At 35.0% G+C, this 141,266-nt stretch overlaps 14 protein-coding genes and 1 pseudogene across 26 annotated transcripts in view; 10 read left to right on the forward strand and 5 right to left on the reverse strand.

Annotated features, from left to right (window-relative positions):
- Positions 1–4,278: 4,278 nt before the first annotated feature.
- LOC110796698 (polyubiquitin) lies at positions 4,279–6,842 on the reverse strand. Its single transcript, XM_056827536.1, has 2 exons — positions 6,622–6,842; positions 4,279–6,083 (listed from the first exon to the last, which is right to left on the reverse strand). The coding sequence occupies exon 2, from the start codon at positions 6,081–6,083 to the stop codon at positions 4,482–4,484; it is 1,602 nt and encodes a 533-aa protein (XP_056683514.1). The 5' UTR covers positions 6,622–6,842; the 3' UTR covers positions 4,279–4,481.
- Positions 6,843–9,016: 2,174 nt separating this feature from the next.
- Positions 9,017–14,661, reverse strand: LOC110796699 (transmembrane emp24 domain-containing protein p24delta3). Its single transcript, XM_022001774.2, has 4 exons — positions 14,372–14,661; positions 10,240–10,452; positions 9,579–9,655; positions 9,017–9,460 (listed from the first exon to the last, which is right to left on the reverse strand). The coding sequence occupies exons 1-4, from the start codon at positions 14,576–14,578 to the stop codon at positions 9,316–9,318; spliced, it is 642 nt and encodes a 213-aa protein (XP_021857466.1). The 5' UTR covers positions 14,579–14,661; the 3' UTR covers positions 9,017–9,315.
- A 4,887-nt stretch (positions 14,662–19,548) lies between these two features.
- Positions 19,549–22,642, forward strand: LOC110796702 (uncharacterized). Its single transcript, XM_022001785.2, has 4 exons — positions 19,549–19,757; positions 20,305–20,431; positions 20,572–20,786; positions 22,181–22,642. Exons 2-4 carry the CDS (start codon positions 20,342–20,344, stop codon positions 22,488–22,490), a joined length of 615 nt encoding a protein of 204 aa, XP_021857477.1. The 5' UTR covers positions 19,549–19,757; positions 20,305–20,341; the 3' UTR covers positions 22,491–22,642.
- Positions 22,643–22,862: 220 nt separating this feature from the next.
- Positions 22,863–28,826, forward strand: LOC110796701 (uncharacterized). 9 transcript variants are annotated; one of them, XM_056827537.1, is made up of 16 exons: positions 22,863–23,301; positions 23,454–23,507; positions 23,958–24,024; positions 24,960–25,365; positions 25,454–25,510; positions 25,613–25,728; positions 25,914–26,058; positions 26,146–26,252; positions 26,554–26,740; positions 26,837–27,006; positions 27,109–27,205; positions 27,354–27,428; positions 27,556–27,609; positions 27,889–28,001; positions 28,105–28,199; positions 28,462–28,826. In XM_056827537.1, exons 4-16 carry the CDS (start codon positions 25,294–25,296, stop codon positions 28,491–28,493), a joined length of 1,320 nt encoding a protein of 439 aa, XP_056683515.1. In that variant the 5' UTR covers positions 22,863–23,301; positions 23,454–23,507; positions 23,958–24,024; positions 24,960–25,293; the 3' UTR covers positions 28,494–28,826. The 9 variants fall into 9 exon arrangements, 8 of the variants coding, with proteins under 8 accessions (XP_056683515.1, XP_021857468.2, XP_021857469.2 ...); XM_022001776.2 differs by lacking the exons at positions 22,863–23,301; positions 23,454–23,507; positions 23,958–24,024 and having other exon boundaries at positions 24,431–24,969; positions 25,266–25,365; positions 26,840–27,006; XM_022001777.2 differs by lacking the exons at positions 22,863–23,301; positions 23,454–23,507; positions 23,958–24,024 and having other exon boundaries at positions 24,431–24,969; positions 25,266–25,365; positions 26,554–26,734.
- Positions 28,827–30,014: 1,188 nt separating this feature from the next.
- LOC110796703 (protein LUTEIN DEFICIENT 5, chloroplastic) lies at positions 30,015–36,111 on the forward strand. Its single transcript, XM_022001786.2, has 16 exons — positions 30,015–30,182; positions 30,318–30,480; positions 31,568–31,784; positions 31,890–31,961; positions 32,071–32,181; positions 32,346–32,537; positions 32,619–32,780; positions 32,865–32,960; positions 33,049–33,150; positions 33,451–33,483; positions 33,633–33,713; positions 33,789–33,871; positions 34,476–34,607; positions 34,729–34,789; positions 34,905–34,970; positions 35,603–36,111. The coding sequence occupies exons 1-16, from the start codon at positions 30,050–30,052 to the stop codon at positions 35,744–35,746; spliced, it is 1,848 nt and encodes a 615-aa protein (XP_021857478.2). The 5' UTR covers positions 30,015–30,049; the 3' UTR covers positions 35,747–36,111.
- Positions 36,112–46,488: 10,377 nt separating this feature from the next.
- On the reverse strand, positions 46,489–57,029 carry LOC110796704 (sterol 3-beta-glucosyltransferase UGT80A2). Its single transcript, XM_022001787.2, has 14 exons — positions 56,593–57,029; positions 54,477–54,631; positions 54,009–54,251; positions 52,360–52,471; positions 51,278–51,448; positions 50,753–50,816; positions 50,257–50,314; positions 49,967–50,144; positions 49,000–49,130; positions 48,645–48,747; positions 48,135–48,211; positions 47,870–47,917; positions 47,630–47,779; positions 46,489–46,938 (listed from the first exon to the last, which is right to left on the reverse strand). Exons 1-14 carry the CDS (start codon positions 56,801–56,803, stop codon positions 46,759–46,761), a joined length of 1,881 nt encoding a protein of 626 aa, XP_021857479.2. The 5' UTR covers positions 56,804–57,029; the 3' UTR covers positions 46,489–46,758.
- A 4,229-nt stretch (positions 57,030–61,258) lies between these two features.
- Positions 61,259–69,081, forward strand: LOC110796707 (uncharacterized). Of its 3 annotated transcripts, none has more exons than XM_056827539.1 (8): positions 61,266–61,445; positions 62,888–62,971; positions 63,861–64,165; positions 64,840–65,385; positions 66,547–66,611; positions 66,701–67,059; positions 67,272–67,507; positions 67,671–69,081. In XM_056827539.1, the coding sequence occupies exons 3-8, from the start codon at positions 64,001–64,003 to the stop codon at positions 68,817–68,819; spliced, it is 2,520 nt and encodes an 839-aa protein (XP_056683517.1). In that variant the 5' UTR covers positions 61,266–61,445; positions 62,888–62,971; positions 63,861–64,000; the 3' UTR covers positions 68,820–69,081. The 3 variants fall into 3 exon arrangements, with proteins under 3 accessions (XP_021857482.2, XP_056683517.1, XP_021857483.2); XM_022001791.2 differs by having other exon boundaries at positions 62,894–62,971; XM_022001790.2 differs by lacking the exon at positions 62,888–62,971 and having other exon boundaries at positions 61,259–61,445.
- Positions 69,082–70,071: 990 nt separating this feature from the next.
- On the reverse strand, positions 70,072–99,996 carry LOC110796744 (sugar carrier protein C-like). 2 transcript variants are annotated; one of them, XM_056827541.1, is made up of 4 exons: positions 99,776–99,989; positions 99,278–99,600; positions 70,776–71,405; positions 70,072–70,671 (listed from the first exon to the last, which is right to left on the reverse strand). In XM_056827541.1, exons 1-4 carry the CDS (start codon positions 99,909–99,911, stop codon positions 70,216–70,218), a joined length of 1,545 nt encoding a protein of 514 aa, XP_056683519.1. In that variant the 5' UTR covers positions 99,912–99,989; the 3' UTR covers positions 70,072–70,215. The 2 variants fall into 2 exon arrangements, with proteins under 2 accessions (XP_056683519.1, XP_021857523.2); XM_022001831.2 differs by lacking the exons at positions 70,072–70,671; positions 70,776–71,405 and adding exons at positions 97,399–97,998; positions 98,098–98,727 and having other exon boundaries at positions 99,776–99,996.
- Positions 73,397–79,280, forward strand: LOC110796726 (uncharacterized). The gene is made up of 12 exons (XM_022001812.2): positions 73,397–73,519; positions 74,498–74,596; positions 75,039–75,212; positions 75,343–75,467; positions 75,675–75,796; positions 75,875–75,957; positions 77,161–77,319; positions 77,541–77,654; positions 77,855–78,037; positions 78,218–78,312; positions 78,421–78,518; positions 79,014–79,280. Exons 1-12 carry the CDS (start codon positions 73,502–73,504, stop codon positions 79,115–79,117), a joined length of 1,374 nt encoding a protein of 457 aa, XP_021857504.1. The 5' UTR covers positions 73,397–73,501; the 3' UTR covers positions 79,118–79,280.
- Positions 83,200–93,043, forward strand: LOC110778996 (protein SEMI-ROLLED LEAF 2). 2 transcript variants are annotated; one of them, XM_021983528.2, is made up of 20 exons: positions 83,200–83,713; positions 84,164–84,301; positions 85,014–85,088; positions 85,192–85,307; positions 85,951–86,065; positions 86,687–86,815; positions 86,982–87,029; positions 87,335–87,525; positions 87,642–87,838; positions 88,402–88,685; positions 88,804–88,947; positions 89,132–89,497; positions 89,640–89,789; positions 90,050–90,128; positions 90,212–90,336; positions 90,790–90,981; positions 91,070–91,210; positions 91,304–91,435; positions 91,687–91,878; positions 92,707–93,043. In XM_021983528.2, exons 2-20 carry the CDS (start codon positions 84,167–84,169, stop codon positions 92,851–92,853), a joined length of 2,958 nt encoding a protein of 985 aa, XP_021839220.1. In that variant the 5' UTR covers positions 83,200–83,713; positions 84,164–84,166; the 3' UTR covers positions 92,854–93,043. The 2 variants fall into 2 exon arrangements, with proteins under 2 accessions (XP_021839220.1, XP_056683518.1); XM_056827540.1 differs by lacking the exon at positions 83,200–83,713 and adding an exon at positions 83,881–83,899.
- On the forward strand, positions 94,039–96,199 carry LOC110778998 (putative pentatricopeptide repeat-containing protein At1g12700, mitochondrial; annotated as a pseudogene).
- A 1,214-nt stretch (positions 99,997–101,210) lies between the features above and the next one.
- Positions 101,211–106,191, forward strand: LOC110796722 (ATP-dependent Clp protease proteolytic subunit 5, chloroplastic). Its single transcript, XM_022001810.2, has 9 exons — positions 101,211–101,431; positions 101,530–101,649; positions 101,757–101,868; positions 101,976–102,068; positions 103,411–103,456; positions 103,561–103,633; positions 104,917–104,951; positions 105,054–105,142; positions 105,684–106,191. Exons 1-9 carry the CDS (start codon positions 101,295–101,297, stop codon positions 105,894–105,896), a joined length of 918 nt encoding a protein of 305 aa, XP_021857502.1. The 5' UTR covers positions 101,211–101,294; the 3' UTR covers positions 105,897–106,191.
- An 846-nt stretch (positions 106,192–107,037) lies between these two features.
- LOC110796721 (probable rRNA-processing protein EBP2 homolog) lies at positions 107,038–109,136 on the forward strand. The gene is made up of 2 exons (XM_022001809.2): positions 107,038–107,207; positions 107,977–109,136. The coding sequence occupies exon 2, from the start codon at positions 108,000–108,002 to the stop codon at positions 109,008–109,010; it is 1,011 nt and encodes a 336-aa protein (XP_021857501.1). The 5' UTR covers positions 107,038–107,207; positions 107,977–107,999; the 3' UTR covers positions 109,011–109,136.
- A 25,821-nt stretch (positions 109,137–134,957) lies between these two features.
- LOC110796742 (protein FAR1-RELATED SEQUENCE 5-like) lies at positions 134,958–136,306 on the reverse strand. The gene is made up of 2 exons (XM_056827542.1): positions 135,278–136,306; positions 134,958–135,079 (listed from the first exon to the last, which is right to left on the reverse strand). The coding sequence occupies exon 1, from the start codon at positions 136,300–136,302 to the stop codon at positions 135,544–135,546; it is 759 nt and encodes a 252-aa protein (XP_056683520.1). The 5' UTR covers positions 136,303–136,306; the 3' UTR covers positions 134,958–135,079; positions 135,278–135,543.
- Positions 136,307–137,652: 1,346 nt separating this feature from the next.
- The window catches only part of LOC110796720 (cytochrome c oxidase subunit 5C), a 4,688-nt gene continuing 1,074 nt past the window's right edge, over positions 137,653–141,266 (forward strand). The window contains exon 1 of the mRNA XM_022001808.2: positions 137,653–137,809. Within this exon, the coding sequence (XP_021857500.2) occupies positions 137,660–137,809 (150 nt within the window). The 5' untranslated portion in view covers positions 137,653–137,659. The remainder of the gene's footprint in view (positions 137,810–141,266) is intronic.

A 141,266-nucleotide genomic window follows, 5' to 3' on the forward strand; every position in this document is an offset into this window, starting at 1 on the left:
GAAATTATGTTTAAAAATAAGTTAAGTTTAAGAAACATAAGAGCTAAATGATTTCTCGAAATTTTTATATTGAAGTTGAAATACATTTGTTAATATTGTAAAATCATATATTTTTATTATAGTTATTAGTAACATAAAATGCAATATTAGAAAATCAATAGTAATAGTGCAATGTATAATTTGCAAAAAAAGTTCATGTTAATTAAGTGATTGATATTTTTCATATTAATATTAGAAAATCAATATTAATAGTGCAGTGTAGTATTTTCAATTTTTGCTATAATAAATGAACTCGTAATATTTCTTATAATATAGTCCGTATATTGCTCTATAATACCAACTCTAATGGAAGGCGACAATGGTCGTTGTAACTTAGTATCGATACAACTTTTGCTTTCTTTTGTAGAGTTTTTGGTCTTTTTACCAACAGTTCGCGATACTTAAATCATATCGTTAACCTTCTTCCCTTAGATTCCGTCATGATAATTAAATTCACAATTCAAAGATTCTATACTTAAATTTGGTTGATCAATTTTAATATATACTCCATTGTCAGATTTAATCAATCTATTTTCTTAATTTATTTCATCAAATATGGACATGTATTTATACTACATACTAGTTTAGATCCCGTGCACGCACGGATTTTGATCATTTTTTTCACAAAATATTTAACTGAACATCTACCAACTAATGCATAGTTATAACATTTTTAACATACTTGTTTAAATTTATTCATCTAATATGCATATTTAAAATGCTAATATGTTAATTTGACCAAAATATTGAGTGATATATTTTCCATTATTAATATAGCGATTTGACTAAAATATTACCAATTTAGAATAATTATTATTACGTCGTATCTATTATTGACATAATTTATAAACTAACTTTTGTTTCCATACTTAAATAGTTTATAAAAAATGTAGAAAATAAAAATAAAAATAAAATAAAACAGATACACTTTTTTTGAAAAGTGATTTTGGCGGGAAAAAATTGCACCAGGAAGTGACATGTGTCATTCCTGGTGTCTCTTTTAGTATATATATAGTACTCCCTCCGTCTCTATTTGTTTTTTACGTTTTCCTTTTTGGTATCTCAAAATGTTCTTTACATTTCCTTTTATATTATCACATAAATGACTTATTATTCTATCAAAATTTGTGTCCAATTATTATTTTAACCAATTAAATTCATTGGGACATTAAAATTTTCACACTTTTCCATTAGGACATTAAATTTTTCTCATTTCCCAATATCAGAATTTTGATAAAAGTGAAAACATTATAAATAAACGTAATTTACCTTGTTTAACTAAAAAAAATTGAGGAATCCCGATGCAAATTAATTAATCGTTAAAATGCGTGAAAAATACCAAACGCAAAAAACAAAAAGAAACGGAGGGAGTAATAGATAATTCAACGTCTACTAGTATTAATTAGGAACTTATACCAACCCTTAGTAATAGACAAATTTATAATAAAGTTTTAAATAATATTTCACCTTTTATTTTATTTTATTTTATAATATCAACCGCTACTTTTACCGAACACTCATATCAGTTACCCGCTACCTTTGACAGCTAACCGTTACCCGCTACTATTGACCGCTACCCGCTACTCCAACCGTTACCCGCTACTGAACCGCTACCCGCTACTCGCTACCGCTACTTTTGCCGAACAGGGCCTAATTTTAACGTTTGATAAAAGCTACTCAACCGCTACCTCTACCGCTAACCGCTACCTAAATCGCTACCTCGCCAAACACTTACAAATTTTACAAGTAGCGTCTTGACTCGGTCAAAACGCTACCCGCTACCTCAAAAGCTACCGCCGAACACGCCCTATGTCAAGTGAGCAACAATTATAATTCCCTTCAAATGCTCCTAGCCAAATAATAATGATCCAAAATTAAGAAAATACTTGAAATATGAACATGTAAAACATACAAAGTATTAAATAAATTAAATTAAATGTACCAATACCTATTCATGTAAGGTAAATTGAAAAATGTTATTGATTAAAAAAAAAGATTAGATTTTCTATTGAACTTTAAAATAATATATATGGACTACTACAAATCTCTTCTATTAATCTTTTGCAGTGATAAAAAATTAGATTTTTTGTTAGGATCGGATAAGATATGCTATATACTCCGTAGCATTTTATAAGAAGATATACTATGTACTCAGTATTAACATCAAGATAAAAGAAAATAATAAATACGAATCTAAAAGATTATTAAATTAAAAAATAAATATTAAATTATGTAAAAGTGAAAGACAATTTTGCCCTTACTACAAAATTATGCATCAATTAGAGATGGATTTTGAGACGGATACAACAAACGTCTCAAAATAAAGACGGATTACTAAATTTCGTCTCTAAATTAAAATTGAGATGAAATTATATAGGGAGTTTCAAAAATTCCGTCTCAAATTTGTAATGGATTTGCAAGAATTCCGTCTCAAATTGTTTTGAGACGCTCTCTATAGAGACGCCCTATTTTCGTCTCAAATCCATCTCTAAGCAGCATTTTGAAACGAATTTGGACTATATAAGTCTCTATAAAATGATTATTTTGTAGTGCCTCTTCTTCACCCTCCACTCCTTTAACCTCCGTTAACAGACATGAAAAACTTTTCTTTAAGAAATTACGAAGTACTATTTTTGCATAGAACCACAAAAATATACAATTGATTTGCAACCACAAAAATATACAATTGATAGGAACTAATGATAAATAAATTCAAAATAGAAAAACTGACGTTGGGTTTAGAGATAAATCAGGCTCGAACCCAATTTTCCTGCTGCCCTTTGAGACTCGAGAGGACCTCAATGGTTGTCTTCTCCTGTTAGGAGTGTGACTTAGCACCCAGGCTTGCTTCTTTCCTTATGCTTAAGGAGTTAAGCGATGCGTTGGGTAAGCTTCTTAAGGTGCCTTTCTTGGTCGGACCAACCCAACCGGTGATTTCCGTTCAAGTTTGTGAATTTATTTCAGTCTAATTCGATAAATAATTATCCTCTCAAGTCTCAACTACGCAATTGTTTATCCTACCAAAAATTTATCAAATTGCTGCTTGATAATTAAATCATAAGAGAACCATGAAAATTTTGTTTATTATACCCAAATTCATCAAAATTGCTACTTCATAAGTAAATCATAAAAAGACCATGAAAATAAGGAGGAGATTGAATAGGTTAGGGCTTTTTTGTATTAAAAAGCCAGTCAAATCTGCAGTCAAATCTGCTAAACTATAAAGTAATCAGCTAACTACTAATACAAACAGTAAACCGCTAAACGCTATCCTCTAGTTACCAAACAGGCCCAAAAAGGCTTCTTTATAAGCGTACATGCACGGGTATGTACTTTAGCAGTTTGATAATAAAAGGGACAAAGTGAGTTAATTACCAGCAGATTAACAATACTCATCTAATAATCCAATGTAGTTCTCACTTTTCAGTAATGCCATATGACTAAAAAAGACTCAGAATTATTAACTTCAGAAATGCCAGAAATATAATTTGCAGCAAACCTCGAGTATCATATTAGTTGATAGTGCCTCCAGTAAATAATTCAACCAAACATGCTAACAATTGGCCAATAAAGCTCAAAAAATGAAAAATCGTGGAACACTTGATGATATGCTTTTGTGTGGACTAATGTTTCTAGCCTGTGAATTTTGTTGCTCTGCAACCTTGATCCGTGTTTACTGATTTGAATAATTTCTTGCATGGTATCTGAACTTTTTGACCTGTTATGGTGAACAAGTGTTGTGAAAATAAGACTCAAGACAACTAATCTGTGTTTATCTAAAGTATTGAACATCAAATCAATGAAAACCCTCAATGAAGTCCCCAAAGATCAAAAGAGTAACCACCAGCCCCTTGGTTATCAAGAAACAGAAGGATTCCTTCAAAAAAAAAATGATCAAAAAAAAGAATGTCAAAAAAAAAAAATGATCAAAAATCTGCTTCCTTTTACACTCATTTGACAAAACCCAGATAAAACTGTAAACTCAACAAAAGCCACGAAGAATGATAAAGAATACCCAAAAGATTTGCAATCAAAACAACAATAGCAGTCGCAAACGAAACATATTATTCACAGAACTTCAAACATATGGTATACCAGCAGCCCCTGGTTAACAGGAATCAGAACAATAGTAGTCACAAACCCAGATAAAACTGTGAAATCAACAACAAAAGCAACCAAGAATGGTATATAGCATGTCCCAAAAGATGGTAGAACATTGCAAAATCAAAACAGCAAAAGTAGTCACAAACGAAACATCTTATTCACAGAACTTGAAGTTCTAATCATTCAAAGAACCCACAATAGGCTGGAACCAACAATTAATTCCAACCAAACTAAAGTTTTCATTGTTCAAGGGATACTACTAGATTCACAAAACATAAAAGAAACCACAAATAAATCCTTCAAAGCCAACATCAGAGACAGAAAACAACACCATGAACTTAGATACCACCACGAAGACGGAGGACAAGGTGAAGGGTGGACTCCTTCTGAATGTTGTAATCAGCCAAGGTGCGACCATCCTCAAGTTGTTTCCCAGCAAAGATCAACCTCTGCTGGTCTGGGGGGATACCCTCCTTGTCCTGGATCTTCGCCTTCACATTATCAATCGTGTCCGAGCTCTCAACCTCCAGGGTGATGGTCTTACCAGTCAAGGTCTTCACAAAAATCTGCATTCCTCCCCTCAAACGAAGCACCAAATGAAGGGTAGACTCCTTTTGGATATTGTAATCCGCAAGAGTCCTCCCATCTTCAAGCTGCTTTCCTGCAAAGATCAGCCTCTGCTGGTCTGGGGGGATGCCTTCCTTGTCCTGGATCTTGGCCTTGACATTGTCAATGGTGTCTGAACTCTCAACCTCCAAGGTAATAGTCTTGCCAGTCAAGGTCTTGACGAAAATCTGCATACCACCACGAAGACGGAGAACCAGATGGAGGGTAGACTCCTTCTGGATGTTGTAGTCAGCCAAAGTACGGCCATCTTCAAGCTGCTTGCCTGCAAAAATCAACCTCTGCTGGTCTGGGGGGATGCCTTCCTTGTCTTGAATCTTGGCCTTGACATTGTCAATGGTGTCTGAACTCTCAACCTCCAAGGTAATAGTCTTGCCAGTCAAGGTTTTGACGAAAATCTGCATCCCTCCCCTCAAACGGAGCACCAGATGAAGGGTGGATTCCTTCTGGATGTTGTAGTCAGCCAAAGTACGGCCATCTTCAAGCTGCTTTCCGGCAAAGATCAACCTCTGCTGGTCTGGGGGGATTCCTTCCTTATCTTGGATTTTGGCCTTTACGTTGTCAATAGTGTCGGAGCTCTCCACCTCCAAGGTGATGGTCTTTCCTGTAAGAGTCTTAACAAAAATCTGCATACCACCACGAAGACGAAGGACCAAATGAAGGGTGGACTCCTTCTGGATGTTGTAGTCGGCTAGGGTTCGGCCATCTTCAAGCTGCTTTCCGGCAAAGATCAACCTCTGCTGGTCTGGGGGAATACCTTCCTTATCTTGGATCTTGGCCTTGACGTTGTCAATGGTGTCGGAGCTTTCAACCTCGAGGGTGATGGTCTTCCCTGTTAGAGTCTTCACAAAGATCTGCATACCACCCCTAAGACGAAGCACAAGGTGGAGAGTTGATTCCTTCTGGATGTTGTAGTCGGCAAGGGTTCGGCCATCTTCAAGTTGCTTTCCGGCGAAGATAAGTCTTTGCTGGTCTGGGGGAATGCCCTCCTTATCTTGAATTTTTGCCTTGACGTTGTCAATGGTGTCTGAGCTTTCGACCTCAAGGGTAATTGTCTTCCCTGTAAGGGTTTTCACGAAGATCTGCATGCCTCCCCTGAGACGGAGGACAAGGTGAAGTGTTGACTCTTTCTGGATGTTGTAGTCGGCTAGGGTACGGCCGTCCTCGAGCTGTTTCCCGGCGAAGATCAGCCTCTGCTGGTCTGGGGGAATACCCTCCTTATCTTGGATCTTAGCTTTGACGTTGTCGATTGTGTCGGAACTCTCGACCTCGAGAGTGATGGTCTTGCCGGTGAGGGTTTTCACGAAGATTTGCATCTATATGATCAGAAATTTAGAAAGAAATCAGCAATCACCCAATCAATCAAAACACAATCAACCGCAAATCTATAACTGATAACCTCATCTAAAACCTTAAATTGAAGTAATTTGATCAACAACTATCAGATCTAAGAAAATCACATCCAGCCAGACAAAAAGAAACCATAATTCGCAAACTGAAAGCAAAAATTCTTACGAAAAAAAGTCTATTTCAACTCATTTAAACAATTCGGATAATATGAAACCCTAAATTCAATTATTATTGAAGACGATTATCATGTCTAAACAAAATCAAATTCAATCAACCAAAAGAATAACCTCAATCAATATTGAAGACGATTATCGTTTAATAAAATTAGATTCAATCAACTAAAAGAATAACCTTAATCGCAAATTAAAACGCAAATTCAAATAATATCAGCAATTCATATCAAAATCTAAGCAGAAAGAAAGATCTAATCGATCCTAAAAACAAGAAAATCTACAAAATCAAATCAAAATCGAGCTGAAAGAAAAGAGGAAATTAGGGAATTACCTTGACGGAGATATTGGGAGAAGATGAGAGAGAAAATCGATTGATTAATGTTGAAGAAAACTGAAGGATGAGAAAATGATGAGAGGAAGAGACCCTATTTAAAGAATTGGTTGACCGACTTATTCAAGGAAGGCACCTCACAGTTTCCAATAATATTCTGCCACGTGTGGATTGTGCTGACGTGGCTTGACCTAGCCCTCACGGCTACCGCTTCTTTTCTTTTCTTGGAGGGGTTCTAAAAAATGACGGGAATTCTTAAGAGACGTTTTGCAACATCCAAGCTAAAGATAGGCCGAGGGCGTCAAAATCGCAGCCAGGCATGTATTATGAAATATATGTCATGGGCTTGTTTGTAATTTCTCAGCCATTTTGAAATGGTTGAATAGTCAACCCCGTTTGCCAACTTGGATCTCGTTACTGCCAATTTTGTAATATGAATACCATTTAAAAATATTTAGCACCATTTTTGTGATATTAATACCACTTTATAAAATTTAGTACAAAACGAGTACCATTTAAGGAAAATGAATTTCATTTAGAAAAAGTTTAGTACCATTTTTGTAATACCAATACCATTTTTCTAATGAATTGCCAACTCAGCAATGCCAAGTCAGCACCCCGTTTTACAAGTGTACAATACCGTTTTACATTTCCCCCCAAAAATTTTTACCATTTAGATTTACCTTTTTATTTGGAGTTGGCATGTTTTTGCAAATACATGCCTGGCATGTATTTGGACTTCCTCAGATAGGCCCGACACCGTCGAGCATGAAAAAAATACGGCCCGGTATAGGTTTTGAATCGAAATCGATAAAACACGTATAGGTGTAGATATCGATAAAAATACGTTAATTTGAGTGAGATTAGGCTTAGAAATTTTTCCCGTTACTTAAGGCACGTGGGCTCGACACGAAATACGATCTGACCCGGCTCACAACCATCTTTAAAGCATTTGGTTTTCAGAAAATGTTTTCATGAACTCATTTTCTCTCTTGGACTCACACCAAGCATATGTCCTTAAAAAATATTTCCACGAAATCAATTTCTCGTTGGTGGCTCGCACCAAATATGTGATCCTTTCAAAAAAAAATTCACTTTCTCATTTTGGCCTCTATCTCTCTTTTGTTCTCGCTCATCTCTATGACGGAGTATTATTTTTAATATCTAACATATTCTCTCTTCTCAAATCCAAAAATTTAGATGTCATTGAACAAGCTCTTAATTTTAGCTTACACTTCCTTGTAATTAATCCACATTTGGTTGTGAAAAAATCGAAAAATATTGCTCTCTTCAAGTTTGAGAAGGTGGAATTACCCTCAAATATGCTTACAATTACTAACAATTGTTTTGACGATGAAAATTGTGTTTATTATCAATATTTGTGTTTTACCTACCGTGCTGATAATTGTAGATAGTGTATGCCTTACTATTGATGACATTTCTTCTTCCTTGGGGGGAACGAACAATCATTTGGAGAACGGCAAGGCGGCAATCAGAAATACATTAGCAAAAATATATCAAATACATAAAACGCCATTTTCAAAAAAACAAACGTCATTTTCACATAAAAGCAAAATTTAATTGTTGTATTTTGTCCTTTTAGTGCATGTCCTTCCCCTATTTTATTTTGGTGTTGGCAGATTCAGAAGTACTCTCTCTGTCTCTTTTTGTTTTTTACGTATTCCATTTCGGGTGTCCCATTTTGTTCTTTACATTTCCTTTTATATTATCACATAATGCATTAATATTCTATCAAAATATGCCCAAATATTATTTTAACCAATTAAATCCATTGTACATTAAATATTTCTCATTTTTCCAATGTCAGATTTTTGATAAAAGTGAAAAATTATAAATAAACGTAATTTTTCTTGTTTAAATAAAAAAGTAGAAGAATCTCAATACACATTAAATAGTCGTTAAATCGCGTGAATAACATCAAACGTAAAGAATAAAAAGAGACGGATGGAGTATTTAGTAAGACATATCTGATATGTGTTTTTACTTTCTCAACCATTTGCAGTTATTTTACCCATTTTAATTTCGTACTAGCTTGGACCGTTTGCACATTTATTAACGACTAATTAATGTGCATTGAGATTCCTTTATTTATTTTTTTATTTAAAAAAGGGAAATTACGTTTATTTATAATGTTTTCACTTTTATCAAAATTATGATATTGGGAAAATGTAAAAAAAATAAAAATTAATGTCCTAATAAAAAGTGTGAAACATTAAATGACTCAATAAATTTATTAATTGGTTAAAACAATTATTGGACACAAATTTTGATAAAATATTAAAGCACTTATGTGATAATATAAAAGAAAATGTAAATAAAATTTTAAAACACGCAAAAAGGAAAACGTAAAGAACAAAAAAAAACGGACAGAGTACGAACTACGAAGGCAGTGTTTCAATTACTTGCAAACGTAGGGAGTATACACGTACAAAAATGACTAACACCATAATGGTGTGTTACAAAACATCTAAGCAAACTGGTATATATAACTTAAATTGAGAACTGGAAAATTCGGTGTGTACGAAGAAGAAGGGTTAAACTAGAGTATAATGTATTAAGAGGGAGCAGGGGTTTTCATAACATTAGAAAACAAGCCATTTTTAAACAAAATTTCGAAGTTTCAGAACGTGTTCCTGTTACCATCATTCATTCATCTTCTACAATGGTAAACATCTAGATTAGCTTCTTCTTTTGAAAGTAACGCTTCAAGTACAATAACTGGAAGCTGGAAACTGTAATGCAAACTGCTAAAGACATTATACTGAACATTGCCACTCTCGTATTCGTCTTTTCACTCACTATCCTCATTTCAGCTTCCCTGCAAGTATTTAGAGTGGTAAGTTATCATAAAATTTGATGCAGAACAAACAGTAACAAAGCATGAACAAAGACTTTTGATGATGATGATATTATCTGAGTATTTTTCCTGAATTTACCTGTTCCTCAGATACAGTAGATTCTCGTGTATGGCTTCCACAGCTCCCTCGAGTTTCCTTAGTTCGAGCTCAACACCCTGCAAAAGATAGAAAATTACCATATTACCCACCCATGCAATCCTGGGAATATATTCGAAGATAGGGGTACAAAGCTAAAAGCAAAACCCTCATAATTGTTAAGGTTTCAAGGGAAATCCTGACCACAAAATGCAGAATATCGTACTTTTTCCACATCCCACCGGAAAATCAACCTAGACCTACAATGTCTATTCTTTCCCTCTTTAAAGGTGTAGTACGGAACCTTATAAAGAAAGATGTCTTTCAAATCCCAAGCTAGTGTTACAGAATCAGTTCGAAGGTTAACAAGATTGAACAGTCTTCATTACTTAAGGAGTTCCAACTTCCAAGTAATAGCTCATTTATTCGTCTAATTAGTAGGTTTAATTTAGCGGGATATTACAACATCAGTCCTCAAAAAGTGACCTAGCCTGAGTTATTGTTTTTCCTATGTTCTGAGCAAAAAAAACAAGAAAAAAGGAGACAGAAAGGTTCCTTGGTGTTACTTAAGTTTGTATCACAAACAGCCCTTAAACCAGGGAACAAACCTCAGGAAATTTACAAGTATTAAGAGAGATCAAGCTAGAAATTTTCAAGTTCATACCTCAATATGCTCTTTCCTTGCAACTGACTCCCAATCCTTTGCAGCAACTCCAGTTCTCCAGTCGAGATTGACACTCACTTCTGCACCTTTTGCGTTATGTTCAACCACAGAGAAACAAGCCAAATAGTTACCAGCCTCGTGTGTAGTAAATGCAAATTGACCATGTGTAACATTTTCCTTGGAGTGAAGGTCGTTGCCATACGGTGATGTTACCTGTAAAGGCAAAATACACGAGGTTTATCATTTTAAATTATACACATAAATATGATTGATACATTTAAGTTGATGATTTTCAAATAAAACTAGGCATTTCGGCTGTTTCCCAAAGCACAACCACCTTCACACAGGCAATGCATAAAAATCACTATCTCCTCTCTTTATTTAAAGTAAGCTTCCACCCAATTAAGGACTCCTCAGCTTCATGAGGCACTTCCGCACTATAGTGCTCTGTCAAAATATGCTGCATTTAAAATTTACCTTAACCCTATTGAAGTCCTAATTTCTTCACCGAAATATAATTACATCACTAGGCAAAGCAAACTAACTTGGTCAAAAATTAGAGATAACAATGGCAATCTAGCCTATTTCCCTAAATCCAATCGAATAACCCTTTTCCGTGAAATAAATACATTAACTTCAACTAACACATCTTTGTTCCTGTCATCAGTTTAGGGAAACCTCACAGTTCTCAATTCACATAAGTTTTTCAGAATCTTGGTGACAGAGAAATTGCAAAAATGTGCACAGGTTTCGAAATAACAGGAAGATAAGCTTCCAAACAAACAATATCCTAAAGTGTCCAATGAAGTATCAATATTTTCCCAAATTGACAAGTAGCAGCGTGGAGGGTATTTCCCAAACTTTGAATCCCATGATGATATTGAAACAGGGAGGAGGGTATTTCAGAATTTTATCACATATATAAAGGTTTGGCAACTATATTCTCCATTTTTTCAACCCAACAAAAGAGGGAAACAATTTTGGGATAAGACTCGCCAGGAAACAACTACCAATTCATATTCCTCTGAAAAATGATACTTATTACAATAATACAAAACACTTTCAGATTTTAGATCGAATTTTAAAACTCGTCATATTTTGAGAAAATTCAAAACTGATTCTTAAAAAAATATTCATACTACCGAGAAATAAAAATTCAAGCTCAAAAATACAAATAAAAGTCCTCATAGAACAATACGATGAAACCAAGGCAACCTAACCCAACAGCTTCAAATCTAAATCACAAAATGTTCAATGAATTAGACACAATGGGGTTTTAGACACTATTCACACAAACACCTTTGATTTCCTTTTGTGGTTCATATATAAGAAAAAACATAGTCGTGTGGGGTCTTATTAGATTTGTATCAGTAAATATTATTTAAATATCAACTTTTTATAAAAAAATTCGATCCACAATTAGAGATATTAATGTTTGAAATCGTGCATTGGCAAACATGCCTAAATAATTGTGTCATTTAAAAAAGAACGGAGGAAATATAATCTATACAAAGACTAACTCAACCAGATAGCTCAAAAACTCAATTCGCTTCCGAAATTCCAAACCTCAGTTAGACCTTAGCTAAGTTGATTTCTTATGTGACATCAAGCGAGCTAACCAAATTCCAAACAAAACTTGACCTCCATTGAATTCTGACACGAGAGATCAAGAGCAAATTTAGCTCATTAGGTACTGATGCAGGCCAACCCCTCTTGCACTAGCACCTAAGTTTCCTAGGTAACAAGCAACCCAAAGAGGAAGCAAGTCAAAGGTAATTAAGTGACAACAGACACTGCAAATTTCTGTAACATGACAACTTTCGGAAACAAAATGAAGCTTCGGGTACACTGGGGCATTTTAGTCAAGATTAGTGGGCATTTGGTAGCTTGAAGTAAGACCCACCAACAGCAGCAAATTTGAACAAAACCACAACAGCTATTCCCTGGACAGATCAAGTCCGTCAAACAAGAAGTAAATTAACAGGCCTAATTTTATTAATCCTACCAAATGGGTTGATGTAAAAAAAGGATTATGGAGGGAAATATGAAATTTCGGCAGCAAGGTTCACATTTATGAGACATCCGATCTGCTAAATCAATCCATTTGTCATGAATAGGAAACTGCATTCTGCAGGCATTATCAAAGGCCAGAATTTAAACCGGGCTATTGAAGTTTGAAGAAGAACCAACACATGGTTGGGAAGCAAAAACAGCTAGATCCAGTTCACTGAAACAAAACACTGGTATAAGCAGTAAGCACAGCAGAACTCGTACTTGGATTTTCAAAAGCCTGATTCAGAGAGGAGAAAGTGAAATAACCTAAATTCATGACAGTATGGGTAAGGCTCTGCATATTAGGAACCTTCACCTGAGTAGAAGTCTACCATGGGACAGACAGTATTGGTGGTAGATTCAGGCATATTTTTTCGAGAGGAAGTTCCATAATCAGACTTTTAACGTAGTTAACTACATCTGAGTTCATTGTAGTACAAACACTAATCCGAAGCTGAGACCTAGTTATTCTACCTTTTGCTACAAATGTGCAACAATTTTGTGGTAGTAAGTTAGTAACATGGCTAAATGAGACAATAAAACCTAAATTTGAATGATACAAATGACATGTAATCTGAATGTTGTGGCTTAATAAACATGATATAAACCTAATTAATGGACTAAAGATAAATTATCCCTAGAATGGAAGTAAAGTGAGGCAGAGCCGCATAGGTGGTTGAAACTATCTATCTCTTGCTCATTCAACCAACGCTACTAATGAATGAAATTGGCACTCTCTATTATGAGAATAAGTGAACAATGTCCTCACCCTCATTCCTCAATCCACAAAAGCAATAATAGTAGGCATCAGTTTAATAAAATAATGCCTGCCATTTCTTCAGAATCAGAGAACATAAACTACAACTAAAAAACTAGGCAATTGCAGATCATAATCCACAAAAAGTTATTGCATGTCTTAACATTGTCGACACTGGGTTGGCACTTGGATTTGGAAATAATCAAATAAGATGAACAGTTTGAAGTGTAGGTAAGAAATGATTGTTGCAAAGGCACATTCCATTCACTGAGAACACACACGTGTTAGTCCCAGGGGTCTAAATGAAATTACCTGTCCACTGTGAGTATCATCAAAATGTATAACATTTCCAATCAGCATTGTAAGTTTGTAACATGCCTAACATCATCCTTTTCAGCTTTGCAGGTGTTGTGATTGACACCCCTTACCGAATTTTACACCATTAATCAACAAATGATAACTAAAGAGAAGCCAACAGACAGAATGGCAAGCAAATTGACTCCATAATACCATAACTATGAAAGACTTGCACTTCAAAAGGTAGGATAGGTGAAGCAGATTTTTGAGAGTTTCCATGTGACATACAGATTCAACCCACTTCAACTAACCTTGGCAATGGACCAACCAAGACAACTTTAATCTCAATCAAACCGATACGGTGAACAAATGATCCATTTCAAAGACAGAACAAAACTTCTGACATAAAAAGACTTCCCTATAAGAAGAAAAAAAACAAAAATTACTACTGCTACATTTTTGATACCTAGCTCAAATTGATTTTTTTTCAGTTTTCGAAATAGAAATTCAGATAAAGCCATAAAGTAGTACTTCTATTTCAAAAAAAGGAATTGGGTGCATACTGCTATTAAGCAACAGAACTGACGGACATATCGAAGAACACATCTGGGAGAATGGAGCTGACCACCACCGGAGATGATATTACCAACAACGGAGACCAGGAAAAACTCCCCGGAAATTTCTGTCACAAACCATGCGACATGCAACTTCCAATTTTCTCTCACTCGAAAATTAGGGTTTTGTACCAAAATTGAGGATGTTGATTTAGAGTCCAATTTGAAGCGAATTCATGCAATTAATTGAGGGATACGATCGAATTAGCATAATTAAGCAAAGTAAGATGTTAATTGAAATAAAATTAAGCTGGTTGAAGTCTTAAAAACTAGGATCATCGTTAGTATCGGACATACATTGCCATCAACCCAAATCAAAAAAATCTAAGTTACACTATAATTCATCAACCGAAATCGAAACAAGGATGAATTCATAAACAGATCTAACAAATAATTCGAAAGCGGGGAATACCTTGACAGTAATGGTGGGCTCATGGGAGGTGTGATCATCGGAAATGACATAGTAATCGGATAAAACGACGACGTTAGTCTGAATTTCTTCAGAAACACATTTGGTGCCAGATGGTGGTAGATTCAACCAAATTGACGTACCCAATTGCCATAGATTACTTGCCCAGATTAACCAAATCAATCCCATCTTTAACATTTTCTTCCCCATTTTTCTTCTTCTCTCTCTGTCTGTCGTGGGATCTTGGTTTCAGGTTTGAACTGTCGTGTGTATTACTGAATGTTGATGAAGAACAGGTGTAGCCGTGTAGCTAGTCTTACCGTGAACCGTTGAATTTCTTTTTAAAAATTAATTATTTGACTTTAAATTCGATTTTGTTCAATTTATTTTCACTTATTTTCATCACGTAAATTCATATAATCACATAGTCATATGTCGGACAAAACTAGCAATAGCGGATAGCGGTTGAGTAGCGAGTAATAATTAGCGGTTGAGTAGCGAGTAATAATTAGCGGTCAAAATAACGGGTAAATAATACGAGTGTTCAGTAAAGTAACGGTTGATATTGTAAAAACAATAAAAGCTACTTAGTATATACGAATTACTACGTATACTGTTTTAAACTTTATACCTTTATTTGCTACGGAGTACGAATTATTAATTTTAATGTTTGACAATAGCTACCCAATTGTTACCTCTACTCCTAACCGCTACGTAAATTGTTATATTTCCAAACACTTACAAAATTTAAAGGTAACGTCTTGACTAGGTCAAAGCAATACTCGCTACCTCAAGCGATGCCGCCGAACACGCCCATAAATTCAAATAAGATAAGTTCAAGAAAATTAAGTGAAACACAGGTGAATAAGACGCAGTCTTAATATCGGTTTTGTTTATCTTATTTCCACTTATTTCAGTCAGGTAAGTTCATATAAATTCAAATAAGATAAGTTAAAGAAAAATAAGTGAAAAACAGGTGAATAAAATGCACACTTAACAAAGAGTATTATTCAGTCGTTGATTTTAACTAAGGGTTATCCATAGTATTATAGGACGACTCCAAAGGATTCAAACTTGTTACAAACTTACGATGTTATAGCTAAATATGGTTGTGGGTAGGAGCAAATTGTGTTTGGTACCAAGCCCATGCAACTTGGGCTTGAACGCCATTGACTCACTCTCAGTAGGCCCGGCTTTGGGCGGTCCAACCGGACCTACAACACCGGGCCACAAAATTTTGGGGCCCAAAAGAAATGTTGCTAGTTGAACCTCAATAATGTTATATCTGATATATTTTCAGTTACTTAGTTAAAACAATAATGCACTTGTCCTAGTTGGTAGGGATGTATGTATCATCGGATATGACACCCGAGTTCATTTCATGCCCATGTACTCCCCCCCCCCCCCCCCCTCCTTTTTTGGATATGATGAAAAGAATCACCCATTTTTATGTCTATCAAACCTTTCAATTTTTTTTTAAAACCAACCCACATAAAATATTACTCCCTCCGTCCCGAAATACTTGACCTGTTTTCCTTATCGGGTCGTCCCTTAATACTTGACCTGTTTCTAAAAATGGAAATATTCTAACAATATTATATTATTTCTCACTCCACCCCTATTAACCCACCTACCCCCTACTCCATACAAAAAATAATTAAAAATTCAACCTCTACTCTCCCCCAACCCCACCTCTTAACCCACCTCCCACTAACTACATTAAAATAACACCCCACTATCAACTACTACCTATTAAATTAAATAAGTCAATTCAAGTCCCTTAAACTCTGTGCCGGTCAAACCGGGTCGAGTATTCCGGGACGGAGGGAATACATCGTAACATTCATTTGGCTCTATATTTTTATATACACAAAACAATACTAATACTATAGTAATTATGCATTTTACCTTAAATAATTGTCCTCAAAATTTTATAGGGCCTAATATTTGATTTTAGCACAGGGCCTCCGAATTTCCGGAGACGACCCTGCGTACACTAAGCCCACTCGTTTCCTGACAAGTCCGATCGAAATTTTCAAAAAAAAAAAAACAATATAGGCACGGCCCAAGCCAATATGCTCTCATGCTAGGCGGGGCCTTCGTGCCTAAATCTTATTCCACACAATTTAACACACATTGTCTTGTCATGCTTCTCTACCCTTTAAAAATTGGGAGATTAGTTACTGTTCCTTATGAACAGTAACTCCCCATATACTAATTATTTATTTTACTTTTTTTAACTAATTATCCAAATTTCTCTTTAACTATTTGGAAAATTTGTAATTATTAATCCAATCTTTACCCGGTTTTTTTAATTAAGCCTACCTATGCGATATTTCTAAATAATCCAACCTTTATGACCCAACTACTATTATTAAGCCTGGATGACCGGTTACCTGCTACAAAGTCAAGGAAAATTTGTAATTATTAATCCAACCTTTGTCCAATTTTCTTTAATTAAGCCTGCCTATGCGATATTTCTAAATAATCCAGCCTTTATGACCCAACTACTATTATTAAGCCTAGATGACCGGTTACCTGCTACGAAGTCAATGTTAAAAACGTTGACAACCTAAAGTTGGTGTCCCTCCTAAAATATTGGACACGTCATCATCACTTGCCACCTAAACAAGGATTTCATTTTTTTTTCAAAAAACCCTTAACCCTTCTCTTATCTGTACCGTATTTCAATCCCTCTCTCCTCCATTAATGCTGCTTCAACCACAATTGTACTGGTTCATGACATCATCAGCGATTTTCTTGTGGAAATAAGTGACTTCATCCACGCGCATTCAAATTTTGTGAACTTATGAACCTTAGCGTTTTTGTTCCTTTTTTGGTAAATTTTGAATTTTGGGCTTCCTTGATGGTCAGTTCGTAAAAACCCGAGCTGTTGCAATAATATAGTTTTTTTTTTTATGTTGTGGGATGTTGGTTATTGTGGTTTTGTTGAAAATTTAGAAAGAAAAAAAACCTTGAATTTGAAGAAGATCCAGATCCAACAGGCAATTGCTTTACCCCAGCCATAGCAATTGCTGATTATTTTTGATGAACTTCGAATGGAGAAGTATGACTGTATGAGGGATCGACAATGGTGGGGAAGAGGTAGAAGAGAAATAATGGAGAGGAGTGCAGAGATGAAGTTGAAAATCGCAGAGGAGAGAAGAACGAAAATTAAAATAGCAATTAAAGAAAATAAGGGGAATTTTTTTTAAAAAAAATTATAATTGTTATATGCCACGTAAGGGTGAATACCGCCTATAGCAGGTTAGTAACTTGTTAGGCTTAATAATAGTAGTTGGGTCATAAAGGTTGGATTATTTAGAAATATCGCATAGGTAGGCTTAATTAAAGAAAATCGGGCAATGGTTGGATTAATAATTACAAATTTTCCTAACTATTTTGTTAACTACCTTTGTCAAGGTAATAGTCTTATTGAGACTTAATCTAAACACTTCACTGCATATTTCTTAGGTACTTACTCAACTCATACTCCTTAATATAATAATCTTGCTCCTAACTACGAAGTATATTTAGAGTTGGGTACATGTACCAAATGTCTTTTTTGTACTAACTTTATTGATTTTGTTTATTTACGATTTAGTACAACCGATCAATAAGATAAAAACCGATTTTGAGTACACCTAATTATAAATATAGTCGGGAATAAGATAAAAGTTCTCATATTCGTTTGCATTTCCTTTTTTATTCAAATGAAATGTAGAACATGTACTGTGTATAGTATCGAGTTTCGAGTATCCAATTTTAATTTTCAACTCTTTTTGTTGAAAAGAATTCTCATATACTTTTGCATTTCCTTTTTTATTCAAATGAAATGTAGAACATGTACTGTGTATAGTATCGAGTTTCGAGTATCCAATTTTAATTTTCAACTCTTTTTGTTGAAAAGAATTCTCATATACTTTTGCATTTCCTTTTTTATTCAAATGAAATGTAGAACATGTACTGTGTATAGTTTCGAGTTTCGAGCATCCATTTTTTCAACTCTTTTTGTTGAAAAGGAAAAAAACATTGAAATTAGGATAGAATTTTGTCATTATTATATTCTAATTTATCTAAGGTTATAAAACATAGAACATATACTACATAGGGGTGTTTAATTTTCAGATATAGGATCTGATCCGATCGATATGAATTTTTTGGATCGGATTCCCAAAAATCCGAAATCGATCCAAATTCAAAAAAAGTTAAAAAAATTAGGGTGCTAGAACACTATCGGAGCCAAATTTAAATATCCAGCCACACTGCGCGCAACGCGCGCGACCATCCACTAGTTTTCCAAAAAATATGCAGCCCATATATATGGCCCGAGAATTTGTGCTCGTGTCGGGTAGTACTTTTTTCCGTGTTGGGTCGTGTCGTACATCGTGCAGTTTGACCCAGTGTCATCTTTAGTTATCGTAGATTGCCACTCTCTCCTATGTTTTTGTTTCTTCTTATCGCAAAATTTGCTTGTCCTAGTTCCATCTTCACTTAAGGTATTGTAATCGTTAATTGCAGTGTCGATCCTGCCATTTTATGAATTCTAGGTAAATCGAATTGTAAGGGCCCTTACGGCCTTATGTGAACGAGTAATTGTAAGGATTATATTTACGTATATATTTAATAAAAATAATTGATTAGTTAAATAATTATTTTAGTTACTCGTTTCATAAAATACATTCAATTAAATTGACTAAATAACCCAGATTACTAAATACAAAGTACGAGTAATGAATTAGATGCATCAAAATTTTCTTTCAACCTATACAAACAATATCATCTTAGAGGTGTAGGGAATTGTAAATAAAAAATGAAACAACCACTGACATGAACATTACCGATGAACCACAAGTAGTAGAACTGTAAAAGTGTCATAATACACGTCAACAAAAATATCACCACAATAAATCTAGCTAGTGTCATTTCTGAACCCCTAACCATGGACCATAAGCTATTGCACCTCTTCCATAGACTCCAGACTGACTCTGGTTAATTTCTTAGTTACACCATTATCCACCAATATGCATAAAATCACAATTGGTAACTTCTCGCTAAGATTTAAAAATGATCCTGGTTAATTATTCCACCAATATACATAAACAATCATTTGATACACCTTAAACAAAGTTAACCATCTACATAAATAAGAAAATATCAATCATATGTTAAGATATACAGATTACAGAGTATCCATATTTAGAAAGGTATCACTCTATCATTATTACGGTATTACCCCACTTGGTATATTCAAAGAAATGACCCACACTCCGTTACGATATCACCGCTGATTGCCAATTTGCCAAACACTCTCCTCCATTTCTGTTTCCTCTTATCGCAAAATTTGATCCAAACAATCACCCCATCCCAGTTTCCATCTTCACTTCAGGTAATGTGATTGTCAATTTCTTCATTTTTGGTTCAATTTTGTTATTAAAATTGTTGATTAATTGCAATTTTTCAGGTCAACTATTCAATTTTTACTTCAATTTCAATTTTGCATATTGATTTGATTAATTCATGATGCCGTCTCTTGTTAGGGTTTCCGATTTTGGAAATGGACTTTTTTTTGTGTGTGTGTGAATTTTGTACTAATTGTTGATGAATTGACGAGCTTGTGTTGATTTTTTTCCTATGAATTTGGTATATTACGGGAATTCCATTTCCCCATGGTTTTTTCTGGAAATTAGGGTTAAATCATAGGGTTAAAGAGAAATTGGCTGATTAATTGTTGCTAAATGTGATTAATTGTGTTTAGTTTTAGTAGTTTTTCCATTTGCTTGTGATCTTTTGAATTCCCTGTTGATCACATCTATTACTGATGTGTTTTGGTGTATGAATTTTGATTGAGTTGAAAAACTTGGCATTTTGATGCTCGAATCTCGATTACAGAAGTTTAAACACTTGATAACGAACCTAGAATTGCCCTTTTGCAGGAAAAGTCAGGTTCCGGGAGTACATTTGATTGCAAAGATGGGATTGAGCATGAAACAGATGGCTCTTTTAACCTCCTTCTTTGGTGTCTTCTCCTTCCTATGCGGTGTCATAGCTGAAAACAAGAAGGTAAATCCGTAAATGTCGTATATCTAATTATCTATGTTATTCTTGTAGTTCTGTGTATTAACTTTAAAATTGTGGCCTTTTGAATTGCACTGCTTTTAAGTTTTTAGTAAGAGTCTTTATTGTTTTTGCTGGTTGTGCAGCCTGCAGCAGGAACACCAATTTCTGGGAAGGGTGTAGTTATTTGCAAGTACCCTTCTGATCCAACAGTGATTTTGGGGTATATATCTTTTGCCGCACTGATTGCCTCTACTGTTGTTGGGCACATGTCAATATTTTACCCCTATAACAAGAGGGCTATTCCATCTAGTGCCCTGTTCCGCAGCAAAACCATGTTCGTGTTTTTCAACATTGCATGGTATGCTTTCTTCTCCTACTTTGTATCATCATTACTACTAGTGTTACTTTTATGCTTATTTCCATCTATGATGATCCTTGGAGTTCCGCTGTCTCTTTGCATTCTATTCTTTTATACTCCAAAGTTGTTGATGCAAGTAATGTCTTCTTCTGTAAGGACTTCTGGGTGCAATGCAATTGATGAATTATTGATTGTCGTTTCAGCTTGTAAGCCAACTAGCTTGTGTTTGATGAATTAGTTTATTATTGACTTTTTCAACTGGTTTTTCTAGCAAAATCTGTGTACTGATTGCAATTTCAGAGACTTATTTCGAATAACATGTCTTTCTTTTAGGGAATATATGTCCTTTGTCAAGGTGAAAAAACTAAAAACTAGTATTCCATTTCACGGGCCTTTTAAACTAAAGATCTTTCTACTTTTTCTGAAGACAAAAAGCTTTTTCACCTGATTTTAACAAATAATCAACCACAACTGAACTAGTCAGACACTCAGACATTGACAAATTCAGAAGTTGAGACTTGAGAGCTATCAATCTGGAATTCAGCTCAAGCAACAAGAAGTTTTTTTCCCCCTACTGGGAGCTTCCATGTGTTCCTTGGCCTCAGCCTGCGGGGGTTAGGAGAGAAACAATCATTTGCCTCTCTTGTAATTTGATGTTGTTCCATCTCACTGATCTGCCTATCCCGGGTCTTGGCAAGCGCCCCTTTGCATTTTTCCACACTCAATCAAATAGAATCACTCTCCACCTTTCAAGTAGCCCAATTGTGAATGAAGCTCTCTCATTCTGTCTTAGCCTCTCAAGTTTATCTGCTGTCACATTATTTCAGTTCTTTTGCTTTTGACATGGTTCTCCAGTGCTTTTCTCCCTTTTCAAGATTTAATATCATCTCATTTGTGAAGGCCTGGAGTTAATCTTCTTGTCAGTATTCTCATTTCTCACCATCCATATACTGTGCAGGATCATAGCTATTCTGAGGATTTAATTTCTTTGCATCATTTTCCCCTCGTTTGATCATTTACCGAGATCTTATAGAACCATCTCATGACCTAAATACCAAGCTCTTGTTTGACCTATATTTCTGTAAATAGGCTCGGGGAAAATGTTCTGGCGCTTATACATTTAGCTTTAGACGGTTGTGCTAGACGAGTTTAGGTAGTGTGTAATGACTGTAATGTCTGTTGTTTTTCCAACTTGTTGATCGCGAGTACTGTTTCACTTGCATGGATTATGAACGGTAATGAAAATACTGTTCACATGTACAGCTTTAGTGCACCTCTTTAGGGTTACAATGATCATCTGTTATTTAAGCTAGCAAATATCTATCAGTTCAGCAGCAATTTGTTGATTAAGTTTCAGAGATAACATGGCTTTTTTTTTTTGGGCTTTTAAATAGGGTAACCGCTGGTTTAGCTGCCGCATTGCTCCTTTGGCCAACAATTACTGAGCAATTCCATTTAAGTCGTACAGTACATCACAACCCAGCCTACGCTTGCCCTACTGCTAAGACCGGGGTCCTTGGTGGTGGTGCCTTTGTGTCCCTCGACTCATGCCTCTTTTGGTTGATATGCCTCATGTTGGCTAACAATGCTCGAAGTGATTACTTTGAGGAGGTTGAAGATTCTCAGAAAGGGGAGCGCACCCAAGTTATTAATGTTGTACCCCCTATTGGTTCAGAGGTCATGAGCCATGCCAACGTTGCTTAATGGCATACTATATGTGAACGACACTCTTTGGTTTAATTTATTTTTTTAGAAGAAATTGATTCATCAAAATCTTGAAATAAAGATAATGTTGCAAGATCGTGAACACATGATTGGTTTTACATGTATATATGCTTACATGACCTCTATGAGTATCTCTTTTTCGCAAGGAGAGAAAATGCTGTCAGGAATGTTGACGTGAAAAAAGGCTCTTGTCTCAATTAATTTATTTTCCTATCTGGTCAAAAAAGAATCCTTTCTGCTTCTATTTCACTTGACATATTGTACCAAAAATGTCTTATTTGATGCCAATTCCGGATATCGCAAAAATCAAATCTGCTTGATTCAGCCGACTACCAATCCTTTAGACTCTAAGAAGCAAATATTAAAAATACTACTGTGTTATTTTTTCATAATTTTTATATTCATTTGTTATCATTTTGCAAGGAGATCTAAATGGATACAGAGGTATTTGGCAAGAAACTTCCTAGAAAATCATAATTTCCAAGTATTGGAGCATTGTTTCCTTCTCTAGCTTATACCATGCCTTTGCTTTGTATTACAGTAATCTTTCTTTCCTTACATTCTTACATTTTCCAAAATTGGAATATTTCTTTTCCTTATGACCATGGTTAGAAAAATAAAGCAGTTGAGGATCATAGAGGATACTGTATTTAGCAGGCAATTATCTTTTGCGAAGCGACGAAATGGACTACTAACAAAGAATTAGAGTTACACTTGGTGTGTGGTGTTGATTCTGTATTTATAGCCTTCTCTCCTTCTGGTCGCTCAGCTATCTTTGTGGTGACAAAAGGTATTCTTTGTCGACTTATATGTGTTGCTTATTTTTTCTTTTTCATGGTCTCTGAACACGCATGTATCCGTACATGTAAATACACTGCTTACACACTTGGAGGATGTGCTGATTTTTTCTTCTAACTTCTAAAACCTCCTTTGCTTGTTCAGGGCTGGTGATGTTATAAGTCGTTTTGTTGCATTGCCAGAACATTTCCGACAGTTGTAAGAGTCTCATATCATTTTTCTTTTGGTGTGAAGTTAGTACGCTGTAGAATATAGTAAGAATGGTGGCAATTCATTTTCATATTGGATTTCTTGTACAAATGCTTAAAAGAAAATCTAGTAGCAATTAGCAAGCAATGCAGTCTTGTATTAATTGGGTGGTCTCACATTTTATGTTGCATAAATTAACTGTTTTGTAGCCATTTACCAGATTGGGAGGTAATGCCATTTGTGTTAGATTTTGACATTTATACTACAAGGGCGGTGAGTTTAGCAGTCGCTATGCAGGCTGCATAGCGACTTGCGACTTTAAATATATACTCGGATACACATGTATTTGTATTCTTTTCTTTTGGGGTTGTTTATCTTTTTTATATCGGTTTTAGGGGTTTTTAAGATAGAAGGAAAAATATGAAAGTCAAGGTTGTTATTCACTTTATTTTGTTGCAGTTGCAGCTTTTACTTGATATAGTCAACCAGCTTAGAGAACCAACAAAGGACCATATCAGAGTGATCGGTAAACCTTAGCTACATTAATCCTTTTCCTCTCTTCATCATTTTATATGCCAATATATTAGAAGAAACAACTTCACAAAAGGGCCACGGTTCACCTAGATTAATCCTTTTTTAACTTCTCTTCTTCTGCGTGTATTAATCCGATGAATGTGATTTGAATTTTGTGCTCTTATGATGTTTTACAAGAAAAAAAAACACATGATAGTATTCTGGTTTTTATATACATCTAGTATTTTTTTTTTTTTTTCCTATCTATGCTTGTTATACTATACATAGATTTTAAGAACACTTGAATTGTTATAGATGCCATGCACTATTGTACTATTGTCAACAGAATGTTCCATTTTTGCTAATGGTTACTAGGTTAAGAAGAGTTTTTTTTTTGTTGGGGGGGGGGGGGGGGGGGGGGGGTTATAAAAGAGCTAGAAGGGCATTACTGTAGCCTAAGCTAGTTGGCATTCTAGAATACAGAAAAGTTAATTTCAACAATTATTGGGGGGTGGAGGTGTAAATGGAAAATATCAAGGGCAATTTTATATTTCCGTTAATAATATGAAATCTTATGCTATCCAATATGAAAAACGCGTGCAAATGATTGACACACATATTGTATTCATCCCTTCTAGCGCATTAATATGTGAAACAAATATGCGTAGTAATAATTTTCACATGCAATTCAAACTTCCCAATATTAACCGTGGAGTCGTGGACATATAACATATGGTATTGAAGTTCCAATAATTGATTTATATTTTTTGCCCAAGACCCGCCACTGAATACAGAGTATGTATTTACAGCCCAATAATCATATGCTTACTTTTCTAGCCATCAGGACATTTTTTCTTTTTATCATCTCCGGGTTGAGGCTAATGAATTTGCGTTTGTTGCATTTGACATGCTTGAATGGCTTTGTGACGCGGCATCTAAAACATCCAGTACCATTTCGGTAAGTCCAAGGCCTGTCTGCAAAATCATTTTTCTCCTTACATTAAATAACTTTCTCAGGTGAAAAAGAGGAGATTCGGTATTTCTTACGTGAGATCAAGATTAGATTACATTTTCAACTGATAAGTTGATAAGAATTCGAGCTCTTTCAATTTATAGTGTTAATCTTCTTTCCATTTACGTTTATGACTACTATATATGTGGTCATGTTCTGTTTGGCAAAAGTAATTAGGATACATGGATTCCATTGATAAACCAAGCTAAAAGGAGTACTTAAATTTAATTTTTGGCTTACAGGAGATACGAACCCTTGCAAGAAGCGATAATGACAATCGAAGAAGCAAACCTTTCTGAAGAAATTCTTGAGGAGACACTTGCCAGTGTCCAAAAAAGAAAGGTACCATGAATATTTCCTTCGTCTGTTAGCTTTTTTTTACATGAATGCTAACGATCTTAGTGATGATTTCTGTGTTGTGGGCAAGCAGAATGAACTAACAGCTAATCATAATGAAGATGCATTATCTCAACTATCTGATTCCATGGTATATAATACTAATCTGATTTCGTCACCCTGACATATTTTTATTAAGGTTCTTATGGTTTTAATTTGACTGCAATGTTCTTTATCATGCCATAAATATAAGAATGGAGCAGAAAATCGATCACCAAAATCTTCAGAAGAAGTTCAGCAGGCCGAGCCTGAGCACCAACCAAATGAAAATTCTGACGAGAACCAACAACAGTCACCAACTGCAAAAGGGTACGTACAACTGATTTTCCCTGCTTGCTAAGTCTAATTTATGAATGAGTGTATATTCTTGTTTAAATTAGTATACTTTATATCTTGGTCAATGCAGGATTAGATGATGATGGTCTTCTTACTTTACAAATCAATTTTATTCCTATGTATGATCTAACAAGATTAGTAACGCTCATGTATGGCAGCATTCAAGTTACATTGACAAATCAGAGTAGCCCATCGATAAATCTACTGTTAGAAGTGGCTAGTCCTCTTCCTCAGCAAGCTGGAGCGTCGTTTACCAGTCTTCTAACTGCTGAAAGTGCTGCTGAAACCTTGCATCCTCTTAGGGTACTTTTAGATTATTTTTAGTTTCCTGTAATTTATTTACATACATGAAGAACTCCTACACATGAACTGATAAGCATATTTTAATAGGAAACTGTCTTCTCGCAATCGCCAGAGCAGAACAACAGCTCCTTATCATTGCAACAAAGTCAATTCGATTCTTCCCGAGATGGTGTCCTTAACAGTTATTCCTATTCGTAAGACATTTTCCCAATATCATAATTTATATATAGGTTAAGGAAAGTAATAATGTCTCACCCTAACGAGACCCACAAATTAGAAGGTGTACCCGGTTGCATTTAGAGTTACATGTGTGCTTTTAAGCTGTAAAAACGTGCTTTTCATCTGTAAAAATGTGCTTTTAATATAAAAATGTGCATTTTGAGAGGTTAAAAGTACAAAATGACCCGGTTGCATGTAGATCTACATGCAACCGGGTGTACCTTCTACCAATTGAATTCGAGATGGTTTTATTTTGCTTGTCCATGCCTGTTGTAGGAATGGTAATTTAACAGGAATCAATCAATATCCAGAATACAATGGTATCAGCACAAATGGTTATAATTACCCTGTTGCAAGCTTGATTTCCCCAAATTTACAGCTACATTCTTTCCCTGCAAGCTTCCAAGTTCCTCATCACCCAATGCAGTTCCCTATTCAGGCCCCTAACTACTATCAAGTATATGTAAAGCCTCTCTTTAATAATCCTATCTAATTATGTTTAGAAATATTTGTACCTTACTTGATTGTCTCACAACTCAATATGATCGTGGATATATAGCAGCAAGTGCCACTAGGAAGCAGCGGTAACGTATCGCTTTTTAGTACCCCACAGTGGTCTAATCAGAGAACTCTGCAGCAAAATCTAACTCCCTTTGTGCAGCAGAATCCACAGTGGTGTAATCAGATAACGCTGCAGCAAAATCCAATCCCCTTCGGGCAAAATTCAATGTACACAATACAATCTATGATTCTATATGGTTAATAATGGTTGGAAGAATTGTTAATTGACCCTAACATTATCTTGTTTTACTTTGTCACGCTCTTTTTCAGGCAAAGAGGCAACTTTCTGAACTTGCTAAGTTCAGTTTCTGGACAGAATAACATGTATACAGATTCAAGACCACCAAATTTGCAAATGAATCACCAGGTATACATATTGTGATCTTTAATTAAACTGTCAGTGTTAGACTTTAGCAATTGATATTTTTAGCATCTTCATTACAAGTGAAGATCTTTTAAAGTTGTACTAATAAAAAATAAACCGCCTTTTGAATTTCCGCTAATTATGGGATCAGTCAATGGGAAATCAAAACAATATGGAGCCTAGTCTTACTCTGAACTTACATGGGTCATTTGCAAACAATTATCTGGTTGGTTCTATTTTTATTTTTATTTTTATGGTTATACATGCTTGTAACTATCTTGCTCAAAACAATTAACTAAACTAGGACTAAATTTTTTTTTTTTTTTTTTGACATAGTAAAATTTGAATTTCAGCAAGCACATATTGAGGTGGAAAGACCAGCATCTTCTTCTTCTTCTTGTCGTAAGGTCAGTTTATCTTTAGCGTTCATTTTTGTCTTTGTAACTGAGACTCGAGTACAGTATCAAATGTTGCACATGCTGAAGTGTTAGATTCGACTATTTATAATTCTTCCAAAATGAAATGTCAAGTGTCCATGATCAAATGGGTGCTCGAGATGGTCTCAATAGCATAGACTTTTGTTGCTCTCAAAAATGTAAATATATGTAACCCTTTCGACCTTTCCCAGTAAAAAGAAAGGTTCATTCAGCATAAGTTGGTCACATCATACATACTATTATTTGCAGAGGAAATTACCATGGGGAGAAGATACATCTCTGAGGCTGTCGAGTTACCAGAACGAGATTACAGCATCAAGCAGTGGCAGTGCAATCCCTCCGGCTCCTTCTCCTCGTCTAAGGTATATATATTACCAACTCTCATAGCTTAGACTAATTAATCATAAACTCATTGAAAAAAAGAGTAAGAATCTCAACAATATATATGTATTTTCTTGTCTTCAGGCATCCAAGATATGGACTTTATAATCCTGCATATGAACAAATGAGCTTGCCCATTGATCCCTATATCCGGATTTTTCAAGAATTACTAGAAAATGGTAAACATCTCAACTATTCCTAGCGTACCATACTCTCCGCCTCTAAATAATTGGCCACAACTAATTAGAGGTTAAATATTGCAAACAATATTGACTATGTGGAAGCTGAAGGACAATTGTGCTTACCCCTTAAAAAAAAAAGACAATTGTGCTTATTATTAGGGATAAGAAAATACATATGTACAAACATATTGACAATGCAATGTAGTACGGAGTAGTTAGTAACTGGCTAGTCTAAGATCTTTGTTTTGACATTTAACAGATAATTGCCGACGACAGCAAGGAAATCAGTAAGAAGAGGAGTGATAGACTCAAATGGAGTGATGATCGATCCACTACTTGTAGTATTTTGGTAAAATTACGAGTTACGAGTAATTTAGCCAAAATACTCATGAGAAGTGTCATTTTATTCATTTCAAGACGACGAATTGATCATGTTTTATCATTTTTAGCTATTTTCTTTTATGTTTTGTGTTAAGAACCTGCTTACTATCGTCATATGTTGGATGTCTTCTATTAGTTGGTTCACTTCACTTGGACAAAGGATGAAACCTTGCTTGACTTGTAAGTGGACAAGTTATACTTCGAATAATTAGCTAAACTATGCAAAACTGTAGTTAATTAAAAGCTTATTTGATCATTTTGTGTTTCTTATTTTTCTTAAGGAATTTTGTATTTCTTTTATGACCTCAAAATTTGACAATTCAAAGAAAAAAATGTTTTCAAACAGAAATTTTCAAGTTACTCCATTGTATTGTCTTATTGCACTTTTGAGGGTTAAAGTTAAGAACTATTTAATTAAGTTCTCCCTAATTTGCGAAAGACATAGATACAGGTAGTCAAGTGGGATTTCAGAGTAACAACTTTTCGAGAATTTAAATGTATATTTTCAGAGTAACAACTTTTCGAGAAGTCAAAGTTGGCGAATCCGCTTTTAAAGTAAATAGTGCATGGCCAATAAGCTTTAAAAGCGGATTTGCCAACTTTGAGGAGCTTGGTCACACCACCACTTACGTGCCCTTTCTCTTAATCCTAATTTTAGTTTGTACGAAATGGTATCTTTTTAATGACAATTTCACATAAATTAATTTTATTTGTTTTACATTATAATCCAATTAAAAAATTCGTATAATTTCCTATAATGCATAGACAATATAACCAAATTTTTTATTAAGAATCTCGTACATCACACGAGTTAAAAACTACGAGTAATTAGAGTATTATTTTTAAGAAATACTCTCTTGCTCTCTTAAAACTTTGTCTAAACTCAAGTGTTGCGTCAAAAGTTGATGTAATAGAATTTAAAACATCCGACGTAAATGAAAAGTTAACTATACACTAAAGAACAGAGAAAATATGTTTAATGCTTATACATTGTGTACAATCTTTTGATTTATAGTCTATGTTACCCAGGCATAGGAACCCATGCGGGTACGTGTTCAAGTGTCTGACTCGACTATTTTGTGAAAGAATTTCATGATTACGATCCAAAATGAAATGTCTATTGTCCGTACTCATGTAGCCATGTTCGAGTCTCTGACTCGGCTATTTTGTAAAAGCATTTCATGATTATGGTCCAAAATGAAATGTCCAGTGTCTATACTTATGTAGTAGTCATGTCCAAGTGTCAAAAATCTTTCATGGATCACGAGGATACTTGAAGTAAAATAACGAGTTCAATTAACATATTATTATAATATTATCCATAAAAATGAAGACTTCACACGATTATGGGATTTATGACAATATAATATTATTATCCATAAAAAATTGCTACAGTACAAAATTAAAAAAATATCTGGCTTTTTTTAATACATACAGTTCTTAAATCTTGTTTGCTTCAGAGCTCCATGGCTGCCCACGTATCAGCTCTCCAACCTCTTTCTCTCTCATCTCATCCCCTCAATCTTCAACTCAAGCTTCTTCGCGTCAATTCTCTCAAATTCCCAAACCCATCTTTTTCATCTTCTCGATCATTACATGGTATTTCCCTTTTCTTTTCTACCAAAATCCTCAAATTTTTTGAATTCAATGTATTCCTCATTCTCACTGTTTTAGTCTTTGAAAAATGTAAATTTTGTTGTGGATTGTTCTTATTCTTTCTCAAAATTGTTGCAGGTGGATGTAAATGGAGCTTAATTACTTGTTCTTCCTCAAATGGGTCGAGACCCGGCCCGATTGATGATGGGGTGAAGAGCATTGAAGAGCTTGTGGAGGAGAAAAGGCGCGCAGAATTGGCTGCTCGGATTGCTTCTGGGGAATTCACTGTTAAGCAGTCTAGGTTGGTAATGCCTTATTTACCCACTAATTTTTACCAATTCTTCTTCATTTTTTGTAATTGGGGTTTTTGATTATACATTATTGGAAATTTAGGCTAAGAAAGAGAGAATTTAGGGTTTTGTAACTTTTTATGAACTGGTTGATTCATGTTGGAATGATTATTAATGGACATATGGTGCTTATTTGATTGATTTTGATTGTTTTATGTCATAATTGATATACATGGTAAAATGACCCTTGGATGTTGGTTGGAGTCCTTAGAGAAAACTGTAGGAAGTAAGAATCACATAGAAATAAAAGACAGATTATGATGGTTTAAGTTGGGATGCTTTAATGATCAATTATATTTCCACTAGATGTTTTGTGTGTGCCAAATGCCAATGCTGCAATGCAATCGCTTCGATTAGCTGGGGGTTTATTGTGCAATGGGATGGGAATGACATTGGTAGTGGAGAAGTTGCCGAATACCTTCTAGCTACACAAATCACAATGCATTCACTGGTATTTAGTTATGCTATATAAGAGTACATAGGATTATTGTTTATGAGAAACAATCTTGATGATGAATTTGTTATGCGTGTTGATCTCTGGTAAAAACTACTATGTTGTGGAGCTCTAGATTTGACTTCATCAAACAAGATATACAATAGTTCGATTTTATAGTCAAAGACAATGCAACTTCCTATATGCTTGACTCTTGAGTATATAGTATATTGATCTTGTGCAGATGGATATCCAAAAAGAAGAAGAAAAAAAAATCTTGTGCAGATGAAATTTTTAGAAGCATGCTCTTTGAATTTTCTTTTCCACAAATTTTATTAATTTCTCAGCTTCTTTTAATGTTATAACTCTTACTAGTCTTCTACTTGAAACACTCATATAACTATTTCCATCTGAGTTTGACAGCTTTGATGCCTATATCAAATTGAACCATAAGAGAAATTTTCTTATGTTTTTCTATTACGATTCAGCCAAAGCATTTTTTTCAAGTATACCATTTTGTTCTTGTAGCCTTTTAGGTCAATCATTTTAGCCTTTGATGTTAACCTCATAACTTGCTTTGCTTTGTCTTTGCTCGTTTGCTGCAGTTTTTCTATGAAATTGAGGATCAATCTGTCAAAATTAGGACTTCCTTCAAATATTCTGGATTTTGTGATCAAACCTTTCGAAGATTATGAAAAGTTTTCTCAAATTCCTGAGGCTAAAGGAGATATAGCAGCTATTCAAAGTGATGCCTTCTTTTTGCCTTTGTACGAGCTCTACCTCACTTATGGTGGAATATTCAGGCTGAACTTTGGGCCAAAGGTTGGTTTTATTCGTTTTCCATGGTTTTCTGTACATGATGCATGGATGAGCTAGATGTATTAGCGTATATAACATCTCTGTTTTATTAATTTGCTGTCACTGCAGTCGTTTCTTATTGTTTCTGATCCTGCCATTGTTAAGCATATCTTAAAGGACAACTCTAAGGCTTACTCTAAGGTATGGAATTCGACAATTGTTGTATCAGCTTTCTCATTTATCCATTATTATACGTGAGATGCAGTGAAGAAAATTATTTAGATATATTCATTCTGATTTCCTTGATCAGGGTATCTTGGCAGAAATTCTAGATTTTGTGATGGGAAAGGGACTCATCCCTGCTGATGGGGAGATATGGCGTGTCCGGAGACGGGCTATAGTTCCTTCATTACATATGAAGGTAGTATGACTGCTTTTACAATATTGTTGACAACTTCAATTTTTCTCTTTCCATGTTGATTTGATTGTGATATTCTCTCCTTTCAAATGCAACTTGATGTTAACCACATTATTCTGGAATTCATATGATGGACTATCAGGCTTGACACTCCTATTCCCTTTCAGTTTGTGACAGCCATGATCGACCTCTTTAGCCAAGCTACAGATAGACTTTGCAAGAAGCTAGACACTGCTGCTTTAACTGGAGAAGCAGTGGAAATGGAATCACTTTTTTCACGTCTAACACTGGATATTATTGGAAAAGCAGTATTTAATTATGATTTTGATTCTTTGACAAACGATACTGGAATTATTGAGGTATGTTGAAATCCTTCTCAATCTACTTAGTATGGTCCTTTCACTTAATATTATATAGCCTCATTTTATTCTCTAGACCAGGCAGTTTATGTTGTTTTGAGAGAGGCAGAGACCAGAAGTACTGCACCAATCCCTGTGTGGGAGATTCCCATATGGAAGGATGTGTCCCCTAGATTGAAAAAGGTGAATGCGGCACTCAAGTTGATAAACAAAACACTAGATGATCTGATTGCAATCTGCAAGGTGAATGATGGATTCCTTTTTGTAGCTATGCTTTATGTAAGTTGATAATGGTTGCTTATTATTTCTTTTCAAATATACGTGCAGAGGTTAGTAGATGAAGAAGAACTTCAATTCCATGAGGAGTATATGAATGAACAAGACCCTAGTATTCTCCATTTTCTTTTGGCATCAGGAGATGATGTATGGAACTATTTATGTATCGTAAATTCATGAGATTGTTTCTCTATTATTAACCAATTGATTAAAGGCAATCTTGACCTCCATGTAGGTTTCCAGCAAGCAACTTCGTGATGATTTAATGACTCTCCTAATTGCTGGGCATGAAACATCAGCAGCAGTACTAACATGGACTTTCTATCTCCTGTCTCAGGTTTACAGTTCTACCACATCATTTATTTACCACCATTTTTTAATTTTTTTGATTTCTTTGTACTTGTTCTCCCTGTTGCGGACTTGCTTCTGCGTATAATTTCCCACCAGTTGTCTATTTATTATGTAAGACATGATTCTGGAAAGTGGAAACAGTGAACTATGTAATATGATTAATATCTGCAGCAAATCTGTATCTAAATGTCCTGTATGCTAATTATTGTGTATACTTTTTTGGTTCTTGATGTGTATGATCTGCAAGAATCCTTGAGTTTAACGGTATTTCATTTACTGCCTGCAGGACCCGGGAGTTATGGCAAAGCTTCAAAATGAGGTAACATGAATCATGCTTTAGGGAGCTTTACTGACAATGTTGGGTTTTCAGAACGCCGCCTCTCTTAGGAAGGGAGGGAACTGAGAAACATATAGTCTTCCATTGAATTGTTGCAACTACTTATTCATGTGAACTTGTACCTTGCTTAGGTGGATACGGTGTTGGGAGATAGAATTCCAACAATTGACGACTTGAAGAACCTAAAATACGCAAGTCGAGTGATAAATGAAGTAAGAGCACTTTTCTTTATTGTTTGCTTGTTCTTGGCTTCTTGACCTTATGTTTTTGTATATTGCCTTTTGTAGTCTTTGAGGCTTTACCCGCAACCACCTGTCTTAATTCGCCGATCTATTAAAGAGGACATGCTTGGACCATATCCAATCAAAAAGTAAGTTTTGATGACATACTAAGTATTAAAACAAGGAAATCCGCTTCAAATGACTCTATTGTGCTTAAATTTCTTATACGCATGAAAGTGGTGCCTTTTGCTCAAGGAAAAGCGAGGGTTTTCAGCTCTAATTATATCACCTATTCTATACTCTAGTCTTCCTGAATGTTCTGTTTGGCAATTACATGAACTGAAAAATTTATTTAAGTTTAACATGTGACCCTACATTTCTAAACTGTGCTTATAGCAATTAGGTCAACATCAATGTAGAACATAACGGTGAAAAATGGAACAAAATCAAACTTTTCCTCGCAGATCACCTAGGAGACTACTCTCTTGCTTTTTTCAGCTCCACTTAGAAGTAGACTCAAAAGTGGCAAGTAGCAAATAAATAAACTACCTTTTGATCTAATTATCTGTACCATATTTCCATCTGTTGATCTTTGTACCTTGACTTGTTCCAGTACTTTCTAATTTTTATGGAATATCTTTGATGCATAGAACCCTTTTACAGTATTTCCACATTTGATTTCTTTGACTTTGTAAACTCCCTTCTTTGGATGATTCTTTATGACAAAATATAAGAATGAACTCTTTTTGACAGAGATGAGGATATTTTCATATCCGTTTGGAACTTGCATCGTAGCCCAACTCTCTGGGAGGATGTAGACAAATTCAATCCCGAAAGGTGGCCGTTGGATGGGCCTGGACCAAACGAGACTAACCAAAACTTCAGGTATCTTCTCTTTTACTTCACTGAATACTAGAATGTGCTACGCAATTGAAACTTGGCTCCTCATTCGAGCTGATATTTCACGATGTCATTTAGCTTATCCTTTTCATTTATGCGTTTTAAGATACCTGCCATTCGGTGGAGGTCCACGGAAGTGTATAGGGGATATGTTTGCTTCCTACGAGGTACGGAGTAACAAACATCTTCTTACAAATTCAAAGGCAGCCCTAATATAGTTCTACTCTTTCTCTCAGCTTGGATCAATTTTGAGTCTTACAAATCCACTGTTTGGTTTCACAGAACGTAATAGCATTAACAACACTTGTTCGACGATTTGACTTTGAGCTGGCACCTGACGCTCCTCCTGTAAGACATTTGCCTTATTTTCTAAATTAAGATACATGAATTCATTCCCGATAATTATTTTTTCCGTAATAGCATTAACATGAGACTTGTGTTCGTAATAGCATTAACATGAGATGTGTGTCAAACTATACCTGTTCTACGGGCCGGTTAGGTCGGGTCAGAACTAAATGGGTCGGGCTTAGTCTAAATTTATGTTGGTCGGGTCGGTCGGAATTAAACAGGTCGGGCTGGGCTTTGTTTTGGGTCTACGGGTGCGTTCTATTCACCTGATTTTCACTTATTTTTTCTGAACTTATCAAAACTTATAACTTATTTTAGTTATAAGTTGTACTTGGCCAATCCTTATTTTTCCTGAACTTATCTTATATGAACTTATTTTTCCTAAAATAAGTGGAAATAAGGTGAACAGAACATGGCCTACATGTTCTTCAAATGGCTTTACATACGAACGGGCCGGGTTTTACAAATATTTAATAAAGTGACGACGTTCCACTACTAATTTGAGTTTACAATGGACTTCAAACATATGCAATGGTTGGACCTTTGTGACTCACAAGGTCAAGCCTAAATGAAAAAAACGATAAGGAAACGGATGAATGGTTATAGTAACTTTCTAATCAATATGTATGCAGGTGAAGATGACCACAGGCGCAACCATCCACACAACAAATGGGCTTATGATGAGGGTTAGGCATAGAACAACATACCCTATTAAACCCACAATCCCTGTTGTGGAGACTGCTTCTCCTGCAAGTATTATTGAAGCTGCTATATGATTAAGATCAAAATGCCCATTTGTCTGTTTGTACAGAACGAGAACAAAGGACCGAGAGAGGGAGTAACTAGCTAGCTTTCGTTTGGACTGGCACGTCTTCATAAAACGGACAAGTGAGCAACATCTCTAGTTATTCATAAGTTGATCTACAGTTCGAACACCCCCTCCTCCATCGTATAAGCCCGTTGTTGAATTGTTGGCCGATTATTTTGTAAATTGTGTCATTTTTTCCGTACTGTAAAGATTTAGAAATTACAGAAGGAAATCTCACAGGAAATTTGAATTGTATATTTCATGTGCCAGTGTAGCAATAGACTAATAGTGTAAAATACTGACTATAAAATTATTATGATTTTTTTTTTGGTATTTCCCAGTTTGTTGATTTGGTGGACTTTTATGGTTAAGGGCCTATTATGCGTTATACTGTAATATTTTATGGAGATATGCAATCAGGGAAATTTTATGTGGAATTCAACCGTTATCTTATCAGGAACTGTATTGCATTATACGGAGTATCAGATAAAGTTTGACGGTGGTTTCTGCGTGGAAATTCTAAGTATAAAATGAGTGGGGAGCTCGTCCGGGTAGGCGAGTAACGTCCTATCCTTGGGAGACTCGTGACCTACAAAATCAACAAAGTGAGGTACCTTTGTAGTGGTGTTTTCGAGAAAAATCCTCTCTGATGCTCAAGTCAGTTGCATGTTGCAAGCTAGAGAGAGAGTCGGGAAACATTGAATACCTTCGTAGTGATTTGGGTCATTATTTATAGGGATACAGGGAATGACATTTGGTATAAAATGAATGCGTTTGTAGGGGTGTAAATCCAGTCCACCTTGAGGTTGTCATCAGGGGTATTTTGGTAATTTTATAGGTTTTGGATGTGAGTCCCATGGGGCCGAATAACTGCAGCTGAAATTTTAGGTGAATACAAATTTTTATACTAGACGGTCTTACGCAAAATACTGCATTGGTATCATAAAGTTAAGCAATGAAATCAATTAGTTAAGCACTATAACTAATTAGTTACAAACTGAAAATTAATTAATTAAACACTGAAAATAATTAGTTAAAAAATGAAACTAATTAATTAAGCACTAAAACTAATTAGTTAAGCAATGTAACTAATTACTTAAGCAATTAAAGTGGTATTTCCGGTAAGGCGGTCTTACACAAAAGTTATCCTTCCTAAATTCTTACCCACAGGTAATGAGCTCATAGCATTCAATAACACAAACCTTCAAAATTACCACCATTTAACGGAAACTTAAGTTTTCCGTTAGTGGGGCCCACCTTTTTGTTTTTTTCCCTCCATTTTTTCCAAGATTGGACATTCACAGACACAAAAAAGAGCTGCCATCTCAAACACAATTCTTCTGCTAACCGTAGAGTAGAATAAATGGTTAGAGCAACAATAAGGGGAGACTCTTATTTAGGGGGCTCTTACTCTCTTTCTTACGCCACCTAAGCATCAACTCCAAATAAGAGCCCCCTCCCAAAAATTGTAGAAATGGACTAACTCTTAACACTACCTCTTATTCTCTCTTACCCTATTATTTTATTTTATTTCCATGCAAAAATGTTGACATGGCACTAGCTCTTATTTATTGGAGCTAGCTCTTATTTCAGAATTTTTACTTACAAACTCTAATTAAGAGTCTCCCATTTCTCACCTAAAAGCTAGCTCTTAATTTTTCTCTCTCCTTAAGAGACACCTAAGAGCCTCCCCTTATTCATGCTCTAAGAACTATGCAGCCTTACCACTACGAAAGCAAAGAGGCTCTTTTAGCATCAACCGTATTTGCAAAGAGGATGTTTCCATTTATTTATTAGAAATCGCCTTAGGCGAAACAAGAAGAAAAGGCCCATATTAATAATTTGTTAGAACTCATTACTACCATAGAGAATTTCGTTAAATGTTAAATTATTTTTCAATAAAAATATTTCTTACTATATACAATTACGTTAATCAACCAAATAATAAGAATTAAAATTCCCCTAAAAAAGTATGTAGTAATTACCAAAAAAAAAAAAAAGAAAAAAAAAGAAGAGTATGCTAAGTACTTATACTTCTTATTTTATTTCTACAATCAATTTGAGTCTCTTTCATTAACACATGCCTAATCAACTAATGTAATCACAATATTTTATTCAAAACAACTATTCTATATTACTACTAGTGCCCGAAACGTAGTTTTAGGAGAGTAAGTTCAATTTATTAAAATAAGATGCAAGTGTGGTAGTGGGTGAATTATTTATTATAGTAAAAAGATTGTGTGAGTAAGTGTGGGGACCACTAGAAAGAGAGAAATCTAATCTAATATACATATATAAAGGAGGCATATTTGCTGAAAGATTAGAGTGCCACCTAGGATTACTAATGGTTTCGGCCAATGAAAAATAAGATTTCTAATTTCTTTTTGAATTAAAAAATCAAGTATCACGTAGATAATTAATTAGGTGCCACGTAGATATTTTAATTAATTAATTATTAATATATACAACTCCATCGAAAATCAAACACTCTAATAATTAAAAAATAACCGATTGCCACGTAGATAATTAATTAGGTGCCACGTAGATATTTTAATTAATTAATTAATTACTAGCTATATACAACTCCATTTAAAATCAAACACTCTAATAATTAAAAAATAAATCTAAAATAAAATTCATCCAAAATCAAACAATAAAATAAATAAAATTCAATTTAAAATCAAACATTAATCCAATATTAGAGCGCCAGGTAGAAAAATCTAATGGTTTCGGCCAATGGAGGCATATTTGCTGAAATATTAGAGCGCCACCTAGGATTACTAATGGTTTCGGCCAATGAAAAATAAGATTTCCAATTTCTTTTTGAATTAAAAAAATCAAGTGCCTGGTAGATAATTAATTAGGTGCCATGTAGATATTTTAATTAATTAATTACTAATATATACAACTCCATCGCAAATCAATCACTCTAATAATTAAAAAATAATCGATTTCCACCAGATAATTAATTAGGTGCCACGTAGATATTTTGATTAATTAATTAATTACTAATATATACAACTCCATCTAAAATCAAACACTCTAATAATTAAAATTAACCTAAAATAAAATTCATCCAAAATCAAACAGTAATCTAAACTAAAATAAATAAAATTCAATTTAAAATCAAACATCGTAGAAAAATCTAATGGTTTCGGCCAATGAAAAATAAGATTTCAAATTTAATTTTGAATAAAAGAAGTCGAGTGCCACGTAAAGAAATGATTAAGTGTCACGTAGATATTATTAATTAATTATTAATATTACGCATATATAATTTTATTCAAAAACAAATACTCTCATAATAAAAAGAATCTAAAATGAAATTCAATGCAAAATCAAAAACTAATCTAATCTAATATATAAAAGTGGTATATACATAGGATTTTTATTTAATATAACAATTTAATAAAATCCGTGCATCGCACTGGCTAAAATCTAGTATTAATATAATTAGAAGTGGATACCAAAACATGTTAAAAAAGGAAAGTGTATCTCTGTTTATAATACGACATTTTAAGAAAAGTGTATCTCTTTTTAAAATACCGGGGGAGTAATATTGTTAAAACAACGCACTGGATTTTTTTTTAATATAAGATGAATTTAGGCTCTGTTCTGTTCGACTTATTTTGACTTATTTCAAACAAAATAAGTTCAGATAAGTTTAGTTAAGTTCAGATAAGTTCAACAAAAATAAGCTTTTTTCAGTCATTTTTACCCACAAATAAGTTTATTTCAGACAAAATAAGCTTTTTTCAGAAAAAATAAGTTCAAATAAGTTCAGATATTATAAGTCCAATATAACGGAGACTAAAATATCCAGATAAAAAATAGGCCAGACTTATCTTCTGGATAAGAACACAAACAAATTTCCATATAAAGAAAAAGAAATACAAAGAAATAAAAAATGAGAAGTTATCTTTTTTAAAACTAAAATTAATTCATTTATAAAAAGTCATACAACATCTCCAAAAGAAATTTAAATTTATCAAAAACATAACAAATCGAATCAAATAAAAGTCGTTTTTCTGCAAAACTACGATCATCGTGCATCGTACATCTTGTATACCCTCTAACACATCGATGTTTGATACAACCTTCAATGAGAGGGTATTTTGATCTGTTGTAATTTTGATATTGAATTAAATAAGATTCAATTGATTGCATACGTAGAACTGACATCTCTGCGATACCGCATATCGTTGAATCAATTTCTCCTGCAAAATTAAACAATATTTTCCCTCGTACTCCAGAAATTTAGGATCCTCTAACCTAAAAAAAGTTCCTCCTAAAGAAAGAAGAAAAACCCTGTCTTTCGAGAGAGAACAGTTCCTCGTACAAGGAGGGAGAATTGTTAAAACCCTAAAAAACAAACACGTTTAAAGAAAGAACAACAAAATAAAAAGATCAGGGCTTTCCACCTATAAATATCGATGAAAACCCCTTCGAAATTCACTAATGGAGGCCAGAGTCGGGCCTGATTCCATATTTCCATTTACATTTATTGACACTTAGTAAAAAAAAAAAAAAGAACTACCAGGATTGGATTAGTTTGGGAGAATAGAAATATAAATGGACAGATTATACGAGTGCGAGAAATTCCGAGTTAATCTCAGTGATTGGAAAAAATTTCCAATCAAATGGCATTTTCGTAAATATTTTGCTTGAAAACTGTAGGTGGTATAATGTTAGGTGTGGACTGTATATTTGTAGTTATTGATTGCATATTACTCGGTGTTGATTGTATACCACTTATCGCTGACTGTATATTTTATGATTGTTGATGAATTACTAAAATGCAATATTGTTTATTGGTAAGTCAGTAAGTGGTTGACTGTATATCTATAGTTGTGGATTGATTTTTAGTAGAAGTTTATTGTATATTGTGAGCTGTTGACTGAATATTATAGAGTTGTTGATGTATTATGAAAATACAATTATCACCGTACATGTGGCCCATATTTAATGACAAGTCACCCACTTTTAATGGCATTTTCGTAATAAAATCATCAATTATTTACGAAAATGCCATTTGATTGGAAAAATTTCCCAATCATTGAGATTAACTCGGAACAGCTCATACGAGTGCCGTTAAAAGTGAAAAAATTAAAGACAATAAACAAGTGTACATAATTAAGCATGTTGAAACCTTGATTACATCTTTAGAGGGTTCAAAGAAACATAGTGGTTCAAAAAGATCTATGCAAAAAGAAATTTTGAAACACCCAGCTTCACTAACCTATAAACCATTTTCTTTTCTTTTTTTAAATGAGTAAGACCCTGTTCGAACTAAACTGAACCGAATTTGATGATCCTGAACTGAACTGAACTAACTGAACTGCGAAATAAGTCCTGAAACTGAAATTAAGCCAAAAAAAACAGTGCCTAGGGAGTAGATAATAGACTATCAACCAAAACAGATCACTGACCTTTAGGCTTGGCAACAACTAAGCAAACAGAAGACTGGCACACACCCAAGACAGATCTTGCATATATCAATCAAGAAACCAAAAGAATCACATAGGAAAAGGAGAAAAAGGACAGGGAACAAAGAACCCTTAAAATTTGTGCAAAATAACTTGTTTAAAGAACTTTAACAAAACAAACTAATAGAGCATACCTCAGGCTATTAATTAAGAAATGCAGGTATAAATAAGCCCTCGAACTAATTAAGACACCACAAGTATCTACACCATATCCTCCGGAAAATGTTTGGTTGACCCTAAGGGTTGGCAACCCCTAAGATACATATAATATAAAATAATATATAAGCATAATTAATTGGAGAGAGAAAGTGTTGTATGTAAAGTTTTAATGCATTTGTAACCAATCAAAATTCAATATTGAAAGGGTTACCAACCCTTAGGGTCACTCTATCATTGTCCATATCCTCCATATGCACGAGGCAACTCTCAAGTCGAGTAATGACGTCCCTACGTAAACGTACTACACTCAAATGGAATACCATCACGACTTTCAGCTTTAAATAGATTTTGAGTATCAACTGAGCAAACATGGCCATCGATTCCAAATTCAACGAGGGTATCAAATGGAGTGACCCGTGGTGGGAATAACTTTTTCTGCAGAGATTTTGAATGATTAGTTTGGAACGGACGTACCAACCAAGGAATATCAGACAGTGCTGGGTCAATAGTAGAGCTGTTAAAACAGTTATTCGAATCGGGTCCGGGTCTGGTCATCTCGGGTCTCGGATCATGAACTGGTCGGGTCGTGTCGGGTCATTTTATTACCGGATGCAGGTCGGGTTCAGGTCGGGTTGAAAATTTGTCGGGTCATATCGGGTTATTTTTCCATTTCCGTTTAGGTCGGGTTCGGTTCGAGTTCGGGTTCGGATCCGGTCTTTTTCTAGCCAGGTACAATTATGGGTTCGGGTCTTAACGAGTCGGGTCAAGTTCGGATCGGATAATTACCTGGTCGGTTAAACTTCAAGTCGGGTTAAGACCGGGTACGATAGCTATCAGGATTAGTCAAGTTTTTTAACCTTATAATTAACTTTTATAAATTTGGTTAAATTTGGTTTAACGTTTTCTACTTGTTCTAGATTAAGTAATTATAAAAAAATATATTAACTTGATTTAAGTTATTATTTAGTTAGGTCAATGAAAAATCGGGTTGTCAACAGGTCGCGTAAATTCAGGTAACGGGTTGTCACGAATTGAGTCAATAACAGGTTTCATCGGATTATAATTGGTTTCGGGTTGACATCGGGTCGGGTGTTGAATCGGGTTCGGGTCATTTTTCGGTCAGGTAAGTTGACTCATTTTTGTTATCGGTTATATATCGGTCGGGTATCAGGTTCGGGTTCGGATCATGCATTAACGGGTCGAAATCGGTCGTCGGTTTCAACGGGTTGGCTACGGTCAGGTTACGGGTTTCCTATTTTAACAAAATTTCGGATCTCGAATCGGATCCGAGTCCATAAAAATACAGGTCGGTTTCTAGGGTCGGGTCAGTTTTTGACATCTCTAGTCAATAGCCTCGTTATCCTCATTGTTTCGTTGAACATAAACCACTTGAATATTAGGATTCTCGCGATACAATTTCTGTAGATGTTGAATAATTAGCAAATTGTCTTTGGAACCAAAATATAGAAGTATGTTCCTGGGTTGGAGTGAACCCACAGTGATCATCCGGGTATTAGCACCTCTAAGAACATAGTCACATAACTCAGAAGTGAGCAATGACTCCAAAGTGAGTTCCTCAACAACTTAGGGTGTGTTCGGCGGTAGCGTTTGAGGTAGCGAGTAGCGTTTTGACCTAGTCAAGACGCTACTTGTAAAATTTGTAAGTGTTTGGTAAAGTAGCGATTTAGGTAGCGGTTAGCGGTTGAGGTAGCAGTTGGGTAGCTTTTGTCAAACATTAAAATTAGTAGCGTTTAAGGTAGCGGGTAGCGCTTGACAAATTTATACGGAAATAATAGTCTTGCTTTTATTTTTATTTTTAATATCAACCGCTAATTTTACCGAACACTCATATTAGTTACCGCTACTTTGATAGCTAACCGTTACCCGCTACTATTCACCGTTACTCGCTACTTTAACCGCTACCCGCTACTCAACCGCTAACCGCTACCCGCTACCGCTAATTTTGCCGAACAGGGCCTTAACATGATTACTGATAAGGCCCTCTATAGTGAACGGATATCCATCAGATCCGAATTCCTTCAAGATCTCTCGTCCATAAAGATCCACGTATTCGTTACAGGGTCCCACGATAACTAGGCAATCAGGAACATATCCGCAGATTCTCCAAATCTTGCGGCATATGGAGTTGTTGAAGGGCATTCGCCACCAAGATATCTTGTTTTCTTCCATAAACTTATCCACTTTCCCCTGGTAAACCTCTGAGGGAAAACAGTGAGCAAAGAGTATGTAAACCACTACAATCTCGAATTCTTTCTGAGTACCTCTGCATTGTTCATAGACCTCGTTAAGGGTGTGAATGAAACTACCTTCAGCGATACAGCAATTCCCTTCAGCCCACAAGTACAACCCGACAACCTTGTTCTCATTCAGTTTCGAAAAACACAACTCCTCCTCGTTCCCACCTTCTTGATGATTATGATTATTAATCTTATGTACAACAGTAGTAGATGCAATGCTCGTCTTCAGAAATTTCTGAAGCTCGGTTTTACTCATGAATTCCAATTCATTACGATGACAGAACGGAAAGGAGTCAGCTCCTTGATCCACTGCAAAATCTGGATAAACACGGAGCAAAGCAATGCTCGAACGATCCACAATGAAACATTCACAAGGAAGTCTAACATCAAGATAACAGCATATATAGTCAAGACGATTAGGGTCATCAAAGGGTACTACAAGGCAAGAAGGGGGAAATGCAGACAAGAAATTGGAAAAGAGGCAATTCATAATTATTAGACCTGTCAAAAATCGACCCGACTCGAAAACCGACCCGAATCCGACCCGAAAAAACTGGGTCCTGAACAAGATTTTGTAACCCATAACCCGTTTTTATCCGAACCCGAGCAACCCGAAAAGTAACGGGTCAAAACCCGACCGAAGCCGTTTTGGACCCGGCCTATTGAAAATTATTGTATTTATAGTAATAAATAAGATTATGAGAAAATTTAAGAAAAATAAACGAGTTTGTTTTATTATTGTTGTGTGTAATATGATTTTAATTTGAATTATAAGCCATTTTATGGTTGAATTTGATTAAATATAAACGTGTGTAGGAAAATTTGTTAATTTTTACCCATATTTTGTATATTTATCACCTAAATTAGTGAAAATATAATGTCCATTTTAAAATCTCTCAACCTGTTGGGTCGACCCAAACCCGAAAGTTCTGGGTCTTGAACAAGCATTTGTGAACCCGAACCCAAAAATGACCAATCCGATTCAACCCAAACCCGAAAATAATTTTTTACAACCCGACCCAACCGACCCTTTTGACTAGTATTCATCTTCAAAACCAACACAATCTGAAAATCATCATAAAAATCAAACATCTCATAACAGATATTTGCAATTGACTGAAAAGTAGATGCATCTTCTTGTAGATGATGAATTGGGACATGAAAACAGCAAATCATAACATATTTCCCTTGAAATGTATCCTTGTTCAATTCAATTCGATCATCATTGATACGGAAAAGGTAATTACTCTGAAACTTAAAGGATAACAACGATATAACATCAAAGGGTTCACCAATTTTAATAACAGGAGATTCAGAAATCATCTTCTTTATATCATCACTGTATTCTGGGTTTTCACTTTCACGAATAAAATTTAAGAATCTGTTGTAGTTCTCACCTTTCCTTGCTAATCGGCACAAATTCTCGTCGGGCACCTTTAATGGCCAAAAATCATCCACACAACAAGAATCTAACAATTTTCTGATATTTCCTGAATACATCCTACAAAACTTGCAAAATTAAACCTAATCACAATAATAATATTCAACAATACAAGTTTCTTTCAAAATTAAAACCCCAAACTTACAAATTATCATCTTAGGTTTGTTTCTAATCGTACTTTTGTTATTTGATTGACCCAATCCACCAAACCAACCCGAACCCAACCCAATAATAAAGGGTTGGGTTAAGATTTTCTACCGTTTAATTAAATGGATTAATCCTACCCAACCCGTTTAATTAAATGGGTTGGGTCAGGTTAAAATTTTCAACCCGAAAACAATCCGACTAATCCGTTTAAGTTCAAACAAGTATGTAACATTGATCGGTAGGATATTATTTGAAAGATTTTACTTCAACATTGAATAATTATTTGACATTTTGATCATGTCAAATACATTAAAAACTGATTTATCACCTCTACTTGTATTTTTTTGTGTTCGCAATTAATTGACATCATTAAAACGCTATAAAAGGAGCGAGGAGAAGGAAAATACTATTTGATATGAAGTATTGCGTACGTAATTAGTAGAGTGGTAACTCGATCATATACTAATACATAGGATACAAAAGAACTCCATGAATTTCAATCAGATCTTATCCTAACTTTTGATAAATTTTGTAACCCGGTTATCTTTTACGGAGTTTTTATTTTGATTTAACAATTTAAAAGAATTTGTTCATCGCACGGCTAAAATCTAGTTACTATATACCATTTTAAAATGTTTATCCATCAAAAAAAATTATAATATAAAAGTTAATCAAAACATGTTAATAGTTATCAATAACTGGGTAAAAGTTACCAAAATCTACAATAAATTTATCTTACACCTAATGCGTGCAAGTCCTTTTGGAAAAAGTTTGACAGTGATTGTAATTGTTTAAATAAGTGAATATGTGCATATTTCACGACAAATTCAACCCTAACTTATCAATTGTTAGAAACTCAGGAATCACAAGGGGGCTACAAACAACTCCCTCATTTTTAAGAGCAATCTCTTGCTAGATCGAGATATTTCAAAACAATCCCCTTGAGAGGCATATTAAGTGGACATTCTCGTAATTATAATGAAAAAATATACAATCTAAAAATTACAATGTACATTATATTTGATATTTTTAAAAAATAAAAATAAAAGAAAATAAATTTTAATATAAAAAGAGTGTATATTTAAATACGTAGATTGTATATTTTGACAATTTATTTACAAAAATACCCCTTAATATGTTTTACTTGCCAATCATGGAGATTGACTGGGCAGAGCTCAGCTAGACCACACAGCCATTCTATATACAAGGGGAACATATTAAACAGAAGTATTTTCTTCACAAAACTTGTACAAATATTTTGTAATAAAAAGTATGACAGTATTTGGATGTTCCGAAAGCATAGTTACATGTCAAAACACAATGATAATATAGCTGCACAAGCAGCATGGGCATATTATTATTTACATATCAACACACAATAATCTGGTATCTACACAAGCAATGAATGAACAAAACTGCTTGAACTTGAAAGGATTATGGTGATTTGGTGGTGAGAGGTTGCTGGTTAGTCAAGTAATTAAGGGTTTAATTAATGTGTTCCCAAAAAACACCCTCTTATCGATAAATGTGATTTTTGCGGCTTGTGAAGTTCTGAATGGTCTCGTTCGGGTTTTTTCCGGGGAAATTGCTTGTGAAAAGCATTCACAGCACCTGCAACTCCATCTTCATTTTCCATTGCCTTTGCCAGCTCCACGGCACTTTCTTTTACCTACATTCCCAAAGAATTCTGGTCAGCCTTCTAAACTAGGATCAAGAAGCAAGAGAGCTACTCCCCCCTGTCCCTTTTTATTCTCTACGTTTGGTATCATGCACGCGATTTAACAATAATTAATGTGGATGAAGATTTTCTTTTTATTTAACTTAAACAGTGCAAATTACGTTTATTAGTAATATTTTAAATTTTATAAAAAATTGACATTGGAAAAATGAGAAAGATTTAATGTTCCAATGGGAAAATGTGAGAGATCGCGCAAATGAATTAGTTGGTACTAGAAATGTTAGAAAAAGTAAACGAAAAGAGTAATAAGACTACAACGGATGTAATAGCTAAAGCAAAGCTTAAGGTCCAAGAAAACGGCTGCGCGTTAGCGCAACTTCGCACTTGCTTGTTTTCAAGCTTAAGCGAAGCTTTCGGTTGTTAAAATGGCCTAATGAATTTGATTGGTTGAAATAATCATTTGACACGATTTTTGACGGGATATTAAGAACTTTTATGCTACAATATAAAAAGAAAGATTCTAAGTGTAAAGATTGAAATGGGACACTCGAAATAGAAAACGTAAAGAATACATTGGGACGGAGGGAGTATCAATTTCGCATTTGCAAAGGGGAAGCATACAGTGGATATTGACTTGTATTGAAACTTTAAATTTTGATCAACAACAGGGTTGCAACTTTACCTTGGGATCCAGCATGAAGCGTATTGCAGAAGTCAGTTTCTCAAGTGTAAACTCCTCGATTGGGATAGGCGGCGGCCCTACACCCTTTGCATGTACTTGTTCTCCCCAAAAGGGTTGGTCACCGAAGAACGGCACAATCGCCGTCGGACACTATAGAAATTTATTTTAGTAACCAATATGCATATATATAGAAAATGAAACGATCAAAAACAAAAGGCTGGTTAACATGAGAGCATTTACCGCAGCTTTAAGACCAGCAGCAGTTGTCCCAGCACCCCCATGATGCACCTTCATTTATTTTTATTTTAAAAAGTCCAAGTTAGGAAGGAATATAATCTGCAGAATACTAAAAAAGGAAGTTCGTGCTTGTACACAACAGAGAAGGAAAACTTCAATTCCAATAAATTAAATCCCAGTGGTGACACTAAAAACTGGAATATAATTATGATCATATTGATCAACAAAATTACATATTTAAAAAATACATCACTGAAAAAGGTCTTACCACAGCAGCACACTGTAAAAATAGCCAATCGTGGGGGACATTGTCCAACAGGTACACAAAATCCTTCGGTTCAGCCACTGGGAAGCAGAAAATAATGAGAAAACAATAAAGTTGGAAGCAATATTTTCTTTCCATCTTCTTAAGTACAGATTAAAAAGAAATAAGCTGTCTCGTCACAAATGGTTAAGACCTATAAATAAGCAGGCAGAATGCATCACTCAACCTGATTAAACAAAGGGAATACTGGACAATTTTCCCACTATCACAACATATGTCTAGTCAATCAAAAAAGAACCTTGTATTTGGGGTATCCTACCCTTATCCATTTTCTTTCAGACTGTACAGAGATCTATTAAGGGAAACTCTAAGTCTCTAACCACTAGAGAAAGGTATCATGGTATCTCATAATCTAATCTTTGATATTGGATGAAAAACGAGGGGGGAATAAGAAAAAAGGACAAGCCATACTTCAAAAAAGACTGAAACAACACAAACATCTTAGTATCTTACAATTGCCAAGACCACCCCATCCTTTATTGATGATTCCTCTTTGCCCAGTGAGTTCCAGAGCTTGTACAATTATCTTGGTCATCTTCTCAGGTTCTTGGACAGGCTGATAAGGAAAACTACAAGGATTAGTTTGGGAGAATGGAAATAGAAATGGACAGATTATATGAGTGTCGTTAAAAGTGAAAAATTAAAGACAATAAACAAGTGTACATAATTAATCATGTTGAAACCTTGATTACATCTTTAGAGGGTTCAAAGAAACATAGTGGTTCAAAAGGATCTATGTAAAAAGAAATTTTGAAATACCCAGCATTTTGTCTTGAATAAATGTACAAAAAAGCTACTTAGTACTTACCAGGCTGCCAAATCCAATATATATTGGCTTTTGACCCTTTCCAAGCCATTCCACGAGATCTTTGGGGGGTTCATAAGTTGAAGCCAGATCAAGGAAACAGAAACCAACTACGTCAATTTTGGGTCCCCAGTCTGCAAGACAATTAAGCATAAACATTACAAATAATATAAAGGTACGAGAAAACGCTCCTAGCATAGTATTGCCTAGTACCTCTAAGAAGGCTCCCTCCCACATAAGACAGGAGTCCCAGGGGAGAAGAAGTCTACAATGGAACCCTATAGAAAAAAGTGAAGATACGCGAAGCTAAAAGATACAGACCCCACATTCTTAGATTAATGTCCAAATCAGAATTCAAGTGTATAATGCACATCATTCTCCTGTAGGTCCAGATTTTGCCAGAAATTACCAACCAGGTAGCAAAAAATACAATTGTCTGCTTATGGAAGTAAAAGCGCCCATGAGAATGGAAACATCCTGTTTTCAACTAGAAGAAACAGACTAGAGAAAAGGCCATTAGAATAAAATTCTGCTAGCTGAAGAAGAAGTTTGTTTTAGGTTTATGGTCGTAGAGGAAAAGATGAAACTGAAATCCATAATCAAGAACTAGGAGAAGGATCATCTCGCCGCTGGATTAGTATATATGATAAAATGAAGAGCATACAATAAGAAACAAATGTATAACACTCCCTCTGGCTCTGTCTCTTGATTTCTCCACTTACCTGAGTTGGCCCAAAAATTCTTAAGTTCTATCTTACTTTTATTTCTCCGTCATATCATCCCTTTTTCTCAAAAAATCTGCTTACTACACTTGATTTCCATACCCAAACGTTAAAAAGGTAAAAGGATGGAGAGTGTTGAACAACATATATGTGTAAGAGACACCTATAATTCTATAAACCATTTTCTTTTCTTTTTTTAAATGAGTAAGGAGTAGATACTAGACTATCAACCAAAACAGATCACTGACCTTTAGGCTTGGCAACAAGGTGAGGGCTCCAAATATATCCATAAGGGGTATCAGGGGGAGCACTATATGAAGGTTTTAAATAGGTTACAGGTCTCAACTTCAACGTTTTCTTCCTGAATTCATTAATCAGGTCCCGTATTCCAAGCCAAATCAGTACGTCAACAACTTGGTAGGAGAGCTGAAAGCATATGTTAACATTAATTACATAGCCTACAAGGCTACCAAATGTGCGAAGTATGTACAGTAGATTGTACTGACATAGCGGAATCTTGAGAAAAAAAACAACTTACTCTGTATGCAACTGGTTGCTTAACCCGTGACAGAGGATGCGGAAATTCACTAGTGGGCCTGCAAAGAATAAGCAATTACTAAGCACTCTTAGTTTGAAGCTAGAGTTTTGACGCAGGAACCCAACTCATGCGTCAAAATTCAGGACACAAAAGGGCTATAACACATCTATCATTAAAAATATGTCTGATCCAAGTTTAAAAAACTAGAGTCAAAACAACAATTGTACCCATGAACCCTATAAAATTGCAGATCTAACATCATGTCATGAAGGTCACAGATAAAGCAAACAAACATAGCAGACTGTAAAATCTTTTAATCAAGATAGTGGCAAAAACTTAGAATAATTTTCGTTTCAAAATTTAAATGTTCATTCTCGGGCAAAGGGCGCCATAAAACCAAGATCCATGAACTTAAGAAAATAGTGGAGAAACCAAAAAGTTACTAGCTGTGGCATGTAAGAATCCAGCATTAGATTTATATCACAAGCTCACTTACGTCCAAGGCATTGTAAAGAATATGTGAATCGGTACTTGAAGAGCCTCCGCAACATGTGTATGTCCTGAAACAAAACTTAAGCATAAGGCCCAGTCTCAAACAAAAACAAAATATATATTTAAAACATTAACCACAATACAATGGTCTACACATACGATCAGTTGAAATTCTGCTGCTTTGTATATCTCTAGTTCAGCTCACCTTCTTTTAATATACAAAATACAACCTTAGCATTCGAAGTTTTCAAACACATCTCTCAGTGATTTTAAAAATAAATTGTGTCGATCACCCCTCTCCAACGTAAAGAAACATTTGACATCAAAAAGGAACTTTTCCTTATCTTTCCTGTCTAAAAACATGAACCCAAAAAATTGCCAGGCCACTACCTCACTTCAATTCTTTCACCATTATCCGCTACTTTCTTCACCCAAAAGCAGAGCCAAAAATAGTTGGATTGCACTCAATATAGAACACAAAGGGGGGGGGGGGATTCAAATTTCAAATAGAGAAGAGTCAATTCCTAACCATATGCTGGAGGGTTAGCAATTATTGCATCAGCAGTAAATGGAACCTGACTTTCAGGATCAGGATCCTTGCAAGCAGGTAGCAAAGAGAATATAATATCTCTCATCTGTTTCCTCTGAACAGGTATCTCTGAAGGTTCTGAAGGCAAAAAGCCCTTGTTTTTCACCATGTCTGCATGAATGCTACAAATTTGTTGTTAATAAATGCATTTTAGGCATAATGTAAGCAAGAAAAAAGGAAGTGGCTGGACTTCCCAAAAACTTTGCACTATTCCCCAAATAAAAAATTCATAAGTCAAACCAATTTCCAAACAAAACATAGAAAGTCCCACCATAGAGTTCATTATTAAACAAAATATTTTTTAACAATCTAGATACAAAATTAAAAACAATCCCCACAGACACACACACACACACACACACACACACACACAAGAGAAACCCAACAGGCATACAGCAATGAGGAAAACGACCAAACAGCAGTTGCAAAGAGGTTTCTGTTACAATTTGTACTGGGAAGGAGATTAAGTGACTTGTAGTGGGAAGGATATTAAGTGACTTGTAGTGGGAAGGAGATTAAGTGACTTGTAGTGGGAAGGATATTAAGTGACTTGTAGTGGAAAGGATATTAAGTGACTTACTAAGTCGCAACAAACAAGGAGTACAGCAATTAGCTGAAAGTTAGTCATTTTATATTAATCCTTTGCAATCTGAAGCTGAAAGCTTGCTAATGTCGAGTCTTTTCAAAATAAAAGAAAGATAACAAACATGCTAATCTCTTAATGATATAGCAAAAAGCAACTGATTGTTCTCGTATATCTAACAAATGAAGGTTAAAAATGTTTTCAGGAACACTCTAAACCGCAACGTAAAAACGTAACATCAGTGCAAAATGACAAGGATGGAGATTACGCTCACAATATTTTAGTGGAAAATATTACAATTTAAGAATTAAGACAAGAATAGGTGTGATTAACAATATCATGGTTATTCAGAACTTCCGCGAAGGGACAACAGCCTCTAAGTTCTAGCAAAAAGATAACCCAAAACAGCAGTCTCGTATCAGCCTTTTAGGGAACTTACATTCAGCAAGAACTTTGGGATCCCCTCCTAAAGGAAAGAACTCCAAGCCAGAAGCCAAAACAAACTCTTTGAAGTTTCGGTGAGTTGCTAATCTGACCCTATGGCCATATTCCTGAAGAGAAACACAAAATGAATGGGTAGTGTCGGACAACCAGGGTCACATATATAAACCAGAAATAAATCAGCGAGAACCAGCAATATATAAGTAACAATTACACAATATAACAAGAACCTTGTCAAGTATGGAAAAAGGTCAAGCACATCCACTAACAAAACCAAGAATAGACTTCATAAAAGAGAGGACTAACAAAGAGGGAAAAGGGAAAATAGGGAAGTTCACTAATGAGTAATAAAAAATCAATGGTACAGTAGCTCCAGCTTGTAGGAACTGATAAGCAACATCATCGAATCCTCCACATTAATGTTAGAGCCCAGTTTGTTCATCTTTGTTGCACGAAAATATTGGACCAGACAATATTCCTGGTAATTGTTCTGACCTCCAAGTGTGCATCAAGGACAAATATAAAGCATCATGAAGAAAACACTTGAACGGAGGTTCCAAGTAAATTCAATAAACTACTCGGAACCATGACTACTTCTAGGTTTCTAGAAAAATGAAAATACAGAAAATAAGTTCTTAAGATTTTGGAGAATCAGAACCAACTAAAAATTTTAAGTTTCAAAGTCAACATAAAAAGAAAACAAAGTGACTTGCAGGTCTGTCAAAATAAATATGAAAGCTTTCACTTTCCTTACTTACCCAGATGTGCTAGGGACAAGTACATCATGGATCTCTATATGTGGAACAAAACAGCATTTACTAAGATCTTTGATGCATAACGAGGATAAATGACGGATAAAGTGGGTGCCTAAGCTTTGGACAATTGCACAAACAGAAAATTTCTAGGACGCTTATGACAACCTTTCGCTGGAGAAAACAAGGCCTCTTCTAAGGAGAGAAAGCAGATTGGCAGAGCACAATGATAAAATACTCTTTCTAACAAATAAAGAAAGAGAAACCATCTGGTATCTATGGTTCGTTCCCGAAACATTATGGAGAAGAGTAATACAGAAAACATAATAAATGAAGTTTCCCAAGGAAAAAAATATTTGTATATTTATGTCATGCATATAATCAAGATGGAACTCTTGCCATATAAACTCACGAAGCAAGAACAAAAAAACGTGGAGAATATAATCTCCATCCTGATAAGAATAGAATACAGACTAAAGCAACAAGAAGACAACCAAAGAAGGAAAAATAAGAGGAAACCAGAAGCATGAATACCAACTAGAATCAAGATATAAATTTAGTTTTAATTTACTAAAGAAGTTGCAGAAACAAAAGCACCCATAAGCAATAACATTTTTTTTACAAAGTACTGTGATAAGGAAATGTACTAAAAAGACACGAACACCAACAGGGTGTCACCCATGACCCATATACAAAACCAAAAAAACCAAGCACACAAACTATCATATACACAACAGTTTGTTAAGGAAACTATGAAGTACTTCTCTGTACCCTGCATTTTAATCCTGTATACTATGCAAAGTCACCGCACTATAATAGAGGACATCTGTATTATTAGAAACTTAAAACTAGTTGCCCAAAAATGTAATATATGAAGAAAACCAAGAACAAATACCTGCAAACGCTTCCCGATGGCAACAAAGGGTTGCACATCTCCTCTAGTTCCAACAATTAGAATCACAATTTGCATTGGGGGCAAATCATCAACGTCAGGTGAATCAAGTTGTTCTACTTCTGTACTGCCACCAGATGCCACTCCAGTTCCCAAATCAAGGCTTGAGGTTTTCATATCTCCAGGAACGTCAAATTGTACAGTTCCATCTCCTTTAACAGTTGCAATCCGGTTCAGCCATTTGAGCTGGAAATACAAGAATGCTCAAATGCCCAATGAAGCTTAAAAAAACTAGACTGGGCCATGTGTTTACTCTAGTATAGAGATTAGTTTCATTAATAATTATAAACTTCTTAAAATGTGGTAATATACAAATAGCTACCAATACCTAGAAAAAAGGACATTGTAAAATATTGAAACGTTACCACGCATGGGTTGAGGGGGGGGGGGGGGGGGGGTGTTAATACTAACCTTTTTCTTCAGGGGCACTGTTTCATCAAAAAGCTTTGCTGCTAATTTACTGAGTGGGTTATGACGTTTTGATTCTCCAACTTTCGCAAGATGATTAGAAGTTGATGATTCCAGGAATTTATTGTTTCCATTAGAGCAATTTCCACTAGAGGATCCTAAAAAAAATACATACTTTAGATATATACTTCCAAGTTCCAATAAAAGTGGACATTTTGAAACCCATAAGAAATGTCCTTCATATGCTACTAGATAAATTCATGATAAGTCTACAAAGCAATGGTTGTATGGTGGTTGCCTGGTTGTGCTGGAATTCCATACAACCATCTCATACATCAATAATAAAGTTTTAAGAAGCATTTTATCTACGCTAGATATTTAGGGGTACATAATGCACTAAATGTACCCCATACTTATAATGTTAAACCCTAGTGGCCTAGTACCCCCTAGCAACGTGTGTAACCACAGTGGATGTCAACTAGCTTAATCGGTAAGGTAAAGTCTTGAGGGAGTGGTACCCAAGACCAAACTGAGATCGAGCCCGTCTACACCATTTGTCGTCTTGCCCTTTGTGGCTTTTTGTACACCAAAAACATATGTAACTCACATCACAGTGTAACAAATGGTGTATAAGGTGTGTAGTTTTCTGAAGCATAAGGGTTCATAGTCCAATCAACAGGCATATGAGCACATTGTGCATGATCTGATATTATAACTATTCCCACATTTTTGCAATTTCCTTCCCACAAGGCACAAGCGCAACAGATTTTGAGGGATTAATCTTCTATAATGATTTTGCATAGTTAGAGGCGTTGCATCATGAGCAACACTTGACTTTGCATTTCGTGGACGAGGATAATGTTTGTACTACCCATCCTTTTATCTAGGGGTAACAAGTCTCACAACTGATGGGTGTCCATTTAAGTGTTAATTGAATTCTTTACTACTTATCCACCGAACAAGTGAAGAGGAGAGGGGGGCGTAGGCAGAGATTTATATCTTGGGCACTTCTGCCAACCAAATTTACCTATCATCGCATGTACAAGATTAAGGAGATAAACACATGGAAATTTCAAATTCAGTTCGCAAAATTTACAGTACAAACAAAGGACTACTACCAGATTGATTTAATCTATGAAAAAGTTTGATGGAAAAGGAAAGGAAGTTGATGGATCCATTTACCTCCGTTTGGATATGTATGCTTACTCCGTTCCGTAAATACCGCACCATTTTGATTTTCACACTATTCATACTACGACTTTGGATTTTTTGTGATTATTGTAGTAATGTGTGATCATGCTAGATTCGTATCGATATATATTTTCTAAATATCAATTTTTGATAATTTTTACTTATCCTCCTACATAATTTGAGATATTAAGAGTCAAAGTAGCATGTTGGAGAAGTAAAAGTCAATCATGGTGCAATATTTAAGGAACGGAGGAAGTATATAGATTGCGGAAGAGTAAAGATGAAAACAATAGGATATTTCCTTCCCTTTCTATCCCTACTCCTCCCATTCGCTTCCTTCCCCTTGCCTCCCCTCCCCTCCAACATATCTAAACACATAATAGTTGAGTTCCTCGTGTCGAAGCTCTAACTCATGTAACCACAAATTCAATAAGAGATCGGACACCGCTAAACTACTGTCAATCTGCCATTGCCAATTTACCATTATCCCTCATTTGTTACCATTCCAACTCCACGGTGACTAAAATTCCCCAACTTGATACGAGGGCTTTGTTTTCTAGTTATACCAAACAACTACAATGGTAACAATTAACATTACTCTTTCTCCTTATTTGTTTCCTTTTTCTTTCCTAAATTCATATCAAACATGCACTTAATTCTAAATTCTAACTGTCTAAGTCGCAACATAATTCAAGCCTTATTCAAGGTTGAACGAAAACAATTAGTCAAATGCGGAATTAGTCTTTCTCAATTCCTCTCTTATTGATCTCATATACTAAATTCCTAACACTATAATTTCCTGCAATAAGTTACAAAATTTCAGTTCACCAAATTTTCTCAATTCAGCAAATCATCATCACAAACATAATATTAAAAAAACAAAAAAAACAGTCAAAATCAGACTTAAAAAAGGAAAATGGAAACACACCAGAAGCAGAAGAGCACTCCCTACTAACACCTTCAGAACCAGCAACTCTCTCGCCATTACTATCACCATGATCAACAACACCTTCACCATCTCCTTCGATCGCAACGTCGGAAAATCTCTTCTCCGAGTGATTATCGTCGACTAAGTCAACGGAATTGTCGCCGGAACTCATCGACAAACTCCGGCTAGAATGATCAGAATTGTTCGCCATAGCCAATTTTGAGGAGATATACCAATTATAGGTAGAAATGTGGAAACCCTAGAAATCTAGAATCGAGAAATGCGGGGAAAGAGTCACAATTAAGATGGTGGGAAGGTGAGAGGGTGACGGTTTCAAATTGGGAGTTTGTTCAACGAGAATTAAAGGAGAGAGAAAGTAGGGAATGTTTGATTTTTGGCTGTCTGTTTTGGGTATCTGAAAAAGGACACGTTGAGGGCGAATAAAGCAACTTTTTGAATTTCCAGTTCGCGTCAAAAATAATTCAATTTTTTTTTGCCGATAGTTTCTTGTGGAGCTGGTAAACGTGTCGATGATCCAGTGTCGATTTCTTTGTTGCTCATAAAAATTATTATTGAAACTACTTAAAAAGTATTTCCTCTGTTCATAAATACTCGTAACGTTTGTCACTTTTACGCATGTTAATACACAATTTAGATTGTCAATATCTTAAATTTTACTCAAGTAAAAATTATAAAAAGTTGATATTTTGAAAATGCGTATTGAGGCTAATCTAACAAGATCTATATGACTATATTTTATTTGACATATAAATCACTAACAATATTCAAAGTGGAATATGCGAATAGTGTAAAAACATCAAACGTTGCGAGTATTTATGAACATAGTAAGTATATGGGAAGAGTATGATAATTTCATACGGTATAATTATACTTCCTCCATTCTTTTTTAAATGACACAATTGTACTTTTGGCAGTATTCATATAATATACTTTGACCATCAATTGTGATTTATACGTAACAAAAAATATAGTCATGTAAGGTCTTGTTATAATCGTCTCATCCTATAGTTTTATAATATCAAACTTTTATAATTTTTAACCATTGATAGTAAAAGTTATTAATGGTTGAAATATTGCATTGGCAAACGTGACAAAAAAAATTGTGTCGTTTAATAAAGAATGGAGGAAGTATATAATTAAATATATTTTGATGATTTAAGTTAAGAGTCAAAATTTTCAAACAAGTTAAATTTAATGTCAACAAGGCACAAACTCAAATAAGTTTTTTTTTTTTTAATGCAGACAAACTCAAATAAGTTAGGAACATAAACATAGGGAAAAGGCTACATGTACACCTAGTGTATTAGATTCTCTTGTACATCCTCGTTAATTTGTTGACACATCATCAAACCCACTAAAAAAAATGAAAGACAATAAATATGTCATTTCAACCAATAAAAAAGCATGGTGTACAAGATGCCTAACTTGTACATTAGATGTACATGTAGTATGATCCTAAACATAGACATGAAGTAGATTGTAAGATTCAAACATTTATTGAACTAAAAGTTTAGATATGATATTCTGTGTTCTAAAACAATTTGTTACGTATTTCGAAGTACTTCGAATGATTATGTCAATAAAAGACAGATGTGAATAGTGGTGGGAAATCAATCATAGCAAGACGTCAAAGACGTATTTGTAGACGCGGTAAGACCTGAAAAAACTGACCCAAAACGAGTAATTCTACCTGATACCCGGATTCGACCCAAAAAGTACGACCCAAACTTAACACGGAATCGGAAATAATCTAATAAAAAACGAAATCGACCTAAAATTATTTCGACGCGATACCGGAATTGATCTGAATCAAGTAACAAACCATAATAACTTGATCAAATTGTCCAACCCATAATATAATCATAAGTAGTTCATTGCATCAAATTTATTGTTAATCACTAACAAAATATTATATTTTCCTATCATTATTACTATTACTAACTGAACATTTTTATAAACAACGACCGGATGTAAACATAAAAACTTAATTTAGAAAAATGTAATCATCTAAATCGACGTGAACCGACCAGATATGACACAAATGAATCCAAAATAATTATCCGTAAACGAATATTTAAACCCCATATCTGAATGCACCCAATCTAAACCAATACATGACCCACAGTCGGACTGACACGGAATAACTTACCCAAACCGAAAAAACTTAATCCGTAAGGATTCAAACGACCCATTTGGCAGGTGTATGTAGACGTAAAGCATGCAATATACGGAGTAGTACTTAAAGATGGATGTGGGTCGTGTCGTGTCGTGTTTTGTGCCAAGCCAGCGTGCCTTGGGCCTGAATGAGTCCGACCTACTTATTTAATGCCGGGTCAGCCATGCTGGAAATTTTAAAAGGGCATCACATGCACCAAGCACACGTGACGCATGTCTAAGACTAATTTTACTTAACTTAACATGCTTTAGCGTACCGAGCCATGTAGAGCCTTTTCAAAAAAATATGACCTGCACTCAACCCATAACTTCGACCAGTGTTTTTTCCGTGCACGACTGCACGTAATGGACCATGTTGGACCCGGCCCGGCCCGATGTATCTTTAAAACTATGTAATTCCGTATATCACTAGCAACTACGGAGTAGTAGTACGTTTGAGTTTTTTTTTTTCTTTTCCCAATTCCACTATTCTACCTACGTTTGAATTTTTAACCCTCTAACAGTCAACAAACAACAAAAACAAGGAAGCCATGAAAATTTAATTAACCCTCTTTGGAGTAATATTATCATCTTTTAACTGTTTTACACCTCCACACGCAAAGAGGAGGAGAGAGAAAAACAAAAAAACATGCACAGTTATCCAGAAAAAGAAACAAGAGAGAATGAAAAGAAACAAGTGAGAGATTAGTTGGGAGGTCCTACCCTTTTCAGCAAATATTGAAATGACGTATCAATAAATACACTGCCCGACTCTGCTATAGTATACCAGTACTAGTATTTCCCTTTCAAACGTACACCTACCTTTTCCTCTAATTTTCCTCTCCTCCAACTTTTTTATTTATTTGTTGTTGTCCATAATTTGTTCGCGAGTAGATCACGAATGCGCTCGTATTTTGTGAAAGACATTAAATTACGAGGTAATGTAAATTTAAACGAGGATGAGAGATTTGAATATAAGACTTACTGTATACAGATTCATACACCCTCAATTTTATCTATTAGTTTATTCTATTCGGCTTATTTTGACTTTTTCAGACAAAATAAGTTTAGAAAATAAGTTTTATTTTCCACATTTCTACACAAAAATAACTTTATTTCAAACAAAATAATTCGTTTTCAGATAAATTCAGAAAGATTCAGAAAAAAAAGTCTAATAGAACTGAAGGTCGAGACCTCATTGCCACATTGGTTCTTGATATTGTAACTAAGGATGGGTTGCGTCAAGGACCAGACCTAGGCCCTATTGGACCCGTCCCATTTTTAGGGTATGGGGTCCAAGTTTTTTAGACCCATTGAATATGGGGTGGATTTGGATCCAGTTGTTAGAAAAGGGTACGAGTCTAATATTTGTAGACCTGGACTTGATCTGAATCCGATCCATGGACCAATCAATTAATAAAATAATAAAAAATATTAGGCATATTTCTGACATTAGATTGTATGGGATGTAATATGTATTAACTTATGATATTTTATACACGAACGTAATTGTCAAATTAATGGGCTAGAAAAAAAATAGGGACAAAAAAGCTTAAAAAACACTAAAATTACCTAACTCATTTTAGACATAAGAACCGACATACCCATTCGATCAGGGGCTTAGGGTAAGGGTCTGGATTTTTCAAATCCAATGGATTCGGAGCGAATCTAGGTCTACGTGAAAAATATGGGTCTATTCACTGGACCCGCCTCAAATCCGCCCATGCCCATCCCTAGCTGTAAACGAGGTTCAATCTAGTGCTATTAAGCTTGTTCGAGAGCAGTCCACTACCCCTTGAATGCCGATGTACATTTGTGTTCTTTTGTTTTAAAGATAAGGTAAATAATACAATTAGGAGGCCCTCCAAGGTACACCTAATTTACTAGTTTGAAGAATTGAGAGGAGTTGAGGGAAGTCACAGTCCTGGCATTTTAAGGACTTGAGGGCTATTACAAGGATTAATGTACATAGAAGAACTTACAAGATGTCCTACATCAGCTAACCAATCCGATTATCTATTTTTTTCGCGGTATACATGTTTGATTTCACAATGTTCGAAGTGTTGAGAAGTAATTTTACGCCAGTATATAATGTTATGAATTTTTCATAGAGTGTTTCAGAGATTTTTGACTAAACTAATCACTTATAGATTGCAACTTTTTATTTGAATCCTTGAGATGCCTTAATCAATTGCAACTTAGAACCTTCATCATTCATGAAGTGCTATTATTTCTCCTAAGTGCTAAATAGGCTGATTTTGCGCCAAAAATAAAAATAGTGTATCGTTATTCGACGCCTGCATACTCTAAACGTCTACGCTAAAGGTCGAATAATGATGCCGAAGAGTTCTACGTGCACTATACCAGGTACTCCGTATTTCCTACTGTATCAAACTCCTACTCTTTTCCGTATTTTCTGTCCTCAAATTTATTTTAAATCTAAAAAAAAAAGTAAAAAACAAAATCAAACTGACAAAAAATTAAATAGAATGTGCCACAAAAAGAAAAGGAGTGGTGCAGTAGAGAAAACAAAGAACTTCCTTCATTACCATTTTAGAGAGAGGAGAGAGAAACTTTAAGACGGTGCTGGATTTTCTCGTCTTCTCCCAATTCATTCCTTTTCCTTTTTTCCTGAGTTTTTTTCTCTCTCCTCTTTATCTTCCGTAGATTCTGCTTCGGTAAGTAATCTTCCGGATTCTTTTATTATTTTTTCAAAAGTTAATTTTTGTTAATTATTGTGTTATGTTGAATTTGTTTTATGTTGATGGACTTGCATCATCTGTATAAATGTTGTTCGTGCTGTGTTAATTTGGTGTTTGTTGGTTTGATTACGTAGTTTATTTTTATATAAATTTCAGAATATGAACTTGCTTTAGTTGGAATCAGGAAATTGAGCTAGAATTGGAAGATAAAAGAGGGTTTAGTTCGAATTAGGAATTTATTGCGGCAGGAGTTGGAACTTAATGATGTGAATGAATTGGGGAAACTATGAGTGCATTTGGGGGTTAATTTGTTGGTTTGATTACGTAGTTCATTTTTATACAATTTTCAGAAACTTGAACTTGTTTTAGTTAGAGTTGGAAGAAAAAAACGGGGGTTTAGTTTGAATTGGGAATTTATTGCAGTAGGAGTTGGAATTTAATAATGTTAATGAATTGGGTAAAGTATGAGTGCATTTGGGGGGTGAAAAGGGTTGAAGATTATGTTTGAATTAGCAATTTAATCATTTGTTTGAAAGGGTATTATGAGGTTTTTAAGGGTTAAAATTTATGCTGCCATGCTGGGAGTATATTTCTTGCTTGACATTAGTAATAATTCTATGAGGAAGATACAGGATTGTAAATGCCAAAGCCGGGTGTGGCTCTTTTTCTCTGGCATTACCTTTGAAGTTTGAACTAAATGACATTTGATGTTTGTGGGAGTTGTTTGAACCAAGGATGTAATGAATGCTCGAGTTGGAAAGCTTCTAAAGAGTTAGCACTCAGTTTGTTACCTTTATTTTAGCTAGGTTATGAAGGTTTGGTTTTGGGGAATTTATCATCGAGCTTATGGAAAAAATAGCACTATGGAGGAAGATGCACTGTTGTGAATGCTGAGGTGTGTGTCTTCTGCTGACATGGTCCTTAACTAAATGACCTTTGATGTTTTGGGGGTATTGTTTGACTCAAGGTTATAGTGCAGAAATTTAAAGATTTGAAGTATGAGAAAGCTTCTTGATTTGCCTTCTTTTTAGCTAGCTTATGAACTGTTGGTAGTAGGGAATTAGCAATGGAGGTTATGAGAGAAATTTACGAGTTTCTCACTCTATCTATGAATGTTTCAACTGAAGAAGTGATAAGCTGGCTGTAGTTGGTTGCAAACATGCTTATACTATATATTTACAGCTAAAAAATACAGCAATAGAGTTATTGTGAAAGGATTTCGTTGTTTTCGTAAAATGATGTTAGTTGTTGCTTTGTTGTACAAGGGTTTATGATTTTGTATTTAATCGCCGTTTCTTGTTAACGGCTTATTGCTTAGGACAAGTGTTCTGCTGATGTTTTTGTTGGTCATGTCATTTCTGTTTGCTGATTAGCAGTGTTTTGATTCACTTCGCTTTTGTTGTTGTTTTCCTGTCAAGCTCCAGATGATAGTCTTTTTTTCAACTGTATGCAAGACTTAAGATCAATAGTCAATGTTGAAGCTTTGAACGTCATCATTTTTTGTAAGCAACACATTTTAGCTTTTAAGCACTTGAGTTGTGGCCAGTTAAGGAAAACAGGTGTTGTTTATGGAGAATTGTTCCAATAGAGAAATTATGAATGTCTGCATGTCATTTTCTTCTTGGTAGCTCTTCATCTGTGAAACAACTTATGTTTCCAACTCTTGTGTGGTTTCTTTGTTATTCCTTCTCACAACAAAAGTTTCTTGTGCTTGCTTTAGTTTAAATGAACAAGGACGAAACATATGCACTTCTGTACAAATAAGAAAATAGTGGATGCCATTGAAAATGGAGCTGGGGACTGAAAGCTGCATCTTTGAAAATAAACCTTTCCTTGAGTTATCATGGATCTATTTGACACCTTTGTCAAATCAACTTATGTTTGATGTTCTATGACATGTCATGACATGTGTCCATAATTGTCATGTGAGCCCTGCCTGTTTTGCATATTTTCGTTCTAGTATATCAATAAGCGGTGTTGAGATTGTGGCAATGCAGCTTTAGAGGTAGCTAAGGGCTGTGTAAGTGTGTAAACACATTGCATAATTATGGCATTTAACGGCTAACACTTTGGGGATTTATAGATTTTAGCCCAGAGAATCCGTCAGTACTCAGTAGGGGATATATATTTTTGACATAAAAATCTTGTCTGTTGCGGTGTCGCACCACAGTAATATATTTATTTCTATAACCACATTTTTTTTTATGTATGTGTATTCCTGATGTATCAACTTGTACCTATCATTGATGAGAGCTTGAGAGTAATGATATGTTTTCCATGTCTCATGCTGTCATGCACGATCATACTCCTACCGATCCTTGTGTGTTTAAATCTGCTTTGTAAATTTGGCAATTTCCTGTTGTTTGCTGTTTTGACTGCTAAACCTTGCAGAGCCCTTTTCTGGCGTAGAGTGTATTTGTACGAGCGCTTCAAGCTGTACATAAGAGCTCAATTTTTGTTAACATTTTCTGGTGTACGGAGAGCTTCAATCAGTACTGCAATTTTTGTGGAGGACTCTGTGGAAGCTTAAGATGTCTACTGCAAAAGTGATTTTTACATACAAACGAAAGCGCTTATCTTCATGCTCTGGTGTTGGGCATGCGGATGTCTGTACTGATTTTTCTTTCGATATTGAAGCGGACAAACATCAGGATGGCCCCAACGAGAAAGTCAGGAGTCCAGAGAAAGATTTAAGGGTGAGAACAGTTGTTTTGAAAAAGTTATCTGAGTACAACCATGTAAAGAGGCATTAAGAGATTAGAGTAGTGTGGAATAATTAACTGGAAAGCTGGAAAAGAAATAACATTGCAAGTATACGGCATGAAAGAACTCTCCCACACTTTCCACACAGTTCCTTGTAATATATGGAATAAATATTCACACCAAACTTTTGGTCTCATGTGTTTAATATCGTGATTTAGCGGAATTTTTCTTGAAATTCTTTAGGGTGAACACATAGTAGCATAGATCTTTAGCAGTTGACCCCATTCTTTGCTGTAAATCCCTTAGCCGTCATAGAATGAAGTTAGCTCTCAGAACTTAGCCCATTGCTGCCCTGCCTGTGGTCTTCCAAGTTATACTGATCTCTCATAAATTTCTATTAGTGGCACCACTGTCTCGCTAACATCCTTAAAAATGATCTTCATCTGAAATATATTGCTTCACGTGGGAGAATGAGATCCTGTTTCTATCTAAATTCTTTTATTCAGATTTTCAAGTGTGTTAATTGCAATGACACGCTCTATGGATTGTTTGTCTATTATGAATCATGATTTTTCATATGGTTTCTTATTCCGGCAGGGGATAAGAGAAGGAATTGATTTAATGAACTCCTTATTCTTTTCTAACTACAATTTTTCTATGGGTGAAGTGTGTCTGTAGTGGGGAAGAAATGCAAGCTACATGTTCATCTCCTGGGGATTACAATTCAAATAGATCGGGAGAGAAGTGTGATGTTCAAAGATCTGATACATCAATTACAACTAACTCAAGCAAAATGGTCCTTGGTTCACATGAGTTGCCTGGGGACAATGCATGTAAAACATCAAGCGGAAATGTTTCATCTGTAGCATCTTTAGGGGAAACCACCAACTCAATTGAGAAGCACTCTTCTTTACGACACTCCAGCTGTGTAGACTTTGAGGGGTGTATGCAGGGTGGTTCAGTTTCTCAATCAGTGGAGAATAAAACTGAAGTTGCAAAAGGAAAATCTAGTGCTCCACTTCGTACATTTAGCAGAAGGCTGAAAAGGAAAGTGGACGCATGTGATGCAGGTATGTTTACCGAGTTACCACTTAGGGAAAGAGAGACACTCTTGAAAAGGCGTGACTCAGGGCCTGTTCAGAAATCTTTGGATATAAAGGCTGAAAGCAGCGATGCTGACATGAGGAGTATGCTCTGTCAAGGTAGTGAGAAAGTAAGTTCCTCTGTTATCATTTTCTTTGGGGGGTGGGGGGATGCGGGGAAGTTTGCTGCTTGAAGGGTTGTATTAGATTTCTCTTTACATTTAGAAAAGCTGTCTGCCGGGAATCTGGATGATAGTATTGTTTGTGCTCCATCTCCAAAAGAGAGGTCTTGATATCTTATTTAGAGGGTATGGCTAGATTGGGCTGTTTATACTTTTACTCCTCTGGAGCCCTGAAATGATTGGAGTAAAGTACAATTGTACAAACCAGCAACACAAATCAACAAGACAGAATTTTTGTTGGTTTTTACTGATTTGTGTTGCTGGTCTGTTTTTTTTTTGGGTGCGAATGAGCCACAAGGGCGGGGATGAGAATCGATCCCAGAATCATCTGTTTGTTTTCTGTACCTAGCCAATGGAAGTGATAAATAGGCTTTGCTGTCATGTCAAAGATAATCGAGTTGATGATAGATTTTATTAAACTTTTTAATCTGTTTATTCTTGGTAAAACTATGCCACTATTTTTGTGTTTGGACTATGTCGTGTCATGTTAATTCAAGTTTTGTTAATTCTTGACTTCTTGGTGTATAAATTTTTAAAGGGTTAGTTCAGGTTTTTCCAACTCTTGCCTTGTTATGATGTTGGAGTGTGTTTTGTTTGTGTTTGAAAATCCGTTACTGACAAGAACCCGTTTTACTAAATGAGTCAATTATGTTGATTTCCGCAACTAAAACAGGTTAATACCTCTATACTAGCTTACAGATTTCATGCTAGTTATTGTTGTGATGTTTAGTTTTGAGTCCTTTTGACAGTCTTGATGGCAAGTGAAGAACAATGCATAATCATTGGATTCTTTTCTCTTCCTGACAAGTCCGTAAACTTCTAGCATATTCCTATCTAGGAAGACGTTGGGTCTACATTCTAGATTTAGCTGTTTATTTCATCTGATAAGCAGAGGGTGTTTGTGAGTGAGAATGGGAGCAATTAGGATATGTAAATTCCTACTGGTAAAATTGCTTTTAGCTTAAATGCTGAATGTTTTTCCCTCGGATTGCAATGCCACTAGCTTATCCTGATATATTCTACTGTTGTGATGTTCTTAATTTGAGTCTGTTGGTTCTTATCACGATGGTTTTAGTTAGTGTCTAATTCTCCTCAACTAATTGTGAACAGATGACTGGAAATGGAATTAGAGCTTCTCCATGTCCTTGTGCACGATCTTGTGCAGAAACTCTGATGTACGTAAAATTGTTACTAAATTCCTCATTTGTTCTTTCTACTTTTAGAATTCTTGCATGCTTAATTAGTTATAATATTCAATGGACAGCATGAAGCAAACTGAGAAAACAAGTAATTCCCAGGAAGACTTGGTTGTGGACACCTCGTCTGTTACTAAATCAACTGCAATTAGGACATCAGGATCAGTTCACTATCCTGATGCAATAGGAAGTTCTAGACTTCAGAAGGATGATGTTAGATGCTCATCATATGATGAAACTGTGGTTTCCTCCTGTAATGATGTAGCCTGTAAAATGGATAAGCAGCCTGTGTCACACCAACGTGGAGCTTCAAGTGGTGATTCTCAGCTCACATCAAGTGATTCCTCGGACTTGAAAATAGGTGATGCCAAGAGAGGGGAACATAGTGCTCGCTCAAATTCATTGGACCTTTCTCGTCCTCCACCTGGTATTGTAACTTTTCTTTTCAGTTTTAGTGGGCACCACCACACCATAGATATAGGTTTTTAGTTCTTTACTCTTAATCCTGTCGGCTGATACCTTGGCTTATTGAAGTACTTATTGGCGTGCCTGTATGCTTTATTTGTGCCATGTCTGGGAATAGATAATTTCAGATTAGCTTGAGTGAAGCTCCATGCTAAAATTGCATCTGTGTTACAGGTGATTTTATAATCGACTGCAACATGGTTCCAGAAACTGATGTTCAAGGGGAGGCTTCAGATATTATTCAGGATTCCTTAACAGTAAAAAATAAGGAAAAGGTTATGCAAGATGGAAATATAAAGAACAAGGGTTTTGAATTGTTTGGTGATAACAGTGTGCTAGTTGAGGACTCATCTGCTGGCATACATACTTTAAAAAAAACAAAAAGTAAACCCAAAACCAAATGTCTTCAGGTAAGAAAGGAAGAGTTTTTATTCTGTTTTTTTTTTTGTCTAGTTTTTATGTGTGTGATTCAACTGCCTTGTATTTCTTGTTGTTTGCTTTCCATATTCTGTGCTCATCTGCAATTATGTTTTCTGTTGAGATAATGATGTATGCCATTCTGCATCACTCCAGCTATTTTCAGAAGATGGAGAATGTAGTCAATTCAATCCGTCAAATACACATTCCGTGATTGGTCGCAGCAAACCTCAGCAAAATCTACCCTTTATTCTAGATAGTCAAAGGCATCAGATTGAGCAATCCTCCAGTAAAACTTCAACTGTTCTAGGTCAAACATCCAAGAATGGCCCCACCACACACCAATTCCAAAACCCTAATATCAGAACCTGTGATCTCATTCAGAATCCACCTGTCCAACCTTTTCCTGACCAGGCATCATTGAGACACAAGCTATTACTCGAGAGTATTAACACTAAAGCTACTTCTCTGAGGGGAAATAGAAACATATCTCTGGAAAAGTTTGACCCATGTCCAAGTCAAACCATGTGGTCAGAAGAGGAGTTAGATTCTCTTTGGATCGGTATGAGGCGACATGGAAGGGGTAATTGGCATGCTATGATACTAGACCCTAGGTTGCGGTTTGCACCTTGGAGAACGGTAGCAGACCTAGAGGAACAGTGGGGAAGAGAACTGTACAATCTTTTCAGTGCTAAACATATGCCATCATGTAGATACCTAAAACCACAACAAGATGCTTACAAGTTACATTGCAATGGTGGTGGTAGAAGAGAGGCTGTTGCAACTGAGACTCATCTTTCTTTGGGTGATGTATATGCTCAAAAAGGGTTCCTTTTAAGAGGAGGAATTGGTCCGAGTTATGGGATTACTGAAGCTCAAAAGCATGTAACAATGGCTAGTAATGGTGGAACTTATGCTTGTGGTTTGTTCAACAATGTCCAAGCTAGTGTTATGATTCGAAGTGAAGTATTATCATCTGATTGTCCATCTGTTGCTTTTGGTATGAACAATTGTTTACCTCATTGGCTTAAAGATACGAACAGCGCACCTTCAAGGCCACCGGTTCCACATCAAATGGGAGGAGGAGTTCAGGTTGTTCATGCATTTCCAGAAACTTCTGGAATATCTTGTAAGGAGAAGAAGAATCTAGTCAATACTACTAAGCCTGCTGAGCTGTCCAGATCGAGTCGTTTACAGTGTGGCAACCCTTTAACAAGAAAACCAGGTTTGACTGAAAACCCTATCGTAATTGACAGTGATGCCTCGTCAGAGGAAACAATATCAGACGATAATAATAATAATTAGGAGTTAATTAGCGAGGGGACTGTGTTTAAGGTCTCACGGTTGATTTTGTACAAATGTGTTTCTAATGTATAGTTGTGTACTTATATAGAAACTGTTGTAGGGAACTGCTTAAACTTTCCAGTTCCTCAATTTTGATCCCTGTGATTCTTTGTTGTGCGCGTTTTCTCTGTTGACTCGATATGCTTGCAGCTCGGACATGCGAAGTGCTGATTGATATTCATGGCATTGATGTGGTTTTATATAATGTAAGTCATTATGTAGAGACTTTGCTGTTATAGAAGGCTATATAAGCATTATGAAAATACACCAGGAATTTTGCAGGTAAAATGTAAACAAGAAAGAATCAAAGTGGAATTTGATGCATATATTCTAACCTAGAAAGTTAGAACATAGATATAAAAATGTAGATACTTCACTATATTCTAGTAATAAACCACGAAATTGTTGGAAGTAGGAATATATATGGGACATGGTTAAGTGATAGAAATGATATAATATTAGCAAAAGTATGTCATTTATAGAAACGAGACAAGTATTAAGGGACGACTTTATAAGGAAAGCTGGACGAGTATTATGGGCCGGAGGGAGTATTAGACAATTCTGGTAATATTTTAGTCAAATCGTCATATCAATAATAGAAAATATTCTTACTCAATACTTTGGTCAAATTAGCATATTAACAATATTAAATATCTTGGTTAAATCATCATATTAAACATGTAAAATATATAATACGTAGTAAGGCGGACATTGTATATTATATGATAAATTGAGTACATTCGAAATTTATTAATTACGCAATAGATCTAAGGGATAAATACTGTAGTTAAATAATTTATAAAAAAGATGTCAAATAATTTTCAAATATCTGTCAAATATAAAATGTGGTCTATTATTTAGGCACGGAGGAAGCACCATATCTGTTAGTAATACTTTGTTGCTCGCAACCAAATCACATTGTTGAATAACTTTGTTATATATAGTTGCAGATCACATTGTTGAATTAGCAAGGAAAATGCCTGGAAATTTACCAAGTGATTAGTAATTCGACTCAATCACCAGAATACAAAATTTACCAAGTATTAATGCAGATTTTTAGTTTGATTTATAGTGATTTCAACATCATGTTTTCGTGTTTAATAATCGCTTACACTTATTTATCAAATGCTATTACCCAACTGCAGTTCATAATTATGGGAAAATATATGCGAAGAACTTGGTATATTTTTCTAAACACACATGACAAAATTAGTGGATAATAAAATGCGTAGAACTTCATAATAGTTAATGAATGAATGAATTAAACATAATTATCGACTATTATCTGTGATAATACTTGGCTAATTAACAATCTTAAAATATGTAACACTTCCTAAAATACAAAAATATAATGGAATTAAGCCTTAAGCACGGGCATCTCGGGAGTAACAACATCCTCAGGAATGAAATGACCCCAAAACTTGTGGTTCTTCCAGACAAGATTCATCTCTTCAATAGGCACATTCTTGGTCTCGGGCAACAAGAAATAGATGAATATTGTCATAATCACCACGAAGAAGGCGAAGAAGATGAAGAGTCCAAACTTTAAGGCGCATAGCATTGGAAGGAAAGCTTGGGCTATAATAAAGGTGAATATCATGTTAACTGATACATTGATACTCTGTGCAGCAGATCGGACTTCGAGAGGGAAGATTTCACTAGGGACGAGCCATCCTAGAGGTCCCCATGACCATGCAAATCCAGCTACGTAGATGCATATAAACAATACAACTACAATTGCATACCATTCTGGCAAATTCGTTGCATCCCCTGTCACTCCAAATTTCCATCCGATGAATGATGCTACCAGGATCTGACAATGCAATGCAACAAAGATAAGTTGACAATTAATTAAACGGTCAATTAATGCTACCATTAATTAAATTAAATTAAGATGGAAGAAATTGATTTGATTACCTGAAGAACGAGCATTTGAATGCCACCCTGAAGGAAGAGAGAACGCCTTCCCCACTTATCAACACCGTAAATGGAGACCAAAGTAGCAACAACATTAACGCCACCGGTAATGACAGCTGACATAAGGGAGGCATCATTTGCAAATCCAATTGTTTGAAACAAAACAGGTGCATAAAACATAATCACATTGATCCCGGTAAGTTGTTGAAACATAGGAATCGCAATAGCGAATATGAGAGGAGGTCGATATTGTCTCTTTTTTAAGAGGCTTTTCCAAGGGTCTTCCACCTTCATGGAGGTTTCACTAGCTGTAACTAGGTCTTGGAATTCAGCGTCAACATTGTCTACCCCTCGGATTTTTAACAGTTGTTTCTTAGCTTCATCGGGTTTGCCTCTTTCAATGAGGGAATTGGGGGTTTCAGGAAGGATTAAAGAACCAACAAGAATAATAAGAGCAGGAACCATAGCTCCTCCGAGACTCAACCTCCAGCCAATGTGATCAACTTTGGCAAATACGTAGTTGAGAAGATTGGCTATGAGAATTCCTATTGTGATTGTGAGTTGGAACATCATGTTTAGCGCCCCACGGTGCTTGTAAGGTGCCATCTCTGACAAAAACACAGGTACTGACTGCAAATATTATCCAACAACCAATAATTTATTTAGTTTAATTTTATGAACAAATCTCAACTTACCATTACAATTACAAAATATTGGTTGTATACATCTGTGCATGATATAACAATGAGTATAAATTAGAAACCGTAACTCTATCAATATTCGTATATCATATATATGTCAGGAACTATGAGATCGACTAATTGGTTATATTACTTATATATATATATATATATATATATATATATGTGTAATAATGCATTAATTAATTAACACTTTGATATAAATTGTTTCGTAATAAGCTACGTAGTTCTTCAAGATAGAATGCAATATCAATATTAAATTATTAATGTCATATTGCTAACTTTGAACTTTGAAGTATCAAACTAACTGGTTATATAGTTATATATGCATAATTCATTAACACTTTGATATAATCATATAAATCGTTTCGTAATCTACGTACTACTTTAAGATATAATGCAAACTGACAATGACGTAACACCTAGTTGCTGTTGCTTTCAACTTTGGTTTCACCTCAGGGCTGAGTGACTGACGACCATACTATCAAAATCTCAATCCCATCAAAACGTCTATTCACTCACAAGATGGAAACACCCCCCTTTCTTTTCAGCTTTGCATACGTCATTTTACTACATTTTTTACGTCATTGACGTACATGATCGAGCTAGCATAGGACTCTATTGCCTTGAGGTTTTCCAAAAATTCAATAATCCGTATGTATTTTAATCAATAATTACATGATGTGATCAAATAGTTATGTTCAATAACTATACGGAAGGGTTAATTAAATAGTTATATGTAGTCATCATATATATTTTTTTAATTGTTAACGTCAGAGGTCTTATGCGTATGACGATCTCACAAAAACAAAAAAACTTACTTTTTTAATTATTTCATATAAAAACAAATTATACATTTATGATACTGCGCATTTTAATTTTATTATGGTCCGAAATGAAACTTAAAAATATCGTCCACATGTAAGCTAGACATGAAATAATATGTCAAATTTGAAAGTTTTTTCATTATTATCATTCTACCTTAGAAATTAGGTAATAATTGATAAATTTTATTAAGTTATGTAGTAATTGATAAAGTTATGCATTTACAATCGTAAAACTCAAACGGCTGCAACTAAAAAGAAACCGAGAAAATAGTTCATATTCATATTCATCTCCTTTCCTTTGATCGTGGTGAAAATTACAATTGGATTAGTGTTTGAGTGAGACAAGGTGGGATAGAATGAGATCCTAACCATTCTAGCTTAAATATATATACCTATGAAGCCATCACTAACTAACTTTGTATCGAAGCACAAAAAGAGCAACCTAAGTAAATGTTGCACCTTCTCTATTTTTCACGTTTCTCAGGTTGTTGGATTATTTACAAACTTAATTGCAATTTATATTTTTATAAGGAAAATTTGATAAGAATAATCCCAATTTTCACTCATCTTCTAAAAATAATTACAACATTGAATTATTTTACAACAACTCAAACTTTTGGGGTTACATGCTCATAATAATCCGAAGTCGATCTTTTTTTTTCTTGTCATTACTAAACCATTTTGGGTCATTTGTACATAGGCAAATTGATAGTTTGGATTATTTTAAGGAGGTATATCCGAAAGTTGATATTATAACAAAATAATTCAAAGTTGGGGAATATTTTGAGAAGATAAGTGAAAGTTGAGATTATTTATATCAATTTTTTCCTTTTATAATGTCAAATTTCATATTTTTCGATAGAACTCCGTAAATAATTATCGATATAAATGCTCTAATGCTCAAAGTTCTTGATTAACACATGTGCTAATTAGATGGTTGTACTCAAGAGCCTGTTATTTCCTCTTTATTTCCACTTAAAAAAAAATTATTTCAGAAAATAATAAATTTAAGTTAAGTTCGTAAAAATAAGGACCGGAAATCAAGTGAATAAAACGAACCTTTATTATGGATAAAACGGGTTAAAAAAATTAAACCGGGCGGAGTATCATTTGGTGTTTTATGCGCTAACATTCCAGAAACGTCGAAAGCAGAAGCAGAATCCCACCTCTCTCTGAAACTGTACTCATTGACATCGCAATGTCTAAGCAAAATCTGGTAAGCTTTTTACTCCTATTTTCTCTTTCCCCAATTTGCATTGATTTTATTTTGGTCAATTCTTTCAAAACAATTTGATTTTCTTCTTCCTTTTGATTGTTTTAGTTGTATGCTTTACTTGTTGTATAAAACCAGAAAATTAGCTAAATCACTGCATAAGAATGAAACTGCATAAATGTGAAATTACCCAGTTAGTTGTTAATCTTGTAGTCATGCTGAAGTTTATTACACCGTGTACTAGAAAAGGGGGCATGGAATTTCCATTTGATTACCGGACCGCCCTCCGCTAAGTCGCTAATTGGCCAGACGGCCGTCGTGGCACCACCGCACCAACCACCAACAACTAGGATTTGGGGTTTAGCCGTTATTGTTGGGGTTTGGGACTCTTTTAACTTTGAAGGATTCGCAACATGGATATAGTAGTAATTTTATTGCTTTAGATTATTATTCCAAACAGTAGTATTTACTACGGAGTATTTTGCATTGGTTTTGGTTGATCAGTCAAAATGTTCCATGAATCATGATGACCTTTAACTTGGGGAAATATCAAGCCTGAGATGTTTGAGACCCAAATGTTTCTCATGGACCAGATGATTACCCCTAGAGTCCTATTCGGTGGTTAGAACCATCTATTTCAAATGTCGTTTCAAGTTTTCAACGGTATAAAAATTGTATAATGTTGTTGCAGCTGGGGTTTTAACTTGGATAATGTAGAGAGATTTAGGCATTTAGCTAGGTTATTTGTCATTCGTAGTCCACGATTGGAGTGAATGATGTTTTGTTTGAGAAAAACGGATTACAGAATGTGAGGGGCTAAGTTTCTTTTCTAAACGAACTTGTACTCAAAATGTATACGAGTTCTTAATTATCTAGGGTTGAGTGTTTGTTTTGGTTATTGATCAATGTGGGGTTCCCTATCATACCTAAAATCTTGCATCGCCACTGGTTTTTGATGATCAATGTTTTGATTCATTTCAGAATTTTCAAGGTTTTCTAAGTGACTTGCAAGACTGGGAACATTCTCTAAAAGACAAGGATACGAAGTTGGAGAATCAGAATCCTCAAAAGGGTAAATTGGTAATTTTTCTTCTTCGTGGCTCTTACTCTACATCTTCCGCAATAAATGGTGTGTATGCAATTGACATGAAAATGTACCAATTTTGTTTATAATATGATGAGTTTGGTTTTAGTTGACTGTTTTCATTCAAAGTGATCATTGACATCAGAATTACTACTATTGTTACCAAGTTGCTTTGCCTAGTTATTTTTTTGTCATTGGTTTGCCTTATATAGCTGTGGTAGTGTGGTGATGTTTATTTTAGAAACATGTGTTGTTGCAATTGTTGGTGTGCATTTTTTGGGGTGGGGGATGGGCGAAGGGATAGTGAGGCAGATAGGATCACGAAGGGTCCGGTCTCTCTTTGTTTCCAGTTGATATTCATGTTTGTGTAAACTATTAAGTAGTGTGATGAGATACTAATTTGTTGCAATTGGTCGTTTCACTGTATTAATCCTTCAGAAACTTGAAGTGGTTAGTGAGGACAAACGATCTGATGGTAAAAGTAATGCGTCTTATTTGAGTAGTAGTACGAGTCAGCATCGACTTTCTACAAACTACGATCCATTGAGCCAGATGTCAAGTAGTTTGATGACTAACGAGAATACTGTGGATGCTGCCTCTGAGAAAGATCTGGTAGAATATACTTTCCTCTAATCTTCTTCCTCTCCACTTTCATCTTTTTCATTGCTCTGCCAATTTCTCCTGTGGCTCTAGCCCCTATGAAATTGATCGAATTAATGGAGCATTATATGCAAATTTTCAGGGTAATGAATATTTTAAGCAAAAGAAGTTCAACGAAGCTATAGACTGCTATTCTAGAAGCATTGCGTTCTCGCCAACAGCTGTGGCTTATGCAAATAGGGCAATGGCCTATCTCAAAATAAAAAGGTAAGCTACAGTTTCAAAATTTCAATCATCAGATACATTGCCATTCGGATTGATAGAGTTGTAGCAACTGTGAACTCCCTGTTTTTGCACCTTTTATATTTATATGTTCTTTTTCGGGTTCAACTATATCGAAGTTGCAACATGTTAGTGGTGGAAGATTGTACTTTTGGTCCTTGATTCTAATTTAAACTTCTCCTGGTCTTTCAGATTTCAAGAAGCTGAGAATGATTGCACGGAGGCCCTAAACTTAGATGATCGCTACATCAAAGCATATTCACGCCGAGCTACAGCCAGAAAGGAACTCAGGAAGCTCAGAGACTCGATAGAGGGTATGTTACATTGACGAAAATTGTGCCATTTTTCTAAGTATAAAGTTGGGGGAAAATTCTCAATTAAATTGCTTGCAGATGTTGAGTTTGCATTGAGGTTAGAGCCACAAAATGAAGATCTCAAGAAACAACGTGCCGAAGTGAAGTCCTTGCTTGAGAAGGTTTTTTTCCCTCTTTCTGTTACATATGATATCATTTTCTCTTATCAATCTTGAAGGAGTTTATTTGTTTTGAACTTTCTTCATTCATGTTATGTTTGGATGGAGGTTAGGTGGCTTCAATCCTGATAGCCAAATATTATCATTATTTTCTCAACTATGATATATGGAATTCCTTTCGTTTCCTATATTTCATTGGATGTTCTGTTTAATACGCTGAGCTTAACTTGTAAATGGAAGCATGAGTAGACAACTGAAAAAAAAACCGAACTAGGAAGAATGAGTACGGAATTGAGATCAGTTCCTTTTGACGAGAAGGTGCTGTAGAACTGTCAAGATTATGAGTGCATATTGCCTTCGACACAGTTTACTATGTTGAACATTATCAATGTAGTTGAAGAGCAAAATGCCAGCAATGCAAGCAAGTGATGCATAAAATGAGAGGAATACAGTCAAATTCATTCACCAAATCATTGAGTATTTATAGCTTTTCTCTAGGAGTATATATAGTACCTTGTACTATTTCCTACAATCACTCACACCCATACAAGCATTATTCTAACAGCTAATCACTGGTGATGTCATACACCAATGATGTCATAGAAAAGACAAGAAAACGGCTAGAAATACAATGGCTACAGCTAGCTCATTGCTTAGGTAAAAACAGATAAAAACCTAGGAATAAAAACTTTAGGAGAGGCATTATACGGTGAGTAATGTGCATGGCTGCTCTGATGGACTTCATTCTTCAACAGTAACGTAGAAATTGGTGTACTGCAGCTGAGATCCTGCTTGTGATACAAGATATAATTGCTTTTTCCACTTCTAGAAGTGATTTGGTGCTAACAGACACTTAGAACATGTACTTGTCAAGCTTAAATTATATCTTTTGTAAGTTGTTGAATTTAGTCATTTCTCCACATATCAAGATCCCATTTAAAGAAGCAAAGGCAAAGCAAAATAAGGAAAGACAAAAAGTGTTCTGAATTCATGCAAGTCAAGGTTGCTAGCTTGTTATGTATTTGCTTTAGAATGGTAGCTTCACTTGGGTCTAGAACCTAAACATCTGTTAATGTACCACTTATATAGTTGTTAAAAAAAAAAGCTGTACCACTTCTATCCTGCAAATATGGTGTACATTTTTGTTTTATTTACTTTATTGTTATGGAAATATAGTGTTATTGAATCTTCCAGTTAAATTTGTAGGCAATTCTTGCAAAAGCTGCTGGAGCAGCGACGAAAGCTGCACCTGTAGTGAAAGAAGTAGATACCAAGGTGGATGCAAAAGGGCGTGAAAAGCGTGCCCTATCTGCTCCTGAAAGAAGTAAGAAATTGGGAATAGATGTTCTTCCAGATAATATACAGGTATGGACTTCTTATGCAATTTAATAGTTGGAATGGTTTTGGCTTGTTTGAATGTTTATAATAGAGTTAATAAATCCATCTCATGGTCCAAAATATTGCGTAATTCTTATTGAATTTTACGGAGTATAAAAACAGCATGTGAGTGGTTTCTTTAGACACTTTTTCTTTCATGTGTATCATCTTTTGATTTGTGACAGTTAATTTCGCTGTATGATCAACAGTTGAACAAAACGGTCGATTCTGGAGATACAATGATCAAAAGCAAGACAAATGGAGATAGAAACAGACAAAAAGTAAATGGCTTGCATGAAATTGCACCAGGCAGTTCTCATTTGGTAAGTTCTCGTCATTGAGTTCATACAGCTATGCCATTCACGTATTATTTGGTTGAAATATTCATTCTGTTCTAATTGTGTGAGAAATGTGAAATTCAACTTCATGATTTTACATGGAATTGTTCCCCAAAACTTATAAACTCTTGCTTTATGAGGTCCGTTCATAGTCATTTTTAACTTAGTGTTTGTCATTTGAACAGAAAAATGATAAAAGTGAGAATAGAGACCTTGGGTTATCAGTACAAGAGCTTGCTTCTCGAGCTGCATCTCGAGCCAGGGCAGAAGCTGCTAAAAATATCAGCACCCCAAATTCAGCTTATCAATTTGAGGTTTCTTGGAGAGGGTTTTGTGGCGATCGTTCTCTACAAACGCATTTATTGAAGGTTTGATATTGTTAATATTTCTCCAAGGCTTTAGACTGTGTTTCTGAGACATAATACTTCAGTTGTGCGTTTAAGACTTTAAGTATACATTATCACGAACAGATGTTTACGTTTCATGACCTTCTTCCTCGATTTTCCTGATGATATTCAAGTTTTTTTCTTTCTTTTTGGAATGTGTAGGTCACTCAACCTGATACACTGCCGCAGATTTTTAAAAATGCCTTGACCGCTCCCTTACTCATTGATATTGTCAAGTGCATTGCAACATTTTTTATGTAAGTAAAGGCATCATGTACTGTTGTATTACTTTTATATATATATCGGGGTTACCTATCTCTAATCATCCCATTTATCCTTTTGCTGCATTTGTTGACTTGTTATAGTGAGGAGACTGAGCTTGCTGTCAAGTATCTGGAGAATTTGACCAAGATCCCAAGATTTGACATGATCATCTTGTGCCTCTCTCCCGATAACAAGGCTGGTATGTGCAACTATCAGATGCAAGCGAGCTATTTACTCCGCATATTGTTCTATTTAACTATTAGGATTGCATGCAGTAAGATAAGATCACTTCATTAACTTGGTGTCAACTTGCAATTTTACACGGTTATGCAGAAAGTAAAGATGGTTGTGGTCCGGGTCAGGTCGGGCTGTCGTGGGTCTAAACGGGCCCGGCCCAAGCCAAGACCACTCTGCATCGGGCCATGCCTGGGTAGAAAGTTCGAAAAAACGCCCAGGCCCACGGGCCTCGTGCCTATGCCTAAATATACTAAATTTAGTGTGCTTGCCGTGTCGTGCTTTTTCAAAAAATGCGGCCCAGTCCACAGTTTCATGCTCGTGCTGGGCCGTGCTTTTTTTTCGTGCCGTGCCGGGTAGGTCATCGGGCCGGGCTGGGCCACAGCCATCATTATGCAGAAGGACACTGATTGTACTTGGAATCAATGAAATTTAGACTAATGCAATACCTTTTCTACAGAACTTCGCAGGACATGGGATGAGGTATTTCTCAGCAAGGCTATTCCGATTAAATTTGTGGATTTACTTAGCGAACTCCATACAAGGTATTGCCCTCGACAATGATCTACATTTGCCTCTCTGGAAGTTTTGATCCATCAGGAATCCTTGTTCTGAGTAAACTGACTTTATGTTTAGATTGACTCAGTATTTTGCATACTCTTTGAATATAACCTTTGTACACATTGTACATTCTACTAAAGCCGAGTAGGAGTCTTCTTTCTATTTATATCCGTGATTCCAGTTTAGCGTGAGAGTTGGTTAGTTATTTTGCTTCCCATTGCCTTCGTTTCTTTGGCGATTATGGTAGCGAATGTTACATACCTGCTTTTAGTAAACTTGTCCTTTCTACTTAACATAAATGGTGTACTATATGGACATCTGCTCACCAATTTGATTTTCTTTAATATTTGGGTCATTTGCTTGCATAAAACCTCTTAATTTGAGAGTATTGAGACAGGTAATGTTTAGACATGCTCAAAAAATTATGAATGATATTGGAATTGATCAACAAGAGTGTGAGTAAGTAATGTAAGGTTTTGTTCTCTTCAATCGAATTGAGGTGTTATGATCTAAATTAATTTAGGTGTAGTCTAAGCGTAGTTTGGTTATGGTCTGAATATTTCTAGTCTGATTGAACTGGACCAATATCTTCGCTTGATTAAATTTTGACTGTTTATTGATGTTAAGTTTATGAGAATCGATATCTTGTGAATGTTTGTTAGATTTGTTTCAATGTGTACTTGGCAAAGTTCGAGTATGAACTATGAAAAGTAACAAGTGTTCTATCCTAATTGGACTTGTGGATTGAGAGAGGCCAACCAATGCATCAATGGAGTATTCATGAAGGCCTTGAAAGGTGAAATCATTGATTGGCAAAACTTGTACTTGCCTCACTAGCATTAGCAAGTTATTATGCATCATCAAACAGTTGAGAGTTGAGACCTTATAAGTAAAGATGGCTGTGTGGCCGGCCCGGACCGAAGCCCGACCCGAGCCGGCACGAAAAAAGACCGGCCCCACACTGGCACGAAGTCGTGGGTCGTGGGCCGGGTCTGTGCCTTAATTTTTTGGAAAAAGCATGACAAGGCACGACTCGACCCGGCACGACAAGCACCCAAAATTTTGTAAAGACGACCCGTCCCGGCCCGACACGAAAGCTTGTGGGCTCGTGCTGGGTCTGGGCCTTGTTTTGAACTTTTTGGCCCGGCACGATACAACGTGGGCCTAGATTGGGCCTAGCTTGTTTAGGCCTACCACCCGTGGGCTCGGCACGAAGTCCGGCCTGGCCCATAGCCATCTTTACTTATAAGTAGATATACACATGCAGGTTGAATTGTCCTACGTCGGAAAAGGAAAGAGATAATAATAAACTTATAAGTCTGGAAAGCTGGAACTACTCTTCCTATTGTCGATTGGTTTTAAGAATGAATCTCATATCAGAGTTCATAGTGGATAACTTTTCTCCTTGTTGTGTACGACTAGACATATAGACGAAATTCATTACAAATGTGAAAAAGTTGAACCCCCCATGACTTGGATGACAAGATAGAGTCCATCACCGCAAAATGTTTTGACATTTTGTGGAGATGGGGTTAGGTTTTATAGGTGAAAGTGGTTTGGTGTGGGTTGTGGAAATTTATTTGTGGGGTATTTTTTGAAGTACTCTCTTTTCATGTGGCCTTTCAAGAAATTGCTTGCATTTCAAGACAATGTAGCCAAAACAATTATGCAAGTACATAAGAGTAAATCATTATTTTTCCATGATTGTATGAATTGATTCTCGTGGGAGCAAACTATGCCATCAAGTAATAACTGTTTGCCGGTTTTTTTATATGACGGGTTCTGATTGGTTTGACGAAAAATGTTTTTCATGGTCAAACTGGAGTATCAACATATCGCGACTATGGGTATGAGGGTAAAATCGTCTTTGCACAGAGATAGTGATGGTGATTTAGTCTTGACACGCAAAATAACATGGACACGTCGACGTTATGGTACTGATAGTTGTAAATTAAAATCAATACCATTAAGTAGTTATTAAGTAGTTAAATGATTCGAAGTACCATCAGATACTTTTTATACGTCCATACATATCTTTTATAATTATAAGGGTATTTAAAATTTACAATTTGTGCTAGCACCGATACTCAAAATTTACAATTTATGCTTACAACGGTACTCAAAATTTACCCATGATATTTTGCGTTGCGATATTAACAAACTAATTTTTAGTTTACAAAATTTGGAGTGAAAGGATGCCATTGAGTAATACAATGGCACTTTTGAGGTGTCTGATGATATTGTTTAGACTTACAACAATATTGATGTGTTGTGGTTCCGACCAGCTTAATGTTTACACGATATTTTTCAGTTTTTTGTCCGTCTATAATGACTACTGGTTTGGTATAATTCATTATTATATTGTGTCGTTCGTTTTATGTTCTTTGTCAAAACAAACCGAGTTTGAACTGTAAATAATCCTGTCAAAAACCCCCCAAAAAAAAAAAAAAACCTTTGAACAAAGCTTAACATAGAATTATGAATCTTTAACACATTAAAAATCCGAGAGAGAGAGTGACCAATAAACAATCCAGGTGGAATCTTTAAGGAAATCTAAACAAAAGAATTTTGCTCAACAAGATCCAACAAAAAAAACACCATGGTGTGGAAACCTTAACATGGTGATGGGGCCGACAATTATACGATACATATTAGAATTTCCAATGTGGCATGTTTATATTGGCTGAAGTAACATGTGCTATGCTCATGCAATTTTGCATGTCAAGATTCAAAATTGATGACTTTAACAAACATGCTCCACGTAATCTTTTGTCTACATGCATTAGAGTACATGAATAAGGTTTGGCCTCGTAACCTCAATATGAATCCATTTTCAAAGGGTTTTGTAGTTGAGAATTTTTTATTGCCCCCCTCGCTTTCAACGAGTATGACCTGATAGTTTAATAAAGTCTTTCATCTAACATTCTAAAAAATAAAAACACATTACTCAACCGTCAACCTGATTTTAAATTTTGAATGCTTCGGACGAGAAGAATACCCTTTGTACTATGTATTGAGTATGATATTACGAACCATTTGGTATCCGGCCATGATAATGAGAATAAATTTGTATGTAAATTTGTAAGGAAAATCAATATCCATTCCAATGATAATGCTAATTAACTCAAAATTATTTTCTTTTCTTTATAAATTTTCATTACCATCCATTACCATTTGGGGAGTGCAAACTTACGAAGAAAAACACCAGGTTTGAGACTAAATTAATTACCATGGACATTATGATGTTATTTTTTTTTCCAAATAACACTTGGGTTTATTTTCATTTCCGTCGTTTATTACCGGCTACAAACAGAACATAAGTTCTAGTTTCTCCTTTTGTTCCTACTCCCTTGCATGTATTCCCATTATAATCTAATAAAAAAATACTTGGTCAGATCAGATGTTATAGTACAAAACCCATGCCCAATCACTTAAAATCGGGTTCGAGTTAAGCTTGATTTGTGGCCTGAACCGTGGTTTTGGGCTACCCAACCCTGCAATTATTTCCAATAAGATAAGATAAGATAAGGGTCAATAAGATAAGATAAGATAAGGGTCAATAAGATAAGATAAGATAAGATAAGGGTCAATAAGATAAGATAAGATAAGATAAGATAAGAGTTAATAAGGTTGCGTTCTATTCACCTGATTTTCACTTATTTTTCCTGAACTTATATTATCTGAACTTATCTGAATTTAACTGAACTTATCTGAACTTATTAGAACTTATCAAAACTTATTTTAGTTATAAATTATACTTGGTAAACCCTTATTTTTCCTGAAATTATCTTATCTAAACTTAACTGAATTTATTTTTCCTGAAATAAGTGAAAATATGGTGAATAGGACAGGGCCTAAGATAAGATAAGGGTCAATAAGTTCAGATAAGATAAGATAAAATAAGATAAGGGTCAATAAGATAAGATAAGATAAGATAAAATAAGATAAGTTCAGGACCAATAAGATAAGTTCAGGACCAATAAGATAAGATAAGATAAGTCAAATTCAGGTGAAGAGAACACTGCCTTAGTTACCTCTTATATAAAGTAACCAACAAAACTTTTACCTAAGATTAAAATTAAGGGTTTTTTTTACAATATGTTAAAATCATCTTAATAATATTTCACCAAAAAAACAAAAAGTTGGGACAACAAAATTCCATTCCCTACCCACTTTCAAATCTCAAAACATTTTTTTTTTTTTGAAGAAAGAAGAACAACTTTGCCCAATTATGAATTTTGTCAAAAAAAATTGTACCAATTGATTCTTCCCAAACAAATGCTCAAAAAAGTGCAACAATTTCAATGCAAATTCTCACTATAGAGTAAAACAGCTGACAATCACGTGACCTTTTTCTCAATTTTCTTCCCTCCTTTAATTTCCTCAAACCACGCGCCCTCCTGTTCATCCCTGTTTCTCCTTCTCTCTCTTTCTCTCTCCTCTCGTGTGTCAGCCTTTTGATTCTTCATTCTACATATAGCTCTTCTTTCCAATTTCAAATTGTTTACATAAATTATCCCAAAAATTTAGGGAAAAAAAAAAAATTCCCCTTTTAGCAGGACTTCTCCTCTCACTCCCTCAGATCTGCCTCTTTGCTGGGTAAGTTTTATTTGTTCTTCTTATTATTTTTTTCCCTCTAAATCTTTCTAATTTTGATTTGCATTGTGTTCTTAATTGGGATTTGGGGGTTGCGTTTAATTTGGGGAAAAAAAGGAAATAATATCTGGGGTTTTGATTTTATCTCATGTTTCTCGGTCTTACTCTCTGTTCTCGCTGCTATTTTATGTAATTTTTCGCAATTTTTTTGGGGTTTTTCTTCTTCTGGGTTTTTTAGCTCAGTTGTTCTTGGGGGAATGTCTATGAATTTCAGCTCGAAAACAGTACTTAGACAATTTTTTTTCTTTAATTGTTGTTGGGGGTTCTATACTGTGTTCATCTGATTTTTCTGCTTGTAAATTTTTTCTTTGTTATAGTACTAAATTTTCGAGGATTTTTCTGTGTTCATGAGTAAGTTAGTGATAATGTGGTTTAAATTTGTGGAAAATGCAGGACATGGGGATTATATCCCGGAAATTATTTCCAGCATGTGGAAGAATGTGTGTATGTTGTCCTGCACTAAGGTCCAGGTCCAGGCAACCTGTTAAGCGCTACAAAAAGTTGATTGCTGACATTTTCCCCAAATCTCCTGTGAGTTTGTAATTTAAATTGCAATTTTGTTGGGGTTTTAGCAACTGTGTTGGGGGAATAATTATCTTTTTTTATTTTTTATTTTTTTACTTTAGATGTTCATAGACCTGTTGGTTTGTTCGAATTCGAATCTTAAGAAAGTGAATGCCTATATGAACTTTTGATCTGTTGTAATGTTGTACCCCGTATTACCTAGGTAGAACCTTTTATGCAGGACTACAATAACTCTATGAAAATATTCCCTTTGTATGCAAGTGAGTTTTATAGATTCTTTACGCGAGAGAAGGTTGAGGGCTGTTGTTTGTTTACTGTTTGCTCGTCGGTTATATAAAAAGGTTGTCTATACCATCATAATATGTTATAGTGTGAGGAAAGTGCTGCTGCCAACTTTAGATGATAACCATAATCAGGACAAAAAAAATCATGAAATGGTTTTTTAAGATAATGTTTATAGGATCTGTATGGAAGGGAACTGTGAAAGTTCATTAAGTTTGCATAATTCAGGTTCAATACTTGTGTTTATTACAGCACGAATGATGTTGTTCACTATGTTTTTTTTTGGGATAACAATGTTTTAACGATAGTCTAGTGCCGCCGTGCCGGGGTTGATAAACTTTGTGTCATCTTTGGAGAACTATAGAAGATGGTAAATTTGCTGTTTCTTTGTTCTTCGGCAGAAAAAGTAATATTTCTGTTCTTTCTTCATGTTTAGGACGGCCAGCCAAATGAACGGAAACTTGTAAAGTTGTGTGAGTATGCTGCCAAGAACCCTCTTCGTATCCCTAAGGTAATGATCATAGTTTGTGAGTTGTTTGTTTATTATTGTTTGTGGCACTTGGATATATTTTTTATGGCTTGATAGAATTTGTGTTTGGGTCTAATCATTGTAGATTACAAAACAACTCGAAGAGAGATTCTTTAGGGAATTGCGGCATGGACACCTTAAGACTGTTGGCTTTGTCATGGAAGCCTATAATAAGTTGCTCTGCGTGTGCGGGAAACAAATGTAAGTTCGCTTGCCAATCATGTTTATAAGAAATGTATTGTTGCTGATTTTGGTCAATTCTTTTGGATGTTGGTATTGGCTGAATTGTGTGGAAGGGTGTGAATTAACTCTTGCATTTTTAGTTTTTTATTTGTAGAAGTTCATTCCCCTTAATCCTTGATGAAGGGTGTCACCTGATAACTTTTTGTTGTAACAATGTCCTGGTGAGAACTGGGCTAAGATCCTCAAGAGTTCGGTCCTCTATATTCTCCTCGTTGAGAAACTGACGCATTTATCAGATCCGTTGACTGCCCAAGTACTTGGACTTGGCCAACTGAATCCTGGTGTTTATGGTTTCATAAATCCTTTCATGTCATTTTTTCTCCACGTCTCTCTTTGTAGGACTTCCTTTCCCCAATTCCTTGATACCACCGAATTATTGGGAGTAAACCTGATCTCTTGTCGTAAATACTGCTACCATTTGTCCATTGTAGCATTCATAGTCTGAATAGTAGATGTTGTTAAATCTGAATGCGTTTGTCAATTGTAACTTGTCAACTAGGCAATATACCTTTGTTGCTTTGCACAAATATCGTTGGGTGTTATAGTTTCTGACTATTTTTAATGAGGTCCAGGTGTAACTGGTTTTGTTTGTTCTTTTCAGGACATACTTTGCAGCCAGTCTGTTGCTTCTTAGTGACGAGGTTTTGGATCTCTCTAAGGAAGTTTCTGTACAAGTAGCTGGATGCCAAACATTAACTCGATTTATCTATAGTCAGGTGAAGTAGAAGATCTGCTTTTTTTGCTTCATGAACTTCCATATTACATAATTGTAGAGAAAATTTTGTATTTTAGAGGAATGTCCGTTCACTCTCTTTTGTGAGGAGTTGTTCAAGTAGAGCTTTAGTGATAATCTTGTTTGTTAGATTTTGGCTTCAATTTATGTCCACCATTTTTGTTAAATTGCTCACTTCATAAAACCTTGTCACTAATTGGGGCCTTTGTTTCATTTATAATTTAAATTTACTTGCTATATTGTGGATGTAAATATCACAACCACAGTTCACTAAACGTATCCAATTATTTACCGATAAAGCCCATTAGATGTTTACTTGAAGCACAACATATTGTTCATACTGTTTCTGAAATTTACGGAAAGGAGTACAAATTATCCTGCTGGTTTTACTCTTTTACTTGAGGATGGGCCTTCAAGGTTCTTAAGCTTGGGTTAGCAATACACTTATATATGGCACATGTGATAAACCTTGTAGGATAGGTATTATGTTATTAAAAAATTAAATTACGCTACCTGTTTTAATCTGTAGTATGTTTCCATATTTGTACTAGTGCTACAATTATTTTTTCCGTTGGTTCCTTACAAGAATTTGACACATGCACAGAATGATAGCACTTATGCCCGCAATATCGCGACTCTTGTTAACAAAGTCTGCATGTTAGCTCGGGAAACGGGGGAAGAACATCAGAAACATTCCTTGAGAGCCTCATGCCTACAGTGCCTTTCAGCTATGGTAACTTCTCAATTATGATCTTCGCCGCAAACTTGGTTTAGCTAGCTCTGTATTTTGTTTAGAATGATTCACTCATTCAGCATTATAGATTTATTGGTATATGAACAACTGATTAGCTTTTCATCTTTCCATTGCGTTGTAAGTTAACTTATAATTATACTTGCAGGTGTGGTACATGGCTGAGTTCTCGCACATTTTTGACAATATAGACGAGGTCAGTAAACTCAAATCCATTACCTCGATCTGCATAGTTTTCAAACATCAATACGATGGTATCTTTTGTTGTTGTATGTCTTGGGATCAATAAGGTTACTGAGATTTTGGGAGTATAGTTTTTTTTTCAACTGACATGGGTTTGTTTTGGTACTGTCTGCACAATGAGAGATACCAAAATTTGTAGAGACCAATGTATAAAAAGGCATTTCTAATAGTTGGCTTTACTTAAATGTTTTGTTGACTATATTCTAGTACACATGTGTTTAGTCTTTTTTACACATTTTATATTGGTTCCAACCACAGATTGTGCAAATCATATTGGACAACTATGAGGGCGATGTGCAAATTGAGGAAACAGAAGAACCACGTCATCACTGGTTGGATGAGGTTGTTAGATGTGCAGGAGGAGGTTGTGCTGTAGCTGGAGTTGCAAGTCCTTGCTGTACTGCTGTCAGGCCTCCTCCGGACAGGAAACACATTTCTTCATTAACAAAGTAATACTTGTGTAAATATGAATATGTTACAACGTTGTCTATTATCTTGAACATATTACCTCCTGGACTCGAAGTGATCTTTTGGTCATCTTTTGATTCCGAAATTTTTTCCCTAGAGAGGAGATGGAGAATCCGAGAGTGTGGGCTCAAATTTGTCTTCAACGATTGGCCGAGCTTGCAAAAGAGAGCTCCACTATGCGTCAGGTTCTAGAGCCAATGTTTACATATTTTGATGTGGGGCGCCATTGGTCTACCCAGCAAGGTTTGGCTGTCACAATTCTTTGTGATATGTGCTATTTCATGGAAGTGCCAGGTACACTTGCTTCACATTTTGGTTAGCTGATGTTTACATTTTTCCTGTCATGCTGTACTAGTAATACTCCTCGTGCGTCCAAAAAAAACAAAAAAACAAATAAATTACACCCAAGTTACGATTTGTTTTCTTTGTTTAAATGCTAGTGTATTTGAATAATTAGTATGCATTGTGGTGATGTGGGTATTTTAGAAGAAGCCAAGGGAGGCCAAAGATGACTTTGATGTAGGAAGTTAAGAATGATAAGTAGGAATAGCCACTAGTTAGAAGTGAATGGACAAAAGGTTCTTGGTGGACGTAGGAAATAAAGTCTTGGTATGCACCTGACCCCATCCTTTGGAGTTTTGGGATGAAGGATATGGCACTGTTGTTGTTTGGTTGCTGTAATGTGATGGTTTTTTCCTTTGGACTTGTTCAGGTTTACATCCTCCTCCAGTTAGTTGTATTATATTATTGGTCATTTTCAGTCCATTCTAGATTAGGAGCTAAACTTGCTATATATGCTTTTGTTTTTCAATGCTAAAATATCTTGGTACTTTATTCTCGCTTTTTATGTCTATCAGAAAATCAGCAAGTAATTTTGAATGGCATAATACGTCATATGGACCATAAAAATGTTGCACAAGACCCTCTAGTCAAGTCTTGCGTGGTCCAAGCTGCTGCAAATGTGGCACGGCAAATTAGGTCTGTTGCAACTCTTTCTGATGTTGGGTTTGTTGGTGACTTGTTGCGACACTTGAGGAAGAGTCTCCAGTCAATTGCTAGTCCTGTTCGAGAGGAAGAGATTAACTTGAATATCCACCTGCAAAATTCAATTGAATCTTGCCTACTTGAAATTGCAAAAGGCGTAAGTTCAATATCATAGGCATAGAGTTATCATCCTCTTTCCTTCAGGCCATCACCAAGTTGTACCCACTTACTTTCCCATTTGATACATCCCTAACCACTTTTATCCCTCCCTGCAGATTAAGGATGCAGATTCATTGTTTTATTTGATGGTAATAGCACTGGAGAAGTTGCCTCCGGTTGGAGTTGTTGCCCGAGCAACAATGGGCTCAGTGTTAATTCTTGCTCATGTATCAGTGGCAGTCCACTCCCATTTGCAGCTGGTAAAAACAATATTTTCATGTGATTTTCTTGGAAGCTTCATTTATATTGAAATCTTTGTATTCCTTTCTAAAGAAGGAAAACTACTTATATCAGCTTTATTAAAAGAAAAATCTTTGTATTCATACTGGAACTCTTTTGATCATTTTATGTTATCTGGCATGTGACACTGAATAATATTTGCAGGCTTTCCCGGAAGCACTTCTCATTCAAATTTTGAAAGCTATGCTGCACACAGATACCGAAGCACGTGTTGTGGCTCATCAGATATTTTCTGTTCTCTTGTTTCCGAGCTCCTGGAGATCTTATGAAACAAGGAGATGGCAGTCTAACAGGAGATCTGCATTAGCTTCTGTCACAGATTTACTTGATAAGCTTCGAAAAGAAAAAGATTATACTGTAGAAAAGACTGTTGATGGTGGTTTAGATGAGTTTAAGGGTAAAGAAATCCCGGAGGATGAGTGTAAACAGGGATGGCGACGGAGCTCCCCTAACTTCCACAAATTAAGCTCTATTATTGACCGGACAGCTGGATCCAACAGCATACCTGAGGTACTAAAGTGGTGTTATTTATTATTCAAGCTTTTGTTCACATGGCTTGTCTGATAAGTTTAATCTTGCATTGTTTATTGTTTTTCAACTACTGCAGGAACCTTTATAACAAGGTTTTACTAATAACTCTGAATTACTGCAGGAAACATGTATAATGAAGTTGAGTGAAGATCAGATGTTGCAATTGCTTTCTGGCTATTGGATACAGGCTACCCTTTCAGATAATTTACCATCAAATTTTGAAGCAATAGCCCATTCTTATTGCTTGATGCTCATATCTTCACACATTAAGGTGAAACTTATCCAAGAACATTATTGATAGCACAACTTTTGTTCCCTTTTCTTTGTCTCGCTGTCATTTATTATCATGTTCCTTTGCATAGAGCGGGGACATGTCACTGTTAAATGTTAACTGGTATTTCTGATAAGTAACTTTGCTAAAATGTCAATGATTCATGAAAGCTTGTTGATCGTTTTTTGCATGTAGTTAGGTAAGTATAGAAATAATCTTATGTTTGCTCACCAAAAAACTAACCAAATTCTTCTATGCAGAATACAAATCACAGTGTTGTTGTGCGCTTTTTCCAGCTTCCCTTGTCCCTAAGAAATGTATCATTGTTTGGCGACTGTGGTATGGATATATAACTTTAAATAAATATTTTTTTTACATTTTCGGAAGCCAGTATTGTTAATAGTATTCTTATGGAGTTTTAGGGATGTTGCCATTTGCTTGCCGGAGATCAATGTTCATAACATCAACTGCGATGCTAATGTTTGCTGCCAGAATGTATCAGATGATTGAGCTGAATGATCTGCTAAGGTCCCAAGTTCCATCTGATGTGAGTCTTAGATTTGAGCACTCTATTTTGAGTTGAGAATTTGAGATGCCCTAAATTTTTCGCCTATGGTTTGTAACAACTCTATTTTGAGTTGAGATGGCTTTTCTTGTGAAGTTGATGCCCTAAATTCAGCTTTCCTTGCTACCTGATCCTTTTTTGTTCATTTTGTCTTGCTTTTATTCTATTCTTGTTGGCTAAAAAAATAAATCAGTACCCTGTTTTTTAAGGACAACAGACCCTGATGTATTTTTACTTCCACTTCAGTTTGCTGTTTCCCCTTTACAAACTCCAGTTGCCAGCTGATGTTTTTTCACTAGTTAAATGGCAGCTTATTTAAAGCATTGTTTTCATGCAATTTGCTTGTTTGTTGGTATATGATTACCTTTATTTTGATTTTTGGGACTAACCGTAGCACTCTTGATCCACACTCTAACCGGTTGGCAAATCATGCAGGTTGATCCCTTATTGGGCATCAACGAGGACCTTCTGGTGTATGTCAAACCTCAAGCGGACATTGGACAGTATGGTTCAGCATTAGATAATCAAGCAGCTATATCATTTCTATCTGAATTACGAGAAAAGAATCTTGATCATGAGAAGATTACGATGGACATCATAGTGAGATATCTTTGTTGCATGATTAAGGTATGTTCGACTGCTGGATATTATATCATCATGTTGTAACCTTTCATTAGCATATTTGAAATGGTAATATCTGCTTATTTTCTTTTAGATCGAGGAAGAAGAGTTACTTAATCAGCTGTCTACCATATTCACTCCTGATGAGGCTTTCATCTTCACTCCGAAAGAATTAAGAGAATTGGATCACACTCATATCATGCGCCACTTGAAGGATTCCCCTTCTTTGGACGGTGTATGTTGAATCACCTCAAATCAGTTTAATTGCTTTTGCATCCTGACTAGTTTTCAAGATTCTTAGGACGTGACAAAAGTTATCATGTTGCAGGAATTATCTGTAAGTTCAATTGTTGAAGATGATGTGACAAGTTCATTGTCTGTTTTGAATATTTCTGGCCAAAGAGTGCCACATTCCCGTTCAGATTCTAATATCATGAGCATCGGACAGCTTTTAGAATCAGTAAGTATTTCTCCTCTTTTCCCTTCTTTTGAATGGCTAAAAAGCCATAATATCACTGAAATAATAACTTTGATAGCTTTTAAATTTGAGACGGCCGCCCTCTATAGAGACGCCCTATTTCCGTCTCAAATTCGTCTCTAATCATCATTTTGATTCGGATTTGGACTATGTAGAGATGAAATTCCTCTCTATAAAAAGATTATTTTGTAGTGGTATTGCCAGTTCACTATGATTTTTACGCTTATTTTCAGGCACTTGAAGTGGCTGGACAAGTTGTTGGGACATCTGTATCGAACTCTCCCTTATCTTACAGTATCATGGCTGGTCAATGTGAAGCACTTGAGTCGGGAACTAGGAAGAAGCTCTGCAATTGGTTGGCCCAAGAAAAATCTACTGGCGATGTATTTGCTCCTTTCTCTGATGGACCAACTGTAATTAACCCGGTGAGCTTTATATCCTAGTCTTCTTCTTTAGTGCTTGATAGAAAGATTTGGTTGAGTTTAAACTTACCTAATTGCACCTCAAAATATCCTCTTAAATAGTTGAATGTTTAAGAATTTCACCACATTTTTTTTGTATTCTTCTCAAGAGTGCGGCCAATATTGTTTTTTTTTAAAGGAAAAGAACCCTGAACTTGCAATAGTTTATTTGATGGGGAGTGTGGGTGCTGTTGTCTTTAAAGAGGCATCGGATAGATTGTTAGAACTAAAAAGAATCACAGAAGTCATTGAATGATTTGGGACCTAAGGTAGCTTTGCGCACACTAGCATAATGGTTAATGTGTGGAAAAATTGTGAGAAAATACCTTTTACGGAGTATGTTCCAGTTTTTGTGAAAAAAACACCTTTTATGTTAATAGTTTAGAATAAATGCACCTTAAGATCAAATGTCGGCCAAAAAAAGTCAAGTTTTCGGGCGTTGACTCACTTTTTTTCCTACAAATATATGTGTGTGTTACACTATTAACAAATACCCTAGGAACCGACACACATAGTTGAAGGGAGAAAATTGGAGCAATGCCCAAAACTCTACTCTTTTGCCGGAATCCGTTCTCAAGACGTGTTTATTCGAAACTATTACGGAGTAACATTAAAGGTGTTTTCTCACAAAAAAAGTTTGAAAAGGTGTTAACAAAAACTGTGAGATAAAAGGTCTTTTTTCACAAAAATTTCCATAATGGGTGATACTGTATGGGTCTGTATCAGACAATTTGTTTGAAATCAAAACAGTTGATCAGTTTTTAATCTCAGTTTCTGCTTCTGTTAACATAGGTATCGCCTCGTGCGGATGGTATACACGGAGAAGTGGGACCCCACGAGCAGTTTAGTTCTCTGAGGTTGCCTCCTGCAAGTCCCTTCGACAACTTCCTCCACGCAGTTTCAGGACCACGACCTATGTTAGCTGGACTATCCCCTTGAAGGAGATGATGCATACAGAATTGTATTAACTTATTAGTGTATCGAGCTAGGTATTAGTGTGCACTGACTACTGAGTAGTTTTATGGTGGATCACTGTTAACTAAGTAGGTGTAGGTTACAACTTAAGAAAATGTGAATCCCTTGTTTATCTAATCTAATTGACTCATCAGTGACTCAACGCTTTCTGTTAGTCTGTTCTTTGTTCACAGTTCAGTTGCGCGGTTGTTTTAGTAAAGTTGTCTGTTGGCTGTTTGTTGAAGTGTTGATTTTGATCAGTATTTGCAGCTCGTTTGTTATAAGAGAGAATGAATAAGTGATATTCAGCAAATGATTTTGGCACATCAAAAAATTGTTTTTGGCATATCCATTTGTGAAAGGGTGTTTTCCATGCTCTACATACAAGTGGTGTGTGCGGTGTGCCAACATCAGTTTTCGGGATATTGGTGCCGTAGGGTGTCATCTGAAGAAGACAAATTATCAGTTTATCTCCGATTCATCACTTCCTTCTCCCTTAGTCTCTTCGTTTCTGAACAACGAATGGCCAATCCCCTTATCATTCCCCCCCACTCTCAAAGAGTCTAACCTACTATCCCAAACGGTTGACCTGTGTAGGGTTTTGACCCAGTAGAGCACTTCATTTTACCTTCAAAAAATAAAGTGAGAGGCTTATTGGAGTTGGGATGGGCCAACTCACACTGTCTTAATTTAATACGACATGAACCTGTTGTAAATCCGACAACACACAAGAAATACGTAAATGAGCCGTGGGTGCGAATAATATAGGAGGCTAAGAGCATCTCCAATGGTTGTAGCTAGGGACTTGCTTGCAATTTTTAGAAATTTCAAGCCACTAGCTTGACCATTGGAGTTGGAATAATAAATTAGCTTGGCCAATAAGCTAATTTGCTTGAAAAAACTTGTCCAATAAAATAATTTTAAATCAAATTAAATTTAAATATTAATTGACAAATATGACTACATTAAATATCAAGCTAGTAGCTAATCATTAGGGTACTAACTAGCTAGAAAGGAAAATAGCTTGAAATATTATGTGGCATGATAAGCTAATTTAGAAATTAGCTTACCATTAGAGATGCTCTAATATAAATGCAAATGGAGGTGGAAGATTCGGACATGCGAGCATATCTCGTTGGTACACTAAAGTAAATTATAGTTCTACATGAACAATTGATTTAGAAATTTGGTAAATACACGATCAGTTGGCCCACAAGTACGCCTTTTTTCTTATTTTGAGAAGGAGCAACACAAACAGTCAAACACCTTCCAATAGACGAATTTACGGATCTAGAAGCAGCAATTTAGCACAACAAAAGTGGAGAAGAAGTGATTAGCGTGGGAAATGAAGAACATTACTCCTCCATCCATGTTTCATTCTGGTAATTCTTCTTTTTTGTCTTTATTCCTTTTACGCCATTTTTCCTCCAACCGTAGACTCGCTGCCATTGATGACCCTCAATTGTTTCTTCAATCTGTTAGAGAACATTGCAAATTAGGGTTTTCGGATTTGAAACTCCCCATTTCCCTCTTCCATCAATTGACCTCTTTGCGTCCTCTCCCTTCTATTATCGTTTTCAATCAGCTCTTTACTGCCATGAATAAATTGAAGCGTCTTCATCCTCATTCCACCATTGTTACTCTTTCCAAAAAGCTTGAGTTTTTGGATATTCGACCCAACAGGCATTCTATTGGTATTCTTGCCAATGCTTACTGTCATCTAGGCCATGTCGATTTCGGGTTCTCTCTCATGGGTAAAAGCCTTAAGCTTGGTTATCCCCCAAATGATTTTACCTTTAACACCTTAATCAATGGCTATATCCACTGTGATATGCTTCCTCAAGCTGCTCAATTATTGGATCAAAGGTTTCCAACCTGACATTGTTACCTTTGGTGCTGTGTTCAAAGGCCTTTGTAAGATTGGTGATAATTCTGCTGCTCTCAGATTGCTTGATAAAATGCAATCAGATGGTCATTGTAAGCCTAACCTTGTCATATGTAGCACTATTATTGACAGTCTTTGTAAGGACAGACTCTTAAAAGAGGGCTTAGACCTGTTCTCTTCTATGAAAACTCAGGGCATTCAACCTAATGTGGTCACTTATAACTCATTGGTTCGAGGCCTCTACAATTCCGGCTCTCGGGAGAGGCTAAGGCTGTATTGGATGAGATGATACAAAAAAATATACAACCAAATGTTAAGACCTACAACATGTTGGTTGACATGTTCTGTAAAGACGGGAGTGTTGATGAAGCACAGGCAATTCTACGGCTTATGGTTGAAAGAGGTGTAACTCCCGACATCATTACTTACAATTCTTTACTCGATGGTTATTGTCTGCGTGGCCAGATGGAAGATGCCCAAAAGTTACTTGGTCTCATGGAACAAAGTGGTTATGAGCCTGATCTTTTCAGTTTTAATACTATGATTAATGGATATTGCAAGGCTAAGAACATAGACAAGGCCCTGAACATTTTCCAAGAACTGTGTCAGAAAAGGATAACACCTGATGTTGTAACCTATAACACTCTTATTGATGGCTTGTGTAAATGCAGTAGACTTACACGTGCGCGCCAGATATTTACAGAAATGCGAGCTCAGGGAGTTGCTCCAGATGTTTTCACGTATAGTTCGTTGGTTGATGGCCTATGCAAAAGTGCACGGCTTGATGAGGCAGTAGCAATACTCGAAGATATGGAAGACAAGGGCATTAAACCTACTACTGTCACCTACAATATCCTAATGGATAGCTTGTGTGAGGCTGGAAAGCTTAAAGATGCAGCAAATATCTTCTTTGATCTTGTATTGAAGGACTTGAAGCCTGATATTAAAACATACAATATTATGATTAAAGGCTTCTGCGAGAAAGGATTAATGGATGAAGCTGATGTAGTATTGAGAAAAATGGAGGAAGATGGTTGTTCCCCCGATGATGTCACTTATAATATGATCGTCAAAGGATTTATTCTCAATAATGACTTAACGAAAGCATTTTACTATTGTAATATTATGGTTAGCAAAGGATATGAAGCTGATGCAGACACTTTCTCAATGTTTGTTGATCTCTTGTCTTCTGATAACTTAACTTACTCGTCCAAGAGTCAGCTGCAGAAGTTCCTTAAATAACTCAAAGTTGAATATAACATGATTGTGAATCATGGGGAGATTTTGGAGCTGTGATGACTGATGATCAATCAATACCTATGAATAATCAAAAGCGTTGGTACGTATGTGTAAATTTGCAGTTAAACATTCTGATTTAGGAGGAGTTTAGATTGCAGTCTTTGTAGCAGTTACCTATGGCCTTGAATCATTGTTATGTTGCATATATCTCTGTTTCTCTTGGTTACAGAAGCTGATATAGATGGTCTATGATATGACTATATGATTTCTTCACCTTTTATCGATGAGGTTTATCGTAATAGCATAATTCTGGTGTTATTGATATGGTCATGAATAATTAAATACTGTCTAATGTATCAGTTGTTGCTGGAAAGTAGAAGTTTCCGAAGCAGCATAGATAGCTGAAAAGCAGGGGAATATTGAGAACCACCCTTCTGAATCTGAATCATGCAGATGGGGGAAAACTATATCTGTAATTCTGTACAGCGTTGATTTATCTATGGGTTAATTAATACATCCTTAATTGAGGATAAAAACTCCAAACATTAGTGTTGCAACTATATATCTGAAACAAACCAAATTCTGTAGTATACTTGTTTTGACCTTGTATTTGAATAAATTTCTTATATATAGTTGCAGATCACATTGTTGAATTATCAAGGAAATTAGGGGTAAAAGTTCAGTTTTCGGTTTTAGATTAAGGCCCAAACCGAATCCAAACTGAACTAATTCGGTTTTCATTTTTTGAAACCGAATCCAAACCAAATAACCTTTTAATTCAAATCAAACCAAATTGGATTTTTAATTTTCAGCCCAATACAAACCATAAAATCGAATTATCATGGGCCTTTTAGTTGGGCCTTTTTTGGGCCTATATTATACCAAATTTTAGCCAATTTTCGGGCCTTTGTTATACTTTTTAGCCAAGTTCGGCCTTTTCAGTTTTAGTTCGGTTTATTCAGTTTCAGACTTTTCTGTCCAATCCAAACCATAAAATCAATTTTTTAAAAAAACTTAGTCCAAACCGAACCGTATAGAAAAAAAAACCGAACCAAATTTCTTATTCGGTTTTCGGTTTTCGGTTTTCGGTTTTCGGTTTTCGGTTTTCGGCTACCAAACTTTCGGATTTATATAATTCTATAACAGGAAACCAGCCTAAGAGTAATTCTGTAATTGCTAACTTTGAACTTTGTAACAATATCTAACTAGTGATTAGCCATTCGAAGTATGAATGCAGATTTTTAGTTTGATTTTTAGTGATTTCAACATCATGTTTTCGTGTTCAATAATCGCTTACACTTATTTATTATCAAATGCTATTACACAACTGCAGTTCATAATTATGGGAAAAATATATGCGAAGAACTTGGTATATTTTTCTAAACACACATGACAAAATTAGTGGATAATAAAATGCGTAGAACTTCATAATAGTTAATGAATGAATGAATTAAACATAATTATCGACTAAAATCTGCGATAATACTTGGATAATTAACAATCTTAAAATATGTAACACTTTCTAAAATACAAGAATATAATGTACTTAATTAAGCCTTAAGCACGGGCATCTCGGGAGTAACAACATCCTCGGGAATGAAATGACCCCAAAACTTGTGGTTCTTCCAGACAAGAGTCATCTCTTCAATAGGAACATTCTTGGTCTCGGGCAACAAGAAATAGATGAATATGGTCATAATCACCACGAAGAAGGCGAAGAAGATGAAGAGTCCAAACTTTAAGGCACATAGCATTGGGAGGAAAGCTTGGGCTATAATAAAGGTGAATATCATGTTAACTGATACATTGATACTCTGTGCAGCAGATCGGACTTCGAGAGGGAAGATTTCACTAGGGACGAGCCATCCTAGAGGTCCCCATGACCATGCGAATCCAGCTACATAGATGCATATAAATAATACAACTACAATTGCGTACCATTCTGGCAAATTTGTTGCATCCCCTGTCACTCCAAATTTCCATCCGATGAATGATGCTACTAGGATCTGACAATGCAAAGCAACAAAGGTAAGTCGTCAATTAATTAAACAGTCAATTAATGTTACTATTAATTAAATTAAGATGGAAGAAATTGATTTGATTACCTGAAGAACAAGCATTTGAATGCCACCCTGAAGGAAGAGAGAACGCCTTCCCCACTTATCAACACCGTAAATGGAGACCAAAGTAGCAACAACATTAACGCCACCAGTAATGACAGCTGACATAAGGGAGGCATCATTTGCAAATCCAATTGTTTGAAACAAAACAGGTGCATAAAACATAATCACATTGATCCCGGTAAGTTGTTGAAACATAGGAATCGCAACAGCGAATATGAGAGGAGGTCGATATTGTCTATTTCTTAAGAGGCTTCTCCAAGGGTCTTCCACCTTCATGGAGGTTTCACTAGCTGTAACTAGGTCTTGGAATTCAGCGTCAACATTGTCTACCCCTCGGATTTTTAACAGTTGTTTCTTAGCTTCATCGGGTTTACCTCTTTCAATGAGGGAGTTGGGGGTTTCAGGAAGGATTAAAGAACCAACAAGAATAATGAGAGCAGGAACCATAGCTCCTCCGAGACTCAACCTCCAGCCAATGTGATCAACTTTGACAAATACGTAGTTAAGGAGATTGGCTATGAGGATTCCTATTGTAATTGTGAGTTGGAACATCATGTTTAGCGCGCCTCGGTGCTTGTAAGGTGCCATCTCCGATAGAAACACAGGTACTGACTGCAAATATTATCCAACAACCAATAATTTACTTAGTTTAATTTTATGAACAAATCTCAACTTACCATTACAATTACAAATATTGGTTGTATATATATGTGCATGATATAGCAATGAGTATAAATTAGAAACCGTAACTCTATCAATATTCATATATCATATATAGGTCAGGAACTAATCGAACTATTATTTGGTTATACTCCATGTGTAATAATGCATTAATTAACGCTTTGATATAAATTGTTTCTTAATAAGCTACGTAGTACTTCAAAATATAATGCAATATCGATATCAATATCAATATCAATGTCATATTACATACGTAGTATCAAACTAACTGGTTATATAGTTATATATGCATAATTCATTAACACTTTGATATAATCATATAAATCGTTTCGTAATCTACGTGGTACTTTAAGATAGAATGCAATTGTGCTTAAAAACAAGAGTTACTCCGAATGTTCTGCCACTAATAGTAATCTCTCGAGTAAAACATATTGCAATTCCAATTACTAAACAGAAAAAATATTGGTTACGGAGTCGATACCTGATTAGCGAAGCCAATGCCAAAACCAAGAAGTATACGGCCGATTATAAGCATGGCAACGTTTTGAGCAGCGGCATTAACAACAGCACCGACAAGGAAGAGGAGACCTCCCGCAAACATGGATCGCTTACGGCCCCACTTTCTTGTGACCGTGGATGCCACAATAGAAGCTACTAATGCAGCCAAGTATAAAGAGGATGTGAACATAGTTAATTTGACGCTATTGAATTTACAATACTGGTTCGTCCCAGAATCCGCCATCTGTTGTCTATAAACTGAAGGGAAGAATTTCTCCAAAAACATAGGCATTGATGTAACTCCACCTGCATATATGACAATTATATTATGTTCATTGACGTATCTAATAACACACTTGCGATTAATACTCTTACTTGGCATCCGAAATTTACTAATTAAGCGAATAACACTAATCAATTCAAGCCATGCAAATTAAATTAAACCCTGTTAATCTAATAATTCAATAAATCAAATAGATACCTGAAATCCCGATGTCATAACCGAAGATCAAACCTCCGGCAGCCGCAAGAAGACAACTCAAAAAGACGTAACCAGTTAATTTTCCTGGATAGTCTTTACCTACTTTTCCACTGTCAACAATTATTCCACCGGCCATTATTTATTTTATCTCTAAGTTTGATCGATAGAAAATATGGATGAGTAAAATAAGGCACAAAGTGTCAACGTATTTATAGTACCGTACTTTCCTAATCCTACTCGACATATAATAGGAAACTAATTAATTAATAATTCGAACCTATAATAAAAATAAGAAACATAACATAAATATAACTCTTACTCTCCTAATTCTATCCGAACAAGAAGTAAAACGGAATTTACAAGGAGCACAGCCAAGAATTTTCGTTTAGTCACTAACTTCTATCTTTATGGATTTCTTTTGTTTTGGTTTTTGCGTAGAGTAGGTTGTTGGAAATTTATTTTAATTAAAACACTAGAGTTTTTTTTTAGGGAAAGTTATTTTTTAGTTATTAATTTATTGGTTACTAATTGTTAGTACAAGCTGGATAATATTTATTATAGTATTTTTGAGAGAATAAATTATATCCCGTATAATATTTTAATATTCTTAAAATAAGTTACTATGTGATCTTACGTTATACTCTGTAAAATGTACGAAGAGCTAGAAATATCTTATTGTATAGAACGATACACCATCAATTGGTGGTGTGACGCGTTTACACGAAAAATACAAGATTGTCGCCCGGCGAGTAACTGAATATAGAATACATGCGTCACTAATTTATCAAAGATTCTCCTGACTCCTTGTATCAGTGTTAAGGTCACCTTGCCTATACTATAGGGTCGCGGGGATCAAACTCTACTACGAAACAGAAACATAAATAATTAGAATTACGTAGTATTATTTACTATTCTTACGAGCCTTGCTACGAAACAGAAACATAAATAATTAGATTTTTTTTGACATACAAAATAATTAGAATTATCTAGTATTATTTACTATTCTTATTGTTTAGAGTTACTTACTCATATTGTTTAGGGTTACTTACTCATATTGTTTAGAAATTATAGTTACTACTATGATTTTTGAGGTTATTCGCATGATTTAAGTTAGTTGACACATTTTTCACTAACTATGTTTAAAAAATACCCTACTATCTACTACTAACACCTAATAAATTAATAAGTCAATTAAATTGTCTAAAACTATTTACTAGTCAAAGCGGATCAAGTATCAAGGGACGGAGGGAATGAGAAACTACAAAAATTGGACTGTCTCCTCGTCCTTGTATAAATCAAGTTCAAGATCCGTGGATACTAACCCGACCCATTAAATCAAACAATTTTTTTTACAAGTTGGGAAATCCAGCCAGTCCAAGTCCAGGCCCATAAAAACAAAACCCATTTTTTCAAGATTTTTTCTCATTAGACCATCTCCCCTAAAAAAAACCTTAGCCAACTTCTCTTACTTTCACTCTGAGCTGAAGATATCTCCAACAAACAAAGCTCCACACCAACAATGGCTCACTCATATGTGGCGTTACAGCCTTCGTCAACTACTCCACGACTCAACGCTTCCATCTTCGACCACCACTCGTCTTCTCGCTCCTTCGACTCTCACTTTCTCTCTCTTCCGTTCAAGCCTCTCTCCACCAGGTAATTTTCTTTTGCTAAAACCTCAAGATTTGATTGATTGATTGAATGATTGTTGTTGTTGTTGCTTAATTGTAGTTTTTTCGTCAATTTTTGGTTAGGGTTTTGAAATCGAGTAATTCTTCCGAGAAAATTCGTCGAAGTTCGACGGTTAAGGCTGTGTATTCGGATGGATTTGGAACTCCGAGGCGAAATGAACGCGGTGGAATTTGGTCAATTAGGTAGGGTTTGGTTTATCGATTTGATTATTGTTGCTGTATGTGTAATTTGTTGAATTTAATTGCCAATTGAAGCATGGAGTGGTGAACTTTTGAATTGAATTTTGTAGAGATGATCTGTTGGTTCCGTCTTCCCCGTTTGTTCCTGCTTATGCGGGACAAGGACCGCCTCCTATGGTACAAGAAAGGTTCCAAAGTGTGATTACTCAGTTATTTCAATATGTAAGGGTTTTTTGAATTATTTTTTTTGTTTTAGCTCTTAATGATTAAAATTAGAAATCTGTTTAGCTCATTTCAATGTATTTTCTGCTGTTGTTGGTTTGTCGTAGAGAATAATTCGATGTGGTGGAGCCGTTGATGATGATATGGCTAATGTAATTGTTGCTCAGCTTCTATACCTTGATGCGGTTGACCCAAACAAGGTTGGTTTTTGTTTATTGCTAAGAAATTTGAAACAAGTTCAAATGAGAAATAGATGTGTTATTGATTATATCTTAAGTTGATGGTCTGATAAGAAATGTCTCACTTATGCTTATTGCTGAGTGGCTGAGTGCTTACTTAAGTAGCTGTATTACTATGCTATCCTTACTTGAAGGCTTTCTACTTGGAAACTGGATTACATTTGAAATCAGAACAGTTCTGTTAGGACTCATCATGACTGCCTCCTTGTGATTAATTGCGTAAGCTTTTTCTTGGCCCAACTAAATTTAAGCAAGTTGTCATTACCCATGAAGTTACTCCGAGAAGCTTCTTAAAATTGAACGTAGATAACATTAACTTGTATTCATACCCCCCCCCCCCCACCCACCCACACACTATATTTAGAAAATGTACACTCCGTGTAGGCATATACGAAGTATTTGTCTATTACACTTTGTTTGGATAGCAAGATGGAAGGAAGGGGGAGAGAAAAGAAAGGGAGGGGGGAAGGTGGAGCTCAATTCCCCGTCCAAATCTCTCCAACTTCGCAGGGATGGTTTATATTAAAGAGGGAAGGAAAATGAATTGCTCCCTCTCTCTCCCCCTCATTCCCCCAACCCTTTACTCAAGCATGTGAACTTGTTCTCCTTCCTTTCCTTCTCTCCTTTTCTCTCTATTTCTTCTTTTCCAAACAACGTGTTAATGTGAATGTGTCATTTACGTCATTTTAAGCTTATTAGTTACTTGAACCGCTAGGTTTTCCCACGTCATTTTAAGCATATCAGCTACTTGAACCGCTAGGTTTTCCTGATACTTCAAATAACTCAGCTAGTTTAGTAGCTTTTCTGCTAGCCATTTTCCAAGCCTTTTTAGTTTTTTGTCAAATCAAGCCTAAGTCTATAATCAAATATCAAGGGAGATGACTTGGAAGTTACATATACTTTTTTAAGTGTATCTTATTGATTGCATGTAATAAACTGTAGATTATTTCTAGCATGTTATAAACATATTCTTCCTCTCTTGTAAAACGCTTATGTTGTGCTGCAAAGAAAGGAAAAGGTCTGTACTCCTGTTAAGTACTTTTGTACACGTTGCCTAGAGACAGTGCTATTAATCATCACTGTGCACTTTATATCATCTAAGGATTTGTGAAATCTTATGCTTGTTTGATCTTCCACTAGCTTATATTTAATGTATTAACCCCCTTTCTATAACTTGTATCTAATTGCAACACCCTTCTTGAATGATGTGGACATGCAGTCAACTTAAAATATTTTATTCTCCAAGTTTCAGTTCTCCATGTCTATATTTTAGTGTTTGATTTAATTGCGATGACATGTGCAGGATATTGTCATGTATGTGAATTCCCCTGGAGGATCAGTTACAGCTGGTAACCTTTGTTATTAAATTTTAGTTCTTTTTTGGACAAATGATGGAATTTCTTCTGCTTTTTTCTCTAGCAAGTTTAGTTGGTCCTAACCACTGTCTTGTTAGGTATGGCCATATTTGACACGATGAGGCACATCCGACCTGATGTCTCCACTGTATGTGTTGGACTAGCAGCAAGGTGACTCTTAATACTTTCTTGATTATTTTGGATCTTTAGTTCCTTCGCTTTTGTACTCGTGATTCATCATCATCGTGATTTCATTTCTATGTTTTCAAATTGGTGCATATAACAAGAATTTTAAAGAGGATCTTGTACTTTTTATCCTGTGATTCTCTGTAAATATAAGTGACCACTGACCACAGATCCAACCTTGTTGATTTTCCTGTGGCTCTTTCTGTTGTAATGGAAGCCTTGTTTCTGCTTTGCCCTCTTGCTTTATTTGTGCTCATTTTAGGTAGCAGGATAGAGTTACTCAGTTCATTCTCTGACTTTCTTTGTGAGGGAGCACCTCTTATCAGTACATGCTGCCCCTCCTTTTCTGTTAATTAAATAACTCTTTCCCCCATTAGTCTCCCAACCTTAGTCTTTGGTGTTTTTGCAAGTTGTCATGGAATACTCCGTAACCAGTTTAGATCTTTTGGAGACTTTCTCGCGATTCCCTTATTACGGTTTTACCATGGAAGCAGGAAAATAAACTGGTGGTGGCAATTTAATAGAAACCTTTTTTTCTTGGTCCTATTTCCTAAAGTATAGTTTATTTATTCCTTGTTGGAGCATTTTGCTATACCATCAAGCGGTGTTCCTATGGTATGTTCTGATGCATTATTTGGAGTTTTAACCTTTTCAATATGTATGGTTAGACCTTGATATTTTAGTCTGCTCCCATAATCAATAAGAGTGAATATATGTTGAGCCTTGTAGTAAGTTCTGCTTCTATTCCTTTTAAAGTATCTTCTTTACTGGATCAGCACTTCTGTTAGATATTTTGCCAATAGTGTTATGGTTGCTTGGCTGTTCTTTCCTGGAGTGTTTCAAAGAATGACCTACCTTTTTTATTTAAATTATGGATGTCTAATTGTCTATCCAATATTTTTCCAGGGAATGTGACATTTTCTTAATGCCCCCCAAAGAAGTGTTTTTTTATATTATTATTGTTTTTGGATATTAAGGCTCGTAAACTTCTTCACTACAATTGTATAGTTAAGTCGGGACATCTACGTAACTTTTTGTTTACCTCATATTTTGTTTTGAAAAATGACAAGTTCAATATGATAGAAGGAATGGTTCTATGCTTAAAAGTCAGTCAGTTGGAACATTCTTTTTTCCTCCTAGAGTCCCCGATAACTTCTACTTGGAACTCCATGTTCTTTATCAGTAGTTTTAAGTAGATGTAATCCCTCTAAAATGTACAGTTTTTTTTATTATTATTATTTCTGAATTATATTGACCTTCTTGTGCAGTATGGGGGCTTTCCTTCTAAGTGCCGGGACCAAAGGTGAGTCATCCTTACATGATCTATTATTGGATTACTGACATTGTTAGATTTTGCACCTCTATCAAAGGCTTATTGTTTTGTTTTGTGATGCCTTTTCTAAAGGGAAAAGATACAGCTTGCCTAATTCAAGGATTATGATCCATCAACCTCTTGGTGGTGCACAGGGTGGTCAAACTGACATCGATATCCAGGTAAAACTCTCACCTTCTAGTATTACATCCTCGCATCACACAGAGATGGCTCCAATTCTTAGACAGTTATCTGCGGTTTCCCTGTTTTTTAGTAGTCTATTTCCGTGTGACTTCCGAGATGCTTGGATTTTTGTGACCTTTATTATTTAATCAACCTATGTCAAATATAATGTGGAACTAGATTAGGTTCCGTATACGCAGTGACATTATAAAATTATAATTTGACCATTTTTTTATAAAATATTTGAGTAACAAAGAATTGTTCCAAAATAAATTAGTTTGGAGTACAAAAGATTTTGATAGATTTTCAAAAGACTAATAAAGTTTTAGTCAAATATCCTGAATCTATTTCATAAAAAATTATTGAAACAAATAAATGAATTAAAATAAAAGGAAAAAAATTGGCTAATTTCCCCTGGAAGGAACACGTGTCATTCCTGGTGTCTGTTTCATTAATGTAATAGATTTGAATATGGAAACATCTTAATGGCCAAATTGTAAGCATGTGAACTCAATTACTGTCCTTATTGGTCCTGTTCAGGCAAATGAAATGCTGCACCACAAGGCAAATCTCAACGGGTATCTGGCCTATCACACTGGTCAAAGCTTGGCAAAGATCAACCAGGACACCGACCGTGATTTCTTTATGAGTGCCAAGGAAGCCAAAGAATACGGGCTCATTGACGGTGTCATTATGAACCCTTTAAAAGCACTACAGCCGTTAGCTGCTGCAACTGCTGATCTGGCATCGTGATAGCAGCAGAGAGTCAATCGTGGTCGTGTTAGTCTTAGAAAATACTGCACTGCACTGGGGCCCGTTGTTACTGGGAAGCGCACTCTCTGGAATGAATGAACTCGGAAATGTGACAAGGAATTTAGTGGCCATAAGATGAAAGAGAGTTATAGTCTTGAGACTAGAAAGATTTGTCAATTGTGCACCTCTATTAATTGAATTATAGATTATTCTTGTAATTTGGTCAAACTCAATACTTCGTATGTAACTGTAAAACGGGTTTTCCTGTTGCAATCAGAAAGTGGAAGTTTATTAAGATTTTCTTGCATAATGTTTGAACAATTGAACCTTGGGCTATGGAGGCCTGCTTGCTTGCTTGTAAGGTATTCATTATTGCATGTTTGCCATAACTTGTTGGTGAGACCATCAATACTCATGAACAAAAATAAATTGTTCGTTGATCTCTCTCTTTCTCATTCTTCTACACCATATTTATGAACAATTGTAAATTACCCGTCCTGAATGGTGCTACTGCGATCTTGAAAGGTATCTAAAGGGTCGGGTTTTAACACAAAAAATCATGCCTAGACGCATAAATGTGGAGCGGGCTTTTTGGGCCAAACGGGCCTTTCGGGTCAAGCTCGGGCTTTAGTTTAAAATGCGTGTTTTATGTTGCTCAACCCCGTATTTTTCAAGCTGAGCTATAGTTGGTCAGGTCTAGTCGAAGGTATACTTTTGTGGAGAAATTGTATTTTTGTAAATACTTTATGGTTTTTGTAACCGTGATTGAACGAGTTGTCCCATGACTAGGCTTTTATTGACAACTTACTTTGAGCATGTTCGGCGGTAACATTTAAGATAGTTGGATAACCTTTCAACCTGTTCAAAATGCTACTTGTAAATTCTAGTATGTAGAGGTTAGCGATAAAGATAACGATTATGTAGCGTTACCAAATGTTAGAAGTACAACATGTAACATTTGATAAAATTATACTCCGTAGTAATTTTTAAACAGTATTCCATATATCGGAATATTGCATTTTACAATCTCAACCGTTAATTTAACCGAACACTCATATTAGTTACCCGCTACTTTAGCGGCTAAATATTCACAGCTACCCTCAGTATAGGGCCTTTGTTTCCGATCTCAAATTCTCAATTTCATTTCTGGTAGCCAAAGCCCAACTTAAAGTCAAGTCAAAACCCTAACTTCAATCGTCCTCCTCCCGCGTCCTCTTCCTCTCTAAACCCTCCAAGAAAACCAGAACCTTGTAGTTGTAGTCGGAGGCGCCTGTGTCAACCACCTCTCCTTCTCTGCTGCTGCTACTCTCGGTAATTATCTACATTCCGTTTCTCTTTCTCTGTTGATTTTCATTTGTATTTGTTATTGATTCAAAGATGTAATTTAGGTTTCTTTTCATATGTTTCGATTTTTCTGGTATGATAGGGTTTCGAATTGCTAATTGTATTCCGTTGCGTTTGTTTTGGTGTTGGTTTCATGAGAATTTCTACTTGAAATTCGTATAATCCTTTTCTTATATGATTCGATTTTTCTGACAATCACTGTTCGTCGAATTATAGTGATTTCCCTAGCTCAGGGACGGGCCTGAAATTAGGGTTTTGATAGGAAATGAAGATTAGGTTATATTTGTATGCTTTAATTAGGTTAATATGCCTGCTTTGCTTTATCTGGCGGACTCATATGTGCAAAAATTGGTCCTTGTAATTGAATTATATGGTAACCTTACTAATCATGATAATAAATTAGTCGAGGCATCTGTAATGGTAGTTTTGTTAGCTAGATTGACTTGCAACTGAACCAAGACAAAGTATGTTATGATTATTTCATCCCTAAAATTATATAGAAGTCAGTGAATTAGATACAGTTAAATTTGGATGAATATACTGGAAATTTCTGTTGTCGAATACAGTTTATGTGCTGTTGAATTTCATGAATCCATTGGTGTAAGTTGAAGCTAATGATTGCAGCTAGAAAATCGTATTGTCCGCAGTAATTGAGCTCTATTTTTTATACTCCATTTGTCTGTTAACTTGATGAAGAATAGTTTACTTTGTTTTAACTCAATTCTTACCTTGTTAGGTAAACTTGAAATTTGAGCAGACATGGTTGTGCTCAAGACATATCCTTCTTCCATCAATGGAAATGAAATTGAAGATGATGATGATTTAGACACAATGGTGAGTGATTCAGACTCTGAACTAGAATCTGGATCAGAAGATGGTGAAGAAAACGACGACATAAAGCTAACAGAACCGTCAAAGACTGCCATCAATAACAAGGAAGGTCTACTTGAAAAGCTTAGTGAGATAATCTGGCCCGAAGATGCTGATTGGATGCACAAACTGTCAATTGTTATCGATCAAGAACAAAAAGTTGATGTGAATGACGATCTTGCTCGTGAGGCTTTGTTCTACACACAAGCATTACAAGGAACAAGAGAAGCCTTTGCAAAGATCGAATCGAAAGGGATCCCGTATCTACGACCTTCTGATTACTATGCTGAGATGGTGAAGACCGATGCTCATATGGGTAAAGTTAAGAGCAAGCTTTTGGTAGAGAAGAAGCAAATTGAAGAACAAGATGAGAGGAGGAAATCTAGGGAAGCTAAGAAGATCTCGAAACAGGTTCAGGCTGAAAAGATGAAGGAACGGGCTAAGGAGAAGAAGGATAGCATTGAGTCTGTTAAGAAATGGAGGAAACAGAGGGAAAAGACCGGGTTTTCAAACGATAAGGAGTCGTCCTTCGAGGAGAGTGGCGCGTTCAAAGGGAAACACAGAGGGCCACCTGGCGCATCCCCGGGAGGTGGGAAGACGAAAAAGTTTGACGGGAAGGATGGTGGTGGTGGAGGAGGGAAGCGTAGAGGGCCCCACGGGATAGCACCGGGAGATAGGTCTGGTGGGAAGGCGAAACAGTTTGATGGGAAGGGTGAAAGGGGAAATGACAGGAAGAGGAAGAGTCGGGATTTTAAGGATTCTAAGTTCGGGTATGGTGGCAGGAAAGGCGGGAAGAAGCAGAACACCGCGGAAACAACCAATGACTTCAAAGGGTTCAATAAGAATAATAAGAATAGTAGTAATTCTCATTCTGGTAATAAGAGAAGGAAGCAATTTTAGTTTTTGTTCTTGTGTTAGTCTTCTGCTGTTAGTTGTTAAGGGTTGAGTTGTACTGTGGCCCGGTTTTGGAGCCTGTTTGATTTTGTAAAATTACTTGCAGTTTATGACATTTTCTGAGATTATTGACATATGGTGTTGAAAGGCAAGACTGAATTTCTATGTGTATTTTGTTGTGCAAAAACCTACTACTTATATTAACTTGATGGATCATATGGGACTAATAGGAGCATTGGGATAATTGTTTTGAAATATTTTTAGACTACACATTGATGAAGATGATAATATTTTCAAAATACTCTTTAGGTTACCTTGAAGAACTTCAATCTTGAAAATAAAATTGGAACTGATTTGTCCTCTCTGTCTCTCACTCATTCTACTCATTTTCTTAATTTCTCTAGTGAGTAATTGATAATTTGATACTCCGTATTTACTATTGTTAACTATTGTTAAATGAATGGGTGAAAAATACAAGGCACGACAATCTATAGGGTTGTGATGAGCCTGGCTGATCCACACAAAATTCATGAATTTTCTTCAAATTTCAGTCAAAAATAATTCCCAATGCATCAATGGTATGTTTCTTGATTTTCTTTTTGCCGCCTGTTTTTTGAAATTTTGGTATGTCATTTTCTGTCTATGTACCCGCCCTTTTTTTGTTCTCGTATTTGTTTTCGTGCTACCTTTTATACTTTGTTCGGCGGCAAAGGCGGAAAGAGAGAGAAAAAGAGAGGGAGGGGAATGTGGAACTCTATGTTACCTCCAAACCTTTCTATTTTTGAAGGGATGTGTTTAATAAGAGGGATGGAAAATGCGTCCTCCCACATTTCTCCTTCCTTCTCCCAAAAGTCCAAAACCTTTGTTGAATAAGAAAATTTGTTCCCTTTTATTTCTCCATTTGCTCCGTTCGGACTTGGTAAAGGTTGTTGCAGCACCTTTAGTATCTAATTTATAATGTTAAGCCTCTATTTTTTGTAATAGGAAATTGTGGAACTAAAAAGGTCCAAGATTAAAAGGAACGACAATTTAAATTTTTTAATAGTTAATCAAAATAAATAAAATAAAGTCACCCACCATGAATTCGAAACTTCCTAGAAAATCGTGTACTTGATCCGTGTCCTAGAATTTCTAAAGATCATTTATTGAAATAACCAAAACCCAATTCAAATAACCCGATTGCCTCTTATAGGAGAGGTTGCAAATTGCCAAGTTATAGTTGTACTCGTAACATACTAACACACTTGTGTTTAGTAGTGAGAAATGAGAGTTGTAACTATGCATTAAGTTTGAGCGTTTGCGAAAATAATGAGAAATATAAACTTCCATACAAGCTTAATTTTCTAAATATTACTAGAAAAACTTGATTTTATTTCATTTCGTTACGTAAATTCTTTTCAATAAATTACTGCTGAACAAAAATATATAATCTATATATTTTAATAACATTTAAGTGTTTCATGAGGTCTAACCTAATAGTAATCACCAACTCTTAATCAAGGCCAGTGTTCGACAGATGTAAAGTTACCTCAAAATGCATAAAAACTCATACGCTGTAAAAGTTATTTGTTTTTCAATGATACTTTTTTTCTCCTTAAGAAGAATTACCCCTTCAAAGTCACTCGTAATGTATAAAAGGTAACCACGTAGCCTTAAAGTTTATTTATCTCATAATATAAAAAGTGAATCAACACATGTTAAAATAAAATAAAATATGGATAAAATTACCTCGACAATGCAATAAATTTACTGTACACCGGATGCACGCTAAACATTTTGAGCAGTAATACCATGACTATATTGTCAAAAACTGACCCGGTCAAATCGACAACCGACATAAATCAAAGTGACCCCCAAAAAAGATCCACATATTCAATCTAAATGAGCACAATGATCGTGCACAAATTTTTTATCCGATTAAACCAAAATTATATCCTATTCGTAACCGATAAATGACCCAATTTGATAGCCCATCATTATACCCCTAATTGCTATACCCATGTACAGCCATCTTGGCCGTACCCGCTACCCAAAACGACGCGCAGCGTCGTTTTTCATAAACTACCCAGGTACAACCAAGTTGGTTGTACCCCCTACCATTGTTAGGCGCGTGAATCCCACGCGCGGGTAGTTAATTTTGAAAAAAATAAATGGCACGTGAGGGTAATAATTTCGCGCAGGAATGGCCTATAAATACAAAAAAAAAAAAAATCATTTCGAAAACCGTTCAAATTCTCAGCACGCAAAAAATTTTCTCTCTCCTCCGCCCACTCATCTACGTTGATTGCTTTCTCTCTCCTAAAACCGCCATTAAACTTCCTGCAACCACCTCAATTTACTTTCTCTCTCTTCAAACCGCTACTAATCTTCATTATTTAAGCTGAATTTGCAGAAAATATCAAGAGAAGAAATCTGTGCCTTCTTTTTGGTGAAAGAAAAGGAGAAAAATGGATGTTCGAGATGAAATTGACATGAACAAGCTACAAAATCCAACGAAAAGCAAAAAGTAAGTAATTAGAAATGATTTTGATATTTCGATTTTATTTTCGAACTAAATATGAAATCTAATTTTGTTTATTTTCGTTCTATTTCCGAAAAACGAAGATGCCGAAAGAAAAAAAAAGAAACGTATGTAATTTAATTTCAGATTTCGTACATGCAACTGTTTAAATAGTTAAATATCTGTTTAATTTAGTTATTTTCAGTATTGTTCATTATAATGATCAAATAATTTCATTATAATGGTCAATTTTTTTGGTTTATGATGTTAACAAACCCTAACTTCTGATTTTTTTGCTATAGTACTGGAAGATCTAGTGAAGAGCCAAAAATCGGCACTGAAAAGCAATCAGATATGACAGAGTAAGTTATTTTAAGTTTTCGTAGATAAAATTGATTTTAATTTACATATGTTCAATCAATTTTATGTTAATGTTCAATCAATTTTATGTAATGTTCATTTTCGTTGCGAAGTGTTTTACCAAACCCTAACTATTGGTTTTTTGGTCACAGACATGACGGAGTATGTTATTTTAAGTTTTCGTAGATAAAATTCATTTTAATTTACATATGTTCAATCAATTTTATGTTAATGATCAATCAATTTTATGTTGATGTTCATTTTCGTTGCGAAGTGATTTTACCAAACCCTAACTATTGGTTTTTTGGTCACAGAACTGGACAATACCAAATTGAGAATGAAATTGAAACTGAAAAGCAAATAGACAAAGTCCAGTAAGTAATTTTTATGTTTTTGAATATCAATTTCTATTTAAATTACGAATGTGCCGTTCATATTCATAGAGATTTAAGAATAATCTTATTGATGATTAAAATTTGGATAGGGAATGTCAATTATTTCAAATATTATTATAATAATGTAAATGTGATGAACTTTTGTTGAGTTTTTCTATCCTTATGTTAGATGTTCAATTTATGTGTAAATGTTCATATTGTTTAAGCTAAATATTCATTTTGGTCTACTGAGTTTTGTTCATTCCTCTGTAAAATAAATTAACTCGAGAACTCATGATAACTATCTTAGGCAAAATGTTCAATTGATTATAGCAGAATATTCAATATCTTTTTGAAAAATGTTCATATATTCCAAACTGGATATCCTTTTTGGTCTACTGAGTTTTCTCTAGGAATACTGAATTATTTCGAATGTTATATATATATAATTAAAATGATTTGAACATTTGTTCATTCCTATGTCCAAAAAACTAAGTCCAGAACTCTTGATAACTGTCTGTCTGCAAAATGTTCAAAATATTTTGATAAAATATTCATTTTTCTTTTTATAAAATGTTCAATATATTTTTATAAAATATTCATTTTCTTTTTTTAAAATGTTCAATTTTTTTCTGGAATATATTTTGTTACTGAGTTTTGTTTTTGAATATACTATGAATTATTTCTAGAATTATATTCATAATGGAAATGTTCTTTGTACTAATATTCAATTTTTCTATCGTAAAATTTTAAAACTACACTCATTTTGGTAAAATATTCAATTCATTTTGGTAAAATGTTCAATTCCTTTTTATAAAATGTTCGTTTACTCTGATATACTAAGTTTGGTTTAGAAAATGTTCAATTATTTCAACTGCTATATTCATAATTTCAATGTTTGAACTTTTGTTCATTTCTTCAGTCCTTTTTAATATTAAAACTCATGATAACTGTTTTTATGTTAAATGATCATTTTGTTTTCATAAAATATTCATTTTTTCAAACTGTATTTTGCTCTGGACACTCATTAGTTATACATTTATAAAATCTAGAGAACAACCACAAAGGTTAATACTCAAATTTAAGCGAAGACCAACTAAATCCCAGCCAGAGGTTCAGAAAGTATTAAGGTATAAGATAATATCAATTTTGTTTTAAATTTGAATAATTTTTAATATTATATAATATAATGTGTCCATTAACATCGTATTAATAAAAAATACAGTGAAGGAGATGAGAAGGCATCTACAACTTCTAAGACAGAAGTTCAAAAATCATTGAGGTATAATATAATGTCTATTTTTAGCTTTTTGAATGATTTTTTTTTATTAATTTTATATAAAATGATTTGTACGTTTACACCTTACTATTCAAATTACAGTGAAGAATAAGACAAATCTTCATCAAAATCCCAGCCTGAAGTTACTGAGAAATCTTCATCAAAATCCCAGTCTGAAGTTCAAAAAACATCAAGGTAAAAAATAATATGAATTTTCAATTTAGTTGAATCGTTCTTAATTTTATATAAAATAGCATGTATATTAACAATATCTTATTCAAAAAACAGTGAAGTAGATCAAGAAGATCCTTCAAAATCTATGGTACAAAAAAAGATTGCTACAAAAAATAGGTACAATTTTACTTTTTTTTAACAATTCATTTCCTTCTGCATATTTGTTCATAATTGTTTCATTGTTTGTTCATTCATTTGGAATTGTTTGTTCTTTATTTTTTATGGGTTATTCTTTATTATTGAACAACTCTTTCTTTCTTGTTTATTTGTAAGTTTATATTTAAATGATATTGTTCATACGTTTTCATATATATGATCACACTTTTTTTGGTTTAATTTATAGAATTTTTTTGTACTTTGTTTATCATATCAGGGGCAACATGTTAGTGAAACAACTTTTAGCAAAGAGCATAAAGCAGAACAACAAAAAAAAGGCTGCAGCAATGGTAGCTGCAGCTGCTGCAAAAGCCAGCAAAGAAGCTGAGGAAAGGATAGCTACACCTGTTGTAGCTGCACAAATAGGAGCTGAGAAAAGGGCACATGCTGCTGTTGCAGAAGCCAAAAGAGTCGCCGAGGAAAAGGCATCTCCAGCTGAGAAAGAAGCCAAAAGACTGGCTGAGGAGAAGGCATCTGCAGCTGATGCAGAAGCCAAAAGAGTGGCTGAGGAAAAGGCATCTGCAGCTGACGCAGAAGCCCGAAGATTGGCTGAGGAAAAGGCATCTGCAGCTGATGCCGAAAGAGAAGCTGGGAAGAAAGAAGCTGAAAACAAGAGGATGGAGGCTAATAAGAAAAAGGAAGAAGAAGATAAAGCTGAAGCAAAGAAGAAGGATACTGAGTAAAGAAAGAAAGAATATGAAGATAAAATGAGTCAGCTTATTGCTAAAAACAACAAAGAGTTGATAGAGGAAGCGGAAAGGAAAGAAGCTGAGAGAAAGGAAAGAGAAGCTGAGAGAAAGAAAAAAGAAGATGATGATGCCACAAAAGCAATTGCCAAGGTGGTTGAAAATGTAAATGCTTCAGAGAGTGCAGATCCAACCAATGGTGGTAATGGAACAAGAAAATGAAGGAAGACAACTGCTAACAAGAAAAAAGCCATTCAAAGTATATATATTGATGAAGCACTACAAAAGAAGTTGCACAACATATCAGATTCATACAATCCGAGAAGAAGTACAAGATCAATGGTGAAAGTGCAAGAAAATATTTGTGCTGAAATAGTTACCAGAGAAGAATTTGATGGAAAAGGTAAATATTTACATTGTTCAATCTTATTTCAATAAATGATCAAATATATTATTATGTAAGTTGTACTTAGTATTTGTTATTAATGTAGATGTTTATGAAGTTACTTCCAAAGTAACAAATACTCCAAAGAAAAGGAAAGTGGCTGAGAAAAAAGTTGAGGATGAGCCTTTGGATGTTGAGATCACAAAAACAAAAAAGCAAAAAGGTAAATATACATACAAAAAAAATGTTAAGCAATAATATAAGTTATTTGATAAAATGTTAATATATTAAATACATTATTATCTTTTTTACAGGAGTTGAGAAAAAAGCATCTGTTAAAAGAAGAATTCTTCCTCTTAGGACTGCAACAAAAAGAAACAAGAAAAAGGATACTGAAGAAGTGAAAGATGAACAGAAAACAGGTTTTACATTTAACATTGTTCAAAGTTTTTTCATGGAATGTTAATTTGGTTATCAAAAATGTTATTTTTGTTTGCATAAAAATTCTTTCTGTTTTTATCTCAGTTATTCAAAGTTTTTGGTTATATGTTCAAAGTTTTTTTCCATCATGTTCAAAATATTTCTATATTAAGTTCAAGTTTTCTTAATTATGTTCCAAGTTTTTTATCATATGTTCTAAAAACTTTAAACATATGATAAAATAACTTTGAACTTAATAAAATTTAACATTGTTCAATTTTTTTTCATGGAATGTTCATTTATTTATCATAAAATGTTATTTTTGTTTGGATAAAAATTCTCTCTGTTTTTATCTCATACAGTTATTCAAAGTTTTTGGTTATATGTTCAAAGTTTTTCTCCATCATGTTCAAAAGTTTTCTATATTAAGTTCAAAGTTTTCTATATTATGTTTGAAGTTTTTTATCATATGTTCAAAGTTTTTGGACATATGTTAAAATTTACAATTATTCAAAGTTTTTTGGTCATATGTTCAAACTATTTTTCCATTTTGGTCTATTGACAGGACTTGCAGAAGTCATAGCTAAAGGGAAAAGGAAAATGAAAGAAACTTTGAAGAAAAGAAAGGAACAAGAATAAGAGGTTCAAGAAGAAGAGGAAGAAGAGGAAGTTGATGAGGAAGAAGAGGAAGAAGATGAGGAAGATGAGGAAGAAGAAGAAGTGAAACAACAAAAAAAGATGAAAAAAGGTATATATATTTAGTATAATAAAATGTTAAAACATTGTATTACATATTTATCAAAACTTCTTAATTCTATGTTCTTCTCTAACAGAGCAAACAGTACCGGTGAAGGATAGGTTGCTTATGTTCGAAAAACAAAGACAAGAAATAGGTAAGATTAAAATTTATTTGTTTTCCATAAGATAAAACATTCTAGGATTGTTATTAAAACTCACTTATATGTGTTCCTTTTCCAGCATCAAAAAGAACAACACCAAAAGCAAACCTACCTGCTGAAAAGAAACGAAAGAGGAAAATAGCTGATGAGGATTGGGAAGGGAAGGAAGAGAATAAAAATGATGATATTCACAATTCAGAAAAAGGTAAAAATAAAAATACTTGAATGAATCTATGTAATTTATTTTTATTCTTATTATTCATGCATTAATTTTTGACTTTGTTAATCAGATTTAGTTGTGGAATAGGAGGCTTCCCCTTTGGCGATGATTACCAAAGAAGTTCCTGCAAGAAAGAAACAATGAAATCAATCGCTGTTTACAAGGAGAGAGTAGAAGAAGAAGAGGAAGAAAAAACCGGTGTTAGAGGAGGACACGGAAAATTCATCACATTCATTTCCATGATGAATGAACAGAAGAAGGAGGCCGTTCGAAATATTGGTCTAGGAGCATTGCTAGATTTCCAGCTACCTACTTCATCCCAACAATTTGTTACATGGCTGTGTAACAACTTTGAGGAAAACAACCAAAATCTTTATCTGCCAAAGAATGAGAAAATTCTGATAGAATTTGAGGACGTGAAAAAGATATATGGCCTTCCTAGCGGTGAAGTAGAGATAGTTGAGGCAAAGTCTGACAAGGCTAGTGAAGAATTTTCTGCATTCATGGCAAGGTAAATGATCTTAAGTCTATACTTTTATTTTTAATATGTTATAGAGTTCAAAAATCTAACTGCATTATGCATGTACTATAAATGTTCTTTTACTTAAAGTTATTTGTTCAATTGTGTATGGCTTAATATACATTCAGAATTTGAAAGTTTATCTCATACAATTATAATGAGAAAAAGTTTTTTCTGCGTTTATCTCATACAATTATTCATAGTTTTTCCTCCTTATATTCAAAGTTTTTATCAATTATGTTCAAAACAATTCCCTATTATGTTTAAAGCTTCTCCAATATGTTCAAAGCTTTTCTCCAATATGTTCAAAGTTTTTTTCCTTTATGTTCAAAGTTTTTTTCCTTTATGTTCAAAGTTTTCAGTCATATGTTCAAAAAACAGATTGAAGAAGACATTAATACATGAAAAGTGAAATCCTAATTAAATTTTGTTCATATTTAATGAAATTTTGTTTTTCTTAATTAAATTTTGTTCATATGTATATGGTTGTTCTTTTTTTATAACCCTGATTCATATAATTGTTCATAATTGTTCATAGTTCTTGTTGTGTTTGTTCTTTCTTTTTATATTGTTTGTCCTTTCTATTTGGGAATGTTTATCTTAATTAGATTTTGTTCATTAAAAAAACAGTTGAAAAAAAATCTTTATAGATTCAAAGTGGAATCCTCTTGGGAATAAGGTCCCATCAGTTCAGAAAATTTTGAAGTACTACAGTCGAGAAGACCAAATTGAGGCTGGACCAGATGCAAATTTCATTACAAGCTTCTTGGTGGTGACTGTCAACACATTGATCAAAAGCACATTGTCAAACCAAGCATACTTCAAATTTTTGTTCTCAATGATGGATCATGAGCAGATCCAGAACTTGAACTGGTGCAAGTATGTGTGGGAGGCACTGCTCTCAACTACTGCACAGTATAAAAAAAACCTGAAACTAAAGGACAGAGCAACATTTTTCACAGGACCATTGCCGTTGTTGACGGTATAGCATCATTTACACCTTCTAAATTTATGATTTTAATCTACTTGATCAATCATAGGGTTTTTCTAACATTTATACTTTTTATGTCAGATTTTCTATTTTGAAAGAGTTCAAAGAATGAACTTTTTTCCTCCAAGACGAATTCCACTTGTGTCCTGCTATACAAAGGAAATAGGACAAAAACGGAATGAATTGGAGAAAAGTGGCTTTGGATTGGGGAAGGTGTTACCCAAAATCAATATTGAAGAAAAACAAACTCCCAAGGTATTCCTAAATACATTACATTCTAATAGATTAAAGTTAATAATTCTGCAAAATATAAATATGTGTAATATTAATTTTATGTTCCTTCCTTTAATATGTTAAAAAATACTTTAAGAACATATATAAATAAATGTTCATAACCCTTTGCTTAAATGTTCTTTATTTTTGCATATAATGTTCATACCTCTCTAAGCCATATGATAACATAATGAAGAATTAGTGCATTATATACAGAAAGTAATAAAATGTTCAAACCTCTTTGGTTTTTTATTCAAACTGTATCAATAAATGATAAATATAAGTGTTTAACCTCTTTAATTATATATTGTGTATGTGCACAAGTGTCATTCAGTATATATAGTTGTTCATAATTTTAATTATAAATGTTCAAACTGAAACACCTAAAAAGTTTACTATTCCCTAATGTATGTCAATGGGTTTTAAAACACAGGAGTTTATGGATGAGTTTGTGGGTATAATTCAAGCTGTTGGTGACAATTTGTCAAAGCTTTCTGATTCACTGAAGAAGGCGCAAGAATTCTTCCCAGGAAATGAGTTGGTATCTAAAGTGGAAGAGTTCTTGTCAAAAATGGCAAAAGAACCATCATTAAGCCAAGATGAGTGGTCTGATGACTTCATTAAGGCTCTATTGGAGAAAGAAAAAGAGTTGTTGGATGCAATTGATCTGGAGAAAAAGAAAGCAAAAAAGGATAACAAGAGATATGAGTATAATATCAATAAAGCTTTCGACTAGGGACTTACACCATCACCGATGGTAGATGATGACAAGTTGAAAGGTCAGAAAGCTGGTACATCCACCTCTACGCCAAGTTTGTCACTGGAAGAAATAGATGAATCTTTGGCTTCTGCTATGCTAAATCTAAAACAAAGAAGGGAGGAAGAGAAAAAAGAAAATGAAATTGCAAAAGCTAAGAAAATGATCCAAGCAGAATCACAAGTGAGTGAACCAGCTTCAGAAGAACCAAAAACAACAGTGGAGAACATTGTTGTACAAGAAGAGAAGACTGTGAGCTTGGATGCAGCTACAGTGGAGCCTGAGTTGCATGTATCAGAAATGATGCCTGTAACTAATGTAATTCAAGAGAAGCCTGCACCAGAAGTGAGAAATGAAAAGGATCCTGCACCACAAGTGATTAAGAAGAAGGTTACACCAGATGGGGTTGAGGAGCAGCCTGCAACAAAAAAGACAAATGAAAATGCTGAACCACAAGTTCTTGAGAACAAGGTTGCAACACAAATGGCTGAGGAGCCAGCAGAACCTCATACTCCTACACAGTCGCAGGTGAAAATAGCAGTGGAAGCTGAACAATCTGTTGGTGCAGGACAATCTTCTCTTCCTTCACCAAAAACTCCACTGAATGAAGTCTCAATATCAACATTAATTTCAAGCACAAAAACAGATTTGAAATTGGACGAAATTTTTGAAGACAAAGAGGAAAAAGAAGATGAAGGAGAAGGGTAAATTTTAACTGTACTCAGACTAAATTTGTATTTGTGAAACTTTGGTTATATTATGAAAACTATTTTAAAGACATAATAATGTTTTGGTTATTTAAAATGTCATGATTTAACTTTTTAATCTTTTTGTTTTTCGTTAATATTCATTCTTTTTATAAGTTTTGTTCAAACTTGTTTAATATGTTCATACTCTTCTAGTTTTTGTTCATACTTGTTAAATTCTTGGATCATTCTTCTGGAATGTTATGTTCTTTCTTTTTGTAATTTTTGTTCATTCTTTTACTTTATATGTTCATACTTTAAAATTATTTGTTCTTTCTTGTTCAAACCTGTTAACTTCTTGGTTCTTCTTCTGGAATTTTATATTCTTTCTCTTTATTTATCTTATATGTTCGTACTCTTAATCTTATATGTTCATACTCTTAATCTTATATGTTCTTTTTATAATTAAGTCGATTTTTTGTTAAATTTTTTGTATATACAGAAATGAGAAAGGTGACGAAGGAAAAAGACCTCAGAGGATTCACAAACTACCGGCTGCCTTCTCTTCTCCATATTTGGTCAAGTATCGAGACTTGTTCAAAAATCTGGACACAATGCATCAAAGCCTAGAAGATTATGTGTTAAGTGGTCAGGACAACAGGTATTTTCTTTAATTTCACGTAAAAGTAATTTAAAATTTAAATTCAAATACTTCCTCCTAATTTACTTCCTTTTTGTAGTGAGCTTCTTTATTTTGATGGATATAACTACATCAATAGAGAAGACATGAAAACACTGGTTGATGAAGTGGAAGTGGTTGACTGTGTGATTGATTCATGGTCGAAGTATCTAAATGCAAAGGACCATAAAGATAAACTCTTTCTTTCAACAGTTCCATATGTAAGTATAATAATTGATGTTATTTAAAATGTTCATGTTGTTTATATAAAATGATCAATTTTCTTACAAAGAATGTTCAATATAAAAACAAGTAATGTTTAATATATTTAAATAGAATGTTCATAATTACAACACATAATGTTCAAAAGTTTGAAATGGAATATTCATTATTGAAATAATTAATGTTCAACAAAATTAAGATAAAAAGTACGAATGATTAAATTGAAATGTTCATTATCATTGTAAATAATTTTACATATTTTTTTAATTGAATGTTGATTATCTTTAAATGCAGCATATTATGTGCACAAACAAGGTATGTCCAGCAGGATCCTCCTACGAAAAAAGGCTTGATGGTTTTAAAAGCGGGATTAACGATGAACTGAATAACTATAATTTCAAAAACATTCATCAATTTAAACAGGTAAACCTATATAACTTCTAACCCATTCCTAAAACTTTAATGTTCATTTTAATGTACATTATTATTCATTGTTTTTAACTTAAATAATTACCTCTTTTTCAGATATTCATTCCCGTTCTTGCTGCAAAACACTTCTATCTCCTAGTCATCAACCATTACAATGCAATTGTGGATGTAATTGACAACAGGCCTCTACCAAAAAATGTAAAATTTGAAGATAAATACGAGGACACCCAGAAGTTGTGGTAAGAAATAAATCCTTCATAAATGTATATTTGAAACATCAAAAGATAATTATCTTACATTTTTGAACTAAAATTCCAGTTGGATGCTTTTGCAAAATATATGGGCACATTTGGTTATGACGTAGAACCAATGCAAAAGTATGAAATGAATTTGCTCAAGATGAAATGGAGAAGCACGAAGGACTATACAAACTGCGGTGTGTATGTCATGAAGAACATGGAGACCTATACTGGTGATCCAAGACATAAATGGATCTGTGACTTGAAGGCAAATGATGTAAGTTTAATTTTGTTCATTCTTCTTTCGTATTTTGTTCATTATTTTTATTGTTTTTGTCTTTTCTGTTTTATTGTTCTGTCTGTTGAATTTCTTTTATATTCCTAATTTTATAATTTAATATTTGGATTTCATAAAACATTTTTAATTTTTTTTTTAATTTTGATATACAGACAAATCAAATAAGGAAGCTTCGTGTCATTTTCTGTGGTCTCCTAATGCTTTCAAAGCAAAATAAAAAGCATGAGTCAAACATAAATGAAGCATGGAGGAGTTAATGAAAAATTAAGCAGATAGTAAGAAGGTTAACAAACAAAGATAGATTTTGAAGGAAATAATGCCCTTGGTCCAAGTATGCATTCTATGTTAAGTCTAATAAATGCGGTTCAGTATTAATTAACAAGTTAATAATTCAGTGAGATCAAGTGAGCTGAATGCCTAGCTAGAGGCCGCTTCAGTTCAAGTGGAATTAATGATATTAATCCACAGCTTACTCTTGACTGAACCCGTAGGGTCACACAAATAGTACGTAAACGGATCAAGTATTTAATGGCATTAAATACTCCATCTATGAATATTCGGAACCGACGGATCTTGGTTTCAGTGGGAGCTAAGATCGTCACAGGCAAGAAATGAATACTCCGGAAACGGAAATATGGATCGTATCGGAAATATAAATATTATCCAAGTCGTAGATGTTGCCGGAAACGGAAACATGGTACGTATCGGAAAATATTATCGGAAATGGAAATATTACCAGAATCGGAAATATTGCCGGAAACGGAAATATTGTCAGAATCGGAAATATTACCGGAATCGGAAAATAATTCCGGAAACGGAAATATTAAATATTTGTTCGAAACGGAAATTAATTCCGGAATCGGAAATATTAAATATTGTTCGTATCGGAAATGAATTCCAGAATCGGAAAATTTAATCGGAAGCGCATCGTACGAATAAGCATCGGACGAGGCCTGCCGGACGAGGCCCAGCACGAAGCCAGGCCATCGCCCAGCAAGCCAAGCGCGCCGCACAAACAGCCACGCCAGGCCCAGCGCAAGGCCAGGCCCAGCAGGCTGCGCGCAGCGCGCAGCGCGCACAGCGCGCGCGGGCGCTGAGTGGGCTGCTGCTCGCGCGCACGCATGGGGCCCATCGTGGCTGCCGTGCGTGTGTGTGCAAGTGTTTGTGTTCGTGCACGTTTCCTAAAACATGCAGAGTTCGGTTAATGATTAAATTCTTAATTCTATTTGATAAATTAATTAAATTAGAGTTCTTGTAGGATTCTAGGTTTAATTAATTTGTATCTGAATAGGATTTCGATTCCCTTTCCATACCGCTATAAATATGAGGCTAGGGCTCACAATTTATAACACAAGTTTCAAAGTATTCAAAGTGAGTTTTTGAGAGAAAAATTCAGTCACACATTTGCCTATAAAGTGCCGAAAATAATAGTACCTTAAGGGCGATTCTAGTTGGTCAATCTTAAGGCGGATCCGGACGTGCTGTGGACTATCTACGGAGGGACGACACTTGGAGTCCTAAAGACTTGTTCTTGTTCGGTTCGGGCGCAGCTAGGGAAGGCACGCAACAAAGAGTATGCATCTAATCTATGCTAAATGATTATGTGTAAATAATATGTTTTCCTGGGTTTATGGTTTTTCCGCATGATTTATGAATTGTCATATGTATCATAACCTAACAGTGGTATCACGAGCCCCTTATTATTTTCATAATCTAAATTGCATGAACATGGTTAAATATTACAAATTTGCAAGAATTAAAAGGGGTGATTAATTTTCGTAATTGTTAATTAATTGCAAATTGCGTTTATTTAATTATACGTACGCAGTTTTTCGGCAGTTTCTTCGTTACTCATCCGAATTGAGTGATTTTTGTGTCAATTCCGCATGTAAAAAGCATTCTAAAATTTTGACAAAAATAGTATTTTTCTGCCGAACCCAGAATTCTCAAATTCGAAGCCTAACTATGACTTTTCGAAGGTTTTAGTTTTTCGAATGCAAAATTTCGTAAATTTAAGATGTTAAATTAAATATTTGCGATTCTTGTTGATAAATCTTGAATTTTTGATTGACCTACTGCATATGTTTAACAAGTTTGAATGCCTAGTCTTGTTAATTATGCAATCTAATTTGTAATTATGATTAATTTGTTGAAAATTAGAATAATTTAGAATTAATTTGATTTTCATAATTAATTGTAATTTAATTAGAAACCTATGATTAAAAACCACCATAAAAATTGTAAATTTACGATAAATTTTAAATTTTTATGACCTAGACTTGAATCCATAACAATCGGAAATCAATTGGATAATAAATTTTCGATTTTTTCGCCCTAAAATTATGAAATTAATATTATTTATTAATTTGTCATTAATTTTAAATATAAATTTTAAATTTTTATGCGATTCGTTCATATAACTTGCACGCACGAAGCAATGGACGCTTCGTGTTACCCTTAAGGGGTGTTGTATAATGCGGGCATGCGACGACGAGCAAGGGAGCTCGTCGCCCATGCGGCACGAATGCAATGAGCAAGGGCGTAGTGCACGAGCACAAGGCAGCAGCCCTGCCTTGTGTCGTGTGCCACGACCAATGGACGAATGGGCATGGGCATAGGGCGAGCCAAGGCAGTCGCGTGTGGGCAGCAAGCGAGCTGCGCCACAACGCGCGCTGCCTCGCACAAGAGCGCGCAGCCTCGCGCGCAGCGAGCGCAAGCTCGCGTGCCACGAGCGCTGCGCCTAGCATTGCTCGCGCGCACAGCGAGCGATGTCGCCCGCCCAGCGAGCGATGTCGCGCGCCCAGCGAGCGATGGCTCGCGCGCCCAGCGAGCGATGTCGCGCGCGCACTGCGAGCGATAGCCCGCGTGCGATGAGCGCTGGCGCGCGCAGCGAGCACCAATGCGTGCGGAGGCTTGCGATAGGGATGCAGCAGCTATGCGACGAGTGCATGGGCTGCGCGCACATGGCCAGCAATGGCTGTGTGCGTGCGGCCCATGGGCGTGCAACGCGTAGGGTGTTTGCGTTACGATTAGATCGTTCTGAATGTTTAATTTGAAAATTTCAGTTCACGTAATTTTAATTAATTTTAAAATTAATAATTTAAATTATTTTCTTGGATTTTAATTTTGAATATTATAATTATAATAAATGTTATTTATTCTAATTATTTTACTAAAATTAAAATCATGAATTAATTTAAATGCGACTGAAATTAAATTAAACTTTTTGGATTCAATTATAAATTTATATGAGCTTTAAATTTTAATTAAATTTGTATGTTTCCGGTTAGACTAGAAATACATTTTTATGTTTAAAATTGGTAAAGCATATGAATTTATTGGTTTAAGTGGGAGCGTTTTTTAGTCATAAACTCTTGATTAGGTCTACAAATCCTTAAGGTTAAAACAACTTGATTAGAATTAATAAGGACTGAATAATTGGTAGATTATTGGTGCCCTTGATTAATTGCTGCAAATGTTTACGTGATGCATAATGTGTTTTACTAACCAGCTATGTGGGCCATTCATGATAATGAATGGGTGAATGGTATATATTGTATATGTACTGTTTTGCAGGTTATGAAGTGACTAGTATGGCCCAAATAGGATAGAAAATATGGTCTGCGTACCATTAATTTGAATGTAATTGGTCTAAAGTACCAAAGTTATTTTTCAATTCAAATATGGTCTGCGAACCATCAAATAGTTGTAATTAGTTATAGCTTATCCTATTTGAAGAAAATGGTGCCTCCCACGGAGATTTTCAAGACGGACTTTGAAGTCAAAGCTTCAAGATGAAGTCGGGCCATACTAGATCACAAATATCTTATGCATGTTTTAAGTTATTTATTGTTTTAAATATGTCTTAAAATGCATGAGATCAAAAGCTTGATTATGTTGCATGATTAAGGATTTTAGTTCACTTAAAATCTAACCAACATAGTAAGAGCCTTAAGTTCCAAACTTAAAAATTGAGTTAAAAGGTGCCATGCCAAAATATACACTTGCTTGGATATCCTTTACATCAATCTAGTAATAGTTTTCGCTCAGCGAGGTGTTACTTATTGGTCCTAAAGGGGCAAGGTACACAAATAATTGTGAGTACATGTTAGTTTTGGTGAAACTCAACGATATAAGTAAGGAGTCCTTTTATGTCGTGGCAAATTCGATAGGTTTACCTAATAAGTTCTTAGACGTACCTATCAACCAAGAATAGTTTCTAGACTATTAGCAAAAGGCTTTTGCTTACCTAAGATATTCTAGGATTAAGTCGACAAACTGTGCTTAGTTCTTCAATGATTTTAGGATCTTGGAATCATTTTATTCACACCTGCCGGAACACATAATTCGAATAAAATGCTAATAACTTGTTTGAATTGCATGGTTGCTTTAATTTCAAGTTATTATTCATGATAAATGTTTAAACTTTGCATGCTTCAATGTATGTTTTAATTATTGTTTATAATTAAATATCTTGCACTGCAATAAATCCTTTTAGAAAGGTAACAGTAAATTTCCTCGATTGGTAGTGAATCCAAGAACGATTCACGGAAATGAGAGAAAGTGAGCAATTTAAAATGTACGTTTCTTATAGCGACTTTTATGGTTGTTTTCGAACGTCAAAATCGAATGGCAAACCAATTGGTGCTTGTGAATTCAAAATACACTGTAGTTTTGAGATCATAAAGCATTGAGTTTAATACACTCAGCTTTACCAATGGTTAACAACCTAATATCTTTGTCCATTTAATTCTCGAATGAGTCTAGTCCCTAGACATTCGAATAGATCGATGCTTAGAGAACTTTAGAAGCTTCTGGTAAGATCATCTAGTTGAAACAAAATATTCAACATAAATTAAAATGGTAAAGAACCTTGTTGGTGACATTGGACATGTCTAACAAAGTATAAAAGTCAACACTAAAGAATTCAATTCTTAAGACTATAAGAAAAGGTACAAGAAATAGGAAAACGAGGAACAAATGAAAGGAATTTACGATTTCGTTTCTACCTATAAGTTTATGTTTAAAGAGAAGTGACCTAGCAATCAAACTTCCTTGGTATCATATACCGCTTGAGGTTCTTACTTCGATAATAACTCAAACAATGGAAGCTAGGATACACTAATGACCTACAAGTGGGAAATGAAGCATGGCAATGCTACATTAGTTGTAGGGTCATCTAGTTTGTTTTAAGTCCTTTCAAAGGCTGGAACTAAATGGCTATTTTGTTCCATAATCAGCATACCTAAATTTCTGCTTCAAAGACAGAAAGACTCACATTCAGAAGAACAAAAACAATGCTTGTTTGTTTGTTTGTTTATTTGAATGAAATGGTCAATTACAGGTTGAGTCAATATGCTTGATTAAAACAAACAACTCTTTAAAGAACTTTACTAGGTTCAAATCAAACCCTTGATTTGAGTTCCATTAATCTTTGGCATTGTTGCTTAGACCATATCAACAAGTTAACATTCATAAGCTCTATTTTGATGGACCTTTTGAAAGTTGGTTGATTTCTAGATCAAATTAAGACAAGCTAGTCTTACTTGTTGAAAGTAACAAAGAATATGAACTATTGTTAGAACGCCTAGATAATAGAGTTCAAAGCTAAAGAAAGGTTTTATGACTTTATTATTTCACACAGATTTGAGTGAATATAGGTTTATTTACTCAAATGTGATATAAGTTGAATCTGTTTGGCTAGTTCAAAGATTCAGAAGTATAAAAACCACTTCGCAAGAAATCATAAAGATCTAGGTTAGATCATGTTGATGATTACTTGAGACCAAATATGATCATCAATGATTGTGTGTTGTAATTTCACAATCTAGGTCCATAAGATATGGCGTATCTAAGTTGGAATGATCGAAGTCGATTAGTACTTGATTCGATCAATGATGAATCATAAAGACTTTTCCTATAATTTCTAAAACAAAATGCTCAACTACCACCAAACTAAACCAAATTCGTCAAAGCTTTTGAAAAGTAATTTCAGAATAACTTTTCATAAAATATCTAGAGAGTTGCAAAACTCAGTGGGAGCTTAGTGTTTGTCATTCGACAAACTAAGGCCCAAGTCTAGATATATGTTTCATTGTGATTTATTCTAATGAGACACAAGGGTATTGTTTCTACCACGAATTTTTGAGAACATAATGTTTGTTTGCTCGGAATAATGTCCTTTTGGAGATTCGTTTCCAAAATGACAAGTGGGAGAAAATAGACCTCGAAAGTTTTCGAGGCGAACAACAAACATAAACGGACATTCCGGAGGCTTTTCGAAGTGCTTCAGAAAATCCAAACTTATTCTTTAAGGACTTTAGAAGTGGCTTTAAAGAATAGACATCTCTTAGAAGACTTTACAAGTGCTTCAAGTAGAACAGAATATTCAAAGGACTTTCAAGTGGCTATTGATATTCTATTGTTTGATGTTCTATACCCTAGTAGGCATAGAGTTCAAGTCACTGGAACTATGAGATTCTTCTATTAGATAGTGAAGAAACGTGGAGTTCAGGTCATTGAAGCTATGCGATTCTTCCATTAGATAGTGAAGAAACCTACAACTTGCAGTCAAACTATTATCATGTAGATTAATGAGTTTGTGACTTGTAAGAAAGCTATGACGAAACCCAGATTCCCTAAAATGGTTAGAGGCCATATATAGACTCAAATGTTTTAAATGGTTAGAGGCCATAAAACATACTCAATGTTTTGATGACAAAATTGAAATTTTGTTGATTTGCAAGAATAGTTTCACACCTATTGGTTGCAAGTTTGTTTTAAAGGATAAAAACCATCAAACATTGAATTGTGTTCACACACAAAGCTAGATTAGTTGCTAAAAGTTACAAGCAAATTCACGATGTGGATTGTGTTGAAACCTCATGCATAATCGTAATGCTCAAGTCTATAATTCAAGCAAAGATTGCATATTGGTACATATAGCAATTGGATGACAAAACGTATTCCTCACTCAAATGTTGGAATAAACTATGCACATGGTATGTCATAGGATTTGTGGATCCAAATAAATGCTTGAAAAGGAAAGCTAGCTTATGAAATCTAAGTCCAGATTTAAGCAAGCAATTGGGAATTAGAACTGTATTTTAGTGAAGCTAATAAGTATTTTAGTTTCATAAAATGTACATGATTCTTATAGATATATAAGAAGTTTAGTGGGAGTACATAAAACTTAATTGGTCCTATGTGTATCACACACATATCTCTCTGTTGTAAAATAACATTCAAATGCTAATGACTTAGATTTGAGATTATTCATCAATAATGGACCATGGCGAAACTTAGTACATACTGGGTATTAAGATCTATTTACAAAGATCTTATGATATTGTTTTGGATTAAGTAATGGCATTTACTAAATCAAACACGAAAGTCTCCATTGGAGATATTCGACCCATGTGAATAAATCTAAGTAAAGGATGTTTGAACTATGTATAAGCATTTACTAAGTTAAACATCAAAGAATCTAAGTAAGATTCTTAAACCTATATTATATGTCAAAGAATTTAGCTGGATTTAGTATCTACTAAAACTAGATGAGCTAAAGTTACAAGAATAGAATTCAATTGGGAATTATTCTGCAAAAGAATTTATCATGTATGATATAATATGAGGATCGCCAAAAACGTATCGTATGACTTTAGCCATGACGAACATATACCAATCTCTATTGATCTAAGTAAAGATCAACTAGATTGAGATCAAGAATACTTATGGTACTTGAAAAGGTACATAGGAATAGTTCTTGATTCAAGGAAATAAAGATATGCTAAATATTGATGCTACACGCATAAACACTGGCAAAGGATCAAGCAAGACCCTTTGGAGTTAACCATTGATAAGGACGAGCTATAGAGCATCGTGTTTTGAAATGGCAACATGGATTGGAGACCATGAGTTGTTGCGTGGGAAATTAAAATAATAATTTCTATGTTCTAAGATATAGTTGGAGAGTCTTCCACATATCTATGAACTGCTTGGATAGGTAAATCCAAACAAAGCATCACTAGCAACCTATACAGTTGAAGTAAAAGTGATTATTGCCTAAGAAGCAATAAAACAGGGTTGTTTAAAGTTCTTCACTGAACTTGGGTAGATCACCTATCTGCTGGCTTGATGGTTCTTCATTGAAAAATGCGTAGAACCACTCTTGAAGCAAGAAAAACGTCTGCTAACTTGATGGTTCTTCATTGCAAAATGAGTAAAACCACCATCGAAGTAAGAAAGACTAGATCACATAATAAACAAACTCGAAAAGATCTTATCATCATATCTCGAAGAACATTCGATGAAAAGGATATTAAGATTGGCAAAGCATGATAACTAAACCTATGCAACAAGTGAGAAGCAACACTCACGTTGTAGCACTGGAAATCAAGCATAGCTTTGAATTCCATGAATTGTTTTAGAAGATGGGTTTGAGGCCCATGGTTATAAAACATTTGGGTTGAACATTTATCATATATGAAATGTATTTTCATATTCCATTTAATCTTGGTTTAGTATTAAATGATGAGTCCCTTCAATTTGACGATATATTCAAGATAGACTGTCAGGACCAGTCCTGTGACTAAGAAATGTCTATCAAGTGAACTTGAATGTCAAAGGTTGAAAATGGTCCCTAGTCGGAGTTTTCTGTAAAATTGGACGCATAGAAAACGTTAGACGATTAGAATGCAAGATGACTAGTAGTTCTGTTTCTTGAACTATGTGGACATGGCAATGTCATAATCATTTGCATAGATACTTACTTTGGGAAGACTAGTATCGGACAAGACCTATGAAACTTTACTGTAAGAGATGAAAATCTGTCATGAGTAAATTTCATTAAATTATTAGACACTAAATCCTCAATACCTGAGTGATTTGAGATTACTTGTTTGAGAACTGGTTGCTTTGACGTTGACCAACCGTCGCACCGTAAAAGGAGGCTATAAAGGCAACGCTCAGGTAATCACCTATCAAACGAAGTCTAATCTCAAGATCGCAAGATTGGGATTGTCCTCCCATAAATCGGGATGAGATGCTTAAAAGTTGTACAAGGCCACTCGGAGAGCTAGAAACTGTGAAATGCATGGCCGTGCTCGGATGAATCATAGGCTATGATTATCTGTTTATTTGATCAGTTGAACTCTGAAACCGAGGAACACCTCTGGACGTAATAAGGATGACAACTCTTACCTTATGTTCAAGAGCAAGCATCGAGCGACAAAGGAATTAGGAAATGCACACTTGTCCCTAAGGACAAGTGGGAGACTGAAGGAAATAATGCCCTTGGTCCAAGTATGCATTCTATGTTAAGTCTAATAAATGCGGTTCAGTATTAATTAACAAGTTAATAATTCAGTGAGATCAAGTGAGCTGAATGCCTAGCTAGAGGCCGCTTCAGTTCAAGTGGAATTAATGATATTAATCCACAGCTTACTCTTGACTGAACCCGTAGGGTCACACAAATAGTACGTAAACGGATCAAGTATTTAATGGCATTAAATACTCCATCTATGAATATTCGGAACCGACGGATCTTGGTTTCAGTGGGAGCTAAGATCGTCACAGGCAAGAAATGAATACTCCGGAAACGATGATATTGCCGGAAACGGAAATATGGATCGTATCGGAAATATAAATATTATCCAAGTCGTAGATGTTGCCGGAAACGGAAACATGGTACGTATCGGAAAATATTATCGGAAATGGAAATATTACCAGAATCGGAAATATTGCCGGAAACGGAAATATTGTCAGAATCGGAAATATTACCGGAATCGGAAAATAATTCCGGAAACGGAAATATTAAATATTTGTTCGAAACGGAAATTAATTCCGGAATCGGAAATATTAAATATTGTTCGTATCGGAAATGAATTCCAGAATCGGAAAATTTAATCGGAAGCGCATCGTACGAATAAGCATCGGACGAGGCCTGCCGGACGAGGCCCAGCACGAAGCCAGGCCATCGCCCAGCAAGCCAAGCGCGCCGCACAAACAGCCACGCCAGGCCCAGCGCAAGGCCAGGCCCAGCAGGCTGCGCGCAGCGCGCAGCGCGCACAGCGCGCACAGCACGCGCAGCACGCAGCACGCGCGGGCGCTGAGTGGGCTGCTGCTCGCGCGCACGCATGGGGCCCATCGTGGCTGCCGTGCGTGTGTGTGCAAGTGTTTGTGTTCGTGCACGTTTCCTAAAACATGCAGAGTTCGGTTAATGATTAAATTCCTAATTCTATTTGATAAATTAATTAAATTAGAGTTCTTGTAGGATTCTAGGTTTAATTAATTTGTATCTGAATAGGATTTCGATTCCCTTTCCATACCGCTATAAATATGAGGCTAGGGCTCACAATTTATAACACAAGTTTCAAAGTATTCAAAGTGAGTTTTTGAGAGAAAAATTCAGTCACACATTTGCCTATAAAGTGCCGAAAATAATAGTACCTTAAGGGCGATTCTAGTTGGTCAATCTTAAGGCGGATCCGGACGTGCTGTGGACTATCTACGGAGGGACGACACTTGGAGTCCTAAAGACTTGTTCTTGTTCGGTTCGGGCGCAGCTAGGGAAGACACGCAACAAAGAGTATGCATCTAATCTATGCTAAATGATTATGTGTAAATAATATGTTTTCCTGGGTTTATGGTTTTTCCGCATGATTTATGAATTGTCATATGTATCATAACCTAACAGATTTTTAGTACAATGTAAAGTAAATATTTGGGTATTTTGGTGGTTTGTTCAAAAACATATGACTTAGTGTTCATTTCTTTTATGTTTAATATTCAGTTTCCTTTGCAGTATTGAATTAAATGCACAACAAAATTTGCAACTCAATAATGCATACAATATAAATATTTATTAACTGCTTGATTTTATGAAAATTATATATAAAGATTAATATCGTTAAACAATGTTCATTGAGAAAATAAGTAATAATCAATATGAAAATTACTAATATTCATTGTATTTCAATATAATGTTCAATTTTAAAATTACTAATATTCATTGTATTTCAATAAAATGTTCATTTTAGAAATACTTAATGCTCAAAATTTTCATATAGAATATTCACTTTGAAATTCGTATTGTTCAAAATCTTTAAATAGAAAACACATTGACAAATGTGTATTGTTCAAAATCAAAAGTAGATAATGTTGAATATATTTGACTAAAATGTTCATAAACTTCAGAAGGATGTCTTGAAAAAACATAAAATAAATTCAAACATAAAATATTGTGAAAAATAGTGATGATCAAAATGTTTGACCTCAATATTCATTCTATTAAAACTAAATGTTCAAACACAATAAGAGCACGTACTACCTTACCTAAATGTTCATTCTATTTAAAATAAATGATCAAAACGTTTGACCTCAATGATCATTCTATTTAAACTAAATGTTCAGTACAAATAAATGCACGTACAAATTTTCAACTCAATAATCAATAGTTACTAAATCCTTGACTTTTAATGGCTTTTTCAGCAGCCATTGATTCATCAAAAAGAGCTAAAAAAGCATCATACTTAAATTTCTAATAAGCTTGATCATTAGCAGATTGATGAGATCCTTTAGTACCCAACGGAGGTTTAGTAACCAATGAAACTTTAGGTCCTTGAACCTTATATCCAACTTGAGTAATTTTTTCAGCCTGAATAGATCCTTGAACTTTAGGTACTACTTGAATAATTTCTGAAGCATGAACAGGTCCTTGAACTTTACCTTCAGTAACAGATGGAGCTTTAGTAACAGATGAAACTTTAGTAACCATTGGTGATGGTGAAAGTCCCAAGTCAAATGCACTCTTGATATCATACTCAAATCTCTGCTGATCCTTTTTTGCTTTAGTAGCTGATGTTCCTTTAGTAGCCAATGGTGCTTTATTAACCGATGGTGCTTTAATAGCCGATGGTGCTTTAGTAGCCAATAATGCATTAACTTTTGTACATGCATCGGTTTTAGTACTTCCATGAACATATGAATCATTTAAGGTTTCATTTGTTGAATTGTTTTCCTAAAATTGACACAAAATGTAAAGACATTCAAAAACAGAAATTTAAATATTCATTTTAAAGAATTAAATATTACTATCTACCTTGTCCGATGATTCTACATTTTTATCAACAACACCACCTCTTCTAAAATATTTTGGAGGCGGCTTCGGAAAAGAAGCATCAACCTGAAAAATTAATAGTGATCATTTATCAGATAATAATGTTAATATATTTATAACTAAATGATCAAACTTTGCAAGGATAACAACCTGAAATAGTGAAGGATCTAGTACAACTAGATCAGATGAGTCATTAAGAGAATTAGAGAAAATCACAGGAGCACCAACTTCATCCAACTCCTGCAAAAACCAAGCAAAAAAAAACAAAAAAAAGAATGTTCAATTAGTTATGTGCAAATGATCAATTTATAAAACATATATGTTCAATATTAATAAATATTTACCATGACTGCAGATTGAGCCTTAAACCTTGTTGCATCTGTAAATATTGCTTTTCTCTTCCTCCAATTCCCTTTAGCTTTATTGTAGATTTTCTCAACTGTACTCTTCAATCTGTCATTCCTCTCACCTTTTTTCCTTAAATTCTGTGGGTTTTTTACTAAGGGCACAAAGATATCTTCACCCTCTTTAGGATCAGAAAAATCAATTGTACCCCTAATACTCTCCACTTTTTCTTTTAAAAGACCAAAGGCAGAATCAACCTCAGCCCTAGCTTGAAGAGAATCTTGACTAGACATAACAAGCTTAACAAAATTCCTAAGGGTTTGTGCCCTCCAAACAAAATCCGCAACTATATTGGACTTTTCACCATCATCTTCAACCAAATGACTGCACATAGCCGCTTTTGTCCACCTCTTCAATATATAGAGATTGGGAATCTCTGGGACACAATGCACATGATAAACACGAAGCGCATGAGAACATAAAAAACCCATTTCAGTAAAATACTGACAAGTACAATCCACTGCAAAAGTCTCTTGGTTAAACTGAACTTCATGTTTAATCAAGTCTTTTTTAGGCCTCCACACATAATAACTTTTCTCTGTAGCTGTGTTTCCGCGTTTTTCTTCTTGAGAACATGCCATACCTTTAAGAAATTGTTCTTCAAACAAAACATATGCTTCTATAGTGTAAATCTTTCTCGCATGAAGAAGAATTCCGCAATTTGCAGCTGCAACTTCTGGTCTACCTTTCCAATTTCTGTAGTCATGACCATTCTCTTTGCTCCTCCACTCAGAAATAACATCCAAAAAAACATGATAAAAATCACATAAGCCTTGTGTCTTATCAAGTCGATGGAAAACTGACTTGTTGGTAGTTTCACAACGCTGTGATGATAACACACCACCAGACCAATAGTTCTTAGAATAAGCAGGACACCACATCTCTCTGATTGTATATAAATTCTTCAACCATGGATTTTCAACGCATTTATAGTGAGTCAACATTCTGAAAAACAAAATGTTCAATATAAAAATCAAATTTGTTCATCAGAATATACCTATTTGTTCAGAATCAGAAAAAGCATATAACTTGGTAATAACATGAAATAATAAAATGTTCATTTCTTTATAAGTAAATATTCATAAGATTACAAGTACATATTATTTATTAATTTGAAGTAAATAAGTAATACAAATTAATTACCTTGGCCAATGATATTCAAATTCAGCAGCAGTTTCACAATACTTCAGAAGATAATTGAATATGTCAGAAAAACCATCTAAAGCTCTATACTGCCCAATATGCTTCTTTGAATTCTCCCCAATATGCCACGTACATAATCTATGTCTAGTATCTGGAAAAACATTCCTTATCCCAGCAGCAATGGATGGAGCTTGGTCTGTCATAATGGTTATTGGAGGATTTCCACCCATTGATGTAAGGAAAGTTTGAAAAAGCCAATTAAAAGATTATGTTTTTTCATTGATAACAAAACCCATTCCAAACATAACATTATTAGCATGATGGTTCATACCAACAAAAGGAGCACAAATCATATCATATTTATTGGTCCTATAAGTAGTATCAAAAACCAATAAATCCCCAAAATAATCATAATCTCTCTTCATCCTACCATCACGCCAAAAGAAACTTAAAAGTCCATCTTCTTCACTAAGCTCAAAGTCATAATAAAAACCTTCTTCACTGGAATTTCTCTGAGCAAAATACTTGATTAACTGATGACAGTCATGACCTTCAAGTTTATTAGCTTTTGCACGTGATAAAGCATTATAAGCATCACTAGCTGTAAAACCAACCATAGGAGATCCGCCTACTTCTTTCCTCAAAACCCTCAAGGTATCAGACACTTTAACACCACTAGCTTTTAAAGTAGACATAAAGTAAAGAGCCTCCTTACTAACCTTCCTTTGTGATCTTATCAAATGCCTCTTATTTAGAGGAACCATAGCATGATTATGAATCATATTATGATTCACAACCGTCCACACACCATCCTTACCAATAGAAAACTGAACAAAAGCAGTACACCCAGTACGCGTATCCAATCTAGCATAAGACCTTGTTCTCTTCCTTTTTTCATCTTTAACCCCTTCGCAGCTACACAAGAACCGTTTCATAGTATAAAGTTCACTGTTTTGACGTTTCCGACCTTTCCCAACCCTAATACCAAAACCTTTACTAAAAGCATATTCATTATACAAAATCATAAGCTTCGTCTTCATTTTTAGCTTCCTTCATCATTAACATAGATTCTGACCCTTCAACAAAAGACTTACTTCCTTATTCATTGCGAATGGAAGAAATGTTCAATGTTAAATTAGGGATTGTTCAATGTTAATATTGTGAATGATCAATTTCAATAATAACTAACATTTTGAAATTTTAAATGTTCAATATCCTTAAATAAAATGTTCAATATTAAAATAATAATGTTAAAAATATTAAAATAGAATGTCCATGTTTAAATAGGTGTTGTTCAATGTACTTAAGTAAAATGTTCATTACGAACATAGGTAATATTAAAAATATTAAATAAAATGTTCATTGTAAAATAGATAATGATCAATAAATCTTAATAGAAAGTTCAATATAATACAATAGAATGTTCATTATCTAAATAAAAAAGACACAATACATTTCAATGCAATGTTCATTACTAATATACGTAACATTCAAAGTCATTAAATAAAATGTTCATTATTATTGTAGACAATATTCAATTTCCTTGAACTGAATATTCATAATTTGTTAAGAATGTCATAACTAAACAATGAACAATTTTTTCTTTTAGGACAGAACAATTCAAAAATTCATAACATAATATGTATTTTTATCAAAATATATAATGTTCATAAGATCTGAGCTAAAAATTCATTAACATTATATACATTAATAATAAATAAAATTATGAATAAAAATCGAACAAAAAACTAACGTACAATTGCAAAAAAATAAGAAATTCTGCAGAAAACCAAAACAAAGATACAAATCAAAATCAAAATATCCAGCGAAAACACGAAAAATAATAAAATTCTAAACACATTTTATCCAAAATCAAAATATAAAATCGAAAACAATCAAAACCAAAAACATTGAAATCAAAACAAATAAATGAAAATAATAAAAATGTAAACTTACATTCTGACATCAATGTACTTAAAATTCCAGAATTAGATTCGAAAAGAGTTTCAGAATTATCCATAACTGCGAGCTCCATCGAAACAAAGGAGAGAGAAAATAGGAGAGAGAAAAAATTGAAATAAACCCTAAGAACAAAAATTGCGCAACTTGAAGAAGAAGTAACAAAAAAAAAAGTTAGGAAACTTAGGAAAAAGATGCTGAACGACATCGTTTTCGGGTGGTACAGCCAGCGCTGGCTGTACCCGCATCACCCGACGTCGTTTGGTTAGGGGTACAGCCAGCTTGGCTGTACCCGAGGGCAGCCAAAAAATTGCGCCCATCATTGACTACTCCCCCCATTTCTAGAAATGGGCTAGAACTTAGCGGTAAACAGATTAGCAAAGTGGGCCATACAATGGGCCTAAAATGGGCCATAAAAAGTAAATGATGACTGAGCCGAAACCCGAACTATCAAAGTCTTCCTCACAATTCACAAATCACAAACCATCGTTTTTGGTTGTTCGATTGGCGATTTCTGCATTTCCAAATCTTCGCCTCTCTCATCCTATTCTCCATTTCCGCCTTTTCTCTCTGGTAAGCTTTCTCTCTCTTCTCAGCTTTCGATCTATGTCTCTGCATCCAATCATATCTGATCTTTGCTCTTATTTTCTTGTTGTTAATTTTTTATTATGGGTTCATTTTTTTAGCTTATCGTAAATTCGATTGAATATTTACAGATTGGGGGCTAGATTTGAATTTTACAATTTCTAAGAAAAATTCAAGATACCTAAATGTGTTATGTTAGGGTTAATTTTGTTTCTGAATATTTTTTGTTAGATTAAAAGTGATATTAATCGTTTTGGGTATTTTTTCCTTTGTGCGGGGTGGGGTTGGGGTGGGGGGGATGATATAGTAGGGTGTTTGAGAAGAAAACAAGACTTTTGCAGATGAAATGGAAATTATGCTGATTAGAAATCGTATGTTTTGGGTAATTTTCCCTTGGGGGGAGTTGAGATGATAAAGTAGGGTTTTTGTGAAGAAAACGGGATTTTTGCAGATGAAATGGAAATTATGTTGATTAGAAACTGTATGTTTTGGGTTATTTAGTGAATAAATGAGTCGAGATGTCGTTTGCCAAGGTGTAATTTATTTGACAGATCGTAGCTTGTATAAAGACTAGAGAGAGAGGGTGTGTTGTATTTTCAGTGTGACTGAGTATTATCTCTGTGTGATTTCCGAGCTTCCAACTGCGTCTTTTGATTTTCTCAAAGTGGATGAATTTGATATTCAGTTGCCTGTTTTATTGTTGTGTATGTGTAGGGTTTTCTTCAAATGAAAGGTTTTTTGTATGAGTTTACTCTTTTCATGAACATATGTTGTGAAGACTCATAGAATAGAGAATAGTAGATTTTGCGTCGCTGATGTTGAATGGAAAACTGGGTTTACATTAAGAAATTGTGTTGGTGACAGTGGTTGAGTTTGCTGCAGTGCTGCACCAGGGTACTGTTATGTGACTTGGTTTGTAAATGGTGTTTGCCTACTAGTATAGAAAGTTCATGATTGATTTTTCGACTTTGTTTGGTAGAAAGTAATCGGAAGGTAAAAAAGATAAAGGAAAAGAAAAATATGGGTTTCTGTGTTTGGTTCCAAAAATTAAATTGGATTCGATGGGAAGGGAAATGAAAGGAAACATCAATGATAAATCTTCATTCGAAAGAAAGGGGGAAATTAAAAGCTGTCGAATGATTTTCCACATTAGTTAAGGAAGGGAAGGGAAGGGGAGGGAAGAGAAAGGAACCTTAATTTGTTTTCCGTTGTTTGGTTTGATGGAAGGAAGTGAGGGGAAAGGAAAGTAAAATCCTTTGGTTTTCTTCAAATGAAAGGTTTTTTGTATGAGTTTACTCTTTTCATGAACATATGTTGTGAAGACTCATAGAATAGAGAATAGTAGATTTTGCGTCGCTGATGTTGAATGGAAAACTGGGTTTACATTAAGAAATTGTTTTGGTGACAGTGGTTGAGTTTGCTGCAGTGCTGCACCAGAGTACTGTTATGTGACTTGGTTTGTAAATGGTGTTTGCCTACTAGCTATGTTACTCAGACACGAGTGTCAGTGTCGTGTCTGACACGGTGTCGGAGTGTCCGACACTTCGATCCAAATATTTACAGACACTCCGACACGGTCAAAGGAGTGTCTTGACTTATTTTTTAGACACGGCTCCAAAATAAAGTGTCGGAAAAAAAAAAGACACTTTATAAAATAATTTTTTTTTCATATTTAGTAAATAAAAATATATAGATTAAAATATTAATAAAAGTAAGGTAATAAATTAAAAACAGAAAAAAATACAAAGAATCCAGTATTGGAAAAAGTAACAAATAAAAAAACAGAAAAGAAAAGTAAATGACTTTTGGAGTTTAGAGGGAAATGTATCAGGCATTTATTAAAAACGTAAAAAAGAAAAGAAAAGGTGCAAACAGTAAATTTCCTAGAATCCTAGAAAAAGGCAGGTGGATTTGTCCCACTTCCCACCACTAATTTAATAATAAAAAGTTAAAACAATAAATAAAAAAGTGTAAAGTTCCTAGATACCTAGAAAAGCACGTGGGTTTGTCCCACTTTCCACCCCCTAATTTAATTAAAAAAAAAAGGTAAAAAAAAGAAAAGTAAAAGGTGTAAGTTCCATAAATGACGGGAGAAGGAAGAAGGAACGCCGGAAGCCATGGCTATGGCTGATTCGGAGTAAATTTCAACGAAAATCAAAATTGAATAGTCCATTCCACTCGTTTTTTCTTCTACAATAAAAGCCCTAATAATAATTTTCTTCTCTCTCCTTCCTCGGCCTTCAATTGTTAGAGTTAGGGTTTTGAAATCCCGATTTCGACACTTCTTTTCCGACCCTTTTCCGACACCAGTGTCGACACCTTCCCGGACACGTGTCGAGCGTCGTGTCGCGGGTCGGGTCGTGTCGACACCGACACCCACCGTCCGACGAAGTGTCGGAGTAACATAGCCTACTAGTATAGAAAGTTCATGATTGATTTTTCGACTTTGTTTGGTAGAAAGTAATCGGAAGGTAAAAAAGATAAAGGAAAAGAAAAATATGGGTTTCTGTGTTTGGTTCCAAAAATTAAATTGGATTCGATGGGAAGGGAAATGAAAGGAAACATCAATGATAAATCTTCATTCGAAAGAAAGGGGGAAATTAAAAGTTGTCGAATGATTTTCCACATTAGTTAAGGAAGGGAAGGGAAGGGGAGAGAAGAGAAAGGAACCTTAATTTGTTTTCCGTTGTTTGGTTTGATGGAAGGAAGTGAGGGGAAAGGAAAGTAAAATCCTAAGACAGCTTTTAATTTTCTCTTTCCTTTCGAATTCCCCCACTTTCGGGTGGAAAGGAAAGTGAAGATTTATTATTGATGTTTTTCTTCCATTTCTCATCATTTCCTATCAAATCCAATTTTATTTTTGGGACCAAACACGGGAAAACATATTTTTTTCCCTTTCTAATTTAGATTTATATAAATGGTATTGATTATTGAGGAACTGGTTTTTCCATACTCTGTTGATATATTTTGCGCCCCACTCTAGCCTCCTCTGCTGATCCAAAAGTCAAGAGCGCTGAAAAGTCAATACAATATTTGTATATTACCGCAAACCACCTCTCTTTTCCGTTCAGTGAATCTAGTAGTGAATGCCAAAACTATGTTTTATCCCTTTCTTTGAATTATTTTTTTCTTGTAAAGAAAATTGCAGCTTGTGGTGGAACTAAAATGAGTGGAAGTTTACAGAGACATTACTTTACACATTTACAGTCTTCTCCTCAAGAAAACTAGCATTGTTTACAAGTTTCGGTTCTGTAGCTTGTAAGTTGGTTATGTTCTGTCTCCTGTTTGTTATTAGAATCTGTTCTATTTCTATTTGTACATGTTTTGTTCTTTGGGGTTGTTAGGGAGGCCCTCCTCAAAGATAACCTCCAATCCCTCAGGACTTGTAAACTTACCACATTTTGTAGAGCCATTTTGTAAACTTGAATCATTGACCCTGAAAAGA

The sequence above is a fragment of the Spinacia oleracea genome, chromosome 4 (assembly GCF_020520425.1).
Source record: "Spinacia oleracea cultivar Varoflay chromosome 4, BTI_SOV_V1, whole genome shotgun sequence".
In the NCBI taxonomy this organism is placed as follows: domain Eukaryota; kingdom Viridiplantae; phylum Streptophyta; class Magnoliopsida; order Caryophyllales; family Amaranthaceae; genus Spinacia; species Spinacia oleracea.

Excerpts from the sequence above, each read along its gene's own strand:
- LOC110796698 (XM_056827536.1), bottom strand. The coding sequence starts at position 6,083 with ATGCAAATCTTCGTGAAAACCCTCACCGGCAAGACCATCACTCTCGAG.
- LOC110796699 (XM_022001774.2), bottom strand. The coding sequence starts at position 14,578 with ATGGGGAAGAAAATGTTAAAGATGGGATTGATTTGGTTAATCTGGGCA. Across the intron at positions 9,656-10,239 it reads CAAGGAAAGAGCATATTGAG|GGTGTTGAGCTCGAACTAAG; the intron begins GTATGAACTTGA and ends TATCTTTTGCAG. Across the intron at positions 9,461-9,578 it reads CTACTGTATCTGAGGAACAG|GGAAGCTGAAATGAGGATAG; the intron begins GTAAATTCAGGA and ends AAATACTTGCAG.
- LOC110796702 (XM_022001785.2), top strand. The coding sequence starts at position 20,342 with ATGGGATTGAGCATGAAACAGATGGCTCTTTTAACCTCCTTCTTTGGT. Across the intron at positions 20,432-20,571 it reads TCATAGCTGAAAACAAGAAG|CCTGCAGCAGGAACACCAAT; the intron begins GTAAATCCGTAA and ends CTGGTTGTGCAG. Across the intron at positions 20,787-22,180 it reads GTGTTTTTCAACATTGCATG|GGTAACCGCTGGTTTAGCTG; the intron begins GTATGCTTTCTT and ends GCTTTTAAATAG.
- LOC110796701 (XM_022001775.2), top strand. The coding sequence starts at position 24,809 with ATGTATTTACAGCCCAATAATCATATGCTTACTTTTCTAGCCATCAGG. Across the intron at positions 26,741-26,836 it reads CTAACTACTATCAAGTATAT|CAGCAAGTGCCACTAGGAAG; the intron begins GTAAAGCCTCTC and ends GTGGATATATAG. Across the intron at positions 27,429-27,555 it reads CATTTGCAAACAATTATCTG|CAAGCACATATTGAGGTGGA; the intron begins GTTGGTTCTATT and ends TTTGAATTTCAG.
- LOC110796703 (XM_022001786.2), top strand. The coding sequence starts at position 30,050 with ATGGCTGCCCACGTATCAGCTCTCCAACCTCTTTCTCTCTCATCTCAT. Across the intron at positions 31,785-31,889 it reads GGCTGAACTTTGGGCCAAAG|TCGTTTCTTATTGTTTCTGA; the intron begins GTTGGTTTTATT and ends CTGTCACTGCAG. Across the intron at positions 33,872-34,475 it reads GGACCATATCCAATCAAAAA|AGATGAGGATATTTTCATAT; the intron begins GTAAGTTTTGAT and ends TCTTTTTGACAG.
- LOC110796704 (XM_022001787.2), bottom strand. The coding sequence starts at position 56,803 with ATGGCGAACAATTCTGATCATTCTAGCCGGAGTTTGTCGATGAGTTCC. Across the intron at positions 50,315-50,752 it reads TTCTTTACAATGCCTTGGAC|GCCCACTAGTGAATTTCCGC; the intron begins GTAAGTGAGCTT and ends TATTCTTTGCAG. Across the intron at positions 48,212-48,644 it reads ATGGGGTGGTCTTGGCAATT|TGGCTGAACCGAAGGATTTT; the intron begins GTAAGATACTAA and ends TCTGCTTCCCAG.
- LOC110796707 (XM_022001790.2), top strand. The coding sequence starts at position 64,001 with ATGTCTACTGCAAAAGTGATTTTTACATACAAACGAAAGCGCTTATCT. Across the intron at positions 65,386-66,546 it reads TCTGTCAAGGTAGTGAGAAA|ATGACTGGAAATGGAATTAG; the intron begins GTAAGTTCCTCT and ends AATTGTGAACAG. Across the intron at positions 67,060-67,271 it reads CCTTTCTCGTCCTCCACCTG|GTGATTTTATAATCGACTGC; the intron begins GTATTGTAACTT and ends TCTGTGTTACAG.
- LOC110796726 (XM_022001812.2), top strand. Across the intron at positions 75,958-77,160 it reads TGAAGTCCTTGCTTGAGAAG|GCAATTCTTGCAAAAGCTGC; the intron begins GTTTTTTTCCCT and ends TTAAATTTGTAG. Across the intron at positions 77,655-77,854 it reads CACCAGGCAGTTCTCATTTG|AAAAATGATAAAAGTGAGAA; the intron begins GTAAGTTCTCGT and ends TCATTTGAACAG.
- LOC110778996 (XM_021983528.2), top strand. The coding sequence starts at position 84,167 with ATGGGGATTATATCCCGGAAATTATTTCCAGCATGTGGAAGAATGTGT. Across the intron at positions 87,030-87,334 it reads TTTTTGACAATATAGACGAG|ATTGTGCAAATCATATTGGA; the intron begins GTCAGTAAACTC and ends TTCCAACCACAG. Across the intron at positions 89,498-89,639 it reads GATCCAACAGCATACCTGAG|GAAACATGTATAATGAAGTT; the intron begins GTACTAAAGTGG and ends GAATTACTGCAG.
- LOC110796744 (XM_056827541.1), bottom strand. The coding sequence starts at position 99,911 with ATGGCCGGTGGAATAATTGTTGACAGTGGAAAAGTAGGTAAAGACTAT. Across the intron at positions 99,601-99,775 it reads TTATGACATCGGGATTTCAG|GTGGAGTTACATCAATGCCT; the intron begins GTATCTATTTGA and ends TCATATATGCAG. Across the intron at positions 70,672-70,775 it reads TTCAAATGCTCGTTCTTCAG|ATCCTGGTAGCATCATTCAT; the intron begins GTAATCAAATCA and ends TTGCATTGTCAG.
- LOC110796722 (XM_022001810.2), top strand. The coding sequence starts at position 101,295 with ATGGCTCACTCATATGTGGCGTTACAGCCTTCGTCAACTACTCCACGA. Across the intron at positions 102,069-103,410 it reads ATGCGGTTGACCCAAACAAG|GATATTGTCATGTATGTGAA; the intron begins GTTGGTTTTTGT and ends TGACATGTGCAG. Across the intron at positions 104,952-105,053 it reads TCTAAGTGCCGGGACCAAAG|GGAAAAGATACAGCTTGCCT; the intron begins GTGAGTCATCCT and ends CCTTTTCTAAAG.
- LOC110796721 (XM_022001809.2), top strand. The coding sequence starts at position 108,000 with ATGGTTGTGCTCAAGACATATCCTTCTTCCATCAATGGAAATGAAATT.
- LOC110796742 (XM_056827542.1), bottom strand. The coding sequence starts at position 136,302 with ATGATTTTGTATAATGAATATGCTTTTAGTAAAGGTTTTGGTATTAGG.